At 41.1% G+C, this 144,179-nt stretch overlaps 3 protein-coding genes across 6 annotated transcripts; all 3 read left to right on the top strand.

The window, feature by feature from the left end:
• The first annotated feature begins 33,010 nt into the window (after positions 1–33,010).
• On the top strand, positions 33,011–63,310 carry LCP1 (lymphocyte cytosolic protein 1). Of its 2 annotated transcripts, none has more exons than XM_030944640.1 (16): positions 33,011–33,188; positions 42,458–42,547; positions 44,430–44,581; positions 45,266–45,395; positions 46,360–46,492; positions 47,085–47,166; positions 49,199–49,364; positions 52,442–52,584; positions 54,603–54,698; positions 55,211–55,406; positions 55,891–55,969; positions 56,170–56,284; positions 57,131–57,264; positions 58,214–58,337; positions 60,418–60,542; positions 61,877–63,310. In XM_030944640.1, exons 2-16 carry the CDS (start codon positions 42,481–42,483, stop codon positions 62,007–62,009), a joined length of 1,875 nt encoding a protein of 624 aa, XP_030800500.1. In that variant the 5' UTR covers positions 33,011–33,188; positions 42,458–42,480; the 3' UTR covers positions 62,010–63,310. The 2 variants fall into 2 exon arrangements, with proteins under 2 accessions (XP_030800500.1, XP_030800511.1); XM_030944651.1 differs by lacking the exon at positions 33,011–33,188 and adding an exon at positions 37,602–37,717.
• Positions 63,311–72,772: 9,462 nt separating this feature from the next.
• CPB2 (carboxypeptidase B2) lies at positions 72,773–85,744 on the top strand. The gene is made up of 11 exons (XM_030953726.1): positions 72,773–72,849; positions 76,191–76,266; positions 78,152–78,276; positions 78,368–78,476; positions 79,005–79,106; positions 79,634–79,738; positions 82,280–82,396; positions 82,852–82,942; positions 84,118–84,320; positions 85,352–85,436; positions 85,560–85,744. Exons 1-11 carry the CDS (start codon positions 72,773–72,775, stop codon positions 85,742–85,744), a joined length of 1,275 nt encoding a protein of 424 aa, XP_030809586.1.
• A 1,408-nt stretch (positions 85,745–87,152) lies between these two features.
• On the top strand, positions 87,153–132,656 carry ZC3H13 (zinc finger CCCH-type containing 13). Of its 3 annotated transcripts, none has more exons than XM_030962654.1 (20): positions 87,153–87,287; positions 93,144–93,266; positions 93,706–93,815; positions 99,039–99,150; positions 105,309–105,417; positions 107,057–107,196; positions 107,911–108,071; positions 109,410–109,607; positions 110,994–111,167; positions 114,006–114,316; positions 115,319–115,783; positions 116,753–116,935; positions 120,031–120,574; positions 121,255–121,358; positions 121,801–122,817; positions 123,799–124,308; positions 127,319–127,474; positions 128,083–128,283; positions 131,421–131,584; positions 132,163–132,656. In XM_030962654.1, exons 2-20 carry the CDS (start codon positions 93,150–93,152, stop codon positions 132,331–132,333), a joined length of 4,947 nt encoding a protein of 1,648 aa, XP_030818514.1. In that variant the 5' UTR covers positions 87,153–87,287; positions 93,144–93,149; the 3' UTR covers positions 132,334–132,656. The 3 variants fall into 3 exon arrangements, with proteins under 3 accessions (XP_030818514.1, XP_030818427.1, XP_030818595.1); XM_030962567.1 differs by having other exon boundaries at positions 93,141–93,266; XM_030962735.1 differs by lacking the exon at positions 87,153–87,287 and having other exon boundaries at positions 87,486–93,266; positions 127,319–127,468.
• The last annotated feature ends 11,523 nt before the right edge of the window (positions 132,657–144,179 follow it).

The following is a 144,179-nucleotide window of genomic DNA, read 5'->3' as shown; positions in this document are numbered from 1 at the left end:
GTGTCACTGGAGGAAACTGGAGGGTCAGCACATAACTTCATTGATTTTACATAGAGCTGAGTCTGCCTTTCCTTTTGATTCAACTATAAACACATTGATACAAAACAGGCCTTTCAGAGCTGAAAGCACTGATACCATCACTGCTCCAGCTGAGTCCCAGCTTGTAGAACAGAATAACATAACATGAAATATTGTATTTTTAAACTATTTTATCCCATTCACCGTTCCTCTGCTGCAATTCAGATCACTTTTCACAAGGTCCAGGAGACAAGACTCAGTCTGAGATATGAGGTTTCTGTAGCATCTACGTATATACCTGCAATGATGAGCCAAAACCCTTTGCCATACCAAGGTCCACTGCAGCAATCACAGACAGTAAAACTCTGCTGGAGAAGAAACTGGGTCAAAACCTTTGCATCATCCTTCTAAAATTAAGTGCACACACCCACAGCAGCTCAACCTCCTCACTCATAAATGCAGATTAAAGAAATTATCTGGCCTCAAAATGGCTGTGGTTCATTGCTAGAGAAGGTGTTTAAACTTTCCAACTCCACTTCAGCATGGGCCCACACCACTGCAGAGGAGTAATTACCCTGGCCTTGATGCACAGTCTGCAGGGCTCCCGTGGGGAAGGAGGCAGGCGTGTCAAAAATAGAAAGAGGTGCTCTACAGTGCTGTGAGGTGGAGAGAGAGGGGAGAAAATGATTCTGCATTTCCCAGAAATGGAGCTGACATAATTTTGTCTCAGCTGTGAGCTTCAGGTCCATCCCCCTTCTGAGCAGACTGCTTGGCACATGGCCACAATGTGAAGCTGCAAGGCACATTTGTCTGGAGGACAGGTGGCAGTGTAAAATCCTAGGAAACCTCAGACACAAGGAAATATTTGGATGCCTGATAAATCTCCCTTAAAAGTGATTTCACGTTAATTCAGTTACACTTGATATCTGGATTTGAGCAAACCATGACATGCCCCATACATCATACCCCTGATCAACATTAATTTCATGTGAAAGAGCGTACCACTTATGAACTTCCACTCTCCTAGTACTTGTACAATTACTGATTGGGGGTCATCTCTGCATATTTCTTGCTCAAAATACTCCTTGGGGGAGGCAAGAAAATGGGGCATATTTCTGTATTGCTCATCCAATTTTTTTTTTCATTTTCTGGATTTAATGTCTAGGCATTTTTCCTTTGGGTTCTTTCTGGAGAAGCAAATGGCAGCCACATGACCAAGTGTCTCTGAATATTCTGAATATTATTATTCCAGAACAAGGGGTGCAAAAAATCATTTTTTGTTTGGAGGAATTTTAGTTGAAGATTCAAAATCCCAGGTAGCAAAGCAGAGAGCTGGTTCTCTTCAAACACTTGATTTTTAAGTAACTTGAGGGATCACTAGGCATTTATAGGTTCTTCACACCATATCCAACTTTGACTACCTTATTGTTCTCTCAATTCCTATTTGGTGAATTAATAAACCAAGGTGGTATGTACATAAAAAATGCTTTGTGTTTCTCATAGTGCACTTTACATTCTAGACACAATTGTATGTACAGTACTTTTCTAATGATACTTTAAGTACCTGGATTATCTGGAAAAACAGGAATGTGAGCATCTGAATGTATTAGACATGTATATACAGATAACATCAACATTAAGGTCAGCAAAGAGCAAGTCTCATACGAATATTTTTTTCCTACAGATTCTATTGGGTGGGTCCCCATTTTAATTTTTATCTCACCAACACTTCACACTGCTTGAAAACAACCATACATGGTTTAGAAATATATAATCTCTTTCCTTATAGAAAGCAAGAGTATGTGAACATGTATGGTCAGTTGAGGGAATGATCATATTTTGCACAGGAATATTTGACTTATGGCTATAATCAAGGTTCTTGCAAATAGTGGCTGTTTCTGGTATGCAGTTATCATCTACTGGTTTTGTTTCAATGAGACTTTCCCATAGGACAGGAGTAAGAAGAGGGAGAGGGGGCAGTGAATCTTTCCAATGTATTCAGTGGCATAATTAATTTCCAGATATGGTCCAGAGCATTATGATGTACAGATCTGTTTTCATTTTCTGTTGTTTAAGTACCTGAGCTTCTTGATGTCATCAGGAATAAAGTTAATATCATTATAGGCAACATCCAAATACTAGAGATCTTCCAGTAAAAACAGCCTACAAGGAAATAAAATAGAAAGATGAATAAGAAATTAAAAATAGAAATTACAGAGAACCATGGAGTCAGAAAAATATAGGCTGAAGGGGACCTCTGAAGTCATCTAGTCCTGCTCTGCTCTACAAAAGGAGAAGTGAAACATTTCAAAAGAGAAGTCTGACTGCTAGTAATACCTTCATTTAAGTCACTTATCCAACATTTTGTGGTCTTATATAACTGGCTGCATACACATGATGAGTCAGAAAAGTAGGGAGGGTGAGGATCACATTTTTAAAAAATTTGGGAAAATACTAGATTATTTCTTTAGGTCAAGAGTCCTGTGCTCCTTAGAGAGACATCTGAAGGTCTAAACTGCTCTGAGTAGGGCTTGGCCAGAACTCCCTTCCAGCCTACATCTACAACTCTGTTGTCCAAAAACAGTCTTTGCCCAGGCAAAAGCTTTATATCTAAGTATATAACTGAACTGTGAAATTTCAGCTTTTCATCCCTTCAGTGAAGTTATAGAAAATAAGCAGCAAGTACTGTAGGGGGATATAGTATGGGTAAATGAAGGTGGTATAGAATGTAATCTTACCCCCTAAAGAGTTGCAGCTGAGTCAATTATTAAGGATTAGGAGCAGGCCTGATGTTAACAGGCCATACCTGTAGCCACTAAGAGGCGTGTTATAAAAATTGGATTGGTTGGTTGAGGGGAACGGGAGTCAGTTGGCTGCTGTGAGGACAAGGAAGAGTCACTGCCCAGAGGAGCTGCCTACAAGAAACATGAGGAGGTATGAAACTCTAGCAATATGGAACACTTGCAATGTAATGGCAATAGAACTCTTGCGCTATAATGACAACAAGGTACCTGTACAGGAAAGAAGAGTAAATTATTGAATGACAGATTAAGGCAGCCAAAGGTAATCATTGAAGAGGTGGAGTCTAGAAGGTGAAACAGAAAGTAGGCCCAAAAGAGACATATAAATTGAATCAGCTTCATAAAGTAACGCTCTCTCATGTTGTTCAACTGTGCTAGACTTCCCTCTGCAACCTTCCTAAGGCATACTGGGTATATTCACTCAAGAAGCCAAGTCAAGTTCTGCACTATACTCATCCCCTAGAGAGGATCCAAACCATTCAAACATGCCATCCAAAACATCTCCAGAAACCAGGCAGGGAAACTCTTCTGCAGCTTGTTGCGCTTTTATCAAATTCTTTCTTTCATTTCTAACCTAGGAAGCTTTATGCAAACTCTGATAGGTGAACACCAATTCTGCATTCTTCTTCTTATTATTATATACACTGTCTCAAACTACATGGATCCTCAGATAATATATAACTCTTGCCTTATATAATTTCAAACACACTTTAATATATATATAATATATATATATATAATCTGCCATCCAGTTCCGTATAAACCAGAACTCAATCATATTCACAACAGATACACAATAAAGTGTATCTATGCAATGTACGCTACCTGTTAATCCCTGTAATATTATCAAATATGAATCCAAGGCTTCCAATAAATATGACAAAATCTAAGGGTTATAATAAATACATAGATGGGTGTAAATAATGAAGATGACTATCATGAAAGAGAAGTTATATATTGCATTGGAGTTCAGAATTTTCTTACATCCCTGGCATTTGCTTTGCAAGGAAAACAATGCTTCAGTGCTGAAGATTTCCCAGGGTAGTAACAGAGAGTAACAGATAACTATAGTCAGAGTAAGAACGCATTGTCTGTATTTTGTTAAAATTAAAAACCCAAATGAAAATCCTTTTTTGTGAAAACAAAAATTTACAATGTGATTGTAAAGATGAAAAACATTTCCAGCAAAAATGAAAATCTAATTCAGACATTCTCACAGGTAGCTGTGAAACATTCAAGACATGCAGTATGAGCAAGACAGTCAGAGGAAAAACTGATGTCTAGGTCCCTAGTGGATGCTTTGTGTTGTTTCTTGTAGCAAAAAATTGCTGTTAGCCTTCAGGGTATATTCCTTAAAGAAGCATTGCTCGTGTTGCTGTGTTCAAGAGCCAATAGCAGCTTTTATTTAAAGTATCTTCTGGAATTGTAACCTCATTGACAGAAAAATGATCTTGTGTTTCTTACCCTACCACTGCATGAAAATGAAGTGCTTAGAATGATTTAAAACTAAATATTAGTGATTTAAAACTTAGTATTAGAGTAACTGTGGGGATAAATGATTTACATGTTTTTTTTTTCTGTAGTACCCTTGCCTTAAATTTTCCATTGTTTATTTCTTTCTTTTGTCTCACTCCCTTTTGCCATTTCCTCTGTAGCTTTACTGTGTCTCATGTTCTTTCAGATGCGTCCTGAATAATTTTCATGGCACTTGCCCAGCACTGCACCTATTGTGAAATTGTAATTCAACCCAAGTTATGTCAGCACCATTCAAAGTAGCTGGTTTGGCATTTTGCTGCCTGAGTAGACAGGAAGGCTTGCAGCTATGCCTGGCAAATACCAACATCCAGGATTGTTATTCTTATGAACTAGATCTGGGAAGTATCTGTCATTATTCTGCTCTGTTGGGAAACTTGCTTTGGAGGAATCAAACCTTGTTAATTCATGCAAACCTGTAGTTCTGGGCTGCAAGTGTATTTGCCCATGGATATCATCTTGGCCAAGGAGATAGGCTTATCTCTGTTGGAAGCACATAAGGCAAGAACAAATGCGGTCAAACAGGCTGTGCATTGCCAGGCTCCAGCTGGGTCTGAAGAAAGGTCCTTTGAGTTGGATTTGTACTTGACCATGGCAGACCTGATCAACAGTCTGGGTTGTATCTTTGCACTGGATTTTGAAGGGGCTACGTGCTCATTGCTGAGGGAAGTGTCTGTTTGCCTGACTAACCCTTGAGCACTGCCAGACCCTTCTTTTCCATTTTCATTATTTGTACTCTTTACTACTCTAGCTGGATATTTGTCCAAAAAGCCTTCCTGCTGAAGACAAGAGAAAAAAGGCATTTATAATGAGAGATCCTCTGGCGTCCTTTGTGATTAAAAGATCATGTGACAAATTCTCCATGCCCTATACGCCTTTTTCTTGTTCAGAGAAAATGCACCAACAATTGAGACCAAGCATCTCAGTGTTGGCAATCACGAAATAGGTTAGGTTTTTTTTTCAACACAAGTGCAGTTGTCCTGCACGCTGTTCTGAATGATGTGTTGTATCCAGTAGAGGAGTTGGCTCAGAAGCAGGACAGAAAGGACAAGGTTTCAGAGGTACCTTGTGAGTGAGTTAATGAAGAATGAATGAGCAGTGTTTGTTCTCCTGTGTGTGAAATATGGCCACTTGTATCACTGACAAGTCCCTGTTTAGGGATCCTGAATCCATTTGCAAGGTGCCGTGTACCAATGCAATGAGATCTTTCACCTGAGAAGTAGATGGGGCTCCTTTGGTGAGTGTTCCCTTCCCTTATGCTCCACAGTGTTCCATGTATCACCTAAGCTTCATTCTACATGTATATCCTAATCCTACTGAATGGGAAAGGCAAATACCACATGAAAAAAGCACCATGGAAGGGACATGTTTGAAGTGTGATGGCAGAAGTGAGGTCAGTCAAGGAACAGGAAATTCTGAAAGGAACAAAGGAATAATCTTCTAGAAGTTGTCTCAACAGTGTCTGCAGGATGGGACACTTCACAGAACTTCAGTCACAGGCAGCTTCACGGAATTTCTTGTGCTTTTTATAGGTGTTGTTTTCGTGACTGTGGTCATGAGGTGGATGATGCCTTAAATAGTCAGACATGACTTAAGTCTATGAAGAACTGATGAAGTTGGTTGAGACAAACTTGAGCTGAGCCCCTTGCTTACCTAGAGCCTGGCTCAAGCGAGGGATGACAATGAAACAATGCCTGGAGTGACCTCTGAAAAGAGGTCACACAGCCTTTACAGCTGCCTCAGCAGGCGGAGGATGATCAAAGTGTTCTTTCTACCTCTGGTGGCAACTGCAAATTCTGGCAGAAAGTAACAAACACCCTCATAAAGCCCTATTTGCATATAAACTTTTGCTCCCATAAGAATGCAAATGAAGAGAAAAGTGACCATGCCTTATATTTGTGACCACAGTCACCAAAACCCCACCTACGGCATGTGATTCTTCCACCTAATGGGGAAGGGCCAAAAGTTATAGTATAGGCAAGAGACATTCCAGGACCAGAAAAAAAAGATGGGAGGTGGGGGGAAAAACCTTTGCCTGCTTTGGTTTGGTCAAGACTGTGTCTCTCCTCTGCCCCTGAAGGGATGCTTAGGTGAGCTTTTCACCTTCCAGTACATTGGAGTGATATATTATATAGGATATATATATATATATATATATGTCACTGATAGATCTGTTGCTGTGCCTTGGGTAGCAACATCCACTAAAACTCTGTGGTTAGTGCATTTATCACTGACAATTCTGAACCTGCTTTCCTGTTGCTCCAATAAACTGCACTGGTTTTGTACCTGGATTGTACAAGTTCTTACTGAATTTGATGGGGCTATAATCAGAAATTAAATTGGCTACAATCAGAAATTAAACCACAGCCACACCCAGCCCCTCTGATCTCTGAGGACCAGCTGGAGTGCAAGAAGCTTCCTTTTCTGCCAAATTTCTATATTCCTAGTGCACCAGTTGGCACTGAGCCCTAGTGTCCCACACCACTGCAGGGGGATTGACCCTGGCTGGATGCCAGGTACCCACCAAAGCCAGTCTGTCATTCCCCTCAGCTGGGCAGGGGGAGAAAATATAACAAAAGGTTTGTGGGTCAAGGTAAGGACAGGGAGACATGGCTCACCAGTTACCATCACTGGGAAAATTTGACTTGGGGAAAGTGAACTGAACTTATTACCAATTGAACCAGGGAAGAGTAATAAGAAAAAATTCAAAATCTTAAAAGCATCTTCTCCCCATCCCTCCCTTCTTCCTGAGCTTAACTTCACTCCTCATTTTTCTACCTTCTTCCCCTTAGTGGTGCAGGAGGACAGGGAATGGGGGTTGTGGTCAAGAGCTACCACAATTACTGAAGGGCTTGGCCTTGGCCAGCACTGAGTCCATCCTGGAGGTGGCTGGCATTGGATCTGTCAGACATGGGAGAAGCTTCTGGTAGCTTCTCATGGAAGACACCCCTTTATGCCCCCTCACTACCAAAACTGTGCCACAGAAGCCAAATGAAAACGCTAAGTCAAAGGTTCATTTCCAATGCCTCACACTGGAACTGGGCTCAGGGCTTTGCCACCAGGTCTATCTCCAAATACCTCATTTTAGAGGACCATTGGGTCCTGAGCTACTCCCTGGTTTCTGAGCAGCACTGTAGCCATTTAGTTGTGAACATATTTATCAACAAAGAAATACTTAGTAAATTATCCTTCACTCAGTCTCTAGCTCCACAGTGTTGATGCTCTGTTCCCTTAATGAGGGAGGCTCATTTTGTGGGACCTGCTGAGGGAGAAGTCACTCTTTACACATCCCTGCTACAGCTTAGCTCTCAGAGAAATCTGGGACCATTGGCTTATCTCCCTGACTTTCCTGCCATCAGCCACAGTGTCTGACAGCTTCCAGCTCTCAGGTGGGCACAGTCCACTCTCCATGACATTTCTGCTGCCTTTTTAATCAACAACCTCATTTTGTTACAGCCCCACTTTCTACACTCCCCTGTGAGGGAAAAGATAGTGACAACACAAAATATTGTATTTTTTCCAGCCCAGGGCTTCTGCTCTTCAGTCTCAGTCTCACACTTCATGAAGCACAAAACAATTCCATCCACCAAGATGATGGAAATACCATTGCTGAAGAGTTGCTTGCTGATCAATGGACATGCTGCTGTATAAATATCTTTCAAGTGTGATAGTTCCATTTGGAGAAATGATCCTTGAACAAACTTTACTGCGAGCTCTTAGATTCCTGTCATGTTTACTATATAAATACACAATCTCTAAATAGCATTCATCAGCAATATGTACTACTAGAATGAGAGCCAGCACAGCAGAACTTTGATTCCAGATAAAAGGTTTTTCTATCATTTTTCAAATGGCTTAAATCATTGAATCACAGCTCTGGTAGTGAGCCAGAAATATTTGCATCTGTTTGGGCAGCGCCAGACTGGAACTGTATTGTACCTAAACAGATTTTACCAGACTTCCAAAATAATATTCATCAGGGCTTAATAATATCAAGGGATATTATATTATCTGACTTTTCATCCTTACTTCTTTAACTGAGTTTTCTGTACTGTTTCTCATACTGTTGGAAAGGTATTACTTTTAATATATAACTGTCACTCCTTTTAATTTAATATTGCATAACGAGGATAAGTACAGTATTCTAACAAAATGAATATTCAAATTACTTACCATTTCTCTCAGACGTCATAAAAACTCTTTTGATGTATTTTCTTTCTCTTTGCCTGCTTCATTGACTATGTGAAGATTGAGGAGTTTTAGCTATTTGGATACTCCTATCAGATTACAGAAGCTGGATGGAAAAAACTCCAAACTTGATTTGGTCTCTTTATCTCAGTCATAGGGACATCATTGTTTTTCCATGCTATGACTTTACTCTACTGGGCTGATCCTTAAAAAAAAAAACACTGTAAAATTTCTGCATTCTACTTTTTTACAGCAGCTCCTGGGGACTGAGGTTGTTGACAGAAGTCAATGAACCTGCACAGATGCCAGGGTTCTTCTCTACAGATCTGTTTTCAGGAATGGTGCCTAGTTTCCATCTCATTCATATATTGCTTAGGTTAAAAATGTTATAATTAGCAATCATGTTATTGTTTTTCACTTTTATTTTTAAAGGTTAGTCCTTAAATGTTTAATCAATAGCTACTTTATATAAACTGGAAAGAGCTTTTCATTCACATATATAAGAAGCAACAAAATGCCTGGTTATTTCTAAAGCACGCTGCACAGAAAGTTCTTTGTTTTAATTAGAAATCCCTGATCCCTGTAAAATAATATAAGCCAAGGTACTTTTCACAGGATTGCATATTCTGAGAAGAGCATGCCCATCCCCCAAAATGTCATTTTTTCCATTTTTTCAGAATCCAAGCTGTATCTCACTTCCCCTATGGTCCAACTCCATGTGATACAATTTTATTTTTTTTGACACCAGCAGTTTTTCATGCTATGTCTCATATTTTCTGATGAGCTAAGGGGAATGCCTCTATTATCCAGTGGGTAGCATTCAAATCTGACAGGAGGAAGGCTCAACTTCCAGGACGTGCCAAGAGGGCTCTTCCCCAGTTTACAAGAGGAGCCTCCCAAAGAGATGCAGGTCATATGGGTCATTCTGCAGTCTCATTCACACTGCTTTGCACTAGTAGGTGAGCTGCCAATCTATCTTCTTCTGTGTTAATTTTAGAGGGCACATGGCATTTGTAACTATGAGCCACAGAAACTGTCTGTGCAGTTTACCTTGGTCAACATTCTCCCTTGGTGCAGGCAGTTCAGACAGCACCTTAGGAGGCAGAGGTCTATGGAGCAGCTTTGGCTGCTCAACCATTTCCTGCTTAGCCTTTGTTCTTGACTGATAAATGAAGATATTTCAAAAATCAGAACAAACCTCACAACACAAAACAAAAGAAATAATCACCTCTAGTTTAAGGTGCTGAGCTATGAATGTCTGCTAAGATAAAGCAGGTGATAAAAGATGAGAAGTGGCCGAAAAGGGCATTTGTTCTCTTGGTGATGAATTTAACAGTTTTTCTAGTTATCATTAGTGTTTCAGGAAATAAATCAGTGACATTAATTAAAAAAAAAAACCCCACAAAAAACCCCAAACCCAAACTTATTCTATTAACTCCAAATGCTTGCATTAAAGAATGTTATTCAGCACTTAGGGTGATCCTGTGCAGGGCCATGAGTTGGATTTTGATGATCCATGTGTGTCCCTTCCAACTCAGTATATTCTATAATTCTATGATTTATAATTCTATAGTTCTATGACCTCTGTCACAAAAGGTGAGGAGGCAATTAGAATTTGTAATCTCTGAGCCAAAGGAGGAACAGTAAAATAGAGAAATGCCCCATGACAGACATTGCAAAAGCTCCCAGAAACAGTTTTCTGCTGGATAAACATTTTATAAGAGCAACTATTAACCCTGGGAAAAGGCCGAATCTGCAAGTAGTAATTTTATGCTTCTTTCTGGTTGGCTATTAGTTTATGAATGCATACAATGACACTAATTTCAATCAAAGAATCTCTGATTTGGTTGCAGAAATCCTCTTATTAGTAGCCAATTTTAGCAAATCTCTGAGTCACTGTAATTTTCAAGATTATCTATATCCTAAATTGAATGTGTTGGTTATATATATTTTTTTTTCCTGTAGGGCTGAAAACATCTTAGACATCATACAGTATAAAGACTCAGTCCTAAAGAACTGAAAATCAGAAGGAAAACACAGAAGAGAGAGCACTGATGAAGGTGACTTTGAAGAGAAACCGAAAGTGCCATCAGGAAGCTAGTGGCTTACAGAAAGATTTACAAAGATTAAGAAAACTGTCACATACACCTAGAAGCAAGGACACCTCTAGGCAATTTTTTTTCCTCAGTAATTTGATTTGAAAATAAATAAACTTGAGACTTCAGTACAATTTTGCACGAGGACAACATTAATTTAAATCAAATGCAGCATTATATAAAACTGTGGTGGAAAGAAAAACAAATACTGTGATGAAAAGAAAAAAGACAGTCCCAAAGTGAATAACGAGTTCAGACTTGACACTTAGCTATTGGGCTTGGATGGCACTTGAACAAGGAGCTGGGGAAAGGAAGAAATGGGGGAAGTTTAAAAAGGAAGCCTGGAGTTCAATTATAACCCTGCTGAGTTTGAATAAATGGACAAACATTGCAACAAGATGAGGTACAATGACATGAAAATGGTTCCTGATGTTAACCAGAGGCTGGGGACAGTCCCCTTGCAATAGACTGGAGGCACAGGAGGAAGAATATATAATATTAAAAAACAAAACCCAAACCAACCAACACCAAACAACCCAATAACAGCAATAACTCTCCTCCCTCTTCCAGTGCAAGACCTCTTAAAGAGCCAAAGTTGAATTTGAGGAACAGGAACAAAACGCTATAATTATGTTTGTACTTGATATACTCCAGCTTAGCATTCCAGTCTTTTCCTCTTCAGGATAACATTTCTGGCACCTGCCACACAGATATTGGACAGGGAGTAATTCAGCTTGGAAGGTACCTCAGGAGGTCTCTAGTCCAAGCTCCTGCTCGCAGCAGGGTTGAACTATAAGCTCTGAGCAGGTAACTCAGATCTGTAAGCAAGGATGGAGACCCCACAACCTCCTGGGCAACCTCTGGGCCTCCTTCCAACACTGTTAAAACCAAGACATAGAGTGCAAACCCGACTAGGGCACACATCTAAAGATAAGTGAGCTTGTTTTCTCTCATTTATAGGTAATCTCTGTGGAAACTGGCTGACAGATCAAGGATGGTGAGAAATCGTTGCAGAATTGGTTAAGTTATCAATGCCCTGAGGAGCACTGCCTGCAAAATTCCAGGAGGAAGATCAGACTGGAAAAGAAATGAGGGCTTAGGATGGAAGTGGAGTGGAAGAATCCCTGAAGTGAATGTACACAGCACAGGTCAGAGACAGGGAAGGAGGTGAAAACACAAGAGGAAATCTGAAGTTATAGAAGTTGATGACAAGAAGACAGGAGGCTCAGTGGGGGGAGTGGAGGAAATGCAACATAGACAAGAAACACTGCTTCTGGCAGGGAAGAAAAGTAGAGGTGTTGAAGCTAGTAGAGACAGAAAGGATATAAGCACATCAGAGGGGGAGGGAACATGATTTTGTCATGAGATAAAACTGACCATTATATTTGGTGAGATTTTAGGTAAAAATCAAAATGCAATCAGAAGAGAATCACAGAATATTCTGAGTTGGAAGGGGCCCATACAGGGATTGAACCCAGGGCCTTGGTGCCACACAAGCACGTCTGCAGTTACTGCTGTAGGTACAATTCAGTCCAAGCCACCAGGCAGCTGAGCCACCAAGACTCAGCAGTGCTGCAGGAGGGAGAACAGAAAACTGCTACTGAGGAAACTGTGTGGTGAAGGATGCAGGAGCGAAGGAAGGACGTGTCTGTCATGAACCCTGCCAGTTTGTTTGCTCCTTACTCTGGGAAAACTGCAAAGTCAGGGTCTGAAGAAAGGGGAAAACCAATTCCCAGCAAACATATGTGCATCAAGAGAAACCTGGATACAGCTGTATTCTACTCTAACCACGCACAAGCACCAGGAATTTTCTGCTGCACAGTACCAAACCGGGCTAACACGGATGAGGAGAAAGCACCTGTCCTGTGCACCAGCTTGGAGCGGAACCCCCACAGAGGAACCCTTGAGCAGAGCATTTCACCGAGCAGCGCACTGACTGCCAGTGTCACATCAGGCTGGCCTTGGGGACGCTCCCCGTGCAGGGGCGTGTCCGGGGCGTGTCCGCAGGGCCTGGGCGGGGCACGGGCGGCGGCGCCGGTGGGAGCGGGCGGAGGGGCTGCGGCTGCGGGAGCGCGCCCGCCCCCCGGCCCGGCATCGCCTGTTGCTGCGCCGCTCCTCGCTGGTAACTATCCTCTGTAGTCGTGGTTCTGGATGGAGCAGGTGGTGATGGTGGTCCTTGTTATTATTATGGTTATTTTTATTGTTATTATTGCTGCTATTATTATTATGTCCCCCTCGGTGCTCACGAAGAAAAGATTAAAATTAAAGTTGCTATGACGCGGACTCCTCCGGGGGCAGTCACCGCTCTTTCGGGGGGAGCGGCGGGCGGGGGGGCGCGGTAGGGACCGGGAAGCGGTGCGGGAGTCCCGGGATGACCCTGTCTGCTGCGGGGAGCGGTGCGGGATGCCGGGATGACGCTGCCGGCTGCGGGGAGCGGTGCGGGAGTCCCGGATGACCCTGCCGGCTGCGGGGAGCGGTGCGGGATGTCGGGATGACCCTGCCGGCTGCGGGGAGCGGTGCGGGATGTCGGGATGACCCTGTCTGCTGCGGGGAGCGGTGCGGGATGTCGGGATGACCCTGCGGGGAGAGGTGCGGGATGCCGGGATGGCCCTGCCGGCTGCGGGGAGCGGTGCGGGATGCCGGGATGGCCCTGCGGGGAGAGATGCGGGATGCCGGGATGGCCCTGCCGGCTGCGGGGAGCGGTGCGGGATGCCGGCGGGGCCCGCAGGGGTGCCGGGGGGCTGAGGCGGCGAGCGCGGAGCAGAGCCGTGCCCGGGGAGCGGGGGAAGCGGTCCTGATTCAAGCAAGTCCCATTTGATACGGTGTGATAGAAATTTTAGCTGGGTACAAAGTCTTTTGAGAGTGACTGACAAATGCGGGATAGGGCAGAGAGAGAGTCAGGAGAGGGCAGGGGTGAGGGTGGGATGCTGAAGTGGAGGCAGTTTTAGCGCCTCTGATAACTGAAAATGTTCTCTTGAGGTTGCATTTAGGGACTGCTGGGTAGTCTGCATCTGTGCTCTGTGAACACTGATCACCCACTACAGTTTTCTCTGTCTAAGAATGCTTGGTTCATACATTTAATTTTAGTATTTCTTTTTTAAATTCACTTGTGTCCACAGGGTCCCACTAAAGACAACTCCTTTACAGCTGTCATAGTTTTGCAGGTTTCTGAAGGGCACTTCCTGTGCCTCTCTATGGAGATGAAGAAGCTGGTTTGCATGTTGCAGATGACTCTGCTGTTTGTCTCCTGCCTGCAAGGTTAGCGTTTCCCTACCAGGCTGGCAGCAATCAATTTCCCTCTTTCCTCTGCTTCTGTCCTTCCTTTGCACGTATTCCACTGCTTAAAGTGAGTGGAATAGGCTGAGGGGAAAATTTGGATGTCTTTCCTCCAAAGAAGCTGCGTAAATGAAATTAAAGGCATGGCTGCCACATGCATAATAGGTACCAGAGAGGGATTATTTAATACACCAAAGCATTTACATTTTTCTTTATGTAATCATCATTCAAGGATCAATACAGTGCCCGAGTGATTTATTTCATCATTGGCTTTTGTGCTTAGCGGTGCGAGGTGGAAAGGAAAACGTCACCACAAACAAATCCAGCCCATTATCTGTGTGCCATGTGGAACCAGGGGCTCTCCCCTGCTGGGCTGTGAGCTCTTTTGGGCAGGAGTAGCAATGCTTGTGTCTGCACCACGGAGCTGCCCACCCCTGCGTGGCGCTTGGGGCTGGGGTGCCACCTCACGTGTCACCACCCTGACACTCCTGTCTCAGGGAGGTGCAGTAGGGGTGTTCATGGCTGCCTCGGGGTGAGCATCCAAACCTGGGGGCCCAGGCACACTCCTGAGTGGGCTGGTCAGATGCAGCTGCATGCACTGAAGAGGCAGCCTCTGGAAGGCCAGGAGGATACCCAAAGGTGCCAGAATTCTCCTAAGGAAACATTTCGCATGTGTTCCTGCCATTGACAGTGAAATACTGGGTTGTAGACTTCCCTTGCTGGTGAATGTAGAATTGAATACAGGAGTGTGACTTAGGCTTCCCTCCCTGAGGAACTTTTGCATCCCGTATTTTACAAGGAGGATGAAATTTTGCTTTTATACAGATTTCTGGCCAAACATTTCCAGGCTGCTGTGGGATTGTTTTTTTTCTTCTTTCAGATGAGAGGAAGAAGGTGGCCTTTATGTCTGCAGGATCAAAGCCTGTCTTTTTTTGTTCCAGCATAAAAGATAATTACAAGAGCTGTGCTTAAACCACCATCTCAGTCAAAGGCTTGTGTGAGTTTTCCCTGGTGGGAAAGGAGCCCTTTTCCACTTTCTCTTGCAGAACCTTCCCACAGTCATGGCAGGGGCCATGACAGCAGGTGGGTGATGGCACTGCCATCCCAGCAGGAGTCTGGTGTGACAGGACACATGGGAGAGTCTGTGGCCTGGTCCCCAGCAGTCTCTGTCATTGATCTCCACTGGAGCTCTGTCTTGGGTGACTGGTGGGATGCTGCTGCTGCCGTCAGCTGCTTCCAAAGTATTCCTGTAACAATTGGTAAGGTGTAGTAACGGGGAATGAGAAGATCAGCAATAGCAGCAGTCCAGCAACAGAGTGTGCTGTACAGGTTATTCCTGAGTTAGACAACAAGAGGAAACTCAGATGAGACTTCCTTCACCACACTACTGTGGCATGCAGGGTTTCCTGGCCATTAATGCTTTCTCCCTCACAGCCCATCCCCATCTCCATGAATGACCTGCAATTGCTGAATTTTCCCATGTGCAATGCACACTTCAGGTAGCCCTTGATAAAAAATAAGTCCTCAGAAAACACTTGCCCTCTGATCATCCATTCAAATTCAGAGAAAGAAGCAGTGACAGGGAACATGGACAGGGTTTTGTGGGAGCACGTGCTTGGAGATCAAAGGGAGAAGCTCAGAGCAAAGTGTCTTCTGTTTCTTCACAGGTACATGTGTAACCAGTACTACTGCTAAATAATCAGATTTATTTATTTATTTATTTATTTGATAAACAGCAGGTTTTTCTCAGGAAAATACAATAATTCATCTGAAACTGTAGTCTCTTCCTTGTTATTAGAGAATCCACATTTCAGTTTTGAGGGATGAATGAAACAAGTACCAATTGTAACGGTGTGGGTTTCCAAAATGGAATGAATTTCCCCCAGAAGCTAGGACCATGCTGCTGGTCTTCCTGCTGACCTTTAGCATTTGCAACATAGGGAGCACTTGACTGGAAGATTCACAAATAGGTAACAGCATTACAAGTTGGACTCAAAGGATGGATTTCTAAATTGATGTTTTCTGCAGAAAACATACTTATTTTCTCTCAGTGTTTTGCTTTTTTCAGACTCTCCCTGTGCTGCTGTAGGCAGAGCCCCTGACCCAGCCAAGATCCCTGATGTTGGTCCCACTGCATGCAGGCCTTAAAGCCTGAATGGAATGGGGATAGTCCTGATGTGCACATCTGCAGGCTGCAGGCTTCCTCTTTTCCTTTCTCCCTTACCTTGCAACCTGGTGACTCTGAGTGTTTGCAGTGCATTCATTTCCTTCTCACTTACAAGAAGACCTCTAGTCCATTTACTTCTTATGGGAAGAAAGCAGTCCACTTAATCAGCATTTTAAATAAACCCCAATTTGTATTTTATTCTGCTTTAGTCATATTTAATCAGTTTCTACTGTGAACATCCTTATACTTTTTTTCCCTGTATGGTTTTACTCTGAATCAATATTTAACGTATTTGCCTAGTTTAAAATTGATGTGTCTTTGTTGGTTTTCATTATTGAACCTTCAATATTTACTCTTCCTTTCCTGTTGAGACATTTTAGCACTAGTGGTCCTTTATTAGATTGTGACTGTATGCCCTTGACTACTGCTGTTTCAGGAAGCCACTGAGGTTGTTTGCAGGGCTTTTTCTTTAAAGAAAAGTCTCAGAAGATGGTCAACACATCTCATTTTGCTCTAGCAATCCCTTTCCTGCAGAAAGTGGACCATTCTAACTGGGAACACTCATAGGAATGAGCTAAGTAAGCATGCATTTACATCAGAAAAGTTTCCTTCCTCGTAGCATTGAATTTTAATGTGACCCACTGAGTATGAGTTTTGGGTAGATGAACTCCAAAGTTTCCATCTCACCCCCATATACACAGTCTTTCCTTCTCAGCATATTTAAACTGTACCACAAGATGGAAAAGCATGGTTAAAACTGAAGTGTCAAAATATTTGGGGAGAATTATGTGGCAGCACATTTAACATTTACATCACATTTTAATCAGCAAGTCCAAAAGCTTTTGGAAAAGGAGGTCACTGTCATTCTGGAATTGATTTTCCCAAAGATAAAGCACTATAAATGCAGTGGTAAAAATATTTGTTTCCAAGACCTGAGTACTTTACAAAATGTGTTTGTTCCTCTAGACAGAAATAGCCATATTTTTTATAATAGTGGAATTTCTTTCCTCATTATAGTTCCTGTCACCGTGCTGTTATGTTGCCTAACCTTGAAATGAAAGCAGTTTTGTTAACTTTTTACAAATGCTTGTTGCCTTGTTGGGATTGAATTGCCTATCCCTCTCAGTGCAGATAAAAAACCCCCACAAGTTTCATTTTCTTGTGTGTAGTAGTAAAAGGGAGCCAGTGTGCTGGGTAAAAGAGGAATTGAGCAGGAAAGAAAAAACTGTAAAAGAAGCCAGTTACTGCCTTTTTTTTTTGTTTTATTTTAATAGTTTTATATGGTCATCGTTTTAGGTAGCAAGGAAACAAAACCCAGTGTCTGCTCTTAAGCAGAAGTTTCAAGTTGAATCACTGAAAACATACCTTAAAATAGTATCTTATAAGCAACTTCTGTGTTTCATGATTTTGTGAACAAACATGAGAAGATTCTCTGATTGTTATATAGAAAAGGTCCTGACTTTAGGAAGTTGTCAATGTAACTTTTCTTTTGCTTATTGGAAGAACTCCAAAGATGAGATTTCAATGTATATCACAGACAAATTCTTTGCATTTACAAAAAATGAAACAATTTATGTCATATGTCAAAATCTCTCAATAAACTAAACATCTTTTACCCAACTTTTAAATTCAGAAGGATCTGTATTAAGCATCAGCAAACTCTTCTAGCATTTTTGCCCTGTTGTTTTCTGTATAGTCCTTGTTTGCATGACATTCTGTAAAGGCATGATTTTTTCCCTCCTTGCCCTCCCCATACACGTGCTGTCTTTTTTTACAGGTGGGTATCATGAGTTCACTCTTCCATTTCTTCACCTTTATCCAGGTCAGAGTTTTCAAAGGAAAACTTAGATTTCAGATTACCTGGTTTAAGACATCCAGGAATTCTAGAATCTCAGTTCAGCCAGGGTTAGAGAAAGCAGCAAAGGAGCACAGCATAAGTGGAAATAGCTTGGGTTACATTTTGCAGTCACAGCGAGGTCATTTGCATGTTAGTGACTAGGTCAGCTTGGCTCTAATGAGCAAAATCAGAACTGTGATTAACACAGGAAGTGTGAGCAGGGACAGGCAATGAGCAGCAACATCAGTTCTTTTTTTTTACCCTATGAATTAAAATGAAATAGTTTATGTGTTCTTAAAAAAAAAACCACCTAGTTTCCCCTAACACCTCTTATCTCGGACCCAGCTTATCAGGAGGAGTCCTCACTGAGTGTTCTGCTGTAAGGCTCAGCAAAAAAACTCCTGGCTCCTCTTGCCAAAAAGAGCAAGAATCAGAGGAAAGTATCTCACTCACCAGGTACCCAAAGCCAAATGCCTCGTCCAGTTGTCTGGGGTTGTCCCTCCAAAGAAGCCATCTCTGACTGTGGGAACAGGCTCCCCTGTACCTGTGGGGGTGGGGGGGATACCTGAGGTGCCATCAATTGATAATCCTGGGGGCATCTGCTGCCTAGGAAGTGTTGCAGTAATAACATGGAATCACATGGACAGATGATGCCGGGGGAAATGAGGCAGAAAAAGAACCACCTTGCTGCTCCCTTCCTGATGAGGAGAGGGTGATGCCCACTGAAGGTCTCCCATGCTTGTGAAAGAATGTGTCTCATAACCATCATCAACCTTTAAAAAGCTTTTATTTTTACAAAGAAATTGTCTTTGAATGTGTGTGTCAGTAGGAAGCCTGGGGTTTGGGTTGTATTGAGGTGTCAGTATGCACAGGGCATTTGGGACAAATCATTTAAAAATTCCCACAAGAGAAAAATACCATTTTGCACAGTTTGCTTTTTGATAGTGGTAAGTGCTTTACATGAAGAGGCAGTTATCAGTTTTTTATTCTTATATTGCAAACGCAGTTCTTACATGGCCTGTTTGCCTCAGAGAGATTGCTAGGTCATAAAAGAGATACCAAAGGAGTGATACTTCCCAGAAAATGAGGAAGAGATTTATAGTCAATTAGAGAGAGAAAATGTCCTTACAGAGATCCCTTAGACCTACCTTCAGTCTCTTGTAAGTTACAGGATAGATGACACTTTTTACTTCTGGTTTCTACTATCAGAAGGAATCAAAATATTTGTTAATATGAATCACATTTTTTTGAACGAATAGCATCCTTCTCCTTCCTTCTTTTAATTTTGGGCATTCATTCAGTTAAAAAGGCAGTGCAGTCTTAATATTGTCATATGCCAGTGAGCCCCAGTAATTTTGTGTGAATGCTACACACCTAGATGAGAAATCAACTTTTCAAGCAAATTCAAAAGCAGCCCTTAGATGAAGGCTGTCATTTTACACTGGTTGTCAGATAACCCTTGCTTGCTGCAAAGTTGTGAGTGCCCAAGTATTTGCCTGTGTATGCAGTTCTTACTTAAATCCCAGTGTCCAGACTTTGTCAACATCCCCTTTCAGAATTACGTGCCCAAGATAGACAAGCAGAAGGGCAGAAGCGGAACAACAACCAATAGTTAGAGTTAGGCCTCTATTTCAAACAATGAAAGGTCTCTTTTGGACAAATGTTTTAGAAATATGTCTCTCTTTTATTTTTTTTTTGATGGTAGAATAGATAAGTTAACAGCAGCTCAGTTGAGCTAGCTTCTTTGGCAAACTCAGATTTTTCTCAGAATCTCAGAATTTCTGCAGTACTGTGCCTTCATTGTCTACATGCACATATTTAAATGGGTCTTTGCAGCCAATGGCAACCAGAAATCCCAGTAGCTGACCACCATGTATCTGCCGTATATTTATCCTCTTATCCTTCTTCTCAGAGACTTTCTTGTGATGAGATGTGTGGGCTCTCTTTTGTTGGCCCAGGTGCACAGAATCTGTGCAGTGGCATTGTCCCAGAAATTTTGTGCACAATCATGGAAGAGTTTGGGTTGGAATGGACATTTAAGCATCATCTAGTTCCAACTTCCCTGCATGGGTAGGGACACCTTCCACTAGACCACATTGCTCAAAGCTCCATCCAACCTGGCCTTGAAAATTTCCAGGGATGGGGCATCCACAGCTTCTCTGGGCACCTTGTGCCAGGGCCACACCACCCTCACAGTAATTAAACTCTTCCTAATATCTACTCTAAACCCATCCTCTTTCATCTTAAAGCATGCCCTTGTGAAAATTTCTTCCCCAGCTGTCCTGTAAGCCCCTTTAAGTGCTGGGAGGCTGCTAGAAAGTCTCCCTGGAGCCTTCTCTTCTCCAGGCTGAACAACTTCAATTCTTTCAGCCTGTCTTCATAGGACAGGTGCTCCAGTCCTCCGATCTTCTGTGTGGCCCTCCTCTGGATTTGTTCCTGCAGGTTCATGTCCTAATGTAGGGGTCCCAGCTCCAGAGTTGAAGCAGCACAGGTGGGGGTCTCATATCAGTGGAGTAGAGGGGGAGTGTCTCCTCCCTTTGTGCTTCTTTTGATGCAAACCACAAGCACACACCTTTGCTTAAATGCCAACTTATTTTGCAAGGGCAGGTAAAAAACCTGCTGAAAATATGTCCTTTGGTAAAAGCTGGTGTTTGAGAATGCACGTACCTGTGTGCTGGGAAGGGAGGCCATGAAGTGTGGAAACCCAGGGCACTGGGAATATTTCTCTGTCTGCTCTGGTGTGCTCTGATCCCCAGGGGAGCACTGACTTTGACCCTCATTCATGAAGAAAGTTTCCTAGACTTCAAGATAGACCAGAATCCACAAAAGTGTGAAATAGATTATAGAGAGTAGTGTAGGTGTATCACTTGGTGAGAAATTTAGGTTTTGGGATTTTTAGTATGTTGTGGATGGAAGCAAGATGGAGGGCACAGGGTGTCATCCTGGGTTTCTTCTTCATGGGTTTGGGTGGCATTTTGCAATTGGGCAGAAAAGTCCACGTTGCAGCTCTTTGGGATCAGTTATTGGGTTAAAAGGGAAAATAATCTAGGTGTCAGTTCTTAATTGGATAGTCTAGTCTTAAAAGACCTTGGAACAAGAGATTGTGAGCCATTTTGTGCCTTCTAATGAAAAGCTGCCGAACTCATGGTTTTGAGACTGTTTTACTGATAAGAAATAATAAACATCCAAGTCCAAACATGAACTGCCATCTCAAGTGCCTTCAATCCAGACCCAGAGAAACCGATAATGAAGTTTTGATGCAAGGCTGCAGAGCAGCTGGTGCAGGGGATCTCAGTAAATGCACAATAATTTCTTTCTCATTCATGAGTCTCCATCTCTTGCACTCACTGGAGGAACAAACCCTTGGGCATAGGGTAGCTGTAGCATCATGATTCTTGTGCCTGCTGTCCTCACAGTGCTGTGTCCAGAAATTATCTTGGCAAAGGCATCCCTGGGCTTTAAGCAGACAATGCCCACGGTGCTGGAATCCCTCTGGGATATGGAAGTACACTTACTTTTACAATCAAAACCAACAGCTCCTCAGCAATGGAGGAAACAGAGCTTGTGACATACAGCTGAGACTACTGTGGAAATGTAAACAAAACCTAAATCTAGTCTTTGCAAAGGCACCTGCAAGCCCTCTTGTTTAAGTGGGATTTGTAAGCCAGAGTGTGCCCCGTGCAGCTGGGGGTGCATTACAGGGTCAGTGTGCTGCTCAGGAGCGTGGTGGGTCTCACTTCTCTGGGGAAGGAGTCAGGAAGAGATGGACGTGGGGGGGATTGTTGCAAGCCATCAGAGCCAGACCCCAGTTTTTCCTCCTCTTCCTGTTGCAATTGCAGGAACAGCTCACATGCACAGGAGAGAGAGGAACCAGGCAAATTGGTGGGATCTTCTTCAGTGTGACATCTTTGGTGGCTCTGCTATAGTTCGGTGTTTCTGTCAGCTAAACAGCTTCTGACAGTGAAAATGGATGTTTCATTACACAACTACTCAGTCATGTAATATGTAATGCTGTGAAGAGCTGAAGAACATACCCAGTTAAACCTAAACCTTAGATACTTTCCAGAGTAATGCTTAGAAAAGGATTTAAAGTTCCTGTCCTGTCAGAAACTCTTTGCTGCTCGCATGAAGCTCATTAACTCACCAGGTGGCCAAGGACAGAGAAATGCCTGAAGGAGCATTAAACAAGAAAAAGCAAGTTTAACCATCAGGCAGACTGCTTCTGCCACTCTTGACACTAAACCCTCTTTCCCTTGAGCTATTTGATGATTTGTGCTACTCTTTTATCTCAATTCACCCCTCCTGTGTGCCTGACCTTTAGTCCTGGCTAGCTAAGTTGACTGAAATAAAAAGTAAGGATACTCTTTCCTTTCCCCCATGCTTTGCAACTCCTTGAATTATAGTGGTAGAGCAAACCATTCTTCTGTCTGTCTGTTATGTCTGGTTTCTCTTACTTGCCTCTCTCTGTCATCTGGCAGAGTGCAAGACCTTTGGGAAATCTATCTTTCTTCTTCACTGTCTTTCTTCACTGTGGTTCCTGGAACCACAGTGCCTGGATTCTCCAGGATCTTTTGTAGAAACCAGCTACTGGAAAAGAGAAGACAGAAAGATGTGAAGGAAAAAGTGAGCACCCAGGAGCATTCTGGAAAAAATTTCTCAGCTGCATTACACATTCCTCTATGCTTGATGTGCCAGGGAGAATGGCCAGCACTACACAGTGGCCGAGGCCATTTTCACCCTCAAGCAGCAATGTGGCTTCCTCTGCCTGGTCCCAGGTTTTGGGGTGGACTCCTCAGCCAGTCTGCGCATATTGCCCATGGCAGGGCTTGCCTGGTGCTTCAGTGGGAACGTGGCCAGCAGAATGGGACGGGGGCAATCCCAGCCCCAGGCTCCCTGCATGCCCATGTCCTGTCCTTGGCACAGCTCCAGCTGCCTGGCCAGGGGCAGGGATGGTGGCCATGCCTCAGCTGTCCATACAGGGCAGTTGTCCACTTACAGGTCACAGCCTACAGGTCACATTGGCCAGTGGTATCATCTGCAGAGATTTCCTTCATCTTCAGTGTGTCCAGGGGTCTGAATCTCTGCTGTTTGGGAACAGCTGAGCTCAGAGTTGATGGAGTTTGCCACTCATTGCATGAGGCACAGATAAATATCCAGGAAGGGGCAAAACAGATCTGCCTGAGCTCATCTCCAAAGCCATAGTGCTCACTCGCTCAGCTGTACAATGAGGAATGGAAACTGGGCAGCAAAGCCAAGTGGGGGAAGTGACACTGTCCCTTTTGGGGTTTTGGTTTAGGAGATGGGTTGTGTGCACCTGTTCCCTTCAGGTCAGTGAGTGCCTGGGACAGTGGACTTCACTGATGGCCTGGGGGTGGCCTGCAGAGATGCCGTGGTCTGGGCATTTATTTAGTGGGATGCAGAGATGGATTGGGCCAAACACTTGCTCTTTGTGCCTTGCTTCTTGTGCTGTTTATATAGGGGATTTCTGGGCAGCTGTCTGGAACAGTTTGGGGTTTTTTCCATGCTTTGTGACAGCAAAGAGGGGGAAAGTGACCACTGTGTGTGTCGCTTGGATAGCACAGGGCTTGTCTCCTGGAAGGCCTTGGTTTCTGAGTTTCACACACACACACCAAAAAAAAGATCAATACGGTTGTGGAGTTTTTGTTTGCTACTGAATTGTTTAACATTTCAGTTTCCCCTGTGCCTCTTGAATACTTTGTCAAAAGAGCAATTAATGCTTGTTTCAAGTTTGTCTTTTAGATAACACTCCAGCTAAAGTTTTGTTCTCTTTTGCAAGAACAGTCCTTTAGGGGCTCTTTTGAGTCCTCTGACATTTGAAAACACATCTGATGTCTTTGCCTCACTAGCTTTCAGTGTGCATTGGCCACAGCAGCACAGAAAATGGAGCAGCTAAGTGAGGATGCAGAAACAAGGAACTCCTCTGCTTGTTTGTGGATTTGCTCTGGATGCTCTGCTCAGGCAGCTCCTGGATGTTCCCCACAGGGAGCAACAGAAGCAGCATCTCTGGGATCAAACTCATGCACCTGACACCTGTCTGACACCTCGCTGTGGTACATGGTTTCAAGTGGTGGATCTCCCACCTCTCTGTGCTCCCTCAAAAATATTTCACTTCTGCAGTGAGCAAAATTAAAGTCTGGTCTTCTCTTTTGTAACATGTGACTTCTTGTAGGATTTTGTAGGGAGATAGAATATAAGAAAATAAAGATAGTGCAGAAAGTAATCTCACCCCTAAGGAGTTGCAGCTGGGCCAGTTACCAAAGATTAGGAGCAGGCCAGACTTTAACAGGCCACAGCTGTGACCAATGAGAAGAAGAGTGCTATAAAAGTGGGGTGGCTGGTTGAGAAGGGAGTTGGAGTCAGTTGGTTGCTTTGTGAAGAAGAAAGAGTCAGTGCTCTGAGGAGCTGCCCATGAGAAACACCAAGAAGGTCTGAACTTTTGTGATAAGGAGACAACAGCATGGAACCTCTGCAATAAGATGACAACAGGATTTCTAACTTGATGACTATCCCACTATCAAGGGTCTTCCTAACTATATTCTTAGTCAGCTGCTAAATATGTTGTTTGTTGAAACTTGTGGGCTTCAGGCTGCTGCAAATTTTTGCTCAGGTGTGTCTTGGCCACTGTTACTGTCAAAGCCTGACTGCTGCTCTAGAGGCACTTTGAGACTAGGAGCATGCCTTTGGGTGGATACCCTTCAGTTGCCTTGCAGGGATTTTGTATTCACATCTCTTCCAGCCTTATCTCAGTGGATCTTCCAAGAAATATCAACACTGACCAGTAGGAGAGGAAGGTGTTTGACCAGAAAGATGAATTTTAGAAGAACAAATCAAAAAATCAAGGAAAAGGTTCTTTTTGCTTACTTGAAATAATCAATGCTGATGCTGAGAATATAAAGGGGTCATAACTAGTTTTTGTTAGTGCCAGCTATAATCAGTGTTTCTCATTGCTAGAGGGGGCAGCATTTCCCCCTTCCAAAGCCTTTCCCTCTTTTTTCCTTTTTTTTTTTTAATTCATATGTGTCATGGAAGAGATGAATCCCAAATACAAGCTCAGACTCAGAAGTCTAGTTAATCACTAGATAAAAACATTATGAGGACTAGGTTTGTTCACATTCCTTTACAAAAATAGAGATGTAACAGGTAAGAGTTTGTTGGATTCAGGGCCTTTGTGAAAAGCCTGACCTCAGATCACAGAATAATAGAATAAAAGAGTCATAGATTAGAAAAGACCCTTAAGATAAAGTTCAGTGGTAAACAAAGCACTGTCAAGTCCACAATTAAATCATGTCCCTGAGTGCCACATCTACACATCTTTTAAATACCTCCAGGGATGGTGACTCAACCACTTCCTTAGGCAACCTATTCCTGCCTAGGGAAGAAATTTTTCCTAATACCAAAATAAACCACTCCTGGCACAACCAGAGGCCACTTACTCTTGTCCTGTCACTTGTTTCTTGGGAGAAGAGACTGACCCCAGTCTGGCTACAGCCTCCTTTCAGATAGTTGTAGACAGATCCCTCCTGTGTTTGATTTCCATGTGATGCCTCCACCAGAGAAAACCCTATTTTTTTTTTTCTTCAAAAAATGCAATTTTTTTTGTCTTCCTGCAGTTTCAGTAGATGCAGGGCATGTTCTTCCTGAACGAAAGGCTGTCCAAGCACAGGGCATGGACAACCTAGTGCTGGCTTTCACCCTTCACCTGCAGGAGGATGCCAGGTCCCCCTGATGCAGCTCCAGAAGCAGGACTGGCTCTGCAAACACAACTGTGGCAAGGCTGGAAACAAAACCCCTTCGGCTTGGCAGTGCAGGGGGAAATATTTTTTTTTCAGATGTGCTGTAGAAACCCAGCAAGTTCCTTCTGTGTTATGCAAAATTTCCCCTCCTGACAGGGAACTAATAACTGCTTGTCAGTGTTTCTGGGCAGCAGTTCCGGGGCAAAACTTGGGCTTGCATGTGAGAGGCTGCAAACAGGAAATGGAAATTCTGAGCACCTATACAAATTCTATGAGGAATGCTGGTCTTGAAGGTTAAAAGCAAGCAAGCAGAAACTGCCAGGGTAGGAGTGAGGAAATGACCAGAGGTAGAAGGGAAAAAAAAGAAAAAAAGAGAAAATGTGTAAAGGAAAAACAAGATAAAAAAGGGAAACATGTCAAAGAAAGAGGAAGCTATGCAAGAATATAGGTTTTTAAAAAGCTGAAAAGAAAAAGAAGAAAACTAAGGTAAACACTGAGCAGATGGCCTAGGATATAAAATTTCTAACATTTGAAATCCTATAATGTCAGAACATAATGATAGAGTGTTCCAGGAGACATATGTGAGTGAACCCATGTGCACATGACATTTTGTTCAGTCCTACAGGTATTTGTGTGCAAATTTTCATCTGGATCCAAAGGGAATTGAATTATTCTTTTCTTGGCAGAAAGCTGCCTGCTGTTCAGGAGGGCAGTGTAATTTATAATCGTGGGGGTTTTCTTTCCTGCCATGGTTTGCAGCAGAAGACAGGTACTTGAAATTCTGGCAGTGGGCTGGCAGTGCCTGGGTTTGCAGCAGAACAGCTCTGTCTTGGCTGTGACAGCCCCTCTGTGCAGGGCAGGGTCCCTGGGAAAGCCCATTCTGCTGCTGTGTCAAAGCTGACGGTGATTCACTCACCAAAAACTGAGTGAGATTGAGGCTGAAAGTACACGAGAAGAGTCTGAAAGTTTTCCTTGTGGCTCAATCTGAAGCCCTTGCAGAGAGCTTAGTCTTACTTAAAAGTCATAAGGCACAAGATTAATTTCCTGCAAGCCGTCTGAACTTTGAAGGAGAGGCATTTAAGCAAGTGAAAAATGAAATAGCAGGGGAAAAAACACCCTGTAAAATAAAAGCAATGATAAATAAATAACAGGAAAGTGTACACCCCACTTCAAATTTAATAGGCTACGCCCAGCCATGAATTATTGATCAAACCATCCATTTGCTGCAAAGGGGAGTAGTAGTGAAATATTAATAACAGTGCATGAGCTAATCTTAGGTTTTACTTGGTGAGAGAGTGACAAGAAGAGGTTGGAGAAGCCTGGCCACTGTCAACTCCCAGGTCTGGCTGCAGTGGGAGAAGGGCACACCTCCAAGGCTCTCCCAGGAAAGCTGCAAGTCCCACATTTCCAGCAGAGACTGGCAGTGACTCTTCCAGCTGATAAACCCATTCCCAGATGGAGATGGGTCTAGAAGTGTCATTCACGGAGGCTGTTGCAATAATACTGTCTATCCCCTACAAAAGAAAACCAGTGTCTTGGTTAGATCCTAACTCGGTTCAATGTGTTTCCTAGTTTTTCTGGGTTTCTTCCAGGAAAAAATTTGACTTTGTGATGGAAGGAAATACCTGAAAACGTGACTCTGGTGGGTCAGCTGGCCAGAGGCTTATAGGAGTAAAAAAGCATGAGAAACAGATGGGACAAAAAATATTTTATTTTTAATTAAACTTGTTATACCAGTTATTTTTGCAAAACTGTGAAGAAACAAAGTAATGATTTTTGACAATCTGATTTGGCAGAAGCCGACTCATGGTTAACCAACCTTCTCATGTACTTTCAGCCTCAATCTCACTCAGTGTTTGGTGAGTGAATCACCGTCAGCTTTGACACAGCAGCAGAATGGGCTTCCCCAGGGACCCTGCCCTGCACAGGGGGGCTGTCACAGCCAAGACAGAGCTGTTCTGCTGCAAACCCAGGCACTGCCAGCCCACTGCCAGAACTGCTCAAAGCTCATCCATGGCCTCAAGAGCTGTTTGCTTTTTGTTTAACAGGGATATTTGACTACTTCTGCTGAGGGAACAGCCTGCTCCACGACCAGCAATCAGGCGTTGCCCTGTCCCCTCCTTTGCCACTGGGGGCTGTCCTATTGGAACCCTCCTGAACACAGGTTTTGGGGAGTGTAAATCTTCCTGGGGTGGAAGGTTGTAGGTTGTATCCCCTAGATACAAGTGGCCTTCTCCTTTGTGATAACAGTCTACTCACAGCTTATTTGATTTTTGTGGCTCATCTTGATTCACAAATAAGACAGATTGTAGTGAAACTGAAATAAAGATTTCCTTAGAAGACCCTAAGACAGATTACTGAGTATAGGGCTTGGAAATTGAAAGCTGCACAAGCATGGGAAATTATAAACCAGTCTCCTGGCCTAGCTTTAACAGGCCATTATCCTCCTGGTCATTCCTGTGCCCAGATCCAGGGGAAAGGGTAAGGCTTGGAGAGCTGCTGATCTGAGAATTACCCTACCAAAATCACGCTTTTCACTATGACTGAACTTCTTTCTACATTCCTCCTTCTCCAGCCTTGCCAGTATGCAAGCCTTGGTGTCCCTCCCTGACTGAGCATAAATGTCTTGTTGCTGATGGGCACTCGGGGCTGCCATATTTGCTGTGTGGCACAGGCTTCCCTTCATTCACACCTGTGTGCATGGCATGGGCCATCACCCTCCACTCTCTCCCCCTCCCCTCCCCTCCTCTGGGAATGCCCACACCATGGTGACTCCTGCCATGGGCTGTGGTGGTTGAATGGGGGCTGGAGACCAGGTTTCTCAGGGAAGGAGGGCGTGGTGGCAGACTCCAGCTGGAGGCAAAGCTCTGGCAGGGGTAGATCCACCCCACTTCTTCCTGCATGGACAGATTTAGACAAAGAATGAGAAGCTCTTGTTGCACCAAGAGATATTTCATGATATCATGATTCCACCCCCAACAGACCCCAGTATCCATGTTGGGACAAGTTCAATGGGATCACCCAGCATTGCTTTGCATTCTCAAGGCTTTTTTCTGGCATATATAATGCAGGAAGAACACAGTGTAAAAGGTCTGAGTTTCACATGCATTCTGCACAGCCCCATCTGTAGTACTCTCTCTCCTGCAGAGATCACAGGTGGCATTTCAGGGTACACTGCTAACACAGACCCAGCAATGGGTCAGATTACCAACTGGCACCTGAGCACATGCCATCAGAGTAATGACTCTTGCTTCACAAAGACTCATTTACCTTTCAACAGCATGGAGGTTCTCAGGGTCCATATTCAGAGGCAGTTCAGTGCCTAAATCCCTAGTGGTTACAGGAAGTGTTACCGACTTTCATAGGAACAAGGACAGAATCACAAAATAAAGGTGCAACTCAGATAGCATCAAACTGTACTGGGAATTAGATCAGGTCCTCTGTACTTATATATGAGCAAGATATTATTTGTTAAAAAGAGATAATTTTAAAATAATTTCCATTATTTTGATTTGCCCTAGTTTCTCATGGACCCTGATGTTCTTCTTAAAGAGTTCATTTAAAATTGTGCTGTCATTTAGTCAGACACTTTGCAAGGTCCACAAGAAGCCTTCATTCAGCTTGGAAGATCTGTGCTGCAGTCCCCACTCTGCTTCCTACCACGCTCTTCCCACCCCAGAGCCTGGCCTAGGACCTGTGACCAAATCAGCTGGGGTGAGGAAGACATTGCATTATATCAGTGGGATTTTGCAAAGTAATGGCTTTTGGAGAAAGGCATTTCCTGTAGCAGAAGCAGCCTGCAGGAAGGCAATGTTCTTGGGAGATTGCAGTGGGCAGATAAAAATGAGAGCACCAAGAGGGGGGTGTGCCAGGAAAGGCCCCCCCAGGAATTCACTGCCCTAGTGCCCATAGGGAAATGACTGACCTACAGCAGAGCCCAGCTCCCTCCTTGGCTGGGGATCCCTGCAAGCCCCTCCTGGCTGCCAGAACACAGCACTGCCAAGGCCGATGAAGCTGCTGGACCTCTTCTTAGGTAGATGCCCCAGATCCTTCAAATATAATTCCCATTCATTGGTGGAAGTGGGATTACTGGTTCCTGCCTGCTTTTTGGGTTGTCACTTACTTTGCCAGGAAACATCCAAGCCTTGTGGCAGGAGAGCACAGGCAGTTTCTTGTAGTAGGATAGAGTATAAGAAAATAAAGATACTGTAGAAAGTAATCTCACCCCTAAGGAGTTGCAGCTGGGTCAATTATCAAAGATTAGGAACAGGCCTGACTTTTACAGGCCACACCTGTAACCAATGAGACGAAGATGCTATAAAAGAGTGGGGTGGCTGGTTGAGAAGGGAACTGGAGTCAGTTGGCTGCTTTGTGAAGAAGAGTCAGTGCTCTGAGGAGCTGCCCACGAGAAACACCAAGAAGGTCTGAAACTTTTGTGATAAGGAGACAACAGTATGGAAGCCCTGCAATAAGATGACAACAGTTTCTGCCCTTCCCAAGGCTCCCTAAGGCGCCTGGGGGTGAAGAGGAGGGAGGTGAGAGCCCTTGGGCAGGTGAGGAGGCTGAAGTGAAAGTGCTCTGTCACCTAGAGCTGTGGGGGTGGCTCAGGGGTGGAGGCAAGGAGCGGGTAACTCGTGGAAGGGTTTGGAGCCTATGGCGACACAGTCTGGCTGATCTGCAGTGGAGTGTGGCTGCAGAAAACAGGGAGCAGGATGGGAGTGTCAGCACTGCCAAGAGTACTTGGAAAGAAAGGTCCTACAGGCACAATAAGGGGCAAGACTTTTGAAGTGGTGGTGTGCTGACAACAGCAGGGAAAATATTGGTTTTGACCTTTTCAGCTATGTCTTGGGGCATGGTCTGTTAACAACTATAGTCCTCCCTCTGCAAGAGCTTGAACACAGCGCATGCTAATTTATGGTACTTAATTTATAAACAATCATCTTTGATATTTCCTAATGTCATTTCTTGTAATTGGAGGACCATCTCTCCTTTAACTTTTTTTACATTTCATGCACATAAATCTCAAAGTAGTTGCATTGATATTTTGGCCCTTAGACTGAAGCTGTAGGTCAAGTGGATTGTTTTTCTGAGGTGGGACAGTAATGGACATTTAACTCAGTCCCACAGCACAGCCTGTCCTAACACCAGCTGGCCTGTTCCTGGCCATAAGCATACTTTGTGGCAAAATGCAAGCTATTTATATTGTAGAGTTACAATTCAACACCTTTCTAGTAAACCAGGACTACAGTAGTAGCCTGCCCTGTTTAAGAAATTACTTTAGCGACATTATTCTTATGGAATCCTACACTGTCAGCAATAACACAAACGTCCACACATAGGTACAGGTTAACCAGGTACAGGTAGGAGATAACTATCACACTGTCCCCCTGAAATGTGTTTCAGTGCTGCCCAGTAAAACTGCTATTTGTGTGACACTTCAAGGATGCACAGGGCAGGGTGTAAATACTGTGTTATGACAGGACTTCAGCTGGGGTTGTATCTAAATTTTAATAATCAAAAGTTTAATAATATTTGGTGAGACAGCATTATTAGCTATACAGTGACAATCCAGCAGGTCTTGAAATGAGGGAGAAAAAGGGATTCATGATCCACATGTCAAATATGTGTCTTGTTTATGTCTGCCTCATGAATCCCTCATACTTTAGATCTCATCCTTGCTGTCCTTGTATTTCCAAGCTTGTTTGAACATTTCTTTAACACAGCTGGTGCCTATGGGATGTGCTGGTATTGAGTCAGTGCTGAGGACACAGGGTTGAGCTCAGTCTAGGTCATGTGACTATAAAATACCACACAGCATAGTGGAAACTCTGAGTTTCTCCCCTTGTATAAACTGTAACAACTCAAGAGAGGGTGCTAAGAGTCATATCTGATAAGGAAACACCCACCCCAGGTTTCCTGTGCAAGTAGGCTGTTAGATTTAGAGCACACATCCCTTTGGTGCCCTCTTATCTCAGAAAAGACATTGCAGCATTTAATGGGATATCATGGAGACCCACAAAAGAAATTTAGGATTTGGAAAAGGTCTGTAAGAAAAAAGCAGGGACAAACCATCAGACTCATGTAAAATATCCTAGAAAACAGAGAAGAGGAGCTGTGGCACACCTTATCAAATAATCAAGTAATGTAGAGGAAGTATTTTTTCAATAGAAGTGAGTAACCAAAAATGCCAGGAAAGTGTTTCAATGTACCTCTGAAGAGAGTAAATGCATGATGATTCAAGGATGGATCTTAATTATGGGGTTTTGTTGATGAAAGGGCTTCCCTCAATCTCTTTACAACAGCATGTAGCTCATGGTCTGGGCAATGACAGCTTTTTCATTAAAGACATACAGTCTGGTAATTGTTTCCACTGCTGTTTTCAGAGGTAAAAGTCAGAACAGAAGTTTTTGAAAAATCTGAAGGATGGTTCTTCAGCCTGTGGAAAGTGGCAAGAATCTTGCTGTTAAGGCAGAACATTTCTTACAATCCCTGTGGGACTGATTATTAACTTTTCTCTCTTGATGTGTTTTCAGATCCAAGGCTTCTGCAATGCTGCATTGTTGGGGCTTGAAAGGTGGTTTATATTTGCATCCATTGAGTACTTTTACATGTGACCCTCAGAGCACTGGGAAATGTGTCCTTGAAATCTGTGTCAGTTGTGAGGTGGTGTGAGAGTGCTGTGTTCTTTCTTAGGCTTCCCTGTTCAATAAAGGCTTGGACAAACTGTAGGGAGACACCAGGAGGGTACTGGGATGGAGCACAACAGATCAGAGAACAGGGAGAGAGTGCTCAACTTGTTCAGCCTGGAGAGGAGAAGGCTGAGAGGGATCTTGGCCAACCTTGGATCTACACCAACCTAATCAGAGCTCATAGAGAAGACAGAGCCAGCCTTTTGTCAGCGGTGAACACTGATAATGAAAAGGTCACAAGCTGCATCAAAGGAAATTCCAAGCACTTGCATGGAATAAGTTTTCACAGGGAGGGCAGTCCAACATTGGCAGAGGTTGTGTGGCGATGCTGAGGAGTTTCCATGCCTGGTAACTCTGCCCCAGCCTGGCCTGGCAGCCAGCCCTGCCTGGTGGGCACTGTTTTTCTGTGCCTCAAGTGTGGCCACCCTTACCAGCGAAGAGAGGATCGTTTTGAGCATGCCTGTTGTTCCCTGAATGAGAGCAGTATTGAGGGGAAGTAGCACAAAGAAGAGGCCCTTACTGGAGGAGAGCTGAGGTGAAGAAGTAGAGACCAGAGCATGCATTGTTTCCTTATAAAGACAAAAGTCTATTGCACTATGGGGTTTTGTCACCACTCACTTCCCTCTCTGGGCTCAGTAGTGGGCTCGCACTCTTGGGCTTGCTTAGTGGTGCTGCAGAAAAGGAAGTGTTTCCTTGTCTGCAGTGACAGCTGCTTTGCAGTCCCTCCACCCTACAGGACGTTTGGTTTCTTTCAGAAGTTCTGCCCTTTCCGTTGGATTTGCAGCTGCTGAGCTCTTCGTTGCTCTGACCCACTGCTTGAGCCCAGGAGGTAAGATCGCAGCGTCTGGTGGTTTTTTGGCAAGTTGCTCTCGCTGAGAACCTCAGAAGTTTAACTGCCCAGGAAATTGTGGCTGCCATGAAAAAACAGCAGGTTCTGTATTAGCATGAAGCATTTTCCAGCAGTGTTGTGCACAGCATTTCTACTGATCTTCAGAAAAGTGTTTGATAGATTTGATTTGGCAGAGTGGCTTTTGGCTGAGTAGAATGGTAGTCTTGGAGTTGGCATTGGCTTGGAAGGGCATGATAAAGTAAGAAGCCATTATTTAGATTAAAGACTGGATTAATGTAAGAAGGTAATTTTAATTTCAGTGATGAAAAACACTGATTCATAAGTATAGTGTCTTTTGGCTCATAGTGCTTACAATGTAATCTGCTGGCTGTTAGGACGTTTATATCAGGTTTTTAGAAATGTAATTTTACTTTCCAGTGGATAAATAAAACTGATTCATGATAAAGCCTGATTATAGTAGGGACTTCTGCTTTTAAAATAGTGACATAGAGGGTCCTAATGTTATATTTGCCTTTTAAATCTTGACTGGTGAATCTGGTCAGGCTTGTCCCTTGCCTTTTTGGGATTTCAGCTCAGGCTCTAGATGAATTGTGAGTTGTGAATGTCTACAGATATTTTAGGTGGTATTATTGTGAACAGGACCCTCCAGGCTTAACTGTCTTCTCTGTAAGAGCAGTTTTGTCATATAGTGATTCCCTTGGCACACGGATTGGGTTTGAACACTGATCCAATGGGACTTTAGGTCTTTGTTTCAGACCAGGCTGGTTGACTGATCTCGTACTGCTACAGGTGTCAGGTGAAGATGATCTCTAGCAAATGCAGCTGGCTGCTCAGCAGATGGGGTTTGATCATCTTGCTAAAAGCAGATCACACCCTGACACCCCTCCTGTCCAGCATGTTTCACCTTCCTCCCCTCTTGCCTGCCCACAGGAGCAGTCTGGCCTCCTGAGCTGGGGAAGCTCTCATGAGTAGACAGGAGATGTGGAAACCCCCTCTGTGGTGGGAAACTCCACTGAGAAGCGATGCTAGAGCCAGGAGGGACTGGGAAGTACCTGCCTGCTTGCTGGTAACATGAGCGGGAATTTCTGCTTCCATCCTGACCATAAGGTCCAGATTTACTTAGCTCAGAAGCTGAAGGTCAAAAAAGGGATGTATTATCTTACTGGGTTTGAATCTGCTTCCGCAACTGGACCGGTGTCTCCTTGGACTGAATATTATTATGGTCATAAAATGTTTTTACTTAAATCTAGTGATGTTGCTCTTCTCTTGCTCACAGAACCTGCCACACACTCCATTGTCTTGCATTTTTCTCTCAATTTTTTGACCCCATTTTTTTCTGATTTCGGTCATGAGCAGTTTAAAACAGCTATGTAGCTTGGAGTGGAGTTATCTTGATAGAGAACCTACTGTAAAAGTCATTACCATATGTTTTTTATAAAGCATGAAAGAACTAGGAAGATATTGAGTAAAGGGGAAGGAAGGAGATGGGGGAGACTAGGGGAATAAAGTGCATTCAGAAATGTAGCTCATTTTCATACCCAGCTCCTTCATGCAAAACAGCAGACTCCAGTGAAACACTGATGCAAAATGTAAAACATATATCAAAATTAAAAATATTCAGGAAAAAATCTGAAACAGTCTTTAGGTGCTGCAGGACAGAGTACAGGAGGGTCTCTTTTGGATGCTCTGTGCATTTCCACAGTTATCCGATGGGAAATAAATTCCTGCCCCTTGATGTAGGGTGTCCTGGACAGGGAGACTGTGCCCACAAGCAGGGGGAGTGTCATGTGAGGGCATGAGAGGGACGTCCAGTGACCAGGCTTGGGGATCATGCCATAAAGCCGAATCATTCTTCAGAGGAAAGGGGAGCAGGAGGACTGCTGCTCCAGATGCTGCTTGAGTTCCCCACTGTACACTACAGCTCCCAGCACAGCACCATCACAAGATAGGGGTCCAAGGAGCTGGCTAGGAGAGCTATGTTCAGATGTGCTCTTCTTTTCCTGGTCTGATTTTGTGGGCAGAAGGGCCTGGTCACTGCTGGAATCACTGAGGTGTCCTGCAAAACTAAGGACAGAATTAAACTCCTGGCATGGGAGAGACAGCAGCAGATTCATAAATCCTTGTGGAACCAGGCAAATGCAAATATGTGTTTCTATCTAAAAACCTCCTTTTTACAGCTGGAACATGTTTTTAATATTTTCCATGCACAGAGGAACTGTTTTCCTGCAAATGAACTGGAAGCAGAGGGTGTCTCCTCTCTTTCTTGCATCAGTTACCAGGCTGCCACAGCACATTTGGGTCAGTACTTTGTGACCTGACCTCTCACCCTCAGGCTGAAGCACACAGGAATAGGAAGAGAAGATTTTCTCTGTCTGTCCAGGGTTTTATGCCTATCTGCCACCCCAGCTGTGCTGGAATAGATTCTCATACCTATATCCAAAGCAGACCCTGCAGATGCTCTCCTCTTCTCCCACCTTTGTTAGTGAAGATGGAACTGGGTGGGACAGGACTTTTCATGCCAAGTGGGACACCTGTTGAATGACTGAAGCTGTTTGTCAGTTTGAGAATCAAAATGTTCCTTTATTATGGAAAAATGTTCTCACTTTAAAGCTAGCTAGTCTGTGTTGATAAAGACATGAGAAAGATAAGTGATACAACAAGAAATGTAGGGTACTGGATCAATTTTTTTTATAAAGGAAAATGCTACAGACTCTGATTGAAAAATAATATGCACCTAAATGCTGTTTCCCTAGTAGGATGTATCTGACAGATGCAAGACACATAAGGAGAGTATTTATAGGTTCAGAGCTCTGCTTTTTCAATGTCTTAATTTTCTTGAAGGATTAGCCCTTCCTGCCCCTGAGTGGTATATTGGAAAGAGATCTCCATCTCTTTCCAGACTCTGTGGATTTTCCCTTCCTAAGCCCTGTTGACCAGTATTTGATTTAGGAGTCAGGCATCACACTGACAAATAAGATCCTTTATGGAATGGAACATTTACAAATAACTCATGGGCATTGCTGTGTTCCTTCTGAACAGTGATAAATGTATTTTCTCAGTATTTTTTTTTCAAATTGTATGAGAAAAAAAAACAGATAAAGTGCAACATCTTAATAATCCCAGTGCCTACATATTTGGCAAGATTTGCTGTTGCAGACACCAGTCTTTTAAAAAACATTTGAAGCAAAGATTGTCATTTATTGTGGGCTAAATCATGAATCTTTGTAATGTACTAGGGAGGAAGTATTTGCCATATCTTCAGAAAGACTTCTTTTGGTGTCTTGAATGCTGATTTAAACAGCAAGATGCCACCCAAACTGAAGGTACTGTCATCCAAGTTACCCATTGTTAACAGAGCAAAGGATGTTTCTGTCTACTTTAGGATTTAAAATTTAGCTCAGCATCTTTGAGGAAGTTTAAAAAATACTCTTATTTATCTATAGTTGTCTCAGTAGGCAAAGTGTCACAGCCCAACATGCATAACATGAAAAACTAACTTTTTTTAATGAACCACCTCATGTGTTTGAAAATGTTGGAGTTTGTGCTTCTTAAATGATTTTCAAAGTCCTTGTGTAAGAAATGTTTCTAATTGGCATGAGGCTCCAAACGTGTTTGTGTTTGCTGATGTTGTCAGCCATGGTGAGCAGCTGTCTGAGCAACTCACCAGCATGGAAGAGAGATATGAACTCTAGTTTTCATCTTACATCATGAGCAGAAAAAAAGCTGTCACCAAAAAAAAAAAAAAAACCACTTAGTGTGCCTGGAAGCTGTGACACCAAACAAGAATAAAGGATATTGATGGGATTGTTTGTCTAAGGAGGCTGGGTACCCCTGAGCTATCACTGCAAATGATCAGTGGCAGCTCACTTCAATTCAGCATTAAAGCTGCTATCCTATTTTGCTGTGGGTGCAGTATGGATCATCCTGCTGGTGCAGGGATGTAAGTACATTATTTTGATCAGAACTGTAAGAGAAATAACAGCTAATAATAAATACGTAGGAGAAAAGCATGATAGTAGCAAATATGCTGAGACTGAAGTTTTATTGGGAGATGAGCTATTCTGGATTATGCTAAAGAACATGTTTGGCTGATTGCCAACAAGATGGCTGCCTGCTACATTTTAGTTGAAGGTTTTTGCTGATGGACACAAGATGGAACTTTCAAATTGAGGAACTTCTAGGCCACACTGCTGTAGTTTTGTAGCCTTGATTCTTTCAACATGAGATCTACTGTATAGTTCATATTTTTCTCACCCTTTAGTGACAATGAAAATGGCAAAAACTTGTCTCCAGAGGGAAAGAATCAGAACCTAACTCAAAAATCTTCTCTTGTCTCCTCCGCAGCCCTCCACACTGTAGGAAATCAGCTGAGACAGATCATTTGAACAGAAATGCATATGGATATATGGACTTATGTGTGGTATCTTCTGAGAGAAAGGTAGAGGGAAATATTTCTGGGGAGGAGTATCCTGTCAGGGATATTCTGAAGAGTGACCAGGAGTAGGCAGGTATGCAAGGGTGCAATAAATGTGGGACAAATATTGAATATGTCCAAGATACTCTTGTTTTCCCTTGTACTTTTCTGGCCTTCAAGGTGCTTCAGATCTGTCACAAGAGTTTCTGCACAATTCTAAGGACTCTTCTCTCAGTCCTCCCTGCAGATGGCCTGATCCAGGGCAGGCTGTGCCTTGGGGGAGGATTGCTGGGGCTGCCTCTCTGATGTCAGCTGGGAGGGAAAGTCTAATGCAGAAGAGAGCTGGGGAAGTATTCCCCAGCCCTTACAGAAAGCTGGATGTTGGAAATTGAACTTGTGAGTGAGATAAGAAAGAGAAAAGGAGCTAGAGCAATGAGCTCTGGCAAAGTGAAAGGCAGAGTTTTGTGTGCAGGGGGACAGTCTCACATTGCCCCACGAAACAGCATACAGCTGTTTTGCAACAGCCAGTGCCTCTTATTTCATCACTTTCAGAAAAAAATAAGCAAGTTTGAAGAGAAGATAGCAGGAAATTTATAGGTGCCAGGGAACATGTGTCATGCCCCTGTCTAGCAGCCAGACAAATTACCATATAATTAGCAAAGTACCAGTGCATTAACAAAGCAAAGCCCTGATGGTAGAAAGTGAGTAAATTTTAGTAGTGTCTTTGACTTTCTTGAAACCAAATTCAGAGTTAAGTTATTCCTGACTAAATATGTTTGTGAAAGGCAAGGTTGTCCCATGAAATGTATTTTTTTGCTTTGGGGAAAGGTACAACTTTATTTCTGTCTATAAAGTGCCATTTCACATCAACATTTTCATTGCCTTACTTGCAACAAAACTTAAACACCACAGTGGTGGAGAAGGTATCAAAGAAGGTAACAATTTAATACAAGTCTTGGAAGCCTTGAGGTTTTAATGGCTTTGCCATTTATTATTTATAGTGCATGGTGGGTGTACACTTTGCCAAGCAATGCATAACCAGGCAGCTCCTCTGAGTATGGCTTTGAAATAGAAAAGAAAATGAAAGAACATCAATATCCCTGTGTTTCAATTTAGCAATTATGTTCAGGTTTAAGATTATTTTAGTTCTTCCTTTATATTCCAGTCTAAAAATAGTTTGTTATTAGATCTCTTAAAACATCAGTGTGGTCATAGGTTCTTCTGAGGATAAGGTCAAATAAAAGGAAGGTTTAGGGCCTGGCTGTGATATATTGGTTTGGGAATGATGGCAGGGAAGGGAATGCTTTGCTAGAGTCTCCTTTGGTACCAGTTTGCTTGTATTCTCAGCAGCTTAGGTGAGAACCACTTCCCTTTTTTACACCAACTGGTAACTCAGCAGTCTTCTGGGGAGGAAAGAGTGTATTTGCACAACTTTGTTTTGCTTTTGCAATAGTGGGTTTATGCTGCTTGCCAAACTAGAAAGAAGTGTTGCTTCCAGGCAATGTTGTAATCCGGATGTCCTGAAGTCATCTGAATCTCAGACTGTCTCAGGGAGTTTTCTATTTTCCTTCTCAATGTTTTTTACCTTCCATTTATTTCTTGTTGGCAGTTCCACTGCCTTTCTTGCACTGACCCAGGGAGCTGTCTTCCCCTCCTCAGCATCCTGTCTCAGCATCTAAGCATGGGCTGACTTTCACCTCATTCTCCCTGTGACATTTCAGCTCTTTCACTGATCTTCCATCCCACTAAGTTCAAGATCCTTCCTCCCAACCACTCCTGATCTTCAATATCTCATCTGTGCTGACAGCTAAGCTGTTTGTGTTCAGTCTACACCAAACTCCCTTCTGTCTTGCCAAACTTCCCCCCTGCCCAGCTTTTCTCTTTGCTTCTGGCCATACATCACTTTGCTCAAAGCCATTGCCTGGTTCTCGCCAGTTGGTTTTCCCTTTGCTCCTTCCTCAGGTGGCTCCTCAACAAATGTTCCCTCCAGAGGAGCTCTTTCAACTTGTTCACATTGCTTATCATCGTTGCTCATCCACACATTCTCCTTTGCTCTTATATCATCCTCTGCATTTGCCTGGTCATACTGATTTTGCAAACAGTTTGGAGTGAAGCAGTGCACTGTGTGCTTAGAATACCTAGTGAGTTACCAGTGATGGGACTATTCACCCAGGATTGTTGGATGCCCAAAGTATTTTCAGTTTGCATGGGGGATGGTGAAGTGCTGAAAGAGGTCGAACTCTAGAAGAGCGTGGCTCTGCTCTTGGCTGGTTAAATCAGTAAAAAATATTGGGCCTGACCTCTCCTACTACTGTCCAGAAGCATTTTACTCCTCTCTGTGCCTCAATATTACCATTTAATGATTTAAACAAAATGAGCATTTTAAATACTGAAAGGTGCCTTTTTGAAAGGGGATTTTTCTCCTTTTTTTGCTGTGTGTTGCTAAAGCTTTGGACTTGCACTCACTTGATTTCCTTATGTTTTGTTTTTCCTACTTGAACAATTTAAAAAGTGACAGTGTTTTTTTGTTGGGAATAACTCTGAAGCCTTTAAATCTGAACATTCTGATGCCTTTCTGAATCTTACTGTTGTGAAACCACAGTGGGGTATTAATTAGCAGCATCCACTGGAACTGACAGGCTGAAGTCAAGGGTGAATCTGTAGAAGCTCAGTTGTGTGTTGGAGCAGGCAGCGACCATCCTTCTGTCACCTGAGGATAGTCACCCCTCAGGTCATGGAGGACCAATTCTCGTTCTTGGTGTGCACCTGAGATGAATCTGATTGCTCAGCTAGGTGTAGTTACCTTCACAACAGTGGGTAATGCTGACCTAAAGAAGTCAAAAGGGGTCATTACAGCAAAGCCCTTCATCCTATTAGTAGTATAAATGTCCACATATGTCAACATATGTACTAATAGGATTCTCTGTATTTAAGAGATTACTTAATTACATATCAGAGGTCATAACTTGTGCAATCTGGAAGAAGCCATTTTATGTTGGTGATACTTTTTTCTTAAAGTTACTTTGCAAAAGTAATATTACAGGCAAAAGCCTGTAGTGTTTCCTACCTCTTAAGCCTAGAACAGTCTTCATGCTATATAAAGCATTTTTGTGTTGCAAATTATATTGCTTAAGTGACTGGACATGAAAGAATGACCTTGCAGTGGAATATGGACTTTCTGGCTGATAGTGTAAAATTTTCTTGTGTCCAGCTGCATTTTAGTTAACCCATAATTTGTAAAAACACACAGCAGGCAACAGAAAAAGATTGGCAGTGAGGAATCGGAGGCAGGAGAGATACCAGGACAGACTGGGGGAAAACTATGGATCTAACTTTACCCTAACATACATAACCCACATTGCTAGTGGATCACAGGGGTTTTTGAAGGTAATCCTTGAAAGTATGGTCAGAACCAACTGCAAGAGCAATGACATTATGGATTCTGCTGCACTTCTCTAGTTATCAAGGTCAGAGTGAATGAACAGATTTTTTTATTGCTATCCTCATCCTAAAACCACAGTGATTAGGCAGGAATAGGGTGCCTGATACTACTGGGAGGCAGCAGATGAGTTAACCACATGAGTTGCTTTTTGGGCTATTTCAAAGCTGTGTCCATAGTAGTTTTCACAGACACAAGGTATCAATGCATGAGTTCTGCGAAGCATTGACTCTGAAGCCCAAGTAGGCTGTACATAACTGTGTTTTTGGAGAGGGCTATTGAAAATCTAGGGGTTTTGTTTGTTTGGTTTTTTTTTTTAATTATGCAGTTGAATTTTAGTTTGGGAATGGCACATTTCTGATTTTTTCCCCTCATTTGATTACTGTATCTACAGCAACCACTTCCCAGGATCAACTCAAGTTTCCATTCTATTCTATTTAAATTGTTGTTTGGTTAATTAATACTTAAAGAGACATAGGACACTATAGTCATTCTCACAAATATAGAATAATAGATAGTCTGTCTCCTGAACAGTTTCCTCATGAATATATGCAAGGGACAGTAGGTGCATGAAAAGGCAGATGGGGATAATGTGCATCTTCTGGCAGTGTATTTAATGATGCCATAAAAGAAAGTGAACTTTCCCTTCCTGGTTATTAAGGAAAGTGCCTGTAAAGTGAAAATCTAATCCTTGCTCCTGTTTTGTATCTTTGATGAGAGGAAAAGCAGGAAAACTCCTTCTGGCCAGACATTCCTAAAGCCACCCAGCCTCAGGCACTAATTTAGGCACCTTGGATGGAAAATCCTTAAACTCCTGCATATCCAGGGAGAGAAGCAGCTGACTTTTGGAAAGCCAGACCTGGTGCTCTGAGCACCTTGTGAAAGAGCTTCTCTCAATCCCTCCACCTTGTAAGGGTGAGCAGCCTCCTCAATAGGTACCCAAAGGTAAGTGGTGCAAATGTCCCCTGAGGTTCTGGCTCCATCCCAGTGCCCTGTGAAGCACCCAGGGCTGCTTCTCTGCCAGCACTGCTGAAGAAATGACTGGATAATTGTGTTTCCAAGGGGAAATAACAAGAACCAGCACCATTTAGTCCATTTTCTCCGTGAGAAATGAAAGTCAGCAGAGGTAGGATTTAATTCCAGTTAAATTAGTATAAATAAAACTGTTGTAATTTTGAGCAGGGCCTGACAAAACAACAGAAGGGACATGGAATTGTGTCTTATCTACACAGGATTTTATCGCTTTGCTTGATTTCAGGATACAGAGAGGAGCTGGGCTTTCAGCTATGGCAAGCTGCTCCAAAGCTTCGAAAACCCAAGTGAAAACCTCTCCCTGTTTCATCACAGCTGCAAACCCATAAAGCACCAAATGAAACAAGTGTCTTCTCCTTGCAGGCCTGCCCCTCACAGAAGTCAGGATGGCATCGACAGCACACTTCTCCGAGGAGGAGATGGCAGAGCTCCGGGAGGCCTTCAGCAAAGTTGGTGAGTGCAGCCAGCAGCAAAGGCACTGCTGAGGTGTGAACCTGTGGTCAGCTCTTTTCTCATGGTCTGACTGGCCAGCTGTGAGGAAATGGAGTTTGTTCCAGCACTGATCACACATCAACCACAGAAAGCCCTTTGCCTACCACTGCAGGCCTCCCAAATGAAACCACATCAGCTTGCTGCAGAGCACTGGCCTCTTACACAGGGGGTGCTGCGGCTCCAGCAGGATTTACAAGAATACCTCAAAAGTTGTACAGCAAACCATGTTGGGAATATTCTCAAGTGTTTTCCCAAGAATAATGTTTATTCACAACAAATTATTTGGAAGAAAAAAAGGTCTTATTTTAATGTAAATTGAGTATTCCCTATGGGAAGGAAGAGTGTGAGAGGACAAATGTGCAGATGGATAACAAATTTGTAGTCCCTTCACAATGACCTTTCAAGCCCTTTCTACTGTGTTTTCTTTCCAAACCTTTAGGCATCTCATCTGATTTGTCTCCTTTAAAGTCACACAGACCCATTTGCTGTCTACCCAAATTCTAAGAAAAGGACATTGTGCTTCTAACAGCTCACTTAACTCTTATCAGCAGATCTATCAGCCTCACTGGATTATGCACTCATCAGCTGTCTTTGCTGATCCAGGTGGTCGTTGGTTGATTTCTGAGCACACAATAGTCTAGTCTGGCAATCTTAAAAATCTGATCCCTGTGAGTGTCCCATACACCCAATGCCCTGGCAAGGCAAATCACAGAATCCTGGCATGGTTTGGCTTGGAAGGGACCTTAAAGATTATCTAGTTCCAACCCCAGGGCCATGGCAGGGACACCTTCCACTACATCTGGTTGCTCCCCCAAAGGTGGGAAGGAAGCTCTCATTCCTCTCCCAGACATTTCCCTCTCCAAGTCCAGATCCTTTTGTTGAATGCCATGGTGAGATGGATAGGATGCTCTTTGCAATCCTTGTTAATCCTGCTACTGATGCTGAGAGCTGAGTGTTCTTTTGTAGCACATGTGACTCAAATTGCAACTTCCTGTGCAGGAAGTCAGCTCACACTGCTCTGAAATCACCTCAGCCTCCAGGATGGGGAAAAGAAGCCTGCAGAAAAAGAAAGACACAGACATTTAAAAGCCAAATATAAATAACCATATATATATATATACTATATAACTATATATACATTTATCTGTGTCATAACCACAGTGTTTTAACAGAAACTCTCCACGTGATGAACTCAGTTTGCTTTTTTTTATCTGTGGAGTTCTTCACTAAGTGGAGAATAAAGGACCATGAACCTGTATTGGTGATCTTCTCATCAAATACTACCCTGTATTGGTGATGACCTTTATCAAATACTTGCAGGAAGCCCAGCAGGAGTATTCATGTTAGCACCACCACAGAGAAATGCAGATATTTTTATTTTGAGGATGACCATATGCAGTTCCAGACTACTTCTGATGTAATTAGATCCAGAAACCAGGCCAAAATCACAAATTATATCTATGGATAAGTGCATATGTGTATTGTGTCAACTTTATTTTCTTTAGCTGTTCTGTGGACAGGATGCTACCTCTATAGATCACATTTGTCTGTGTGTAAACCTTGGAATGGTGATTATATCCATTTAAACCTAGCTTTTTAAAGATATTTATATGTCTAAACATATAAATTAATCACTGTGAGGTTTTTTTTTTTGGTTAAAAAGTGGTTGTAATTCTTTCTTGGGTGTTAATAACACCAAAGCAATTGAAAATACCAGATTTCAAGACAACAAATTTTTGTATGTAATGTACCTTTCCTTTTGGGTAAAATAAAAACAGCCTTTATGTGCAGAAAATGTCACTGGGCTGATGTAGAATGTAAAAGTTTGCTTTAATCTTTGCAGATATCAGCGGGAATGGCTTCATTGATACCAATGATTTAACAGAGGTGTTGAAGGCTGCCAATCTCCCTCTCCCAGGATACAAAGCCAGGGAGCTCATTCAGAGTCTGACAACCACGGGGAATGGCAGGATCAGTTTTGATGAATTTATTTCAGTAAGTAAGGTGTCATTTATTTCAGTCACTCAGGGTGATCCCCAGGGCACAGCAAAGGCACAAGCACAGGGTCTCATGGGCACCTCATTAATCCAATGAGTCTCCTCATTGGAAAAGTTGAAAGCGGAAAATAACCAAACTACAAATTCTGCAATTTACTGGGAGACAAGTTATGTGAATACAGCTGCTCATTGCATAAATGTCATATCTTTCAGTTTGGTTGATGCAGCAAGATATAGCTTTTCAGTCATACACTGCAAAAAGATGATGTTCTGTCTAGATGATTACAAAAAGTGTAAGCAGATTGAGACTTTTTAATCAAAAAAACTTATTTTTCTGGTCTGAATTGGGTCAAAAGCAAATGCTAAAATAGTGGAATTTCCCTCAGGATGGAGAAGTAGGTTTTTACTTGCTCGTTCTTCAAACCCAAACTTCTGTGTCCCAAAGTAACATTTTTATTACTTAGCTGATCTTTTTTCCCTGATTTGAAAGCATAAAAGCTGAGTTTAATCCTTTTGTACCTCAGCAGATGATACAGAGATTATACCCAGAAACCACTGAAAATACTCAAGCTGCCCTTCCCTATTCATGAAGCAGAGAGAATGTGTCTCCCGGCCCAAGAGATCACTCTTTTAGCTTGGTTTAATTCTCCAAAATTCTAAAATCCTCTCTCGTGCTTGAAAGATTTTCCAAGACCTGAAGAGTGATGACGTTGCCAAGTCATTCCGGAAGCAGATCAACAAGAAGGAGGGGATCTGTGCCATCGGTGGCACGTCGGAGCAGTCCAGTGCTGGCACACAGCACTCCTACTCAGGTGGGTGCAGCTGGCCCTCCCTGACAGCAGCAAGTGACACCGGCTGCAGCAGCACAAACAGCTGCCCACTGCTGCCCCTGCTCACCAGGGAGGCTCCTCACTGCTGATAACTCATTTCCCTGCACATTTTAGCAGGCACTCATTCTATAAACTCTCCTTGCAACCAGATAGTTCCTGACTTTTTCCCATAGAGGGCACAACTCCATCAGGGCTTTTCTCCCAGCCTGTTTCTCTAAGCTGAAAGTTGGTTGCTGTTGTTACCTGCTGGCCACAGCCCACTCTGAAGCAGTTCCATGGGGAGGAGGCGCTACCCTTGGCAGTCTTCTGCAGGGACAGCAGTGCAGGACTGACTCTCTCTGGGGAAGGGAGAACAGACAATGCTTCCAAGTACTCCGTCCACCTTCATCCTAGAAAGCACCTCCTCTGGAAGCTACTGGGAGCCATGAGAGCTGCTGCTGGTACAGGATAGCTGTGCTTCAGCCCTGCTGAGCTACCGGCACATCTGCCTATTACCCTCTGAGTGCTCTTTGTCAGAGCCCAGTCCTGGCCAGGCTTTTCTAGATACTCCACATGAAGAGGGTGTAATGTACAACACAGAATTGTTTGAACTTGTGGGGTTTCTGTTTAGCTGAGTGGTACAACACTGCATTCAAATTACAGTGAAAGCACAAATTATCACTTGCAGAGCTTAACATCTGCACCACACATTTGAACCACATGGACTTCATTACCAGTCTCTGTAATATGCCTGATCTCAGGACCCAGGCAACCCCAGTGAGTGGGAAGGGGTATTGAGGAGGGAGTATTAACCAGCTCAAGCCCTTTGCTGTCCTCAGCTCCTTTGTTTGTCTCCTGAGAGCCTCTTCCATGCAGGGTTTTGTTGATCAGTCACACTGGTGGAAAAGGCTCCCCCAGGAGTTCTGCCTGTGTCAGTAAAACGATGGATTTGACGTTGTGTCCACAGAGGAAGAAAAATATGCCTTTGTCAACTGGATTAACAAAGCCCTTGAGAAGGACCCGGACTGCAAGCATGTGGTGCCAATGAATCCAGAGACAGATGACCTCTTCCAGGCAGTCGGTGATGGCATAGTGCTTTGGTAAATGATACCTTTCCTTCTCACAAACAGGAGCCATGAGTCTGCGAAAACTCACATTTCTGTTCAAAGTGAACCTGCTGAATTTACATTAAGCTCAGGAGCGTTTGCAGACTCAGGGCCTTGATAATACTAGGGTTTTTGTGCTTCTTTTATCTTCAGAAATATAAAGCATATTTCATGCTTAATGAGAATTTTTCCTTGCCTCTAGACACTTACAATTAGATGAAGTAAGTGAAATTTGAGGAGCTGCTTGGTTTTATTTTTGCCCAAGGACTTTTCATGTTTCACACAAAGTGGCACAAAATAGTGAGTGCTTCCACAGACATTTTCTGCACAATAAACTTCTCACACAACTTCACCTAGTGGCATTCTGGCCTCATTGTACCTATAGTACAATCTGTATGTAGCCCAAAATAATTCCTTAAGCATTGACTGTGTGCTTCTGTGTATATATGTAGAAGCAGACGGTGATAAGCTATTTTTGTTAAGTAACTCTCCAGCTCTTTGGCTTGTCCTGCAATGTAGAGAACCTGTATTTTGTGCACATATAGCTTACTGTACTTCTTGTTATTTGTTTTTCTTTTATTTCCAGTAAGATGATCAACTTTTCAGTGCCAGATACCATTGATGAGAGAACAATCAACAAAAAGAAACTCACACCCTTCACAATACAGGTACTTAAACACAGCAAAATCCTTTGCTTTTCCCCTTAGGATGCTTTTGTGTAATCACTTACAGAAAAGGCTGGTTCTGCCCAACACAGGCAAAGTTGTTTGTGGCACAGTGAGATGCTCAGGTCCATGTCCTAAAAACATAAAGAATTATATTTACATTGCTTTCCACACATATGAGCAACCCGACTAACCAAACACAACGAATAATGTTCACCAGATCAGAGCTTTAGATGCTTTTGTGGTAGATGCCATGTGAATGAATGCAAGAGCACAGGGATAGTACCGTGACCAGTTGCAGCTGGGGTAGCTCTCAGAAGTCTGAATCCCTCTTTTAAGGTATGACAATGCGCCTGAACTCACAACTGCAGTTGTTGCAGTCTGATGTCCTCACCAGAATATTAGCTGTGACCCTGGAAGTATCAGTGCAACATGCCTGGAATTGGACCATTGCTGTTGCATGTCTTTTACAAGCCAGTGTTTCACCTTGAATACTGAATCCTTTTTTTCTGTCACATGTGCATATATAATTTTTTAAATCAAAGGGTTTTAATTTTCACTACTTAAAGTTTATTGTGTTTCTCACACAGCAGTATGTAGAGTGATATTTTTATATGAACAACATCTATGTACCTGGTACAGAGTATAAATAGATATATGGAACAGATATGAACCTAACCCAGTTTAGCCCTCAGCTACTCTGATTTGATGGAACATTAGCCAGACTCAAGTAAGCTCAGAAGCCATTAAATTGGATTTTTATGCTGTATACCTCATTTTTCAGTTATAATCGTTTTGGTCAGCAGCATAACTTAATGATGCAGCTCAGATCAATCCCTGTCACATGTAGACATGATTTGATCAATATAGCTTCCACTTTAAGTTAACCCTTTTACAGCTGTCTGCTGGAGAAAAGGCAATTAATTTGAAATGGTCCAATTTTTCTAGCTTATGAGAATTTACACTATGTCTCTCTCTGCATTTTGTATCTAATCAGATCTCCCTGTCATGACAGCAGTGCTGAAATTCATGTGAAAAACTGCAAAGCTGTGTGATAAATTATATTTTCCAGGCTTCTTTGCCTGCCTTACTTGCCCTCTGTTTACAAAGCCACCTTTTTGCATAGTGTAGACCCGAGGATCAGATTTTCTTATTCCCTTTATTTTAAATGGTCAGGAAATGGCAAAGGAACATAATGTTCCTGAAATATCACTTTTATTTCTGCCTGTCACTGTGAATCACTGATTCCCTCAGCTTCCTCTGCACACTCCCAAACCAGGAGTCCATACTCCAAAGTTCAAAAAGAAAATGTCCACATATTACCAGTTCTGACCTTGGCTGAACTGCAAGGCTAAAAACTCATCAGGTTTGTTCATACCGATTCCTGGGACAGCATGTTCTTTGCAAACACTGCCAGCTAGCAGCTTACTTGTGTCTTAGGTATCAGGGCTTTTGCAGAGTGCTTAGGGAGAGGCGAGCCTGGAATATCTGCCTGTTGATGGGGCTGTAGCTCCTTTCCTCCTCCATGTGTGCAGGACTGAGCAGAGGAGAGTTTGCCCCATGCTGAGGGTGCGTCTGTGCTTGAGCATGAGCTCGAGCATTAGCCCTGGGGAGAGCCTGGCCTTGGTAAACCAGCACTGAGCCAGGACATCGCTGTGAATGTAGATGTATGCTCTGAGCTCCAATGCCTTGTGACCTGACGTTTGCCACCTCAGCCAAAATGAGGTCCTTTCTGTCTTTGTGTTGAGACCCAGAATCTGCCTGTAAATCCCCAGGAGAGTCTCCATTCCCTGCCCTCTGCATCAAAAGAACTGTGGCCAGCAGGTCAAGGGAGGTGATTCTGTCCATGTATTCTGCTCTGGTGAGCACCCAGAGCACCCACCTGGATCACTGCTTCAGGAAAGACACGGTTCTTTGTGCTTAAGTGTATTTACAGTGAAGCTGCCTGCAGATTTCACTCATTTTGGCTGTGCTCCGTTCCTGTAGCCTCAGCTCTCAAGTTTGGCATCATTCAAAAGTTCTCATCTTTCCTTAGGAAAATCTGAACCTGGCCCTGAATTCTGCTTCAGCCATTGGGTGCCATGTTGTTAACATTGGAGCTGAAGACTTAAAAGAAGGGAAACCTTACCTGGTTCTGGGTCTTTTATGGCAAGTCATCAAAATTGGACTCTTTGCTGACATAGAGATCAGCAGGAATGAAGGTATGTATGGCTCTTCCTTTCAGTGCTCCACTGTCATCACTGCAGAGTCTTTAGGACAAAGCCCTTAAAAAAACCCAACTGGATTTTATTTTTTTTCTTCAAGTATTTGTTGTCTGTTTTCTTGAGTGGTCTAATTTTCCTTGCCTTTCACAAGCTTCAGCACTCAGAAGTCCAAGGCTTTCTGCAGAATGGTGTGTTCAGAGCCTTTCCATGCTCACTGGGTCAGGAATGGTGGTCTGCATCCAAATATATTGGTGTATTGGTGCTAAATCTGGGATAAGCAAATCTGCATTCAGGAAGCTTGGCTCCTTGCTCCTGATTGCCAAACATATTTCTTTGTGAAATCATAATTATAGAATCATAGAATAATTTAGGCTGGAAGGAACCTGTGGAGGTGCACCCTGGAGATCTGACTCAGCCATCCAGCCACCTGCTTTCAGCAGTACAATATCTTAAGTATAACATCTTAATGTCAGATGAGATAGCTCAGGGCCTTTTCCTGTGTTTTCTGGGCAGCCTGTTCCAAAGCCCAACCACTCTTGCTCTGAATTTTTTTTTCTAGCTGGAATTTCCCTTCTGGCACCTTGTGTCCACAGCTCCTCATCCTTTTCCTGTGCATACTGGAAAAGTGCAGATCTGGCCCCTCTATAATGGTTGAAGACAATACTTGCTCCCCTCTCAAACCTCTTCCCAGGCTAAATAGTCCCAGTTTTCTCATCCTCTTCCCTTACATCACAAACTTCCATCCAAACATTTTTGTGTCCTTCCACTAAACTTGCTTCAGTTTGTCAGTCTCTTTTGTACTGGGGAGCCAGAAACTGGACCCAGCATTCCGGGTATATCTCACTAATGCCAAAATTCTCTATGAAGTAGCTTCATCACAAAGGCTATGGGTGTACCTGCAGCCCACACAGCACCTCATCTCGCTGCTTTGTTCCCCATGCCTCTGGATAGTCCCTCACCCAACAGTGACACTTCCTTCCTCCAGTTTCTGTGCAGGTGTTACCTTCATTGCCTCACCCCTTTCACATTTCTGTCCCTTTCATTGCCAGAGCCACCAGTTCCCATTCCTTTGTAGATAGCCTTGCCCTGCTTATTTGCTATTTTTTCTCCTTTCTGGTATTTTCTCCTTCACTTCTCATCTAAGACTTCATCTAAGGCTAGACAAGCCAAGAAAATTCTGATATATTTTTTCAGGTTCTCTCTTTCACTCATAGCCCTTCTCTGCAGATGTTTCAGGTAAAACTCCCCTAGTCCTTCTCTGCAGATGTTTCAGGTAAAACTCCCCTTTCTTGAGCATGAGACCCTATATTTCCAATGAGCTTTCATGAGCACATGATACCAAGACAGTAATACATCCCAACCTCTATGGGAATTACCTGGATACACTTAATATCGTGTTGGATTTTCCCCATGTCATATCAAATGGTGGCTCAGAGTAGCTTGGAAGACATCTAATCCACTCAGGTTCTTATCCTTCGTTCATATAAGCTTTTAGCTAATAGCAGTTATTCATATTAATTCCCCAGTGAATGTCTTTGAACATGGCACTATTAAATTGCATTCCATTTTTATTACTGTCATCTAGTTCATTCTGTCTGGTTTCCTGATCATCCTCTGTATTGACTATGCCACCTATTGACTATCATCTTCACATTTTTTAGCATGTTGTAAGTATTTGTGCCAAGATAATTGATGCAAAAAAAAAAGGAGAAGATATTAATCTAAAAATCAATCCACAATCAACTCCACAAGAATCCTTCTTCCAGTCTTCCAGCAGTGTCAACACTGTTCTCTTCATAAAATCCTCTGTCTTCAAATGCTTCTATTATCCCCCTCTGGTCCAGTTTAACCCCATTGCACCCTATATCAAATTATCTGTGTAACTCCACTTACAGTGTGTCTCCACTGTTTCCTTTATGTAGCCAATCCATAATTCTTTCAAGGTCTGACAAAAGATACTGGAAGAAAATCAGAGCAATGTAACACACTCTCCTTTTTTACCACATTAATAATTAGTTTCCACGTTAGTTCTTCTTTTCAAAACTAGTTCTAAAGCTTTTCGTGGTCCAAGGTTTCAAGGGTCAATCCTTCCATCCTGCCTTTTCCTCCTCTTGTGAACACAATATCAATTTATCTGTGTAAATAGGGTATCTCCTCAATTGACAGATAAATTAGCCCTACTGGCCCACAAGCCCATGAGGTCATGTGCAAGTGTTCCAGAATGCCTGTGTGAATCCAGTTTCAGTGTGAAGGTCACTGAGATTTCTTTCATCTAAGCTGCAAAAAGCCTGTGTTCATATTTTCATTCTGAGCTTGCCCCTGTGCTCAGCATCACTGCATCCAGCCCTGCACTTCTCAGCACTGGAAAGACTTGGACCTGCTGGAGTGGGTCCAGAGGAAGGCCACAGAAAGGCTCAGGGTGCTGGGGCACTCCTATGAAGGTGGGCTGAGAGAGCTGAGATTGCTCAGCCTGTAGAAGAGAAGGTTCCAGGGAGCTCTTATTGCAGCCTTCAACACCTGAAGGGGCCTGAGAGAAAGATGATGACAAAATCTTCAGCAGGGCCCGTTGCAGTAGCAAAAGGGGTAGTGGTTTTAAACAAAAAAGGGTAGATTTAGACTGGATGTGAGGAAGGAGTTTTTTGCAGTGAAGGTGGTGAAACACTGTCAGAGGTTGCTCAGAGAGGTGGTGGATGCCCCATGCCTGCAAACATTCAAAGTCTTCTCAAATGGGGCTCTGAACAAACTGATTTCGTTAAAGATGTCCCTGCTCATTTCTGGGAGGGTTGACCAGACCTTTATAGCTCGTGGGCAGCTCTTAGACCACACTGAAATTGTCTTCCACTTGTATATGATCCACTACTAGATACACAAATTACAGCCTTATACTCATTTTATTGAGGTGATCCTTTCTCTGTTTACATCCTCTGTCATGCTAACCCAGCTTGAATTTTGGCAACATTTTGGCAGCTCACATTTCGAAGCTAGGGCAGGAAAATGTTAAAGAGAGAAAACAGTTACACATTTTCCTCAACAAGTGTTCACATCATTATTTTTAATTTTTTTTTCCTGCTTAGCCTTGATTGCTCTTCTGAGAGAAGGAGAGAGCCTGGAGGATCTGATGAAATTGTCTCCAGAGGACCTGCTGTTGAGATGGGCAAACTATCACCTGGAAAATGCAGGATGCAACAAAGTCAACAACTTCAGCTCAGACATCAAGGTATGAGAAATACTGACCAACAAAAGCAAAACAGCAGCTCTACACCCAAATTCCTGCCCTCCACATGGAGACTGTGCACTGAAGCACTCCAAGCAGCTGAGACTGCTCTGTCAAGCACATGGAGCTGGGTACATAAAATGCTTTCATTGGGGTTTGCCTTTGCACTCAGTAGTATTCCTCCTCTTCCTCCTGACCTCCCAGTTATCACTGACAGCTCCTGCACACCAGATGCCTGAGAAAGGAATGGACACTGTATTTTCAGTTCCTTGCCTCTATTGCTCACCTCCTTTCCAAATCCTCCTAAATAACTCTTGACCTGACTTTTGTTTGGAAAAGCCTGGACCTTATTCAAACATGTAGAGAAAGATGATTAGGCATTTCCAATTCCTCTTGATCTTTCCCCACTTGATCTTTCCTTCACCTAGGCTATGTGCTCCTCTGTCCCAACATTTACTATAGCCCTGAATGCAGTTTTCTCTGAGTTTTAATTTGTTTGAACTATTGAAAATACTACAGCTAGACTGGGAGACACTTGCAAGAGTAGATCTGTAGTCTGGGCAGCATTATTTCATATACTCAGGACCTCTTGGACTTTTGGGTGCAGATTTCAGCAGAGCTTTCTCTGTAGGACCTTTTTGTTCCCAGACAGATGTAGCTGAACCTCAGTGGTGCCCACTGATGAATTTTTGACTCTAAAACCCAGTGTGAGGCCCAGACAGCATCCCAGATGTGCAGAGGGTGTATAAGGGAGCTGGTTTACAAGAAAGCCAGGGGCTGGCCAGCACACCAACCTCACCTGATTTCTCTGCTCCCAGAATAGCATGGGAAAAAACCAGCTCCCAAGGTACCTGGTCATAGGCTTCACTAGGGACTGAAGCATAAGCACAAGCATTTAATTGAAATACAGAAAAAAAAAACCACTAGGGAAGGCAACAGGAGGGGTAGAGAGTCACATTTGATAATACAGTTTTTATTGTAATAGATTTTTTCTTGTAATCCAGGTTGGGTGGGTGGAGGTGACTGGAGAATATCCATGAAAAGGGAAGGGAATGGAGTCTTTCCCATCTTTCTGTGTGCTGGCCAAAAAGACTACAGTTCAGCTGATTGAATCTTATCTACAACTGAACGCTAAATCACAATTTTGGTGTTTACAGTAGGAAATGAAGGCACATATTTACAAGATTTCGGTGTTTACAGACATTGTCTAAGTCTGTCTCCCCACCTCACTTCTGTTGTAAATAACCACTTCCTAGATACAGTACATAGTAATACAGATGTAAAATATTTAAAATAATTCAGGTAGTCTGCTTAATATTTTGAAGAGCAGCAGTTGGGTTAGTTAGTCAAGTCCCTAGACATTAAAATGTAGCTTTATTTTCAGTTCTTTGAGTTGTTTTTGAAGTGATTTAATATTTTCCACATATGGAAGCAGCATTGTATTTCACAAAAGATTAAAGACACAGCATGATAAACCCTTGTCTTGTTCTTGCCCTTTTGCCTGAAAAATGCTGATATTGTTGTCAGTGTTAACTTTTGTCCTTGAAAACTATGCTTTCTCTTCCACAACTGTTCCAGCCTTGCTTTGAAATCCACTTTAAACATCTGCTTTCTCCTTCTGCATTTTCTTTTATTAAATGCTCAGCAGCCTGACTTCTACAGCATTATAAAGGTATGCATTTTCCTACATCTAATTTTACCTTCAGATTAAGTAAATTCTGATATCACTTTGTTGTTGCTGCCCTTTCTGTAAGTTCCACACACAGCATTCTTGTCTTGTGTGTTGGGCATTCTCCAGCACATATATATTGTGCTGGAGAAGGGGAGAAATAGATTTGGCAAACACAGCATAAAGTAGGAATTGCTAAGTGCTTCCAGCTTAATTAATTTAATTATGTAGCCCAATGATCGATGTAATAAAAATGAAGCATGCAGGCACGTTGTTCAGGGGAGCACTGGCAAGCAAAGGGCTGAGCTTTAGATGTAGTTTTTCTTCCCTTTAATTTCTCTGTCTGTCACAGGACTCAAGAGCTTATTACCATTTGCTGAACCAAGTTGCCCCCAAGGGAGATGAAGAAGGCATTCCAGCTATTACTATTGACATGTCAGGATTAAGGGTAAGATGAGATAAGTTTGGAGTAAATGCCAATATTTTCTGTCCATTACTTGCATTCCTGGCCAACACACGGCTGTGCTGGGATGTCAGAACCAGCAAATTCTTTCTTGCATTGCAACACGATCTTGTAAATCAGAAATCAAAGCTTCCAAAGAATTAAGAATTATGTGTTTGGATTTTTGTTAGATAGTAACTCTGAAACTTCAGCAACCGTTTAATCACACTGATAAACTACTAGCACGCAACAAGTGTATTTAAATACATTTATCTGTGAATTTCATCAAACCATCACATTTATATGGAATATGGCTGTAAAAGCAATATGGTGAGGTGGTTGAATCATGAGTAAAGCCCATTTGAAAACACAGACTTGCCATTAGCGAAAGTGGGAACGGGAATAACAATAAATCCATCAAGGAGCTGCTTTAGCAGCTAGATGCCCACAAGGAGACCCAGGTGGGGTGGGTGCAGAGCTGGGGAGGGTGAGGCTGATGTCGCATTTGTGCCGAGCAGGAGAAGGATGACGTGCAGCGAGCCGAGTGCATGCTGCAGCAAGCCGAGCGCCTCGGCTGCCGCCAGTTCGTCACCGCCACCGACGTTGTCCGCGGCAACCCCAAGCTCAACCTGGCCTTCATTGCCAACCTGTTCAACAAATACCCTGCCCTGCATAAGCCAGAGAACCAGGACATCGACTGGGGCTCCATTGAAGGTCAGGAAAATGCAAATATCTCATGGTGCACTGTGATATTTCCCTTGCGTCTCCTTCCGTTCATGGTTCAGTGCTGTAGGGGGATAGAATATAAGAAAATAAAGATAGTGTAGAAAGTAATCTCACCCCTAAGGAGTTGCAGCTGGGCCAGTTACCAAATATTAGGAACAGGCCTGGCTTTAACAGGCCACACCTGTGACCAATGAGAAGGAGAGTGCTATAAAAGTGGGGTGGCTGGTTGAGAAGGGAACTGGAGTCAGTTGGCTGCTTTGTGAAGAAGGAAGAGTCAGTGCTCTGAGGAGCTGCCCACAAGAAACACCAAGAAGGTCTGAAACTTTTGTGATAGGAGACAACAGTATGGAACCCCTGCAATAAGATGACAACACAGTGCGCTGTAAATTCAGTTAGGGTTTTCTCCCAAAACACTTACATTACTGAAGTGTGGTGTTCTGCAGGCCTTTGATTGATGTGTCTGTTGTTTTAGGTGAGACAAGGGAAGAAAGGACATTTAGGAACTGGATGAACTCCCTTGGCGTTAATCCACGAGTAAATCACTTGTACAGGTAAGATGAGGTATTGCACTTCCTTCAGATGATAAATACAGCCAGCAAGTTAATTGCAAGAACATAAAAACTTCTGGGCCCTATAAGAATATATGCTGCTTTGTGTTTCCCAGGAAACTAAGTTTACCTCTGCTAATAGTTGAATCGTGTTTCTTTCCTCTGTTCTTTGGACAATGATATATCTTTTTTGTTGTTTTCAGTGACCTGTCAGATGCCTTGGTTATCTTCCAACTCTATGAAAAGATAAAAGTGCCAGTAGACTGGAACAGGGTGAACAAACCACCATATCCTAAACTGGGTGGCAACATGAAGAAGGTACAAAAAGCTAGAATAGCTCCAGTAGTGATGCCTTATCCTCAGTGAATGCCTAAATCATTTCAAACAGCAATGTGGGTATTCATGTTGCTCTCCAGTCCCAAGGACAGCACCTTAAATTATTTTTGTGCTTAGTCAGTGGATAATTTTTCATCCTGAAAAAGAAATATACATTAGACTCACTTGCTCTGTTGGCAGGTGAAAAATATCTGTTACCTAAAAAGACTTGACAATTTTTGTGTCAGTATTTAGAAACTGTATTTGCAGATCCCTTTTGCTACTGCTTTGGGCACTGATTGTAATGCATCTGGACCGTGAGATGCATGGCACTGGCTTAATTGCAGCTGTCTGGATCACTGCCCTCCACTTCAAATAAAGACAGTGATAATAAGCATTCTTGATCAGATGCATCAAGAACCGATCACACAGCTGCTGCTACATGCAAAGCTTTCTCCCAGCTATCTGGATGAGTAATTGCATCCAGTTAGACCAGAGTGATCAACCAATCTAAAATATTGGCTGGGACACTAATCCTTTGTCTCAGTGTAATGCCATGATGCTGGAGCTACCCATGAGCCATACACTTTTATTTTCCAGGATAATCTGCTTTTCAGGCCGTAATAAGAAGTATAGCATTTTCTTCTATGTTAAATGTTCAGGATGGTATTTTTGGGGTGCATCTGCCTGGTAGATTGGTAGTCAATCAGCTGTTTTATCACAGAGCCCCAATGTTCCTGTCTGCCCAGGAGGATCTGGGCTGAGTGATCCAACGAATTTAAAGTAATAGTGTCTTGTCTTCTTTCTTTTTCTTTTTTCCCCCTATATTTTTGACCTTGCTATTAACAGCTTGAAAACTGCAACTATGCAGTGGAACTGGGAAAGAATCAAGCCAAATTCTCCCTTGTCGGCATTGCTGGGCAAGATCTGAATGAAGGAAACCGTACGCTCACGCTGGCCTTAATCTGGCAGCTGATGAGAAGGTAGGTCAGAGCATTTTGGTAGGCTCAGTTTGCAGTGCAGTAGTTTCCTGATGCTCTCAACAGGCTACAGCCTTCTCACTCCTCCCTTTGCACTTCAGTGCCATGGCACAGCAACCTTCTGCTCACTCCTAGTTAAGGATGTGATCAGAGCACGTCTTGTGGGCAAGGCCGTGACTGTCAGATCATGCAGAAGATTGTTATTGTCACTATCTGCATAGCAACAAGAAATGTTTATTGCATAGAAGAGAGGAAAAGAAGTTAAAAGGTCTCTGTGTCAGGGAATGGGGACAGTGCCCCAGAAGTAAGGAACTGATACAGAAGTTTTGTAAGCTGATTCCTGAATGGGTATAACTCAGTACCTCTCCCCATTTTAATGTAATTCTCTGTGTGTGCATATTGCTGTGTTTAAGAGTGCCATAAATAAAAATAAAGAGCCCTAGTAGTTAGGAACTGAATACAAACTGAATTTGGGCTATAGAGTAAGGTAGAGGTTTATCAGTAGGGTAGTTAAACTAGGGATGAGGTGATTACTTACCCTAAGTTTGGGATGTCCTTCCAAGGTATATGCTGTATAAGCAAAATACTCCAGGCTTGTTTTCATGCAGAAGGTCAGTCTTAGCTGAGCAGAAGGATTCCCTTCTATCTCTAAAATCAGTGATTACCTCTTAAGTGCTATGAGAATGAGTAATTTACAACGAGATACATTCAGAGGAATTCCAGGAATTAAGTAACCAAAATTTAACATTCCCAAAACAGTGATTAAGGAGTTGGGGATGAAAAAACTCCTTAGATTAATAATTGTGTTATAATATACATCATATGCACTCTGTGTGTGTGTGAGGCAGAGGAATATCAGATCATTGGGATAATCCCAGACAAGCTGTGCACATACAGGACAGTTCTGAGGTTACAGCAGACTTTGAACAAATATCCTGGTTTCCCTCTTAAGGTACACCCTGAATATCCTTGAAGACATTGGTGGTGGAGAGAAGGTCAATGATGAAATCATTGTCGGCTGGGTCAATGAAACACTCACTGCAGCTGGGAAGGATTCAACCATCTCCAGTTTCAAGGTACAGGATTTTTTTTCAGAAATCTCTGCTCAGGAATCTCTTATTCAGAGTGCTTGTGTGTGTGGTATATAGATGTGTGTATGGTATATAAATGTGTGTATGCCTATACACGCACACTCTACATTATGATATAACTCACTGCATAGCTTGATTATTTTTCATTCCCTTTTAAAAGCTTGTTCAAATACATAGGTTTTATTCGAGGGACTTTATTGTGGAAAAGTAATAGAAATGTGATATGAACACTACAGGAAACACCTTGAATTCCAGTTTGGCTTGGGAAATCAAAGGATGGAGCCAGGAATGATGACTGGAATTAAGAAAGAACTGCTGTGTTGTTGGTTATGAATCAACAGCAATTACAAATGGCAGTATTAAAATGAACAATAGCAATATATTTATAACCTGTGCAGGGGTACCTTGCCCTATTTTGCAAGCTACCACACAAACACAGAAATGGACCATTTCTAGAGCGCTTCCAATTCCACTAACCACACAATATCTATGACACTTCCCAAGCTAGGGAACACTCCATGGATATAAATCAGCAGTTTGCACCAGGCGAGAGCAGATCCATCAAACTTCATGTAATGAGTTCAGGAATCACACAGCTGGTCCCTCTCACCCCTCCCATCAGTAAATGTCTGTCAGTGTCATCTCCCCACAGGATGCAAATGCACTAGCCCTGCACCCCATCTTTTGCTTTGATGACATTGTATTCTATGACAAGGTGACTTGCTTCATGGATGAGGGAAAGGCTGTGGATGTCATTTACCTGGATTTTAGTGAAGCCTTTGACAGTGTTTACCACAACATTCTCCTGGAGAAACCGGCTGTATATAGCTTGGACAGTTGCACTGTTTGCTGGGTAAAAACTGGATGGCTGGGCCCAGAGAGTGGTGGTGAACAGAGTTACATCCAGCTGGCAGCCTGTCACCAGTGGTGCCCCAGGGCTCAGTTTTGGGGCCATTTAACATCTTTCTTGATGGTCTGGACAAGCAGATCAAGTGCATCCTCAGCCAGTTTGCAGAGGACACCAAACTGGGTGGGAATATTGCTGCTGAAAGGCAGGAAGGCTCTGCAGAGGGATCTGGACAGGCTGGATTGATGGAACAAGGCCAATTGTATGAGGTTTAATGAGGCCAAATGCTGGGACCTGCACTTGAATCACAACAACCCTGGCAGTATTACAGGCTTGGGGAAGAGTGGCTGGAAATCTGCCCAGCAAGAAAGGACCTGGGGGTACTGGCTGATAGTGGCTGAACATGAGCCAGGGTGTGCCCAAGTAGGCAAGAAGGCCAATGGCATCCTGGCCTGGATCAGCAATAGTGGCCAGCAGGACCAGGGCAGGGATTGCACCCCCTGTACGATTCAGCCACACCTTGAATCCTGTGTCCAGTTCTGGGCCCCTCACTACAAGAAAGACACCGAGGTACTGGAGCATGTCTAAAAGGCAACAAAGCTGAGAAAGGCTCTGGAACATAAATCCTATGAGAAGCAGATGAGAGGGCTGGGGGTGTTCAACCTCAAGGAAAGGAGGCTCAGGGGAGACCTTATCACTCTCTACAACTGCCTGAAAGGAGGGTGTAGCCAGGTGGGGGTCAGTCTCTTCTCCCAGGTAACAAGTGATGGGACAAGAGGAAATGGTCTTGAGTTTGTAAATGGCCAGGGGAGGTTTTGGTTAGATATTAGGGGAAGTTTCTTTCCCCAAAGGGTTGTCAAGCCCTGGAACAGGCTGTCTAGCAAAGTGAGTTGGAGGATTTAAAAAATGTGTAGATGTGATGCTTAGGGACATGATTTAGTGGTGGACTGGGAAGTGCTAGATTAAGGGTAGACTTGATCATAAAAATATTTTCCAACCTAAACGATTCTATGAAGTTTCATCCCTTGGGTAAAAAGAAAAAAAATCCTTGAAAGAGTTTTTAGTCTGCCTTAGATAAAAAAAAATATTCTAAGCAGCCTTTTGTGAAGATCTAAATGGTATTTTACCGAACTGTTCATTGCTCTTGAGTCTAGACTCTGGCTTTGTGGGAGTTCTGTCATCCTGTTCTTTCATTTAATTTTCTTTTTGTCTATGCAGGATAGCAAAATCAGCACCAGCATGCCAGTCCTGGATCTCATTGATGCCATTCAACCAGGGTCAATCAAGTATGACCTCTTGAAAACAGAGGACCTGAATGACGAGGAGAAACTAAATAATGCTAAGTATGTTTCTGCCAAGTGGCACTTAGCATGAGTTACCTAACTCTGTCTTTAAAAACTACTCTGCCGTCATTTTCATCTGGCACAACCTCATGTGAGAAATACCGCCCGAGTTAGAAGCATGAAGGCTCTGAGTTAGGTAGTAAAAAGAGTATCAATGGAAATACAGTGTGTAATGTAGTTCCTGCTTCACAAATCCCTTGAAAGGATTGAAATCACTTGGTTTTACAAGCTCCTATTTTCTCATGTTAAATTTAAAATTCTTTCAGATATCAGGGAACAATGCCAACAAACAGTGAAGAGGGATTAAGTGACAGCTCTTTAGTCACCTACAGGTAGAACAAGGGCATATTTAAGAGAGAAGAGGGAGGACAGGATTCATGCCTGAAAAACTGGTTCTCTAGATGTGGATATTGATTTTTTTTTTCCCCTGAATGCAAATGATTTCCTAGTAGAGAGTCAATTCTGGGGGCATCTCTCTCTCAGAGTTACACAGATCACCTCCTGGTCTGATCATCAGTTTAATTTCTCTTCTATACAGTAACTGCAATCAGAGCTGCCATTATTTTTGTAAAGACTTTTCCTGCTGTTCTTTCCCCTTCTATTTCCTACCATCTGTCCTCCTTTTCTTGCAATCCTATGTATGCTTTTCTCTGTACTTTATTTCTTCATTCCTCTGCTGTTCTTTTCCTCATTTCCCACCCCTGTTCCCCCACGTTCCCAATGTTTCTCTGTATTTTGGGGGAAATTTCACAAATGTATGTGCTCTGAAATGGAAAGAACCTGGGATTTTCTAGCTTTTTTAAAAAAATAGAGAGAAGAGACAAACTCACTGGAGAACAGCCAGTGGCTCTGAGCAGGTAGATGGGAATGTCAACTTGCACTTTCTGGGTATGACTGAAATAAGTCCCCAGATGTTGATTTCCAACAACACTGGTTTCCACTGACATCGCAGCCTTCTGCTTCTATCCTTGCAAGTTTGTTTACATGCAAAGTCTGAGTCTCAAACATTGAAGGGGGGCAAGGTCATAATGGCTGATTTTGAGGATAAACTTTTAGGGGATGGAAGATTAAATGTTTCATACCAGGACCTGCAGATCCCATCCTGCAGGTAATCAGTGCTCTAACCATCAGGGAATGCACTCTGCCTTTTATTAGAAATGTAGTTCTTTATGAGCCTGTCTCATACATTCCTACAGAAAAGTTTAACTTTGGTAAATGAGTGAAACCCACTCTGGTATTGATCATGTAAAACACTTAACAGGGGGAAAATTATTGCTACTGCACTAATTTCTGTCTTTATTTTTTCCTTTTTTTCTCCCACCCCTGCAATGCAGATATGCCATCTCTATGGCAAGAAAAATTGGAGCAAGAGTCTATGCCCTTCCAGAAGACCTGGTTGAAGTAAAACCCAAAATGGTCATGACAGTGTTTGCTTGCCTTATGGGGAAAGGAATGAAGAAAGTTTAAAGCACAAAAGACTTGCACTGATGCCTGTTATTCACCCTTTAGATTCCTTCAAACTGGATGCTGTTCTCTGTGTCAAATAAATATGCAGTGCGCTCATGCTTTTAAGACATGAGTGTTATATGTGGTTCCAGGCCATACAGAAGTTGTGTATTCACATGTATCCAGGAAATACTTTGATGCTTGATTTCTTTGCCTTATTTTTCCACCTTGCTAGCTTATAACCATTTCATATTCCTAAACAAGTTTTTGACACTGAGGCCTAAGCATATAATTTCATTAATGGATACCAGGGTTTTCTGTGGAGGTCATCCAGTGACAGACAGCTTTTAGGACTGTGAAATGTTATACTCTGCTTCTGCCTGAAAACGTTGTCATGCTTTTTGTAGCATTTCTGCCATACTTACCTTCAGTTTGCACCTGGGATGACAAAACAGGTTTTCTCAAGCCAATGCAAGTAGTAGTGGCTGTTTCTGGAGAGGTAGGATCCTCTGAGGAAATTCTTGTGGAAAGAAAGTAGTGTTTGGTGTCTGTGATGTGCTGCTGGTATGTAAACTGAGCAGTACTTTTCCCTGCAAGTTATGCCTCTGCCATCCATGGCATTACTCACAGATTACATTACTGCTCACCAAAAAAAACACACTGTAGCCTGGTCCTCCAAAAACATCCAAACTCTGGCACCTTTGCAACAAATGTTCTCCAAGGAATAACTCGTTTTTATGTCATAATACGCTTTAAAATGATTGCAAAGCATGATAGTAATGAAAGCCATGTTAAAGAAACTAAGGGAATGTACTCAGTAGCAATACAATGAGAAGTGAACAAAGGGATACAGAATGACATATTTGTGTAGACAATAAAAATTCAAGTGCTAACTTCACAGACTTGGACTCAAGGGGCTGTGGCTGTGATTCAGGAGAGCATTTGTACCTGTGCTAGCATAAGAAACACATACTCAAATGCTCCCCTGAACCCCGGCTGGGATCCTCAACAGAGCTAAATCAGCTTTGCATTGCAGCTAACAAGGCACTGTAAATTTGCCTCAGTTGAGGTTGTAGCCCTGTCTATGGGTAGTCAGTGGGATATATTTGCACTGAATCTCTTCCTTGGCATGAGACATTTACTGGCCTTTATGTGGATTTTACTGTGGTGAAATGCAGAAGGAGGGAATTTTGCCTTAATGCACTCCCATTGACACAGTTCTCTCCCTCTCCCCCTCCCTTTCCTCCAGCCCTTCAGAACGGCCTTAACAAAGAACCCAATAGTCTATGACGTGATAAGTCTCTCCAAATAAAATGTTCTATAAAGCCAAATGTGTAGTCCTTGCTTTTAGTAGTGGATGTGCTAGTTGGTGTGTGTCATGGAGCTGAAATGGGGACAGAGGTAAAAATAATCTGTGGGCTCACTGACAATGTGTCTTCTGCATTGTTACTGAAACCACAGATTGCAGAGAATGGAAAGAATTATTTCCTAGGCCACTTGTGAAAATGCTACTCTGAGACACTGCCAAAGATAAGACACTGTTCTGGCTGGACTTCCAGTATGATTTCCCTTTTGGTGCACTGCCTAGCATCGTCTTACTTTGCCCAGGTACCCATAAATTTTGCTTATTTAAGCATTCTGCAATGCAAATATGCTGCTTTGTTTCTGCAGGAATGGCCAGATCCTGATCCCAATCAGATCTGACTGCCCTGTTTCTCTTAAGAATTTAATACAGGATGAGAAAAGTGCAGTATCCTAAACCAACCCCATTCTGTCTGGTCCTAGTATTTCCCAGTGCTTCCAGAGGAGGAGAACATCTGAAGTGCTATACTATGGAGATGTCACCCCAGCTTATTGCCCAGGAAGGGGGAGTTATGAGATCATGGCCCCTACACTCCTCCTCCTCCTCTTTTCAAGTGTGGCACCTGCTGTTGCCAGAGAAGAGGGGTGGCACTGAAAAGGCAGCTCCATCCCCTTTGTGATTGACTTGGGAGTCCTTCAGAGGTAAACCAGAGAGAGGAAACTGGGACTGCAGAGCTTCTGTCAGGTGGGATGACCATGTTTTGTGTGAGTCTCATGCACGTGTGTGCATTTGCAAAATGAAGAGGCCAATTTTGGTTGGATAAATGGTGTAGATCTGACAGGACCGGGTAATCCTGCCTGAAGACAGCCCTGTTTCAGGCTCCTTGTTTCAGGGAGATGGTCTCACCCCAGACTCAGGGGCAGTCATGAAGGATGAAGTAGATGACCTGGCAGCAGAACTAGGGTGAGAAGGATGGCTTTTCCCTTGAACCCAAATGAATGCAGGTGTTTGCCATCCCCAGAGAGCAGGGGGGATTTTCAGGCGTTTTCCATTCACCAGCTCTTAGCAACTCAGCTTTTTGCACAGGGGTAAGATTTTTAGAGGAGTCTGCTGAGATGGGCAGAGAGGAGGCTTCTATACATCATGCATTGCCGCTAGGCAAGGTGTAGGACTTCGAGGGCTCTGGGGACTGAAAGCTGCCTCAGGCTCTGGAGAGGGGCCAGGAGATGTACGGTGTTATTTGAACCACGTTTTGTGGAAGGGGCTGCTTTTCCTCCTCCTCAGCATCCCAGCACGCTGGCACGCATCCCTCCCCGTCGGCAGCGCTCTGCCCGCGGGCTGCCTTGGGGAGCAGCATCACCGAGCGCCAGACCGCGCTCCGCAGCACGGACAGATAACCACGAGATGGCACTCCCTGCGCCCGGAGCTCGCACACCGGCAGGCGGCACTGCCATCCTCTGAGGAACGGAGGAAAAAATTGGATCCTGAACTCTCGGCACGAAGCCAGCACTCGCCAGTGCGCAAAAGGGAGTAAGTGCTGCTGGCAGGGATGCCACTGTAAATCCCTCCCAGATCCTCAGCCCTGGCTCTGGAATCTCACTCGAAAAACGAATCTGTCACAGCACCGAAGGTGTGGGAATAGCTGCATTCTGGTACAGGAGTAGAAATAGTTTCACTTTTCAGTGCATTTCTGTTTAATCGAGTATTCTTGCTTATTTGATGAACTTGAGGTTTTGCTTTCATGAACAGGTAATAGCAGCCTGTAATAAAGGTCTCTCTCAGAAGATGCTGAAGGGGTTAAGCCTATGACAAACATCACTAAAAATACCAACCAGGATCTGGAATTTTTTTGCTGTTGCTTTCTTCTGACTTTTTCCATCCCTCTTAGAGAAAGCAGCTGTCTTTGGGATTCACTCCCAAATCAAGCTGACTTTGTAAGCACTTTCATTATTGATTTTCATTGCACAATTAATCATAATTTTCAATGCTTCAAAAAGGCTTAGACACTCATACGAATAAAAATAAAGCATCAGCATTTAGACTAAATAGGAGAAAAAACCATGAGGGCAATCAATCCACACGCCTCAGGGTACAGTCTGATCACCAGATGGACTTAGAAGGAAATGTCCCCCCACAGAGTAGTAAAGCATAATTAGGTGTATGATGAGGATTTTACACCTTCTTGTAAATCATCTACCCTAGCTAGAAATCATCTGTTCTAGCCTTGGAAAGGGGACAGCAAGCAGGTTGGCTGGCTGCTATGCTCTTGTAGAGATAAGGTTGTCTCTATTTCCTCCAGAACTGGGACCAAACCAAAACCCCAACCTGACATCACTCATCCTTCTAAGTGCAGCTTAATTCTGTCATTAGCCTAATCACAGACTTCAGGCCTTGGTGTCCACTGCTGTCTAAATGAGCAGCAGCTTTGATCTGGCTTCTGCTTGGAAAATAGGACCCTTGGAAAATAGGTCTCTGTCAGCTGGCTGCAAAAAGCACAGGAGCAGCATTGGTCCTACAGCAAGTACCATTGACTGCTGCTTTCAGCTTGATGAAGAAATGGATCCTGGTGCCTCCAATCCTGCAAACCCGTATGCTGAGTTCCTCAGAGTCAGCTCTCTGTCTTCTCCCACTTCTGGCAGCCTCCTTCACCATATGAAGAACAGACTTGTCAAGAATTTGGGAGCATTTTCCTTCAGGCTGCTCAGCCACTCAAGCCCAAGCAGCAGAGATTAGCACCACTGAATGCCTAATTCTCATTGCCTGCTGTGTGGTGAGACACTTTGGAGTTAAAATTTACCCACAAACCTAAGAAGCTGTTCATTAAGCAGGACATGAATCAGAAGAGCACTGTGTAATGGTAAGGTGGCATCTGTGGACTTCGTACAGCTTAATGTGAGAAAACTGTGAATTAGGGGCAAGCTCACATCATAATGCTCTCAATTTTTTTGTAAGTGTCAATCAGTGCTTGTGGGTGGTTCTCTTCTGCCACCAGGAAAAATGTGTTATTCCCCTGGCAATTCCTTTGCTGCTCTGAAAGTAACACACAGCTCTTAGTTCTCACCAAGTAAAATGACTATATTTATAAAGGACTGTTTTTCATTGCATCTTATTTACTTTTTGTGCCCTGATAACTTTTCAAACTGCTTTATGGGAAACCTAATTTGTTCCCAGATTGCAAACTACTATTACTATTCCAGATCCATGATAAATTGTTCAAAGCTGAGAAAGGCCAGAATTCACACAGGCCATCTGCTCACTGGTGTTACTACACTATGTCTGAAATTTGTGAAAAGTGCAGAATGCTACATTACCAATCCCACCTAGACACACTGAACTCTGGGCATTTGTTAAGGATCTAAGGAAATACAGCAATGAATATCTGTAAATGCACAAAGCAGAGAGAGGGCCCCACACATGCCCTCTGGAAATCTCCTAGCAGGTGCTTCATATGTGTGGTACTGCTTTGATTCATGCAGGCAGAAAAGCAATGTGAAAATGAAAAGCAAAACACCTTGTGTGTCCGAGAGCTGGTGAACTAGGCTTAGGAGCACCAGCCCTGCCATGCCTTCTCCTCAAGGTCTGTGTTAGCTTGGGTGTCAGTGAAACCATCCTGTGGTTAGGTAATGTGCCAGTGAAAGCTCAATCAGCCACAGCAGGGAAAACAGAGATTCCTGAGGAGGGATGCAGGCCCTGCCCACCTGTCCTACATCCACTGCCTGCTGCTCTGTCAAATCACAATTGGCATTAGGGAAACGTGGCCTCAGTGTCCCATAATGCTTCTCAGACCTACCTGGGGGGATGTTGTCCATGCAGTGATCAGATCTTGCATACCAGTCAAGTGCCTCTAGAAAATTTCAAAATTTGTAGAAACTTCCCAAATTTGTGGTTGGAGCCAAATTCTGGGGCAGTGATCGTTGTCTCTGCAGTGTGCATTCACTTGCACAGACTGATGGTGGTGGGGACCACACCAGCTGAGAGGGGTGAATGAAAGAGGGCAGGACCTTTGCTCTGTGGGCTTTCTCTTCACCAGCATCCTCAAACAGGCCCTGGCACCTTCAAACAGGTCCCAGCATTCTCCAAAAGCCCAAAGGATGGGTCCACTCTTCTAATCTCTGCCAGATGCCATGCAAGAAATGTAAGCAAGTGCAAGGAATGCAAAGAAGAAAGCAAATTTGGTTGATCCAGCCGGAGACAGGCAGAACACATCCCTGCCCCAGGGCTAATTGCATTCTGGATATGTGCACACATAACCTTTGTACATAGAGGGGGAGACAGGTGTGCATCCATTCATGTGCAACTTGGCTAAAGTGTGTTCTCTGTAGGTGGTACTTGGACACCTTCCTCAAGTGCTCAGAAGTTCTGCTTGGAGTGCTCCTGGGACTCTCTTTGATATCCTTTGTTACCAAGATAAAACTTGCCTTGCAGGTGCTCCTTGCTAAGACCCTGCCAAATAAGTCAAGGTGTCCTGGCAGAAAGACAACATGAATCACTTGTACAACTGTTGATTGGGTGGTGGTTTATAACAGCCCTTCAGGAAGCAGAGCTCATGAAGAAAGAGTTTAAACAGTACAGATACCTCCCCACTCACCCCAAACCATGCATATACTATAGCAGCTTTCTCTCTACTAACCCAGGAGAGCTGACTAGCAAAGAGTAAAAGAAAAGATTTAATAAATAAAATAGGTTGGCGCAACAGAGTCCTCAAAAATGCCAAGGAAACATGTATTTCCAGCCTCTGCTCATACCTATCAGCCATGATTGAAACATACTGCTGAGGGGCGCTTCCTCCCAGGTTAATCCATCATTTTCTAGCACAAGCAGCATCTGATTTTTATATTTGAGAATGATGTGAGGGAGAAATGCCAGAACAACAGAAATTTAGACATAGTCCAGATTTTCCCCTCCTGGTGGTTTCATGGGCTGCAAAATTGTTTCCTGAACGAAATAACAGAGGTTGGTGACATTGGCCATGTATGCAAACGATCACAGTGTCCTACAAAGATTAATTGGTTCATGAATAAAGATGAGGAGCTGAGGTGTGCAGGGAGAAATCATTTATCAATTATATGCCTTGGAAAACTGAAAGATGATACAGCCTTAATGGCTGAATGGGTTTGAAAGGGGGACTTGTAAATGGAGTTCTAATTCTGTTCTGCCACATTCATAATAAAGAACTGTTACACTAATTGCATCCTTGTGTGGCTCATGAGCAACAGCCCTCAGCTGCATCACACAGTGAGCAACAGAGATCAGAGTTTAGTTAGATTTTAGTCATCTTCTGCCTCATGTGGGAGGGGCGCTCACTGGTTACCTTTGGCCCCATCAGTAGTGATAATGCACCAAAAAAATGGCAAGGGTCTATCAGCAATTTTCATGAGATTATTTTGCATTTGAATCTGAATTTAAAGAACCAGTAAGGACAGCACAGACTTGGCTTTTATGTTCTGCTTCAGTCACACACATGCATCACACGATTACCCATCCCTGGAGGGACTCCCTGATTAACTGGAAACAAGAGGATTCTGGAGGATCAAAACCATAACAGACTATGCTAATCCCAAACAAGGAAAATGATCTGAGGGATGTGGTTGCTGATAACAGCTGACCTCTGCTCCTCCTGCCCCTTGTGCATGCTCGTTAACAGGTTCACTGTTACAAACAGACAGCGCCAGCCTAGCATGGGCTTTAGCACACACTGAAATACAGACTCAGATCTGAGAATCTTGATGAGACTTGTTATTTAAAATCTTGCTGCTGGATACTGTGCAAGCCCCAGGATCAAAGAAGAAAGTCACACTTAGGTCACGGTTGAGTATAAGGGAAATCTCATGACACTTGGGTGGCTGAAAACTATAGGAAAAGCAAAGCAACCCCTGATGAAGGGAAGAAATGATGCATCTGACTCCATTGATATCAGAAGGCTAATTAATTACTTTATTATACTATATTATTGTATACTTTATTACACCATATTGCGCTGAATCTGCACAAGCACTCAACTCCACTCAACTGCACAGAATCTCGTGACTGTCAGCCAAGAGTCCCGACACACACACATGTAGATTCAATTGGTCAATGAATCAAAACACTCACACCAGAATCCAATTACCAATTCCCTTCAGGTAAACAATCTTCCACAATGCTTTCCACTTGTGCACAAGAGGAGCAGCAATTGAGATAAGAATTGTTTTTTCTTTCTCTGAGGTTCCTCGCTGTAATTCCCAGAAAATATCCTTGGGAAGCTGTGCCTTGCTTTTCTCTGTGAAGAGAAATGCGGCCACAGAAAACCAAGGGTGACACTTAGGAGAGTCACTGGAGATTACTCAGTGGCACTGCTGCAACTGCTTGAGATCATCTTGCTGTAGCAGTTCAAGAAGTTTCTCCTTTGACTTGTTTTATCTGACAGCATTCCAGGGTCTGGTTCTCTTTCATCAAGAAGAGCAGCCTGCAGGAGCCCAGCATGATGACCAGGCACAGCCCAGCGTCCCAGTGTGTGCTGAGGGATCTTGAGCAATGATAGATACTCTGACTTAGCAGGAACACAGATGTTGGTCTCTTCTGCTGCCACCATTTTGGCTACTGACATCTTAAACCGCCACACAAAGATGTGCCAGAGGTACAGCACCCAGTCTCTGTCCAGGGGACACTGGTGTTACTACATGTGAACGTGGAGAGGGAGAGGAGAGACAGCATCCAGCCAAAAGAGTGAAGACATCTCTTTAGAACTGCCTTTAAAGTGTGATTATATTTTTAAAAGCAATATAAGAATGGCATCAGAGGGCTATATATATAACCTAATTCCCAAATGCATATTTTTCAACAAAGAAATCAAGAGAACACTTTGCTAATTATCTGCTCTGGAAACCAAGACCTGCTCATCCCTCTTTAAATGAAAGCTTGTGCATCTCCCAAAGCAACCCTAAAAGTTAACACAAACCAACACAACTGGAAATTGTCCCCCATTAGTACAAGGCCTCTGGTCATATTTGCTATGGCAACGCTTGCAAGTATCAGGTCAGCACAGCCCATGGACTACCCAGTGGAGAAGGAATAATTAATCCAAATGCAGCAAAATCTTTGAACTCTGACAGAATTTTTGACCAAGCAGCTCTTCACCAGGGAATGCTGAGTTAGCAGAAGTGAAAAGAGTTGCTGGGAATGATCAGTTTTGATGAATTTCCCAATTAGAGAAAAATAGATTTGTTCAAGAAAGGAGGATTTCAGATCTCCTCAAATTCAACAAAAACCTCACCTTGAAGCAGTTTCTAAATTGAGTCTTATTTCCTCCAGGTTTTAAAAACAGTCTGTGGAAATGCAAGTTAATTTTCAATAAAATAATTAAAATGCCTTTAAAAAATCAAGCAGCAGTTCAAACTCTCAAAAGTAAATGTTTTTATTAAATCAGTTGTTTTGACAGTTGCCCTTCACATTGTTTCTAAGACTGCATTTTTTCTTCCCAGATAATCTGAAAAATACTTCCCAGGTTCTCAGAAGTCCTTGAAGGTTATTAAAAGATTTACTGCTTCAGGTAGAGTTTCATCAAACACCATTTTTCTTCTTTTTTTTTGTAGGAAGTATTTCCTTTGCATTCCAGAAACCAAAATGCAAGTAGGAAATCAGTAACTTTCAAACACCATGTGAACAGTCTCTTTCCAGTAAGCTGGAGAATTTCCTGGAAAAGCCACCAACACAAAAAAAATCTTACAACTACTGTTTGTCTAAAACTTTCTTCTTGGGTAGACAATAGAAGGTATTCCCTTTTCCCACTTAATTAACACCCTAAGGCATGTAGAGAAATGATCCTTTCCTTTTCTTCAGTAAGAGCAACCAACTCCATCAGCTTTTCAATCTCTTCTGTTAAACCTAGCTCAGCAGATCAATTTTTTCATCATATCTGTACATGGAACAATTCCATGAAAGAGCATGTCTGGATGAGCAAGTTTTCTCTCCTGTATTTTATTTTTATTTGACAGCTTCCTTTTGCCTGTGTGAGGACAGAGCATCTGAACCACTGGTTTAAAAATCAACTCTTCTGGCAGAGTGTTGCCCTTGCTGGGAATGGCCTCTGTACCTTACCAGAACTTCCTGTTTGTTTGAACATCTAAAAAGATAAAATAAGAACTAAAAAGTCTAGGTAAGGCATCAGTGATTTCACTTCCCATGAGCCTTTCTTTGCCTTTCCTCTTGGTGTCTGGTTTGTGCTCAATTCCAGTTTGGGGATTTTCAGTGTTGATGCATTTTCACAGAGACATTATCCCCAGTGTACCCACTGGGGAGTGTGATTCACCTCTGTTGACTTCAGTCACCTATAACTCAGCTGTCTGGCTTCTTAAGACAGGGCTGCCCTTCTAAAACAATCAAAACAACAACAACAAAAAAATCAAATCCAGGACTGTGTTTGACTTCCAAAGGCCTGGCTGCCTGCTTGGGTGGAGAATCGGCTCTGATCCAGACCACTCCAGAGCTGTTCTAGAGGATGTTCATGGATGCAATCCAGTTTGCATTACCTAAGATTAGCTCCAGGGCTTGTTCCCAGGCATTTTTTACCCAGAGTATAGCTATAACTCCAAGCTACACCTAGAGCATCAAATAATTTCGTTCCCCCATTCACATCCAGGTCTTGGCTCCCTAGTGTCCCTATTACAAACATATTGATTCACTCCTCAGTCCTCTTCTGGAATGAATTCCCTCTGGAAGAGGACTTGAACCATGATAATTAGCTGTATCTTATCCAAGTTTGGATTTGCTGTTCAAGCATGGAACAAAGGTGGAGATCATCTATTCTGGACATACCAAATTCACACAGCTTTTCAGCCTGTCCTGTACGGATACCTGTGGATAGAGATATGAGGGGCAAATCTTGGGGCCATGCAAAAATTAATAATAACGAGATGAAGAGTCACTTGTACTTTTTCTTGAAAAGTAACCCTTATGACATCCATAAGGAAAATACATGGATGTCAAAGCACCAAAAAAACATGTCTCACTTGCTCCTTGTTTTCTCTGCTAGCAAATGCCAGGAAAAGGAGGTTTCTTGTTCAGAATTTTTCTGTTTGGACTTAACCTAATTCCCACTGCTTTGAAACAGATTCATGCTTGGCTGTGATGCCTTATAAGAGAGATGGATTCACAGCACGCTGCTGGACCTCCACAATTAGAGGATCACAAAAGCTTTGTGCTTGCTGTTCTTTCTTATGTCTGTAGTTTGTAGCTGCAATAGAATAAAAGGCTGAAATGACAAAGTGATTTGTCAATATGAAAATGTTCAAAATGTATTTTATCCTCTCGTACATGGACAACATCAATATGAGCAGGACCTCCCCAGAGAGCTCTGTCATATTGACTTAGCCACCGGGAGCTTGGGGTTGAAGTGAGAAGCAATATTAAATTTTAACTACTCTTTAAATAACATTTTAAAAATCAATAATGTGGGTCCTGAACCCTTGTCTTTCCTATTGCATTTGGTTTTGTTGTGAATGCCATGAAGATGAAGCTTTACCTGTTCTTTTTTACCTTCTTTATCTTAGCTCCAGAAAAGCATGCCTTCACTATTCCAAGGTAAAGATCTACTGATGCTGCTGGGTGTTCTAGTGTGTGGTGGGTGGGACAGGGAAAGTATTGATGAAAAATAATTCTGAGTTGCATGAGAAAACATTTGTCAAAGGCTGACATATATTTATTGCCCTTGTAATTGGATACGTGGTTCAATTTAACATAAAGATGGTGGGGGAAATGAAATTATTTTAAGTCTTCTTTGCATCCATAAATCCTGTGTTTTTAATCATATTAAGACTACTCTTTTTGGTCTAAGTGCAAATCAATTCTGTTCATTCAGTACTTTTGAATGCCAATAAAGGGCATTTGGAAACTTAATGGGAAAAATAATTTGCTTCATTTGCCTTAAAACAAGATCTTAAATGAATTACTTCTTGAGGTAGAAAGAGAAACCATTTCAGAAAGTGCTAACAATCTGTTTTCTTTCCAAAGCAGCTTTTATGATGGTTTTTCCAGGCATAAATCATTTTTGAATAACCATTTGGTATTTGTACAATGTTTCAGAAGCAGCTTTATTGCTACCTATTGATAAACTTCAGAAATGCCCTGAAACCAAATGCTTTCTTAAAACATGAGAACATATGTCAGAGATGAAGACAGGCAAAGTGCTTTTATTTTCTGCATGTACCACTGGTTTAAAACCTGAAATGTTTTAATAAGTAGAACTAAGAGGATAAGGTCCTCATGTGGTGATTTTAAGCAAAGCTGAACAACCTAGGATTAAATACAACCTGCTTCCAGAACTAAAATATCTACACAAATAAAATGTGAATTATTTCTCGTATCCCTTCTGTGATTTTGCACCACTCTGCAGACCTGTGAGAGGTGAACACCATTGAGTTTATGCCTTAAAAAGAGGATCTTTCCTCTCCTTTTGTGTTGCAATAATATTTTGTTGTGGATTGCAATGGAGGTGGGAGGGTTAAAGTAGGGGGGAAACAAATATGGGTTTAGGTGAATTCAGTGGAACAATATTGCTCTGTGGTACTTGAAGATTTATTTACTTCATGTTTAAATAGAACACTGAATATCTGACTCTTAAAGAAGAATATGTTGTTTCCCACTGCAAAGCAGGAGCCTAATCCTCCCAGCCCCAGTTATGAAAATGGCTAAAAGAATGAGATTCATCTGACTGGACGGAATTTTTACACAGCTTTGTGTAGGAACAAGTGCCCTTCACCTTTCTGTACAGGTAGTGGGGAAAAATATGTGTATTTAGAAGGCAATTCATTTCAGGTTAGCACACACCTGAAATTAATTACCTTCTAAACACACATATTTAAAATTAGCTCACATCTAAATTAGCTCAGGTTAACTCAACCCCTAAAGTGCCTGTTGCTTTATTAAGATAGTGCCTAGCTGAGATGAAGATATATCAAACCCATCTAAGATTAACTGAAATGTAACTTACTCACTTACAGGGTAAGATCTGAGTAAGGTAGTGTGAGGATAGTAGCTGGACTTCTACCAAGAGGTAAAAGGGAAAGGAAAAAGATATGGGAAACAGGGACAGAGCCCAGTGGGTCTCTGGCAGAACACTGGAAGAAGGAATGAGAAGGCTCTTTTCAAGAACAAACTGAAAGCAATCAGGGAAGGGGGCATGAGAACAGAAAGAAAAGAGGTCCAGCTGTACAGGGGCAGCAGGCAGGACAAGGAAACTGGGGGTAGAGGGCTGATTCTGAGCTTGGTATAAGGGTAATAATTAAAGCTTTTGTCTGGGTGTTTTCTACAAAGAATGGGAAAGAAGACAGATGAAGGAGGGTACAATGCTGAATCAAAGCAGGGGAACTGAGAAGGGCAACTACAGTTTTGGCAGTTAATACTTGCCACTCTGAAGTGCAGGGGCAGAATTTTGATCAGATTTTCAGCATATTCAGGTCTTATCACAGGAGCTAGGGAGGAATTGTAACACCTGTTCAGTACTTACCACACTCAGATGAAATATTTGTGCAACAAACGGTGGGGTACAAGTACACATCAGCTTCCCCATTATGGTGCTCTCAGGATATGGGAATAATGCAATGAAACCAGATGCAGCAGGCTTTTTCTAGGCTCCTGTGTGAAAAGACTCCCTCAGCTATGAGAAGACATTCATTTTTAAAGTAGCCTCAAACACACACTTCAGAGTGCACTAAAGAAATAGGCAAGCTGCCCACCTTGCCTATCCCTGATTGTTTTTTGATGTTCTGTCAAATGATGGTGGAGGCAAAAATAAGGTTGTCATGTTGTTGGTTCTGCATGAGAAACAACAGTGATTGCTTGGAGCCTGGCTAGAAGTAAAGATGAATCACCTGGTTGCCAGATGCTGTCAGGTTTCTGCTTGAAATCAGTCACAGCAACAAGCTGTGACAATCATGTTATGCTGCTTGAAAACCCTAGTTTTGAGAGCCCTGACTGTTTTCTTTTCAGGACAGTCTTTGCAGACAGGGCTGGCAGGGACTTTGATTGTGCCTGGTTTATACAGTGCCACCAGTTCCACGTGATTAGATGTGGCTCAGAGCCACCCCAGCCCAGGAAATGGAAAGAGGGGTCTGACATTCCCCTGAGTCTCCTTCTTCTACACACACAAATTACTTTAATTATCTATCCAGTGCAATTTCTAAACTACATGACTTGCAGGACACTGATGATCAGGACTCCGTGCAGAATGCTGGTTTTTTTTCTTTCCAGAAAGTGAATTTCACTTCTGTCATTGACAGTGGCATCAGGCATGGAGTAGCTGGGAAGCACCATGTCATGTACAGCATGTCCAGACCATGGTTTTCAAATAGAAAGGGAATACAAGTTACTGGGCAAAAATGGGGAGGACAGTGGTGCAGACCATTTGAAAAAATACCAGCAGAGGGACACAAATGAGGAGACTAGAAAAACTTCAATGAAGTAGGAGTGCACATCTACAAAACATCATGTTTGGCTTTTGCCAAACCTGTGAGGGCTTTTGGCAGACTGGGAGGGCTGATGTCTCTGCTGAATGGTGGCTGAGAAACTCAGAGGACAACAGGAGAGCCATTTTCCTGTTCTCAGCTAGTTTTCAACTGCTGCTGCTGCACTGTGGGTTAGCTGGGGCTTGTGGCTGTGGTGCTGGTGCCAGCTCCCAGAAACAATCTCAGTGTTCAGCAGTAAATATTGGCTACCAAAGCCCTGCACCATCTCTTTCATGGATTTTACTGATTGGTAGAAGCAGAAGCTGGAACCAGATTCAGCATCTTCACTACCAGAGTGTCTTTGGGTTCATGGCACCCAAGCCAGGGAAGATGAGAGAGGCCAAGCCTGCTTCTTCCCTTTTGCATGAACTGGAGCTGTTCCAAGAACCTGTGCATTACCTAAATACCCTTGTTTTTCAGGGATGAAGTTTTGTGGGCTCTTCCACAAACTGATGAACAAGTTGAAGCTCTTCAGGATTTACTGAACACCACTGAGGTAAACACATTATTCTGTCTCTCTGAGCTCCAGGCCAAATTTCCCCCTAAGTGCCCTAATACTGCTTCTCCCTCACAAGAAAGATCTAGCCTACTTCCATTAATTTGTTCTAATTCATCAGCTCAGGAAATGCTTGGTTTTAATCTCCTACTACCTTCTGATTTACATGTGTTTACATAATGTTTCAGTAATTAATTATATAGGAGCTCATATTTCTCCAATTGATTTTGTGTATTAAGGCACTGCAAAAACTGGGAAAACACCAACACACAGTAAGTAGAAATACATTTGCTAGGGAACCTCAGCTCTTTTGACAAGTGTGATCATGACCTTTGTATGGCTTGCACACCTCTGAAGACCAGGACTGGATTTTTGTGGTATTTTTTTAAAGGTAGCATCTAGAAGATAAAAATATCTTAAATAATATTTTTGTATTATTATTACTTCTATCTTTCATTAGGTAAAGGAGTATTTAATTAAACTGAGACATCTCTTTTCTCATTCAATCACACACTCCCAGTTTGAAGTCAACACTGCAACAAAGGTGTAACCATTTCTTCAATCAACATAATTTACAGGATGATTGAGAATGGGTTTCATATGACTAAGAGATTTTAAAGGTGTCCATGCCCAGTCTTTCTCTGTCTTTCTTGGCTCCTATTTATTTTATGCCCACCCCAAAATCCTTCTGCCATCCCTACTAGCATCTTCTAATCCTTCCCTGAAGTTCTCAGAAATGTTTAGATAACCTTGCTCTTTTCCACCTTCACAAGTCAAGTCACATATACATCTGTTTTTCTGTACCAATATAAACCTCCGCTCCTCCATCTTTTATTTACTACTGTGATTCTTCACTTTCTTGTACAAGGAGCCCCAAGAAGTCAGGAAGGAAAAGTGCAATACATTCAATGCAGAGAGGGCTTGTGGTGTTTTCTCCCAAGTCATTTATGGGAATATGCAAACCAAATATTTCTCATGAGTTATAAACCAGAAAATTTGTTTCCATTACTATAAATTGAGGAAGATATATAAAAAAAAAACAGAATGGGGAAGAGGAAGGGTAGACACAAACAGTACCTCCCAACCAATTTTAATGATTACGATTTATTGTTCAAACAATATTCCTTGTGCAACTGAACCATAAAGGAAAAAAATAAACCCTATTGTCTGGTGGCTTCATGCTGTGTGATGCCCTAAAAATGCATCCAGAAATTATGCTGAGTTTTTTCACACTTTAAATTTATGCCTAACTTACTGCTAACTGTCACACCCAGATCTTTCTGTATTATTGGTTCTGAAGTTTCAGTCTTTTATTGAATATGCTGGCTTCTGATTTTATTATTGTAAAACATTTAATTTTACAAAGAACAATCTCATTTTCTTACTTTTCTCCAATTTCTAATCTCTGTATTGCTTCTTCAACTTGACTTATATTCAAACCCCTTCTGGCACTTATTTCCTCCCTGATCAAAGTCATCAGAGAATACAATAACTACAAAGACTGGTCTGATCTTCATTAATTCTCCAAATACCCTCAGGGAAAATAACTCTCAGCAGACTTGAAAACATGTAATATAATAACCAGCTAAATACATCTATTATACTAGAAATACTATCTCAGAAAATGTTATGTTCTTGCCTTTGTTCTTGATTTATGAATTTCTGTGCAGAAGTCATTATAAACCTTTCTTAAATACACACATTTCACTTCCAGAAGTAGCAGAATGCCATATATCACAAGGAACATTAAACTGCTTGTTACAAGGAGTCTCTTAAATTGAAAACATATGCTTTGATTGTTTTCAAAATGCTTATTAAATGTTAGTAAGGATATTTTTTCTTTCCTAGGTAAAAAAAAAATAAAATGTTTTTGGAAACTTTGTAGGTCATTCTCTGGCAACCTGTTGTGGTTGAAAACATCCAGAAGGACAGAGAAGTCCATTTCTATGTCAGGGCATCCAGCATAAATAGCATAAAAGCTCAGTTAAGGCAACTGACCATCCAACACAAGTATGTATTTTTTATTTGTTGTCATGAATGATTCTGTAAAGTTGTTTGTCATTTATTTAACAGGAGGTTGTGCTCTTCCTTTGTTATTCAGAGTCTTGATGGGAGATGTTCAAGGAATTATTGAAAAGCAGACTGTCAATGACACAGTCAATGCTCGCGGATCTTCCTCATACTACGAAAACTACCATTCAATGAAAGAAGTAAGCTGTTCTTGTTGTGAACATCTGTAGATGCAAAGGGTGAAATTTGTCTCATGGTTGAGAATGGATATAAAAGGAAAGAAATCATCAGCAGTTAATAATTACCATTGTATTGCACAACAAGAGTTCTATTTATTGTAATGCCTTAATAGAGATAGAAAGAAGCACCAGACAAAATCTCTCATATGTGTATTGCCTCAAACTTTCACTCAAAGGCAGTAAATAGAGAAGAAAAATGAAGTCACAAAACAAACATATAAATATTTAAAACATGAAATCAATAACAATTTAAACAAACAGAACTAAACAGGAATTTCAGAGCTACATTCAGACTGTGTTGTGACTGCATCTTACTGTTGGTTTTAACAAAAATTAGAGTCAGGCATATGGTAGATGGGTTGAATTATTAGTTTTTCTTTCCCATCAGATAAAAATTTTGGGAGGTAGAATGAATTTAAGTCTAGACTACTTTCAGGGATGAAGCAAAACAATAAAGAGAAGATCCACTTACTAACTTCACCCTTGCAGATATATCGTTGGATGGAGGCAGTAGTGGAAGTCCATTCTGATCTCCTCCAGAAAATATATATTGGATCATCCTATGAAAAGCGACCTCTTTATGTTCTGAAGGTACACCTGTGACTTACTGCAAAAACTTTCCAAGTACTACTGTAAGCAAATAGTGGGGTTTTAGGACAGGACATTTCCTTAAATCTATATCTACATTCTTAATTTTTGTGATTTTCAAAGTCCTAAGTTGTTTTAATAAGATGCGTAACTGTTGCAAACGCATTTGACCAGATTAGGTTCCTTTCTGGGTCACAAGGAAGTTACCACATCTAGGCCATCATGCAGAGGCATGAAATACTGGATACCGTCCTCTGTTGATGTTGAAGCCAATCTAGTTTGTTGCCCTGCACAGCTGATGGCAGACTCACCTGACCTCAGCTCTTGCTGAGGTCTTGGTGCCTGTGTTGGGATTTTGCCAGCAGCCTGAATGGCTCTGACTGTACGCAAATGTACCCTGGCCCAGGGTCAGTCTGAGCTCTCCTTGCAAGATAGATGCTTCTTCTTCCATCTTGGTTACAGTTTCACTTCTTCTTTTAAGTGGTACCCTTTCCAGTGGTGACATTTGAATGCAATGTCTCTTTTGTCAGATTTCCAAAAGCAAGGAAAAATCAAAAAATGCCATATGGATTGACTGTGGTATCCATGCTAGAGAATGGATTTCTCCTGCTTTTTGCCTGTGGTTCATAGGTCATGTGAGTACATAATCACATCTGATTACTGTTTTCAAAGGAAAGCAAAAAATCTTGATGCCATTTACCTTTGTCCAATTGCATTCTAGGATCCATAAAGCCTTAATCCATTTACTCCAACACATGATATTTATGTTTAAGCTGCAAGCATAGCAGTGTGTGTGTGTGTGTGTGTGTGTGTGTGTGTGTGTGTGTGTGCGTGCCAGTAGATAAGGGTATGTGTGTGAGAGAGAAACAGAAAGTCATTGGGAGTATAAGCAAAGGAGCTCAAATGTATCATCAAGCAAGAAAGAAACCTCAAAGTATGTGCAGCAAATTCAGCAGAGACATTTATTGTTTGAGCGGTCAGGGATGGAGAGGGCATACCAGGAAAAGCATGTGTTTGGTAATCTGCTAGGGCCATGTCTGAGCGGCCATGTGGATTGCAGGAGTGCTCTTGGCTCTAAGTCACGCAGCACGTGGTGACTTGTGTCCATAGTACTGCAACTGGTACTGCCTGGAGCAGTCAGAAGACACACAGGGTGAGCTCAAGCTGTCCTACAACCCTTGGTTCTGCTCTACATGCCATCCTAGAGCAATAGGTACCCTATGCTTGCCTGTTCCAGACATGACACAGCTCCACACCAGCAATCCACTGGCTGTGATGCATCACCTACTCCTGTGTCTGCTCCTACTGCTCCTCCTGACTCCATGTTTTTCATTTGTGCTCCTGCTTTTTTTCTGTATCTGCAGAGAATAAGGCCAAATAAGCCACCTTCTTCTTCAGGTACTATCCCTGCTAGTGACACCCTCATGTCAGACCTCCAGAAGATGACCAACAACATCCAGCTGTAGTACCAGTTCATGGAAACTAGAAAATCACTGATGGGTTGAGCCTGTAGATTAAACACTGATGGTACTGGCTTAGATCAACCAGTCTTGATGTGTGGCCACAGACAAATAGCCACATCTATCTTTAGTATATTTATTATCTCCACTGCTCAGGAGAGGGAACAAAGGTGCACCAAAAGAAAAAACATCCACAGTTTACAAGTGGATTTCAAAATACATTGCCTTGGTCTTTTTGAGTGTAAGGCATCTCTACTCAACTCCTTATGCTGAGCTGACCCAGTCCCTGATATGGACCAGGAAAAGGCTCCTGAGGCCTTTCTGGCCCAGACAAGGTTGCCCATTTTGCTCAGTTAATGTTCTGAGGTATTATTTATTATTACTTTTTCACAAAAGCAAAGTTCACAGTAAAAATAAACTAGATGACACTGAGACTTCACTGTCACCAGTACTGTAGTCAGAGGAACAACATAGATGAGTCCTTGAAACGTGAATTATGATTTCGCCATGATGGAGCTAAATAATGTGGATGATAATGATAACAATAAGAACAATAAAAATATAATATATTTATTCATTTTTATCAATCACAACTATAAAATCTCAATGCCTAAGATATTTGAAAGGATATTGCAGGAGCTAGGGACAAATACAGCTGAATGTACCTTGTGACCTACTGATAATCCCAGCTTGCAAGGTTCCACTGGATATAAATGCATTTGCCCTTTCCATGCTGCTCCAAATAATTACCAGCTGTGCTGTCATTTTGCCAGCGACATGTCCCTGCAGCATTTTTCAGAGGTAACAAGCTGAACATTTAGGTTCTCCATTCCTTTGATCTAATTTACATGGTTTAAATTCAAATTTTGTTTCTGTATCTCTTCATGAAGCAATGTTTTAAAATCTGACATTAATACACATCTGCACACAAGCACTAAAATCATCAGCTCTCCCTAGCAAATCCTAGGCATTCTTTATAATAGGTCCACTTTTTATAATTTAATTTTGTCGTTAAGATTGTAGAAAGATTGACATTTCTCATTTAGTCAAAGGAGGCCCATTGCCTGAGGATAACTAGGAAGGATTTAAAATGAAAAAAGGTGATCTAAGTAAGGCATGAAGAAAAAACAAGGATGATGACGGACTTAGTCTATTCTATTAGTAACAAACCCACTCATCTAGATTAAAATTTATTTCTTTGTCATGGACCAACAACCAGATTCAGTATCACTAAAGCCTTCAAAATAAGCTGTGAGGCAAAATTAGCAATGTACATCATACTGACTCTTGTCACATAGTTGCATTAAACTCACAATGCAACCAGAATAAATAATGTTATGTATGGCAGCCATTTGAAATATTACTTGTTATTTTGGAGCTTGCTATATTTTGGGCAGGAGGGAAGGTTTCTATTACTTACACAGGCAGCAAAAGCTCAAACCTTCCTATTAATAGGCTTCATTTCTGTCTCATGACCACCCACTAACACTAAAGAACTGCAGTGTCTCTGACTGACTGTATCAATTTTTCCCGGTGGCACTTCTGAGCAGAGAGCTACTTTGCTATTTAACCATTATATGATGAGCCTTATCAGACTCAGGTAGACTGCTCTGATAATTGCACAATTATTTTACACATGCCACCAGGTACCTTTGCAGGACGGTAAGAAAAATAACAATTACAAATGCTTTAATATATTTCCCCTGTGCTTTATAGGCAATCCATGTGCGTGAGAGAGATCGGACCATGACAACACTTCTGGAGCACTTCGATTTCTACGTCATGCCTGTGATAAATGTGGATGGCTATGAGTACACGTGGAGCCACCCCTCTGTATGTAGATCTTTTCTGAAAGGTTGTTCAAGGTACAGATTTGCTATTTATGGGAATTATCATTGAGCATGGTTAGGGCATAGTATCATCCTGAAACTGCACACCCGAAACTCTTATTCTGTGCTTGGAATTTCTGCATCTTTCCCCACTGAAAGTTGGATTTGTGCTCATAAACTCATATACCTGGCCAAATGGTGTGTCTTCTGCCCTCCTTCCACAGTCCAAATTCCACTGAAATCAGAATGTGATCACTTCTGATCCTACCCAACTGGGTGATTTCCCTTTATCACCCAGCCTTGCTGGCAAGCAGACTGGTTTTAGAATCTTCCTTGGTCTTCACTAGCACAGGACCATAGAGGCACACGTGGGAAGTCACATTTAACTAATCAGTGAGGTGGTGCATTGACTTTTCCAGCATTTTTCCCTGAACATGGCTGGTGTGTCCCTTTCCACAGAATCGGCTGTGGAGGAAAAGCCGCTCCTCGCATGGTAACAGCAAGTGCATCGGTACTGACATGAACAGGAATTTTGATGCACACTGGTGTGGTAGGACATAATTTTCTTCCTATTGTAACCCTGCCTCACTTTTGGCCATTACAATTTTTGATTTTGAAAACATTTTCATCTACTGTTCCATGAAGCTAGTACAAAGATAAATGCAGCTGAATATCTATTATGAACTGGTGACAACTTTGCCAGCTTTAGATAATTCTTTCTGGGACTCAGGATTTTTAATCCCTGGAATTACCTCTTCCCAGCACAAGAAAGCCCCCTGCTTTGCACCATGACACACCTTGGGGAGGCTGTTGGTGGGAAGAAAGGAAAAGGGAAGAGGTAGCCCTTGTCATGTCACCCAAGGCCTGTTGCACTATCCATCTGCTCCACTGTGGTGTACAAACTGATCAGCTCAGTCATACTTCCAAAATGCCTAGTTGACCACGATTTTTTGGCCCTTTGTGATTCTTATGAAGACTATATAATGTTTAATTACTGTGGGCACTTTAGTACGTGACAAGTTTTTTTAGTCTGCAGAATAGCTGCCTTAAAATGTTACCCTATAGATCAGATCTGACTTCACTCAGGGCTGACACTAAAGTCCTATAATGGATTTCAGTGATTGTAGGCCATTGCTAAACCATCCATGGCTGTTATATCAAGAAAAATACACATTTTTCCCCTAAAGATCCTGAGTGCTTCCAGAAAGTTATTTGGTCTTATTCTGAAGACAGAAGTGGTGAATCCTATTTGTCTTCTTGATAATTTGTTTTGGCATCAATTTTTCTTAAAAATTTTCATTTTGATTTGTTTCTTCACCTTCCCATTGGGAGTTTGTTTTCCCACAAGATTAAATAATCATGTAGAATTGCCTTTTTCCTGTAGTACTTCTAGATTTTAAGATGTGATCTCACAATCATGTGATCATTTTAAATGAAGCATATTCATCCTCTCCTCTAAGACTTCTTATCCAGTCATTGAATACTTTTTTACATCTTCTCCTTGATTGTTTGTAAGAGCACAATAGGTGAGAAGTCCTGGAAGGCTTGCAGAGATATCTACAGGCATGCGAGTTCTTTTCATAGCATGGTGGAATCCATGATTTCTTGTGTATTAGCGCCATACTCTGCTCTTTCATTTCATACTCTTGCATTGTTCATGAAAAGAAATGCAGAAGGGAAGAAGTAAAGGAGTAAAACTGTGCACTTTTTTTTTTGTGGTTAAAGGTCCAGGAGCATCTCACTTTGAATGCCAGGAGATATACTGTGGACCCTACCCAGAGTCTGAGCCTGAAGTGAAAGCAGAGGCTCGCTTTGTCAGAGACCACAAGGACACCATTAAAGCCTATATCACCATGCACTCCTACTCCCAGTTGGTGCTGTTTCCATATTCTTACACTATGAACAAAAGCAAGGACCATGAGGAGCTGGTAAGTCTTCCTACCTCCTGAAGTTTCACACTTATTCCAGACCTATTCATCCAGCTTGGTCAGTCTTGTAATGAGGGAGTCACTGTGCTGTGAGGATCAAGAATTAGGAAATGACATTTTTCTTGATGTTCTTAACAAATGTAAAAAGTCTGGGCTGGTTTAGTAGTGTGCAAGTCAGCAAGCTGCTTCTGAAGGCTACAGAAAAATGAAAATATTTATTCCAGATTGATTATACATCAACAACACCTAAGATGTTGAAGCTGATGCTAGAAGACCAGAGTCCTGTTGTTCTGGACATCTTGAAAAGATATATATGTACAAATTCTTCATTATGTTTTATGGTTTATATAAACTCTGAAATTAATTGGGTGTGTGACTCTCAAAAACACCCTTTACATACCTAAGCAATGAGGTATTCTGGTGGACACATGCTACTTTTATTAAGGCTTTTGTTTAAGGGATACTTATATAAAATTGTCTTAGTGGTAGGATGAAAAACATATCCTGCATATGTAGAATTTACTTTCTTGAGCCACCAAATGACACAGCACAAACTCCCACTGAAAACGGTGGAGGTCAAAACAGAACAGTTATTCTCTCCCCGTAAAGCAGAGAGAGATGCACTGGTTCTGGGCATTTCAGTCTTCTTCATGGCTTAACAGTAGGGTTCTCTAAATTAAAATATTTTCCTGCCATATTTGTCAATATTACTTAAATAGAGAGCAACTTAAGTACTGTGGCAGAAAAGAAAAAATATGAGATGAATGAGAACAAATGGTTTGACAGCAGTTTACTGCCAAAAGTGGGGATAAGGTCCCATCTATACTTTTTATCTGTCTACAGCAGAAATGCAATCTGGAGCATGGGCATATGCTGAAAACTTTTACCACATTCAGTGGACTTTCTAGAACTTTTTATATGATTATTTAAGTAGTGTGAAATCCTGAGCACACTGTAAGTAAATTCTAACTGTGTACATTTTATCTATTGTCACAAAGCCTTAAAGGTAATAATGTTTTGTTTAATTTCAGGAAAGTCTGGCACAGAAAGTAGCTAAAGCTATTAAGAGGACAACTTGGAAAACTTACAGATCTGGTGCTGGTGCACAAACAATCTGTAAGTATGACTTTATGGCAATGAAAGGCATGACAATATATCCCTGCTAGGATCAGAAGACAGCTTTTGAACAGAAAAAGTTCTGCTTTCAGGCAATTTTTCTGTTTTCCCTTCCTCACACAGATTTAGCTCCTGGAGGATCTGACGACTGGGCTTATGATCTTGGCATTAAATATTCTTTTACCTTTGAGCTTCGTGACACAGGAACTTACGGATTTTTGCTTCCTCCTCGAGAAATCAAGCCAACTTGCTTAGAGGCCCTTTCTGCTGTCAAAGAGATAGCTCAACATGTTCTACAAAATTTGTGATGTTGAATATAATTTATTCCAGCATGACTGCACTTAGTTACTTACAAAAATGCAATCAAAAAAAAAGCTTGCTCCCTTATTAAAATTCTGTGTACATAGGCAAAACCCCAGAATGACTGCACCCCTTGTATTTTAGAACACATCAGGTTTTTTCAGCCATACTTATATACCTATCTCTAGAATAGTAGCTCACTGCACCACAAGTATAATACAGAGTAGTGTAAGGAGGAAAAGGCAGACATGTCCCACTAGATGGTGGGAATTCCAGGTGAAAGGGTCTCTGACTGATACAGGGCACACTGGGCAGATTCCATCCATAGAAGAGATTGCCCCATTTAGGTCATTTGCGTTATTACAGGATTTGGTTACAAGAGAACAGCCCCACTCGCCATGTTCCCTGTGTGACAGGAAAGTCACAGCAAGGTGGGGACACACAAGTGGCCAAACCTCTGAGTGGCAGTGCCCAGAGGCTGCTCCACTACAGCCAGCCCAGTCCATTCACCCTGCAGCCAAGCACTGGCCTGAAGAGTCTGTAAAGTGATTTTAAACCAAAACTGGGCAGGTTTAGATTAAGAAAGTTTTTTTTTACAGGAAGGTTGGCGTGGTACTGGCACAGGTTGCCCAGAGAGGTGGTGGATGCCCCATCCCTGGAAACATTTATGGACAGGTTGCACAGGGCTCTGAGCAACCTGTTCTAGTTGAAGATCAAGGAAACACAGATTCATTGAGGTTGGAAGAGACCTTTGAGATCACTGAGTGTGAGCTACAATCCAACACCACTCTGTCAATTAGACCAGGGCACTGAGTGTGCAGTACACTCATGTACATACAATATAATACATGTACAGTATTAAACACCTCCTGCTACAGTGATTCCATCACCTCCCTAGGCATGCATTCCAATGTTTAATCATCCTTTCTGTGAAGAATTTTATTCCTCATGTACAACTTGAACCTCCATTGGTGCAGCTTAATAGCATGTCTTCTCGTCCTGTTACTTGGTACCCGGGAGAAGACCTGGCTAAAACTCCTTTCAGGCGGTTGCAGGGAGCGATCAGGCCACACCCGAGTCCCCACAAGGCTGAAGACGCCGCGCACACTCAGAGCCTCCTGAAGTTCTGCCCCAGCGCCCCCGCCCGCCCATTGCCCTACCCCGAGGGCGGAGCCGGACGCCTGCCCCGCCCTCCCCAAGATGGCGGCGCTGCCGTTTCCGCCCTTCCCGCCACCGCCCTCCCCGCTGCGACGTCACCGCCGTCGTCACCGCCGTCATCATCGGCGGCGGCGCGGGCGGCGCGAGGGCCGCCGGGAAGGGCGCGCGGAGGCGGTGGCGGCGGCGGCGCTCCCCGACGGCTGTCCCGGCGCGCGGGGCGGGAGCGGCGGGTCCGCGGGGGCGCGCGCCGCTCCGCGCGCTCCTCCCCCTCCTGCCCGCGCCGCTCCGCGCTCAGGCCCGGGAGGACGGACCCCCCCCCCCCCCTCCCACCCTCTCCGCCCCGGGCGGCGGCGGAGGAGGCGGCGGGGAGCGGCGCGGCAGCGCAAGGAGCAGGTGAGTGCGGCGGGGCGGCCGCGGGCGCGGAGGGTTGGGGCGGAGAGGCGGGGCGGGCCCCCACGGTCCCTTTTCCCCGCGTTCCCTTCCCCCGCCCGGCTCCGGCCCGAGCCTGGGCCCCGGCCCGTGGCCGCCGGGCCTCGGGCGCGCTCGGCCTGCGGAGCGCAGCGGCGGGCAAGGGCCGCGCTCTTGCCCGGCTTGGTGCTGGGCCGGGGGCGCACGGGGGGCTCCCCTAGAAGGGGCGGGGTGAACGCCCGGAGGCGCCATCCCGCCGTGTGCCCGGGGTGCCCTTCCGTCAGTCAGTGGTCGTGCTGGAGTCTGCTTCCCGTATAGTCGGGTATATCGTGATCGTGGGGGGTTTTGGTTGGATTTTGGTTTTGTTTGGGTTTTTTTCTTCCACTTCAGTAGTGCTCTTCTCCCACTCTCTGGCAGTAAAATAGTTTCTGCTCTATGTGCTCAAAAAGGACTACTGATTTCGCTTGTATGAATTCCCGCATCACCATTCCTTCAGGTAGCGCCTACAGCTGACTCCCATCCCTTCCACAACTCGTAGCCGGCAGGTTGGGTTAGTGTGGTTGGGTGGTCTACTCAGGGCCTTGCCTTTGGCTTCTCGATGGGGTCTCACTCCACCGTTCATTTCTTGTCAACCTTCTTCAAGAGTGCTTGAAGTCAGGTGTTTGACTCTCAGTGGGTTAGCATCCAGCGCTTTGAGGGATCTTGGGCTGGTGATGGAACACTCACGGTTCCTCTGTGCACACGGGAGTGGACAGACTCAGCCAATGCACCTGAAAACTGAAGAAGTGTGGCTTTATGCGGCTGTGCCCGAGATAATACACCCTGCTTCTCGGCATGTGTGCTGGGAGTGACGGCATGCTAATGTGCTGATCCAGCTCTCAGGTGGGAGGTAATGTGAGTTCACTAAGGCAGGGTGAACTTGGACCTGTCCACTCCAGTCTTCACAGACTGTCCCTTAGTTTGGGGAAGCATCTTCTTTGAGTGTGAAGACTTTGTTAGACAAGGCAGGGAATACTCTATATATTTCTGGATATGGTATTGGGGCCCGATGTTTTTATTTACCTGTGGAAAGCCAACCATGATTTTATACCTGTGCAAACATATTAAGCAGTTGCTTGTTGCTGCTAATGGAGAATATCCTATGTGAAATTAGAGGGATCGGTTCAGGTTACTGTGGTGATGGGTTACCAGCAAGGAGTTTTTCAATTTGGATTAATTTATAGTTTTCTGTCAAACAGGCTTCTCTGTGTGAGTATTTGACTGCTCTTTTGAAAGGTTCATTATGAATGCATTTTACAATTTTTAGTAATATTTTTAGGTAGTAAACCCATGGAGCTTCTTCAAATATTGCTATTTTATTAGCGATGGGACATAGAAATGTTAACATGGTAATAGGACCCGAAATATTTTCAGGTAAAAGCTCTTAATTTTAAAAAGTGCAGGGAACCATTATCAAAGCTGTTATTCAGTTTTCAACATGTATTTAGTTTATCAAGGAGTGTTAATAATGAGTTTGTATCTAAACATCTGTAGGACTTTGAAGTAATTTCACTTGTTATTTGAAATGGCATATTGTTTATCTCTTCACAGGTAGGATTTTCTGGAGTGATGTTGTGCATAGCTTGTGTGTGGTGTGGTGTGCATGCACAGACATTGACATGCTTATGAGTGATGTCCTGGACTTCCTAAAGAGATTTTTTATCTCCTTAAATGTTTTCTTGTTTTTGAACTTTGCTTTTGTTCTGTTATATCTCAGTTTCAAGTTTTCCTGTAGAATCCTTCAGGATTCATTTTTTTGGGGGGCTGGATTAGGTTTCTCTAATAGAAAACCAGGCATTTCAGATATCTCTTGATTATGACTTAAGTAGTATCACACTGATTTTGAAGAAAAATGTTAAGCATGCTTGACACTAAAATTTAAGAATGTTGGTAATAAAAATTACAGAATTTCAGTGAATGCTGTCAATCATATCGTATCTCATGGATTTCAGTTCATTGGTCAGTGCTCAATAGGTGCACTCACTTCTCTCAAGTCTGTCACATTTTAGATGATTCATGTAAATAACACTGTGATATATTCTCCTTCAAATGCTAGTGTAATTAATGTCATTAACAGATTGTCTCTCACCCTGTGAAAGTTATTTCCATTAAAGAATAACATAGATGCATCCGTGAATGAGTTATCCTAGTGTTATGGTATTTCTAATTTATTTTAATGGTTATAATGGATCTTATTTATGCATGAAAAAGTGATAATCTACAGTTAAAATTTTAGGTATAGAATTTATTTTAGGAAGATAAAGTTAACTTTGCTTAGTTTCAGAAACTTCATTCTGTTTCAGAAGTATCAGAAAGTTCAGTGCCCCTAAGAGCCAGCAGTGCAATGTCATGTACCTGAAATAGAGAAGTGTATAATATTCTACTTATAAATTTATTTTTTTTTTAATCCTGGTAGTAATTATTTGAAATGTCGAGAGTGCTTAAGGCTCAGTCCACACTGGTGCTCACAGCTGTCTAATCCCACATTAGTGTTTGATAAGGAGATGGCAATTCAGAGACACAGACGTCTGATGGAAGGTCACTGCACTGGCCATCAGCGTGGGGTTGATAGCAGGGCTGTGATCATCAGTGGTAAAACAGCACAAGGTGAAAATGTTTCAGAAGGGGAATCTTTATGGGATGTTCCATTTAAATTGTTCTTGGTTGTCCAATAATGTGCAGTCTGAGAAATTTGGAAATTAAACGCATAATTTTTTCCACTTGCAGTACTTGTTTATGAGCAAGGAACCTTCTCAGAAACAAAAAAACTGTCATTATCCATTTGAGATTTTCAATATTGTTTTAATAGTCTCTTTATTTTTCCAACTCACTTGGTCCTCAAAGAATGAAAATGGGACTGACTGCATTTGCAAGCACAGTCTCTGAAATGCATAGTTTGACAAAGTGAAGTTCCTCAGTTTGCCTCAGATTAATGTGTCTGGGCTCTAATCCTGCAGCCTTTGATAACATCTGTATTCACTGAGCAATGGAATTGCATTTCTTGTTACACAAGGGAGGCCCTCTTGATAATATGTGCATACAGAAAATAATATGCTGTGCACTCACAGCATGCTGGGTTTGCTTCTTTAGAGTAATCTATCCTGAAATATCTCTTCTATTAATAAAGGATCAGTTGTTAATTGCAAACTGGTAGGTACGGGCCAGACTATGAGGTTAGAATTGACAGATTGCTACCCAAAATAGTGCAGGTTTTTGTTTCTCATTTTAAGTTGTTTTGGTTTCTTTAAATAGGGGGTTTTACAAATCTTAGAAGATTTAGGGTTGAATGGTATTCCTCCTAGTTTCCATCTGCAAAAAATGCAGGGGAGAAGGTGGTTGGAATTAATTTATCTGTTCAGTTAGGATGATGGTGCCTCTTCATCCTCTCCATGTTTGTAACTATCCTTTTAAGCCTAGTCGTCATCATAACTTCCTATACAAGTTAATTCCAAAAAGGTACTGAATGCTGGGTAAAAATTAACATTTGAAATGAAAGTTTTGCCTCTGTTTCTTTGAAAACAAAAGTACATTGGAATTGAGGCAAAATTAATGTGATTTTTCTGTATGCTCCTATGATGTCAGTGTGTACTTGTGTATTAGACTCATCTGTCCTTCATGTGTTGAACCTTCTCCCAATGCCATTGCCAGTGTCATTTATCTAACTCTTTTAATTTCAGATATGGCTCTTTTAACTGTAAATATTGAATCCAAATTAGGCATTTGTTATATGATTGTCTTATTAAAAATGCTTTTGCATGTGTCAGTTGATTTTTATATCTTCTATTAAAAGAATGTGACTACCTGAAGCTGTAGACATTTAGTAGTTTTTTCCTGAGATTCTGTGAGAATCCTGAAATGGAAGGGTGCTCAGCTAGGTGAGATGTGGTATTGTTTTGCTTTCTAACTTTAATGGTTTATCCTGTCAGACTTTTTAACTATTGCTGCACATTGAGCTGTCCACAATGACTCCTAATTATTTTTCTCAGAAGACTGGACTAATTTGGTCTCATCAAATATTTAGACAAAATCATTTCTCCTTGTGTGCATTGCATTATATTTATTTGCATTTCATCTGCTGTTGTATTACTCAATTCTCTAACTCAATTAGATCTTTCTGGAAATCTCTGTTCTCCACAGTTCTTACTAACCCAAACAATTTCATGCTACTGGAAATTCTAATGTTTGACTGTCTGCTTCCACTAATTGATGTTAACCATTGTTTTTAATGTTTGGTATACACCGAATGGTTATGGTTAACTTCTGCCCTCCCTGAACATCTTGGTTAATGTCTTGATTATCTGAACCTTTTTTATGAGATAAAATGCTTCAGATAATCAGAGGCTTGGAGAAGGAGTCAGTAGAGCAGAGGTCTACTGAGAAATGTCAAATACATAGTGTAAGCCTTCTTTCTTCCATTGTTTTTAAAGGAGCTAAAGTGCTTCCCAAGAACTTCAGCACAGCATTCTGCTTGTAGGAAATGCACAGGTGTCAGACTCCTAGGGAAATCTTGTCATGGAAATAACTGTAGGGTTCAGATAATGAAGTGTCCACGTTTTTACATGATAATATTTTGTTTCTCTGAAATATAACCTTACCGTATGGAAACTGTGGGACCATACTGCTGATCAGATGGTGAAAATGTGTATTAATCCTCTCTGGTGGATGCTAGTTTAAATGTGTATTACTCTGGCTTTATGGATGAAGTTTGTCATTTGTAACCTGTTTGTGTATGAGGTAGTTTAAGTGTGTGTGTTCTAAATGTGGTGATGTGTGCAGTGCCTAGAAGCAGAAGGGTAGGAGATTAATGTCTGGCTCATCATGATCTGCTGATGAATGCGAGTGATGGCACATTGCAGTACAACAAAGAGGTGTGCTTTTGAGCTGTATATAAATTGATGAGTACCTGGCAGATGTTCCTAAATTGATTTTATTTTTGTTTTCATCAAGTAGAATGTAAAGAATAGAGATTAGTTTTTGAGGCCCATTTTGCCCTTTTTGTATGATCTGTCTGTAGTGCTAAAAATATATGTTCCTTTTCTTTTCTTTAAATATGGTTGGTTTTTTTTCTTCTATAACTCCTTTCTCAGGTAAGATAAATTGTGGCTTCTTGTTTATCAAAGTTATGCTGTATTTCCTTTAAAATCTGTTTTTCTTAACGAGAAGGAGCTACTTTTTGAGCAGATTAAGAAGTGCATCATCATTATGGAGTTGTGTTTTTGGTTTTTTTCCTAAACTCATGTAATTCCAAATAGTTGTAGAAAACAAACACAGGCTGTGGATGATAGCAAGATGACTTTCAGTAGGTTGTCATACACAACAAGGGGGAAAAAAATAAAGCTCTCATTTTTAAAAATTTGTTTCAAAACTGGGAGGTGTTTTTAGTGGTTGAAACTGGTTTCTTAGAGGTTGGTGAATTAACATTAAAGGTTTTATTCACTTTAAGTCACTTGAGTTCGTCCACCAAAAATACACGATGAAAGAAAGCATCTGTCCTATGTGGTGTTTGCTGCTTAAATGAATAACATGTCATATGATCTTTCCCAAGGGGAAGCTGAAGAATCCAAAGCAGGTCATGAAATGAAATGAAAAATTACCATTACTGGTGTTCAGCTGACTAGTTCAAGTCAGAAGCATTCCGTGTTATTAGATACATTTCACTCATTTATGACTTCTTTTTCTTTCTTCATCACCTCTGCAGCAACTCTTGCAACGTATTTCATACTATTTTATTCATGTGAGTTCAGTGTCAAAGCCCCAAACTGAAGGATTTTACAGTTTTGCTTTTTTTTTTGGTTGAAGTAGTACAAAATGTCAAAAATTAGAAGGAAGGTCACAGTGGAAAATACCAAGACCATATCTGATAGCACATCCCGAAGACCCAGTGTGTTTGAAAGGCTTGGACCCAGCACTGGAAGTACTGCAGAGGTGAGTTGTAAAAGTGTTCTTCCTTTCCTCCCCACCCCAGCGTCTTCTTTTCCAGGATTTATATGGTGGGAAAGAGTAGCTCACGAGCAGCAAATACTCAGATGTTACTGAGGTTAAGTAAAGGTGAAAAGAACTCCTTAACATATGGATGTTCAACATGCTAATACTAGAATTTTCAAATACCGTGTGTTGTGCCAGCTTCTGGATGGAGCAGTATTACTGTGCATATTAATAGTGTTTCCACCAACCTAAATTTTTCTCTGCCAGACCTGATGCTCTTTGTTGATTATTTTTTTTTAAAATCAATTATATTACTGGTAGACAGAAATTACAGATAAATGGGACTTAATGTGGAGTCATTTGTTTGTTCTGCCACACTCACACCAATGGTATTTCCAGAAAGGAGTGTGAAATTCACCCAGTAATGTCTGTCTCTTAGACACAGTGCCGTAACTGGCTGAAGACTGGCAACTGCCTCTATGGGAACACATGTAGATTCGTACATGGCCCTTCACCACGAGGTAAAGGCTATAGCAGCAGTTATAGAAGGTAAATCAAGAACTCACTTTGAATTCTTCCCATGCTGTAGGAAAATAGCTTTTGCAACTCTGTCTTTTGTTTTGTTGGTCTTTTTTTTTTAAGTGAAATGCTGTGGTGTGCCTAATTGTGTGTTATATCAGTAACCAATTGCCTTATGAAGCTGCTTAAAACAATTATTTTGGCAATGTGCAGGATTTTTGTGTGTATACAGCTTTAAAAAATGAATAGTTAACTGGATGCAGATTAACTATATATTACTTGAAATATGAAGTTCAGGTACCTTAGTGCTTTTTTGTTTTGGCGTAGTGTCACTGCAGCTTTCTGGTATACTTTTCTGTCCTGTACTAAAATGCTGGTTTGCAATTACTTACAGCAGTGCTTACACTCACAGCCCTTCTGCCTTTGCTGTGTTACATGATGAATGTCTATAATTTCTCTCATGTTGTGAGAAAACACTTCTCTTCAAAACATGGCTTTGTGACTTTATCTATCAGATATTGAAAAATGTCCTGTATTGTAGGGGGAGATTAAAAAAATTACCTAATTTTTCAAATGAGAATATTTTTTAATTATATGTCTCTTCATATGTTTCTAAAATTTAATTTTTTTCAACTGTCCTTTGTGTGGCATAACATCTAACTTAACTGAAGCCAAGTATGGCAGCAAGCTTGTAGTGTTCTTTCTATAAAGGACAAAAAGATGTTATGGTTTTAGCATAGTATCTCTTTCTGCGAAGCCTTCACAATTTACAAACAGCTGTCCTTCATAATGCCGATATTACCTATAGGTTATGGATGGGCACACTGAAGCATTAAAGAGTAAAGCAACAAAGGGAAGGTTGGCTTGATGTTAGGGTTCTGTGTTTGGTTCTTTTTCCTATTCATATGGCTTGCTCTTAGTACGATCTTGACTTTGCTTGTTTGATCTTCCATTGCTTCCAAGGTGCTAGCAGCTGGGATACAAAATACATAATACTGAGTTTAATGTTTCTTTTGGTGTGTAAAAAATTTTACTCTGTTCTGTGCTGAATGTTCCAAATGAATAAAGTAAACGATTTACTGGTAGGGATTAAATTTTAAAACAGTTAAAATGTCACTTTCTCCTTGCTTTTAGTGTTTGGAACACTCAGTGCGTAGTTCTGCTTGGTCATTTGAAGAAAAGTGACATTTCTTTTAATGATTAAAACTGTGTTTCTGCTTCGCTGTCACCAGTGACATTTAAGAAAAATGTTGCTTTCCTTCTTCTTATTGCTAACTTTTTTACTAGGACTATATGAAAAGTCAAAGGACAAGCCTTCTTGCTTATTTGCTTGGCACATTCAGCATTTAATAAAGGTGTTCTTAAAAGTAAAAAGGGGGAGGAAGCCCACCACCCAACCCCCCAAACCAGACAAATAAAAGAGCTGTGCCTGTCTTCAAAAGTTTCCACTAATAGCTCTTGGCCAGGCATAGAAAAAGCTGGTACATAATATATACATAATAAAATGGTGGCATTTTCATGCCATTTAACATTAAAGACATTTTCCCAAATGTTATCCAGGCATTTCAAATGCAATTTTATTGGCTTCAGGCAAGCCAAACTAATGCTGCTTCTGCATCAGTTCAGTTAAAGCAATATTCTTGTTCAAGTATCTGGGATAGCAAAATGGCAGTGTGTCTGCATGTGTTCAGTCAGCCTGCCAGGGAGCTCTCATCTGCTTTGCAAGGAGTTGGGTAGGACAGAGCATGTCTTGCTGCCTTTCTGTCTTCATACCTTCTGCCTCAAGTTCCATACCTGCCTGCAGTCAGTCCTTTTGCTGATAATGGTTTTATCTGACCATAATGCCTCCCATAGTTCAAAACATCAGCAGACAGTAGGAAAACTTGATTCTGAAGTGTGATGAAGATTGATTTTAGTGCTAATGCTGCCTCTCACAGCATGAATTTTAATCTTGCTATAAAAATAAAACCTAACGTGTTTTTACATGAAGCATACCTGATGATGGTATTGAGAATTCAGTATTAGACCTGCCAGTCTTCCCAACATCAGAATTTAGGCAAAGCTAAGAGCTGTGTGTAAACATGCTATCCATGAGGAATTTTGCTCTTTCTGTACTTGTAGATTGTTGGTTAGTTGCTTGGCAACTTCCTGGCTGGCTCCTTCATGCAATTGTCGGGATCTATGCAATTGCTGGGCCCTTTTCTTAGGCTGACTGATCCTCTTTATTTGGGATCATCGCACTGCATTTAAAAACCAAACCAAACCAGCAGTCATACTAGGAAAGAATGTATGGATTTTGAAAGTTTCAAATATGGGAAACTGGAAACAGGGCAGTGTTTCTTGAGCAGTTATAATGTGTACATAATACACAAATATTGGTCATCTGCCTCTATGCACATGTGTGCTCTCACACAGGCACACAGAGATATCCTCAGGTAGGTGTGTTGCAAGGTCTTCCTGTTGCTGGATGCTTGTTCCTGACACTGTAAGAAGTACAGGAGCAAATCAAGTCACTCTTACAAATGTGCATTTCCTAAATGCTGTTGAACATGGAGAACTGAACTGTTGCAGGAAGTAATGCTGTTTGAAATCACTTAACTGCCTTAGAATTTGAAATGAGGAAATTCTTCATTTTAGGCCTTATCTAAAAGATAGGCCCAGCTCAAAATATTAAAAATAAATTGCGTAATGCCTTTTGTGTGAAAGGTTCTGTTTTCAGTTTTTCTGCAGCTGAAAGTTTCAGTCTAGCCGCATCGTCTTAAGCTGCAGAGGTAATTTGTCATGAACTGTTGAAGTTCAACAGTAAGCATGACCTGGAATAACCAAAGATCCCTTTTGGAGTAGGCGGGGGGAAAGTTATGTAGAAATGAGGCTGTGGTACACATAAAAGAAAAATCAGCTAGTAGATCAGCTTGTTTTTCTGTGCATTCAGCCAAAGCATCTGAAAACAGTCATGGCTTCATGAGTAATTATTTCTTAAAGTTTGACTAATTGTCAGTCTTATTTTATTAGTGTTTTTGGAGGGTTATGATGTCTTTGGGGAAGGAGAGATAGGGTGATTACCATGACTTTGCTTTGGTGTTCTCCTAAAGCTGAAAGAAGCTTACCCAGTGACAGCAAAACCAAACAAAGAATTGTCCAGCAAACTCCCGCCCTGAACATGTACCTTTTAACTTTGTGGGGTTTTTTCATAGCTTTTATAATATTTAAGTCGATTTGAATAGTGCTTTAGCACAATACCTTTTTTTCAGCATGGGAGGGAACAAAAAAAATTTTAATTGGGTAAAATTGGATACTTTGTATTCAGTTGGCTTGGCTACTTTGTTTTGTACCCCAGCCTGTAAGTTGGAAGAAAAAAAAAAAAAAAGAATGTCAGATGTGACTCTATAAGGTGCATGAGCTGCACTCAGTGCATGTTCTCTTGCTTTCTCCTTCAGCTAATGGGATTTTTTCCTGAAGGTATTCCTCTCGAGGAACAGTATTACAAATACATTATTGATAATCTTTCTGCCTCTTAGCTTCATTTTCAGTTTCACTAATCCAAATCCTTTGTATTTGTGGCTTAAATATTATTAAAAATTAAGGTGTTGAATTGCACTTTAATGCTGAAAGACAGTTTATTTGTTGAGATACCTGATGGTTGGAATGCTTCAGAGAGTTTTGGTAATGCAAATAATTACCTTTTTAATATGGAGGGAGGGGAAAATACTTTGAATCATAACCTTTACTAAATCCAGACACTTTAAAGATTATATGGTCATGCATGCAAAAAAATAACTTATTTATATTTGTATGCTGGTTATTATTTGATCCTTAGTGATGAAAAAAGCAGAGCTCTACTCTTCTGTACGTTTTCTCTGATCTAGAGTGACCTGTACTTACAATTTCATGGAGAATTAAATGCTATAAAAAATGAGAGCAGTCATTGATCTTTGTCTCTGTAGGTCCTCATACATTTAACCCTGTGATGCAGTTTAAAGAATTAAATCTAGGAAACAGTGCGGAGGAGGAAATGGAAAAAAATTACTTTTTCAAATATGTGCAGATTGAAAATGAAATGGTATTAAATTAAATTTTAGTATGCATTGACTGCGAAACAGCCATCACAGAAGTACAAAACTCAGTATCAACTCAATGTATATGAAGAGAAAATTTGTTTTCTTGAACTGAAAGGTCATCTGAAACAGTTCCTGCATTTCCTTAGCTTAGGAATTCATTTGAATCACAGAATCACAGAATGGTTTGGGTTGGAAGGGACCTTAAAGATCATCTGGTTCCGACCCCCCTGCCATGGGCAGGGGCACCTTCCACTGCACCAGGTTGTTCAGAGCCCCATCCAGCCTGGCCTGGAACACTGCCAGGGATGGGGCATCCACAGCTTCTCTGGGCAACTTGTGCCAGTGCCTCAGCAATGCAATGATTGTTCTCTTCTAACACATAAGGGGTGAATGAACTCATGAATCCATACTAAAATTATAGTAGTGTAGGATGTTCCTCCTCCCACATCACAGTAATATCTTTTACAGAAACTATATCATAAAGGTGCATGACTAGCAGAGTTCACCCAGTATTTTGTAATTAAATAATGAAATAGTTATTAGTGCAAGATGGAAAATGGAAGAGGCCTCCAGGAGTTAATTTCTGGTTCATGGTCTTGCAGCAATGTTTTCCTGTGTAGCAGCCTCACCTAGACCATGGGAGGATGGTGCTTAGGTTATCTCTGCTTGCAGACTTCATCCACATTCAGAGTTGTGCTTCTCTGTGACTGTCATTGTTAGTCTATAGTAGTTTGATTCTGCATTAATTGTGATTTTACATATATATATATGTAATATATAGAGAGAGACACTTATATTTATGTAATATATGTAAAAGTTATTGCAGCTTAGGTTAAGGATGAGGCTAAATCTTCAAGTATTTGGTAAGAGTGATTGTGAAACACATCTGCATGATGGTCACAAAAAGGTTATTCTGGATGGGAAGCTGATTTAGAGTAGTAACTGAGTAATGCCATATATACATACAAATAATTTTTCTTCTTAGAGTGAAGTCTTCCTTGACTGTCTGAAAGGAAAGTTTTTATAATGCTTAAGCCCTTTAGAATTGAATATTTTCTTATTCATCCACCTTGCCTCTGGGTGGGAGGTTTAGATTTTTCTGGATATGCTAATAAAATAATAATTAAAAGACAGATAATATTCCTTTAAAAATAGTCCCATAGAACTGGTTATATTATGTTTCTGTATTATACAGGTCACCAGAAAGACCCACTGGAGATCTTCGGGAAAGAATGAAGAACAAACGTCAAGATGTTGAGGCAGAGCCACAGAAACGAAGTACAGAGGAATCATCCTCTCCTGTTAGGGTAAGAGTGGAGTTTGCAGAACTCCAGAATCTCTCAGTAACAATTGGGCAGTGTGTCCTAGAAACCTTATTGTTGTGACTTGTAATATTGAAAATGTTTTAAGGAACTGATCATTTTGTACATAGCATATCACATTTTTTGTTATGAAGTGTCTTAACAATTGTACTGTTTTGCGATTTTGTAGTGCTTTCTGGTCTCTTGGTTCCCAAAGATTTTATAAACCCCACAGACTTAAAATGTGTTACAAATACTGATAAACAGGTATTCAATAACAGTGCAGACTCTTTGATTATTACCAAGAAAGCATACTAACCATTGTTTCAGTCGTCCACTATTTTTCCCCCAACACTTACTCATGCATCCCGACCTAAGTTGTTCACCCCAAATTTGCTTTTGATGAAACCATGCAGTTACGATTGTGCTGGTTCATTTTGCCTTCCTCCTCACATACTCATCAGCACCCCAACTGCTTAATTAATGAATTTTGCAAAAAATTCATTATTGTTTTTATTTTGTAAGCATCTTTCTGCAACCCTGTGGCCCTCAAATATAAAAATTTAATTATTTTAAAATTGTGTTACCTGTGTCTGATGTTACAGACAAATAGGGATAGAGTTCGTAGTGTGACCCTGCACCTATGAAGCAGTAGCACCACTGTGTTCCTGCACCATGTTTAACACCATCTTCATATGAATAATTTTTAAAAGGTTTTATTTGTAAAAAATCAGTTTTGCTTCTGCAGGTATTGACAATGTTCTGTCATTTCCTCTTGGTCTGTTCCTACTTGTTGTGTAAAATAAATCTTTTTATGTCAGCTGTAAATAAATCATCAGCAGCTGCTCTCATTAAATTTGACTGAATGGCTTACCTTCCAATCATGTTTTCAGTTGCTGTTAATTTTTGTAAACTCTCAATATTTTTACTGAAATGTGTTTCTTTTATTTTCTAATAGTTTGAATAAACTGTTCAGTTATTGAGTACATGGTTGGTGGGAAAATTTTTTTTCCAACCGTCATTAAAAATTCGCTGTAACTTCTGTCCTGGTGCAACTCTAATTTTTATGTAATTCTTACTTTTGATTAGTTAACCTTGCTTTTTATAGTGTTCTCTTAATGTAATAATAAAATACTCTTAAGCAACTAAAACCCAAGTGAAAATGAACTGGAAGCAAGAATCTAAAGGAATTGGAGGATTAGTGTTAATGTATCAAAGAATTTTATTTATAGATTAAGCACACAGCAGAGTGAAAAATACTCTGCTTCAATCTCATAAAATGGAAGATTGAGGAAACAGCTGAACTTTTGTTTTAGTTCCATGGAGGCAACTCTCAAAATACAGGATATCAAAGAAAATATTCTGGAACAAATAGATGAAGAGGGACAGTCGTCAAGAGTTGCTTTGCAAAGAACCAGGATATCTAAAAGGACAGAAGACTCAAGTGGCTGAACTGCTAAGAAAAATCTTGCTCCAGTGGTACAGCTGCTGTTACGGTGGAGATCTAATATGTTATGTTTGCATACTTTATTAAAGCTTTTGGGGTAACAGCAGAGCTCGATAAGAAAACTTTGAAATAATGAAAAGTAGCTTGTTCCATAAGAAGTTTCATAATTTTGGTTAAAAATAAAAAGACCAATCAGAAACATTTCTGCAGACAAAATCTGTGCTTCACCAGACTACTAGACTGAAACTTCGATGGAGAGTAGTGGTTAAGAGAGAACTGCCTGACATAGCTCAAACCTGTTTTGAAACAAGACTTCTGAGGCATATGTATAGATAGTCAAAGAATAGAAGGTATAGTATTTTAGGTTTAGAAGCCAGCTAAGGGGAAAATTTTAGATTAATTTGAAATTGAATTACACAGAATGCTATTGTAATTAATTTAAAGAATGTAGAAAAAAGTTGGACATTCCAAATGTCAGACTTCACAGAAGATTTGAAAACAGTACTTGGGATTACTGAAGTCTGAGGAATGCCATAAGGGTTGGAAAAGATAGTTTTTGGCAGTACAATGGCAGATGAAACTTGGTGTTGGCAAGTGCAAGGTCATGCACAATAAAGTATTTAAAACAAAAAATGAATGAATTTTTTAAAAGTAACTGAAACCACGCAATAGAAAAATAAGTTATTGTGGACAGCTCAATGAAACCATGTGTTCCAAGTGAAGTCACAGTTGTAGAAGCAAACATTCGGGTATATAAAAATGGAATAGAAAATGATTGATAATATGCTGTAGAAATTCATGGTCCAGTTTTATTTGAAATGCTGTTTGGTTGTCATCACCTGTATGCAAGAAAATACAGTCAAAGGTCTTCTTGAAGTGGGCAAAGAGGTGAGAAATAAACTGGAGAGAAGAAAGGACATGGGATGAATGAATATGATGTATGTTTGAGAGAATGTGAATTAGATGCGTCATATTCGTACTTTAACCCAGTAGAAAGGGTGGCAAATTTGAAAATGACAAGGGGAAATGCTATTTATGTTATATATAACAATTCTGCCTGGTTGCCAGAAGATAGGCATGCAAAGCTGAATAGGTTCCACAAGAATCTAAGACAGTATAACTAGGATAAAATCTTTTCAGAAGAGATTTTTTTTTCTTTGGAGACATAACTAGTACAATCTATATGTATTTAGGAAGAAACTTCCTATATTGACAGTTTATAGACTATATCCCTTTTTATTTCTTCATGCTTTGTATTATTATTTGCAGAGACAATATGCTATGTTATGTGGACACCTACATTAAACTCAGTTGGTTTTGTTTTTCTTGGATTTGTGTTTGGAATTACTTCAGCAGTGTACTTTAGTGTGTCAGTCATTATACAAATAATTAGATGAGGTTCCTGCTGTTACTGTATTCAGTTGGAAATTTTTATTTTAAATTATGAGAAGACAGTTACATTGGTGTGTATGAAGTCTTATCTAAAGTCTTAACGTGGAAGGTGTGTGTGATTTGGGAGAAACAGTGGGAGGAGCTTAATGTACATTTAGGAAGGTTTTTGTAAGGAATGTGTATCACTTGTTTTGTATCTGTGGATTTTGTCACTGTAGCTTTTATTTCCACTGGAAATAGGACTCAGCATTGTCTTCCATCTCTGAAATGGGAACAAATACCGCTTAATGTCAGGGGAACTTCAGATTCATTTACTTATGTGTTTCTGTAGAATGATAGTAGTTTACACTCTAAAAATATTATACCTGGAGCAATGTAGTACAGTGCTCGCCCAAAAGGTTGTAGATGTAATCTGTGTAGATTACTGTAGGTTTAAAGGAATCTGTGCTTTGGAATGACTGTTTTGCTGCTGCATGTGTGCAACCTGATAAGGTTGAAACTGAGATTTCTGCAATGCAAGAATTGTAGGTTGTATCAGTCTTCTCTTCTTTCCATTGGTGTTGGCAAAGTAACACTTCTTGGCTAGAAACATGTTTTACAGATTGGATGAGTCCTTTTGTACTTGGCCAGGCTTTTGTGGCAGTAGGGGGAGATTTATTCAAGTAGACACTTCAAGTCTTGTGCTGTAGAGGGCTGATCACATGGGACGTAGAACTTCAACTTGAATAGACATTAAATGAAATCTCACAGAAGTCAGCCATAATGTCATGAGTTTTTCCCTTTCTTATGTGGTATCTCTCCTAAATGTCAACATATGAAATTGTAAACATCTGTCCAACACCTGCTATGTTTAGCTGTGAGCATATACCTAAAAACAGCATAGACAAAGTCTACTAAATCATTTCCTCTTAAGGCAAGCTACATTGTTTTTTAATAAATAAATATATAATTATGTAAGTATAATGGTTCATGTCTAGAAAACAGCATTTTTTCAGAGTCTGCAGAGAAGTTGTTAACAAGAGTGAGTATACAGCATCTTCAGGTACCAGTGACAGTCATGCTATTGGCCTTTAGGAACTTAACTTACTTTATTCTTGGCTTGTTAAGGGAGAGACAAAAAAGGTCTGTAAGTATATGAAGGAAATATTTAATTCCCATAGTATGAGGGAATCATATGTGTTTCAAGTGTAACAAGTAAAATAAAAGGAATATGTTGAAGATTTTTCAGTGAGAAAAATTAGGTATGTGTTCTAAACCATCATAACTTAAATTCTTAATTAGCATGCCCCAGGAAAAATATACTCAATTTCTAAACTGATATTTATTTTTCAAGGTGCAATGTTGTCAAAATCTTTTTTCTTGACAACTAAGCAACATTAGTGTGAAATACCATGTTTCCCCTATATTCAGTATTTCAGTTTGATAGCTGTTTTTGTTCTCAGTTCTTCTGTAGAAATATGGTTGTGCCACTACCGAATCTTTCCACTGAAAGGAGAAAATACAGGCTCTTGCAAGATGCTTGTATTGGCTTGTAAGTCCGAGGAGGTAGGCATGATGCATACAGGTTGTGTAGTATTTTTAACATGGGTTATTAAATGGGACTTGAAGCATTGACTTGCTGCACGTTCTGTGATGACAAGGTATTTGATGAATTTTCTTTGGGAGATTTTTTTAAATCGGCGTAGAGAGGTTGTCCTACTGTTCATATTTCAGTTTGCTGGTAAGAGGTAGTGTTGAATTAATAGAAGCTAGTATTAATACTTAAGAAATTATGGTTTTGTTTATGTTATAGGGCATAGTTGAAGTATGTAGAAGTATACAGCCCAGTAGAACATCTGTGGCCTTCATGGAGGGTGGGCTAGAAAAATAAGAACAGTGTTATGAAAGAAAAGAATGGTTGCAGAGAAGACTTGTTATGCTTACGGATTTTTAGATCTCATCAGAGTAATTTTCTTTTAAAGTAAGTTGCTTTGGGGCATAGTAGAATTCTGGCCCATAGACTGAATGTCTTTAGTACATGTTGAGACAGTGGCTTAGTGGATGTAGACTTGTCTGCAGTTGATGTCAGAAACCAGCATGACTCAGTAAGTTATGACCTTCTGCATAATTTTAGAGATTTACATTATTTAACTAGAGATAAGTTTTTAACATTGTTACTGAATAAAAAGGAATAGTTGAATTTTACTCATTTTTGAGTGACTGACTGCAATTTTATTTTGTTTTCTCAGTGTATTTCTAAGGTGATGTTAAGGTTTTAAATTAAATCAAGATCTAAGTCCCCGTAAGGAATAGCTAGTGAAATTCTCAAGCATCTCCTTTTCTTGATGTTTCTCCCACATACCAACGTGAAAGAATCCACAGAAAAATAAAAGAGGGCACTGTGTGAGCTGAGAACAACAGGGCTGTGGGACAGATTTTGCTGTTCTGGTTTCCTGTTTAATAAATTAACCTGAGATACTTTAAGCTTGAATTTTCTTCTTTTGCTAGTAGTGAAGAAACTTTGTCCTGTGTTCCACTTGAGTCCACATACATAACAAAGAGAATGTTGCTTCAGCAGATGCAGAGGTGCAGCTGTGTAGCTCTGTACTGGAATTTAGCAGGGGCACAAGAGCAGCACAGCATCATTTGACATGAAATTATCTTTTTTCTTGTACGGATAGTCTCTGGCTTTCTTAGGTGTTCACAGGACATGGGAAATGGGTGCTACTGCATTAGTTAGACTTCTCTTGGAGACAGTGAAAGTCAAACACAAAGCTGTCAATGGAACTTGATTTGATTGTGTTGCTTTAGAATTTTTCCCCTTCTGCCAGCCGAGGGTCTCTGGTTTTATTTATTATCTCCTCCCCTTCCCTATTCTTTATCCTCTGAAGAGTTAAATGGTTCCACTTCTAAGGCTCATCTGCCTTGCATATAAATATTCTTATTTACAGCTGAGAATTCTTGCTCAGGCTGTTAAAATTATACTCTTTAGGTGTTCATTAAACTTCTGGTCTTTAGAACTTAATCTCTTCTTTTGGTGCCTATTTTAAACTTTATTCTCTGATGTGCTTGACTCTTGCCGTGCTTTTAAGCCTTCTTATTTTATGAATCCTTTCTTCTCTTTTCCTCATCTGATATTTGCATTCTGATTATATGAAATTGCATTAGAACATGTAGCCTGTGGAGTCTCTGCTTGTTTAGGAGAGTATTTGTTCAACAGGCTAAAGGAAGAAATGCTTTTTGTGCTATGAAAAAACCCCAAAATACCATATAAAATACACCTGCTTCTTCAGGCTTCTTTTGAAATAAAGTTGTTTACTCTAATGCAACATTTTTCCCTTTATAGAAAGAGTCCTCACGAGGAAGACATAGAGAAAAGGAGGATATCAAAATTACAAAGGAGCGAACACCAGAAAGTGAAGAGGAAAATGGGGATTGGGAAACAAATAGAGAAGGTATGTATTGAACTGACAGTATTGAACTGACAGTCCCCTGATGCCTCAGAGAACTGTGAGATTTCTGGGCTGTGTGTCGAGTGGAATGCTTCAAGATTTGGTTTCTAAGCAGAATACTTTGATGCAGTAGCTGTTAATTTTTTTTTTCGAGGAGAACTAACAAGTTACATGAGTTGGATCGCTACAGTGGTTCAGTGGTTAAACCAACTAGCTTTAAAAACAGGCTTTTTTTGGTATAGTCTACTCCATGGTGAATCTTTCACATTAAGGACACTAGATGAATCCAAGTTGCATCTAAAGTAATTTTGGAACCTGTCAGTCTGAGAAGTAGAACTCCTTTGAATTCAAAAGTCAGCCATTTTTGTTGCATAATTTTTAGTGGTGTAAGCTGTCATTAACAACGTCTCCATTAGAATAACAACAGTTGAAGGTGGACATCAGTGAAATATTTATGTTTTAAAAATACTTGAAGAATGCTAAGTGTCTTGCATTACCTTTGTAGTCACTTCTGTATGAGTTGGTGGGTGGGAGTTTTTGGGTTTGGAGGACTTTTAGTACTTCCTGAAAGTTTCATTGTTGCTGTGGGCAGTTTTTTTCTCTCCTAAGTTTCACTTCTGTTAGACTCCAGGTTGACCTGATAGTGATGTTACAGGAACTTCTGCTGAGCTCTGTTGTTTCTGTAGTTTTCTGAGAATCTCTGTTTCAGAAGTAGTTACAGCACTGCAAGAAAAAAATGGCAATTCTGATCCCATCTGAGGGAATTCACATATTATGAATATATTTGCAATGAAGTTCATTTTTATGTAGTTCCTGTATGTAGAAAAGGGAGTAAAAGCAAATAACTTTTTTATGAAGTCGTCTTTTCTCTGACAGATATTTCCCCAAAATGCTTGTTGAATATTAGACTTAAATATCCATAAAATTAATATAAACAGAGTGAATAAATTCAATTTTCAGTAAGATTTCAGTTGCCAGGTTGGAAGCTTAAGATATTAACTGTTCATGACTTAATGAAAAAGTGTGAGAAATAGCATTGTTTCTGCTGTGAAAACCAAACAGTGGTAATGTTGTAAATCCAGTTGTAAACTCTTGGAAGTGTATGTTCATCCAATGAAAGGGCTAATACCGAACTCCTCTCTTATTTTAAAATCAATGTTTACACGTAATTAATTAAGTATATTGATTGATTTGTAAGACATTGTATTAAATAAACCCCTCTAGTATCATGCATCATTATATGAATCTGTTTCATGTGAGTTCCCCAGTTAAGTAGTGCTCTACATATTTTCACTCCTTGTGAAGACACACAGTTTTAATTTTCTTGTTATTTAAAAATAAAGTGGTTTACTTTGTTTTCCTTGCTACCTCGGATGCATGTCCATGAAAGAAGTTAAGGTGTTCTTTTTATGAAGTTTAAGAGTTGAACTTCAGGGTGGATGGAACTAACTGGAATTACTTCAGATTTGCACACAGAATTGCCACAGAATTTGGCATGAATGCCAAATTTCCTTGGTCCATTCATGCAGTGCTTAAAAGTCATGGAAATATTTATGGTTGGCATCTAGTATGCTGAATTTTATTGTTGTATTTTTCATAAATTGTTTACTAATAGATTTACTTTTTTTTTCTTCAAATAAAGACTCTGATAATGGAGATGTTAATTATGATTATGATCATGAGCTGTCTTTGGAAATGAAGCGCCAAAAGATTCAGAGAGAACTCATGAAATTGGAACAGGAAAACATGGAGAAACGAGAGGAAATAGTAATTAAAAAAGAGGTTTGTATTATGTAAATGTGAAATAAAAAAAACCCAAGTCATCAGCCACTTCATAGTCTTAAGAAGACTTTAAGTTTTTGGGCCGCAAATGCACAGTTGTGTTATGTGATAGTCAACAATTGGCACGTGTATAATTAGTAGGTGACTTGAGTACTTGAAGTATCTGATTAGTCATCCAGCACAGTAACCAAGTTTTCTCCTTTGTGAAGTCAGCTATTAAATGAGTAGGATTTAATGCATTTTAGTGATACAAAACTAGTAAGATCTGTAACAGAGAAGATAGGAAAACACAAGGCATTTCCCAATCTCATTTTCCAGCTTGCCTTGTAGTAACAGAATAGAGTGACAGAGATGAAGCTGTAGCTGTTAGAAACTCTAAAATTTTGGGGAAGACTAAAAAAAAAATCCTCTAAGGATTTTTCTTTCTTTTTGAGACAAATGGGAGTGTTAGTTGTGAGCACACTGATTTTAAACCTTAAGTTACACTTTTTGTAACATATTACAGAGTACGTCACCTTCTCTTCCTCCACACTTTATCTCCTGTCTTCCTTTCATGCTGTTCTTTGCAAACAATGTGATGAGGTTGAAGGAGAGATGTTCATGGTTCTCGTACTCTCTCACTTGCTGAATTTACATATTTGACACACATATTGGCATACAATTACACTTTTGAGCATCAATGTCTTACTGCTTCATTATATTCTTTCCCTCAAGATTTCTCCAGAGGTGGTTAGATCTAAATTGTCACCATCACCATCACCACGAAAGTCCAGCAAATCTCCAAAACGAAGATCCAGTCCCAAATCATCATCTTCAGCAAGTAAGAAAGACAAGAAAGCATCTACTGTCTCTTCACCACTTTTGGAGCAGCAGAGGTCAGTATATGGATGCCTCTTGCAAGAGAGTGAGAAGAGAACCACACTTACATTTATTACTGGAGTTTTCATAAATAATGTTTTCTGTTTTCCTTCCTTTCAGTGCCCCTGATTATATAAATTCAGGAGAAGATCTCTAAATTGTGCATTGTGAATCATCTTATGCAGATAATTGTCATACGGGTGTAGTTTTCAGTTGATTATTTTCATGGTTTACAAGTGGATCTTTTCTCTGAATCTTCAGAATCTTTGTGAGGCAGTGAGAAAATACAAATCATTGAAAATAGGAAAACATTTTTGTTTGAAACGCTGCAGCCTGTGAAGCAGCCTCTCTAAACTGAAGTGTTTAAAATTTGACCAACTGCACATTCTGTTGGTGTTGCATATTACTGTTCAAGATATAATGTGTGATTTTCAAGCAGGGAATTTCTGAGAATTCAGGAGAGGATAAGAAGTGAGGGATGCGGGGGGGGTGGAGGGAGGGCGCAGAGAAGAATTAAGGATAAAATATGTAAAACTCAGAGGATTTTAACCGGCTGCAGTGCCACCAAAGTCAATCTCCAAACCTGCTTCCAAAGTTCTTGCTGGCCACAAGATATTTTGAATTGTTGTTTGCAGCTTTTAGATAGGAAAGAAATTAATCCAGCAGTGTAACCAGACACATTTGTCTTTGGGAAAATCCCCGATTTAACCTATTTGTTAAAATCCCCTTTAAAGTAGGGACAGAACAACATTGTTTCTGCTGCAGGAATGGTATAGCATGTGTTGGTATACTACTGACATATGCAGTGATACCTAGTTGATAGGATTTATCTTAGTGGTAAATTATGCAGAAAATACATAATGTTTCATATTGTGAGATGCATACTCAAGAATGTGTAGATGCTTCATCCTGTCAGGTAGTTAACATTAAATTGAAAACATGAGTAGCTCAAGTAATTTTGTGTGTGTAGTTGGGGTATTGCATTGCAGAAATGGGAGTATAAACAAGGTACTGTATGGTTTTTGTCTTCAGATGTACACAGTTCATGTAAGGGCATTTTATCTTTGAAAACTGGTTCTGTCTGAACAAGAGCAATTCCTATTTTTGTTCACTTCCTTCAGAAAAAAAGGCTATAAATCGAGGAGCTCACCATAAATTTTTACCATCACTACTCACCTTTCTGTCAAGTTCTGCTATTGAATGGTGCTTGCTAAGGGAGTTGGTAAATCCCATCCTAAAAGCTTCAAGGCCTTTTATGTTATAACTTTTCTGTCAACATCTGAGAAATTATTGTTTGAAATAGTTGTCAGCTCTTCAATTTTATAACCCCCCCCACCCTGTTAATTTCTCTCTAGGAGTTCTAAAAGTACTCAGAGTAAAAAGAAAGGTCCTCGTACCCCTAGCCCTCCTCCTCCAGTACAAGAGGAAACTCCCCTGGGGAAAAAACACAAGGAAAAACATAAAGCAAAAGAACGTTCAGAAGAAAAGGCAAGGGACGTAAAAGAGAGAGGGCGTGACTTTGAAAGGCACAAGGAGAAAAAAGAGAAGCAGAGGTAAGTTATGTTGCATTATTAGCTTTTAACTCTAACCTTGCTTTTAAAATTATATTCTATAGAGCACTGAATAATAAGGGTGGTATTGCCTGCTTTGCCAACACCCTTTTCAGTCCTCAATGAAGTATTTTCAGTATGTTATGTAGGTGGGTTGATAGACTATAACTAACAGATTGGTAGGTTTTAATTGCATAACTTATTAAGTTTGTAAAATGCCTCTTTGAAAGCTTCATTACTTCTCAAGAATTTGGATCTTCACCAATGGAGCAGGTTGTTTGCCAAAATCTTTATTGAAGTCATTCACTGGTCTGATTGCATGCTTTTCTGAAATCTTAGAGGACTGATATCTTTGCAAGTTGTCAGTGTGCATTTAATCTCTCCCTAATCTTCAGTAGGTTAAAGTATTTTTGAGGTTGTCAAAGACTAGTGACATTTTAGAATTGCTTCACTTTTGCATATATACATATTTATATATTAAAAAAATGGTGGACTACTATGACTGTTCTATTATTTCCTGGAGCATACACGTCCACTTAAGCTGAAAGATACACGATTTGCATTTTTATGTCCTGACTTTTCTTGATGAAAGTAAGGTACATGTTGTTAAGTCGTTCTTTGTAACTGGCATAGCAGACTAAGGATTGGAAGAGCAGTGAATCATGCATTTTTAATTGATTAAATAAATTCCACCATACTTACTTGAAAGTATTTTGTTTCCCTCATGATTGCACACTCCATTACTGGAAGGAAGTCGCAAGCAGTAGAAAAGAACATTCTAGGTAGTGCTGAAAGAATCAAGACAGTACTTGTCTTATCATTGTACTATAGCCAGGTATTGCTGTGGTGACTACAGCCTTGTATTTCACTGTTGGATTTTTGTCTTTTATTTCCTCTGCATAATAAAAATGAAGTTAAAATGTCAAATCTCTGTAAGGTACAGTCAGTGAAATAGTTGAACGTTTTGATGGATTACTTTCATTCACTTGCTGCTGGGATTAGCCTTTAAAATTTGTTTGAGCTTGAAGCTGCTTAAATAGAGTTCTGATATTACAGAAATTTTTTAATAAGGTAGGAAAATATTTCTCCATTGGTAAGAATTCTGTTTTACCACCACATTAAAAGTTAGGTGAAATTACAATAAAGTTTTTTTTGTTTTACCATGTTCTAGTTTTTACAGTCTAGTGTAGCAAGAAATTTAGTGCATATCTTGCATTCTTGAGTTTTGCTAGCTTAAGGTAACTTCTTATGTGAAATCATAACAAATGACTCTGTAACATAGCTCTTGATATGGTAATCACAGGTTCTGTCTTGGAGGTGTCTGTAGTTTCCTAGAAATGTACTAATGCCATCGTAGCCCTGTTAAACAAGCTACTGTTTGTTTCCCAGGGATCCGTCTGAAAGCTCCCGTAGACAGAAACGTTCTCCTAGTCCTGCAGATCACTCTGGCAGTAATTCTTCCCCTTCCAGGGAGTACTCTCCACCTGCTGCAAGGCGAAAGCAAACCTCCCGAGCTCCAGCCAAGTCAGCCACTCACAAACATAACTTCTCACCCTCGCGCAGGTGGGAGGTCAATTCTGTGGATTTTATTTCCTTTCATACTTCTGGTTTGGAAACTTCCCCTTTTGGTTTGACTACTTGTTTGTGAGTCTGTTGTGAATGTTTGTTCCTCAAACACTTGAGCTCTGAGACTTTTTGTTTTTTGTGATGTTACTACATGGAGGGTATCTGTCACATTAAGAACACAAGTCACAGTGAAAATTTCCATTTATCTGTTCCTCTCAAATGTTTTGCCTTCAGGTAGAACTTCAGAAATCTGATATGAGATACAGTCAGTCTGTGAGCCTTTGGGAACTTTCTTCCTCCCTAACCTTGCCCTTTTTAAGAAGTGGAACATGGAAAAATATTTTACCTTTGAGATTGGAAATGGGCAGAATTTCTCTGTTCTAGAATGGGTAAAGTGATACACAGGTCCTAGTTCTGCACATCTTTCTTAAGAAGCAGGCACAACTGACTAAACAGTACTGTACAAAGCTTCTTGCAGGAAGTTTTAGGGAAGGTGTCATATCTGTTAGTTCTTGAGGCTTTGAAAAAAATGTTTTACCATCCATTAAAAATGGAGTAGTCTACTTATTTTGGCCTGAAATAGTGTAAGCTCAGTTTTAGGATGGCAGTGCTAAAAAATACTGTAGTCCCATATTAGTATAATGGAAAGCAAGGCTTTCTTATTTTCTGCACCTCTGTTGAAGGGTGAGGGAGGCTTCAGACATCATACGTATTTCTGCATGCTAATAAAGCAAGTGAAATAAAACCCATCCATTCAGCAATCCAGAGAATTGTAAGCAAATTGTTTGGCTTTTGTGGTGACTCTGTTCAGCTGGAACAACAATGGATTGTTTTATGGTAGATGTGACTGCTGGACATTTTCGCTAAATTGGATTCTTCATAGGGAAGAGAGTTCTTCCTGGAGCAGTAGTATGGAGTCTGCAAAATATCTCTTCTGTACTTTTTTCCCTGTTTTTTAACTTACTCCAGTGTCCTGGTTTCAGCTGGGGTAGAGTTAATTTTCTTCCTAGTAGCTACTGCAGTGCTGTGTTTTAGATTTAGCATGGGAACAATACTGATAACACACTGATGTTTTAGTAATGATTACCACAGTTTCTCACACCCTGCCAATGAGCAGGTGCACAAAATGCTAGGAGGGAGCATGGCCAGGACAGCTGACCTGAACTGGCCAAAAAGATATTCCATACCATGGAACATCATGTTCAGTGTATACACTGGGGGAGTTGGCCAGGAGCATCCAGTTGCTGCTCAGGGACAGTCTGGGCATCAGTTGAGGTGAGCAAATATGTTGTGCGTCACCGTTTCTCTTGGTTTTCTTTTTTTTTTCTCTCTTTTTGTTATCTCCCTTTTGATTGCTATTATTGTTACCATCATGGTTATATTTTACTTTATTTCAGTTTTTAAACTGTTCTTATCTCAACCCACAGGCTTTACTTTTTTCTCATTCTTCTCCCCACCCAGCTGCGGGTGGGTAGGGGAATGAGCAAGCAGCTGTGTGGTACTTAGCTGCTGTCTGGGGTTAAAGCATGACATCCAGTATTTTGCTCAACACTACGTCCTTGTATCAAATATTGTGCAAGGAAATGTTAAGCAGGGAAGATAAATGGGTCTTCTGCTAGAAGCAGGAAAGGGTATTTGAAATATTTTGTCTCCATACCATTGAAAGCCTTCCATGCAAGCCAATCTTGGTAACTCTGTGTCTCAAAATAATGATTTCACAGGGAAAAATAAATGTAGTCTTAGTTTAAAGACAGTAAGTCATGAAAGTATTTTGAATTCTGTCAGTCATATCTAGCCCCGACAGAATTTTTCATTGACTGCTTTGGAAGTTTTACTAGTAATTCCAGGTTATCTGTTTCATTTGCATATGAATTGTCATCTTAGAGGGATGCAGGCTACTTGTTTCCTCTGGAACACTGAGGTTTTTGAGGATATGTTCTCCAAGTATGGCTTTTTAACTCCCACTCTTCTCCTTGTCATCTCTGGAGTTTTGTGAAGTAGAAGGAAGTTGGAGTTAAGGACAGTATAAATTTCATGAGAAAAGATACTTGCAAGTTACTTTGGTGCTGATAGGGGGAAAAATATCCTACTACTGAGCCTGAAGACTTGAAGTGTGTTTTTGTCCATGTTAGTCATATTATGAGGAAATTTTTTTATTGTTGTGTAAATTGTCTTTAGTTGGTGACAGAATTTTGAAGATCAGAAATATTTTGTGTACTTTTTTTATTCTATCAGATGTGAGCTTTCCATGTTTGTGTAAATATTCACGTTGGCTAACATTTTAAGTAGGTATGCATATGGTTTTTCTGGATCTAAGAATTGTTTAAAGATCAATCCTTACAATAAAAAGTATTTAGAAGTGTATAAGGAGGAGACAGTGTTACTTTGTAAAAAAAATTTAATGCTGTTGTAAACAAAAAGTCTTAGTTACACCTCGTAAATATTATCTATAATTTTCTTACGAACTCCAAAAACAATTTTATATTGAATAAAACAATGGTTCTTGTTTGGGAATGGGAAAGAAGATAATGATTTTTTTTCTGACCCTCCTTTCCCTTCCCCTACATTCTGGTAGCTATGTAATACAATTTTGATTGGAGAAATTTTTCCTAGGCATTAAATAAATAATAATAATTTAAAGATAAGTGTATTTTGGAAACATATACTTGCCACCCTGGAGGGAAGCCAAGTTTGATGTTTTATAGAAACAGCACATATTTTCAGCAGTCAGAGGGTGGAAAATACAAAAATTATTTTAATTGCTTTTTTGTATGGTATGTCAAGAACCTTTCAAGTCAAATTATTACATGTGCCTGTTTTAACTCTTCCTTGCAGGTCTGCTTCTCCATCAGGTCAGCATCATTCTCCCATATCCTCCAGACATCACTCCTCGTCCTCACAGTCAGGCTCCTCTGTTCAAAGACATTCTCCTTCCCCACACCGCAAAAGGACTCCTTCTCCATCCTATCAAAGGACAGCCTCCCCGCCTGCAAGGCGGTCATCTTCCCCCTATCCCCCACACTCTTCCTCTCCACCTCAGAGGAAGCGAAGCCCTTCGAGACACCGCTCTCCTGCCAGAGACAAGGGAAGGCACGATCGCGATCGGACTTCACAGTCTCATGACAGGCGCCACGAAAGACGGGATGGTATGAATGAAAATAGCACTTCAGAGTCATTTTGTTTGTTTGCAAATTGCATTTTGAAACTTGATTTTCAAATTGTGGCATTGTGTGCACCCATCCCAGTGGCTAGGGGTTGAAGAAAATACTGGCTGTGTTTACTCTGGCTGTGCTGGTGATGCTGTTTGCAGGTACTGTGTAATAATGTACCCCTGGCAGAACTGCTTATGTAGGCTCAACTGATTGTAAAGGTGCTTGAAGGTATCTGTGTAGGTGTTCCTTGTGTAATGCAATGCTGGTGTCAGTAGGAAAGTGATTTTCACAGCAGGCTTCACCAAAGTAACTATTACTCTTTTCTGGGAGGTGCCCGAATCTGGTCCCCACTGATTGCTTTCTCTTGTCTCTGTAATTGACATTAAGTGAGGTGTCTGCAAAGAAACAGTCATTCCCTCTGTTTGGATAATATGTGATGAGCAAACATGCTGTTTGCCTCGAGAGACAGATTACAAAGAGTATGTATGTCAGCTCTATTTTAGACTGGCTGTAAACTTACCTTTCTATTGCAGTAATATTATAAATATGTTCCAAGACAAAACAGACCCCCAAACCCAAACTAACAGATTTCAGCAGGGCACTGGGGCCTTACAAGTGGTCTAAATACAGCACAAACGTTTTGGAAGTGTCTCTCTGTGTGTGTGTGTAGAAAATAAGAGGAATCCATGATCAGAGGAGTAATGACCCTACCTTAAAATTTTTCAAGTGCTCTTGCTCCTTAGTATGTTTGACATTTATTTTTATTATTCTTACTGTGTTTTGAATGGTTAAATATCTGTAGAGATTCATATTCAGAATAAGATCATTAAAACTTACTAAAGGTATAGATGGATAACCCAACATGATCTTGTCCTATTTATGTATTTTGATTTGCTAAGTGTATTTTGAGTATGTTGTTTTAGTGTTATTTGTGTGCTAAATATTTGCTTGCTGAGATTAAGTCAGGTATATAACATTCTTTCGAACATTTTACAGAAACAAGAGGGAAAAGAGAAAAAGAAAGAGAAACAAGAGATGATCGTGACTATGACCAAGAGCAGAGTACCTCCAGGGACCATAGGGATGACAGAGAGTCTCGTGATGGAAGAGATCGGAGGGACACGAGAGACACCAGAGATCGGCGGGAGCCACGGGAATCCAGAGACACTCGAGACTCCAGAGACACGCGGGATTATAGCAGGGACACCAAGGACAGTCGTGACCAGAGAGACTCACGCTCCACACGAGACTCCCATGACTACAGGGACAGAGAGAGTCGAGATGCTCATAAAAAGGATGACCAGTATCAGGATGACTTGCGTAGCTATGGAAGATCCCATGGCAGAGAGGAGAGCTCTCGTGCTGAAACAAGGAATGACTCCAGAAGTGACTCCAGAAATGAGAGCAGAAGTGATAGAATTGGCAGAAGTCGAGGCCGAGGACCAGAGTTATCTGACAAAGGTATTGTGTAATTTAAAATTCACATGTCCCTATCATTGCAGATTGAGCATATGCATTCATACTGCCTTGTCTGATATTTGATATGCAAATACTGCCAAATAGTTCATGCTTTTAAAGCTGTGTTCAATTCTGTTGTCATTAAATTAAAACTGTTGTTGAAATTTATAGCACTTCTGTCTTCTCCATTCATTAAAGTGGCATAACACTGGTATTCTGCCATCCCATTTTAAAACAAAGCCTAACCGTTACATCACTCTGTTTAATGTTTCTGCAACCCTAGGTTTTCCCATTGGCTACAAACACAAGAGGCTGATGTGTAGTGGAAAATTCGTAGGGGGTAGTGCATCTCAAAGCACTGGGCAGCAGGTTTCTTATGTTCTTTCAAAAACAACTGTATGTCTTAGGTGCCCAGAAACCATTTCTCACACACACCCACCTCTCCCTGCCTCACCACCCTGACCCATCTGATTTCTAAAAAGTGTGACTTTATTCTTTAAAATGGATTCTGAAGTCTGATGCATTAATAATAATTATAAAAACCAAAAATTTTAATCTATAATTTATTTTGCTTTTTCAGGCTTGTAACATTTTCATTAGGGAAATTATGTACAGTTTTTATAGGGAGAATGATCTCTGCTTTCTCTGCCTATTCTTGCTGCCCTATTAGCTTACAGCCTATTCAGAACAATTGTGAACTGGCTTTTGGACAGATACTTCTAGTCAGGAGACCTCATACTATGACCAGGGCATGAGGATTCAGAAAGTCTTGATTTTGCAGTTCGCAAATAATAATTTTAAACAGTTAAAACATATGAAATTTGAGTTGTTGGTTGAGTTTGATGTTACACTCTTCAGCCCATGAACAGCTAATTCAAATTTATTAGATGTTAGTGCATCAGTTGGTATAAAATACCAGTGGATTTCCATACATGTAGAAGCTCATGTTTTGTGTTGCTACATCTCCATTAGGAAGTCGGGGTACTAGAGGATCCCAGGCTGATGGTCACAGCAGTAGTGGGAACTACCACGACAGCTGGGAATCGAGGAGTAGCTACACTGATCGGGATCGCTATGACAGTCGGGATCAAGCAAGGGACTCCTCCTTTGAGCGAAGACACGGTGAACGGGATAGGCGAGACAACAGAGAAAGAGGTATTTCAATGTCTGGTTTTACTCATACATCTCTAGTCAACTGTACATGTATGAATGTGTGTGTTTCCCTCCTTTTTCTACCTTGTTTGCCCCCACACCAGTTCATAAATAGCTCATCTGACACCACACACTGACACTACTCCTATGCTTGACGTAAGATAACTTCTGTTGAAAGATCATTCATTGGCAGTGTATGCATGAATGCTGTCACCCTTTCTCCAGACCTATGGCTAGGTTTTGGCATCTTCTGTGTTTATTCATCCAAGTATTATTAAAAAACTAAACTTCAAGGGATCTCATTGTACAACTTCATTGTAAAATGTTTTTGCCTCCTCCTCGACTTCATGGTTCGCAGGCATGTTAAGCTTGGAGTCATGATTGCGTTTTGTTATTGATTCCGTTTGCCTGTATAGAAACATTATGCTTTTTTTCTGTAAATTGCTTGAGTGTGTTTTGGGGAAGGCCTAAACTAGACTGACAGTTGTATGGACTACTTGCTACTAAAGTAAGTGACAGTTTAAATTTATGGTTAATGCAAATATTTATTATCTGGGGAGTTTAATAGTGATGAGTGCTTTGCTATTGTCAATAATTATTAACTAAGCATTGATACAGATACCAGTGATCAGGAAAACAGCATGCAAGACTTATTTTGACATAGTATGCAGGATGTCAGACTTCTGTACCAGAAAGTGCGCTGTGTTGGCTTGGAGGAACTTAGTACCAGCTTACACTCCGGAATATATTTGTATTGCTCACCAATTAAGGGAACAGGAGGAGTCAGGGAAATTAAAATATTGAAAATTGAAAGAGGAGCTGTGAAGACTAAACACGAAATTACAGTGGGTTATTTTCTGCCTTGAATTTTGATTTACAGGTGACAGATACATTCTAGCTGGTTTGTAATTTCAGTTTTTCAAAGAGCTGTTTTGTATGCCACTTCAAAAGATACTTTTTAGCCTATTGAAACAGATCTGTTGTTGCTTGTTCCTGTGAAAGGCTCTGCTTCAGATTCTCTTTCATCTTCAAGGCAGGATTTCAACAGACCTAAACTCCAGGCTTCCTTTTTCATGTCAGCTGAAAAATCCTGAAGACTGAACATGTCCTGGGGGTTGCCTTTTGCAGTCTGGCTTTCATCTCTTTCACCTCGCCAGCCCAAATAAATCCTACAGATACATATAATATAATTCTGTGCCCTTCATATCCTACCAAGTTCTTCATTTATTAAGAAAAACAACAAACATCCACCCCAAAAAAACCCAAAACAAAACCCCAAACCAACAGAAAAAAAACGTTGGAAATAAAAGCATGCTATGACAACAAAATAAATTTCTAGGAGGGAAGTTGCTTTGAATGGGTTGTGTTTCCTTTTGGGGGGAAAAATAGAGAGCATAAATTCAAATTTTGTTGTCTTCTTCCTTAAAAACTTAGATCACTTTTTGTAGTAGTAAGTCCTCAGAGTTACAATTCAAGACAGTTTCCCTAATTAGACTGCAGTTTTAGTATCTGTCATTCTGAGAAAAATTGAGATATATTTTGATTCTGTGATATGCAAGGAGTATGGTTTTAAAACGCAAGCTTGCAAATTTGTGCTGTCTTTATTCAACTAAGGCAAATATACGAGTGTTCCAAACAACCACTGGAACAGTACTCCAAAAAATGAAGTCACATAAGAAGTGCTGACTAGCTGCATTTAATTGTGTAATACACTTGCAGTGTTTGATTCACATAAGACTTTCATGTTGATGTTTTGTCACCAAAACTGACATAACAAATAGGAGTTACAGAACTTCTTTATAAAAATCTAATATTTGGTATGTAGAGTAAATCATATTACAGTGCTGTAGGCCCCATTAAAAAATGTGAAACCTGTTCACAGAACCGATTGCGTGGATTGATGGTTTACCTTTTTAAAAAGGCAGAAATGTCACTCAGCTTTGCTTTTAATTTTATGTGGTAACAGGGGAGCACTAAATCATTGTTAATTCACTCAGGAATGAAAATTGATTAAACTGATGGAAATGCACGTTGTATTGATTTAGTTCTGTCCAAACTCTGCCTGCTCACGCCTAGTGGACATTGTCTCAATTTACAGTGAAGTGCACTCAGCCTTAGAGTAATGGACCGGGAAATACCAATCTCTGTTCATGCCATTTTTTCCCTCTTTTGTGTAGTGTTTTTATATATATGTTGTAGGAAAATAGTTTTATTGATTTGTTGTGGCTCAAATGCTACTAATGTGAGCATAGAAATTGCTATGAAGTAGTCAAAACTTATAGAAATGCTCAAAAATATCCAAAATACAATGAAGGATACATAGATAAGTCTGGAGAGAGTAAATACAATTGGACAAATCAGATTTCACTGTCCTCCTGGATCAGTAATTTTTTCTACATGTTCAGTTTTCCCTCTGACTCTAATCCACTGTCTGAAGAACAGCAAACTCAGATTCTAAACTGTAAGACTCTGCAGTGAACACAAATGAAAACTTCTGGCAGCTCTGCTTCCCCTTTATCGTCCTTGCCTCTCCCTATCTTGTAGATTTGCTTGTGTGTTTCTGTGCAGGAATCTCGTCTGTGATGAGACAAGCCAATATTTCTAATTTTGCAGAAACGTTTACTCTGTGTTGTAAATAGCTTGAGTCTTTGTAAAGTACTTGACTCCTAATAGATTTACGAAGTAAAATCTTTGTACAGAAGTCTTAACATTTCTTATGCATGCTATTCCCAGCTTTCTAAGATCTTATACCAGATTTGGAATCATTGGGTAATGCTATAGTAATAGCTGCATTGTGAGGCATACATTTGTCTTTTGAAGCCATTCAGAAAAATCTGGTAGAAAATATTTTTTTGGCAACTTTTGGTTAAGTAAGCAAAGTCTACTTCCTAAATGTTGAAAAATTCTTTCAAAATTAGTTCTGTTTTGTGTCTTCCTTCCTCCCCAAAGGGAATATTCAAGTTTCTGCAGGGAGTTGCTTTTCATTTAATGCAAACCAAGATCTAGATTGTCAAGACAAAGGCTCTTTTTTTATTAGTGCAGTGGAAGCCGTGTATATCCGTTTAGCACTTGGTAATCAAACCTGCTTGTGTTTGCAGATCAGAGAGCAAGCTCACCAGTACGACACCAAGGACGGAGTGATGATCTCGAGCGGGATGAGAGGAGAGAGGAGCGAAGGGTGGATCGGTCTGACGACAGGAGAGATGAAAGGGCTCGGGAGAGAGAGCGGGAAAGGGAGAGGGACCGAGAGAGAGAAAGAGAAAGAGACCGGGAAAGAGAGAGGGAGAAAGAAAGAGAGCTGGAACGAGATCGTGCTCGGGAGCGGGAGAGGGACAGAGAGCGGGACAAAGACAGGGACCGTGAGCGGGACCGAGACAGAGACCACGACAGGGAAAGGGAACGAGAGAGGGAGAGGGAGAAGGAGCGGGAGCGAGAGCGGGAGGAACGAGAAAGGGAGCGAGAACGAGAGAGAGATCGAGAGCGGGAGCGCGAAAGGGAGAGAGGTAGAGACAGAGACAAAGAAAGAGACCGCCAGAGAGACTGGGATGACAAAGAAAAAGGAAGGGAAGACCGCAGGGATAAGAGAGAAGATATTCGAGACGAAAGAGGCTCAAGAGATGTCCACGAAGAAAGAAAATCCAAGTGAGTGGATCTAAATGTTACTTCAAACAAAGAAAAAAAAAAAGGCAGTCTTTTACTGCTGAATTTGGTAAGTTAGTAGACAGGGGAGTACCTTAAGGAACAAGACAACCTGTTTATGCATAGGCTTGGTCTGGGGCTGTCTCCCCTGCATCTGTGTGGCACATGCTGGTAGCCCCCAAATTGATACTTTGCTGGTGAAGTTATTCCAGTGTTTTGTTAGTGCGGAATCATGGAACTGCTCATGAGCTAAGAGTTGAGTCTGACAATCTCATTTTCCCTTTTATGTATGCTTGCATTGTCTTGCCTTTAATAATACAGTCGCTAATGGAAACGTAGTAGAAAACTGTGGTACATTATGAAGTCTGAAATTTAAATAGCAGCCATCTAGGTCAGGGTTTGTGACTTTGTTAATTAAATTTCTTTGGAACATGCATTACCCTTTGCACTACCAAATTTCCAACACCGGAAGGCTACCAGTGAAGGCGTGAAAAATATCCCCAGTGTTGTGTTGTGCTTCCTTTAAGTGCATAGCTGTTACTCGGAATGGCAGCTTAGAAAACTACAGAACTTCATGACATCTTTAAATGTCTTCTCTATGAGATGCTTAGACTTCAGGAATTGTATTGATGATAAACTCAAAGCATCCTAAAGAAATTTGATGGTTCATATTCCTTTTGCAGGAAGCGCCATAGAAATGAAAGCAGTCCAAGTCCCCGTCAATCACCCAAACGTCGCCGTGATCATTCTCCTGATAGTGATGCCTACAACAGTGGAGATGATAAAAGTAAGTGGGAATGGGCTCTCTCTGCAGCTGGACACAGGTTATCCTCTGTCTATGGAAAATAAGTTGCAATTTTAAACAGAAAAAACATGGGGATAGTTTTGTAACTGTTCTCCATATTTTTATGAGCACTACAATTTTTCTTCATCTTTGTCATTTATCTTCATTTTGTCACTATGTGTTATGTCTACCAGGTGATAGTGATTTCCACATCTTCTGTGTAAGGTGCATGTTTACCAAATTGAAAATTGTCTTTTGCTGCTGCAGCAGTAGAAAAACCTAAGAAATCTAACTGAAGTAATGGGTTATGTGTTTTAATGGACATTTTTTTTGGCATGCAGAAGACAGCAAATGCTCACATGTTTTTCCTACACAATAAAGGCTATGAAAAAATGTTCTTCTTAGAACAGGATGTTCTTTTTCTCATTTCCTTCTCATTTTGCAGATGAAAAGCACAGACTCCTGAGCCAGGTTGTGCGGCCACAGGAATCCCGGTCGCTGAGCCCCTCTCATGTCACGGAGGAGCGGCAGAGTCGCTGGAAAGAAGAAGAGCGAAAATCGGACCGAAAGGAAAGTTCCCGACGCTATGAAGAACCAGAGTTTAAAGAGAGGGTTTCTTCAGCAGATAAGCAAAGAGAGCAGCCAGATGCTTCAGAAGGTTCCCGGTCCAGGGTTCAGGAAAATCTTGGACACCGCCCTTCTGAAGAAAGAGATGCTTCTGATAGAATGCATGATGACAGCAAGAAGAAATCTAAGATACAGAAAAAGGCCACAAAGAAGAAGAAAGATGATGACAGTGGGGTGGAAAGGTACACTAATGAACCAGCAACTGAGGAAAGCCAAGTCTTTTCCCCTAAGAAAGGTCAGAAAAGGAAAAATGTGGAGAAAAAGCGGAAGAGATCCAAGGGTGATTCTGAAGTTTCTGATGAAGAGATTGTTCCACATCATAAAAAGAAAAAAGGCCCAAGAACCCCTCCTGTAACTAAAGAAGAATTGGTTGAAGCACCACCTGAGAAAGCAGTGGCAGAAGCCCCCACAAAAAGAGAAGATACAACATTTAGTGACTGGTCAGATGAAGATGTTCCTGAACGTGGTGACATTGTTGTTCCAGAAAGAACCACTGAGGATTCTCATAGAAAAAGTCACAGGACGAGGGTAGAAAAGGTGGAAGCCCCTCATGTTACTATAGAGGATGGACCACACCGTAAGCCTGTAGACCAGAAGCGCAGCAGCAGCCTCGGCAGCAATCGGAGCCATGCCTCCAGCAGGCTCAGATCCCCCTCCAATGAGTCAGCGCATCGCAGTGGAGATGATCAGACTGCACGGAAGAGGATCCTGCACAGTAGCTCTAGGGACCGGGATAGGGACAGGGACAGGGAGAAGAAAAGCTTAGAAATCACTGAAAGGAAGTCCCGAATTGATCAGCTGAAACGAGGGGAACCCAGTCGCAGCACATCTTCAGGTAATGAGATATATTTATTTTAGTGAGACTGACCTATGTGTACAAGTCCCAAATTGTTCTTCATGGCTAATTAGTGTGACAGGAGAGGGAGTTCCTGTTTGCATTTCATTGTAAAACTAGAATGAATTAAGACTTCTGCAAGTGTTAATATATTTGAAAAGCTGATTCTCAGTAGGCAGGATTACCATTTTGTTTACACCAAAACGTTCAGTTGGATTTGGTTCGTGCTGTCTGGGAAATAAAGTAAATTGTAGGACAGAAAAACCTCATAGAGAAAATGCTTGTCCTAAAAGAACATTGAGGTAATTTTATCATCTAAATAATGTTCTTAACTTAGTGATTAGTGTTAATTTTGGTATGGAAATTCCTGAAATTATGCCAAATTAGGTAAATTTTTTATGGTTCCTGTTAGGCATACTTTTAATGCACATGGAAATCATCTTCATTGCAAATCAAAATAGTCACATTTTTTTATGTGTGTAGTTGCTGTGAAAAAAAACGATAGGTAAAGTATTTTAAAACTGAAACAGCATCAATACAAAAATGTCTTCTTCCAAAAGCATTTTGGCTCTCTGTTCTTCTCCTGGTTACATTCCTAAAATTATTTTTCTGAATTCATCATTTGTTAACTAAGGCATTCCTAGCTTTTAGAAAACATGTTATAAAAATTTTGAATTTTGAGTTGATTCTTTTTTTTTTCCCCCCATGCCTAAATTCCTGAGTTAAGATTGTATACCTTCAGTTGATTTCTCTCATAGTAGAAAGTAGCCGCTAAAATTCTTTTTTGGAAGTGGCAAAAGTTACCTCGTGTTTTTATGTAAGGTTAAATCTTCTAAGGCAATGTGAAAGCATTATTAATTTGAAGATGCTTCTTCTGAGAAGTATATTTTCTTTCCTGAATCTTTAAAATGCTTTGGTCTAGTAAAATGGTATTACATTTATGTGTCATATTCATGCTTATATATATAATCTTTTATCCAGATCGTCAAGATTCAAGAAGCCACAGCTCAAGAAGAAGTTCCCCTGAGTCAGATCGTCAGGTTCATTCCAGATCCGGGTCCTTTGATAGCAGGGAAAGGCTTCAGGAGCGAGATCGACATGACCACGATCGAGAACGAGAGAGAGACAGGAGAGAGGGGAGACAGAGGGACTGGGACCGAGATGTGGACAAGGACTGGCCAAGGAGCCGGGAGCGAGAAAGGCTCAGGGAGCGAGAGAGGGATAGGGAGAAAAGACGGGAGCTGGAGAGAGAGAGGGACCGACAGCTGCCTGATCCTGCTGAAAGAGAGAGAGAGAGAACTCTTGACATCTCCTCTCAAAAGGAATCAACAAAGCACAGTGAAACAAAACTGGACAGAGATCACGAAAAGGAGTTTGATGGTGCTTGCCGGGACTCAGCAGCTTCAGAGAAGGAGAAAACAGACAAAGATTTAGGACCTTCACAAGGCTTTGAAGATGGAAATGAGGCTGAAAAGGTAGAGAGTCTAGAAGGTGAGCCATTCTGGGAAAGAACCTGGTCTAACAAGTGTTTTATTCTTTCTCTTACAGCGTAGTGCTAAATAGAATAGTTTTCTACTGAAAAGCTTATTGGCTTCAGCTTCTCTGCTGTGGAAGGAGACAATGAGAGAAATCTGATGAGCATCTTTCTTATTGTTAGTTATGTTAGTGCTGTTTCTTAATTTCTAGAGAAGTCTTGAGGCAAAGAAGCATAAATTATCCAAGATAATTTCACAAAAATGCAATGTTTCTGAATAAGCAGTTTACTAAAAGATAACACCAAAACTTAATTGCCTTGTTATATCATTTTAAGATCTATTTCTTATTTTGGGAGTGACGGGTAATGAGTGAAAAAGAAAGAATGTGGACTTGGAACTGTTTCTTAGGGTTTTTTTCTGCCCGAGCCCAATTATCATAGAGCTGTTTGTCTGATTAGTAGGTGAAACATATGTATGGCTTGGCACAGTAGTCCCAGAATAACTCTCCTGAGGTAATCTTACAGATCTTTCCAGATCTAACCTTATCTGAGGTGATCTCAGTAATATCAGCTGAAAATGCAGCTTCGTTTTGCTGGCCGTAATGATACTGGGGTAAGTGTGCTTAGAACGGGGCAAACACTGACAAATTCCTAAGAGTTTGTCACATGGATTAGATGCTTGAGCGTTGCAAGAATAGGGAGTTGTGAAGTGCTTTTACATGAACAGCATAAAAGAAAGAGTCTAAATCCAGAGTAACTGACGTGTGTTATGGTTATGCTCATTGTGTTTGCCATTCTTAGTAAGAATTACCTGTAGTGTTCATTGTTAATTTGGGCAGTTAAATCAAATGCTGGTCTCAAGAGCATGGTGAGGAATATTTAGTACTTAGGTCTTTTACCTGATTACTAACAAAGTGGTCTTTAGAGGTGAGAGATTCTGTTGGGAAAGTTTCATTTAAGGAGATTATCTGTGGAGTGGAAGCACTTGACAAAGATAGTATTTGAAATGAGCCTGGAAAAGCCTGATTTTGCTACAACAGACAGAATTAACTATTTTTAAACTAGAGGAAAAGCATGGTGTGATAAATCTGAGGGTACCATGTAACTTGAGAAAAGAGGTAATGAAAGGCCATTCTAGGGTGCATGACCTGTATCCAAGAGGGCATCTGTAACCATATAGGCTGTGCATGTTAAATGTGTTCTTAGGTCTAGCCTTTCAGTTTTGTTGTGTATTCTTTTGTCTGTTTTTCAAAGGTTGTGTTCTAAATTCTCTGCAGGTTATCATCTGTAGGGCGTTATGGTATATTTAGGATTTCTTATTTTTTTTAGGAAAATCTATTTTGTAAAATATTAATGGCATTCCATTTTATTAAAACATATTCTATATAGCATGGTTATGATTTTCTAAGGTTTAGTATATTTCATTATCTTCATTACTTTGTAACTCTTCTTTACATTGCTCCATTCAGCTGATGAGTGTGTTGAGTTTTTAATGCAGAATTAATATAAAAGTACACTTCCACATAAGAGTGGTAAAAGATAGTGTAGAAATTATCAAATTTTTACTTGAAATTCAAAATACAAAATAATTTTTAAAAATTACACATTGAGAACTATGAATTGTATTATTTTAAGTTTCTTAATACCGTAAATTTTTAATGGGTCCAGGCACATAGTACTGGTGAACTAGTGTATCTGGTATATCAGTGTGAATGCAGCAGATGGATCTTACAGGCAGTGAATATTTAAAGTTATAAGACACAAAATGAAATCTAGTGTGGATCACCTTATTCTCCGCTCTAAAAAGGAAAAACTTGTTAGAAAACATGTTAGATGGGCTGATGTTAGGAAGGTATGTGGTATTTACTTGGGCAAATTACTGTTGTATATTGTCCTAACAAAATATGTCGGGATATTACTAAACTATCTTAATGTTTTGAACCTAATGTGTTTGCTTTAGGAATGGGCTTAAATAATATTTAAGATGCTGTATGCTTCCTCCAAAGCATTGCCAAAAGGTCTGAGTAGTTTGTTTATGCTCTACTGGTTTGTCTGTTACTTGCTTTTTCCTTGCTGATTTTTAGGTTAGTTGAGGTTACTACTTTTTCTTCCCTCACAAAAGCAAGCCGAAAAAAACCCCAAAGAACAGGTGGGGAACTTAAAATAGGAGCAGTTTCACTCTGGCTGAGGGAGCTGGAAGGTATCAGAATAGTCATTCGCAGAGGAGGATCTCTGTCAATTCTGTCCAGTTTGTGTGGCACAACTCATTGTTAGTACCCATGGTGGAGAACTGTAATATAGCCTGAGTTTGGAGCAATGGAATTTTTAAGTGCTTGAGTCAGATCTTTCAGTCTTGGAGGTGAGAGGATGTCCCTTTTGTGAACTGCAGAATTCAGTGTTTGAGTCTCTTGTGTTCACAGGTCCTAAGGAATATGTTTCCACATACAGCACATGTATTTGTGTGTGCAGATAGTATGTGGATGGAAAGGAGGGTAACAACTAAAAGAAGTTTGGCATGGCTTTCTAAAAGCTCTTCTTGTGACTGCTACAAAGAGTCTAAAATTCTGTACATACTGTTTCGTTCAGGATACCCGTTACCTTTTGTATTTTGGAGTTTTGTTACTTATTTTAGGACCTTTGAACTGAATCCTGATTTCAGATTAATGTGCTAAAGCATCTGAAAGACTTAGTGGCACTGACTTAGATTTTTATAAAATATTATTATAAACTACATGTCAGATATCAGATAATCAACATGTATGTTGTGAAAATGGCCTTCTCTTAGCAGTTTGACTTGTACTGCACCAAAAAATTGACCAGTGTATGTAAAATTCAAGCTGCTGCATTGTGTATGGGAGGTATAACTCCATTCTTTCTCTGGGTTAATACCAGTTTTTATGTTGAATATACTTGTTCCTAAAAGCTAACAGTTTAGTTTGTTTGCCTTTTTGTCTTCAGGCAGTGTACAGCATGTTTAAAAAACAAATATGATGGCTTTAAAGCTACAGTATGTGTCTGTCTCTGTAGGAGGAGAGGATGAAGCAAAGACTAATGATGTGCAGTCACTCGGGTCTGGTGCTGGAGAATATGAGCCTATCAGTGATGATGAACTGGATGAAATTCTGGCAGGTGATGCTGAAAAGCGTGAGGATCAACAGGAGGATGAGAAGATGCCTGGTAAAAGTATATCAACCCCCTTTTGTGATTATTTGAATATAAAGATTAGATCAGTGTGCATATAATGCTGTTGTGATGTTGACAGTATTTCTGAATTAGGAGTGCAGTCTGTGAGCAGATTCTGTCTGTGCTTGAATGCTTTCCAAGTGCATTGGGAAGAATGGAATTGCCTAATTGTCCTAAGTTCAGTTGGGTAATCTGGGCTGTGTGAACTAGCTTTCTGAGCATTTAATTTGAATCCATCTTAGCATGTTCAGTTGTACTGTGACTTTTCTGAATGCACAAGTAATATCTCCAAACCTGCTGGCTAAGCAGGATCTGAGCAACCTTTCACAGAGGGATTGCAATAAAAATAAAGCAGAGTATTAGGCGTGGGTTGGTTTTTTTTAATCCATATAGCTTTTTATTTCTGTTTCTTTTTGTATTTCTGCCATTTTCCACCCATCCAAGTGAGTTTTGACATTCTTTCATGTAAGGTCCAAGAGGTCTGCAGATCAATGTTCATCTAATATATATTGCTTTCAGGAGACAGCCATGTGCACAGCATGTGAAATTAATCAGCTGTAGTAAGGGGTGGTGATGTGATAACTCATTCTCTGTCAATGTTTTTGCAGATCCAGTGGATGTTATAGATGTAGACTGGTCCAGTCTTATGCCAAAGCAGCCAAAAGAGCCACGTGAGCCTGGAGCTGCGCTCTTAAAATTCACACCAGGTGCTGTTATGTTGAGAGTTGGCATTTCCAAGCGATTGGCAGGACCTGAGCTCTTCACCAAAATAAAAGAGACGTGCCAGAGAGTGTTAGAAAAACCTAAAGGTAATTTCTGTGGGGATTAAACTGTCCTTTTTGTGTAGTGAAAAAGTCCTTATGAAATGTGCATTAGTTCATTATTTTAGGTTTCAAAGACCACAGAAAGTGTATAATGGATATTTTGTGAAAATTACATAAATGTGATACAGTAGCGTGTTAGTCAGATTAGTGTTTTGATTCCAGCAATGGTGAGGGGGTCTAGACTAATAAGCGAAGCAAAATTGATTTTATCTTAGTGGAATATTCTTTTTGTGAGACCATTCATGCTTTCCTAGCCTAAAGTGTATTAGCAGTTTCTAAGAGAGCTAAATATCTTTTCCAGTGAACTGTATTATTACGTAGTAGTAGTATTTCAAGAAAGAAACAAGATTTCTTATTTTCATTCTAAGGATCCTTTCTAGAATTAATAGATAGAGGTTTTGGATCAGAATGAAGGCACTAAGTTAAATATGTATATTATACCTGTACTAAGAGTGGGAAATACAATAATTTACAGGTTTGGAATTTGAACAAAGTGTATGTCATAAGACACGCATGACAAATGGGATAGGCATCAATTGTACTAGTGCTGTTTACTACAGTTCTGAGTGTTAGGGGGTTTTCCATGAGAAGAAATACTAATTTTTCTCTTTCACATCTCAGGAACCAGTTGAGCTGCTTACAACAACTTGCATGGTAAAATGGTTCTTTTGGGACTATGAAACATTTGCTTTCTATAAGACCTCTATGCAAATTATTGCAGGATCTAAATGTTAGAAAATTGTGGCTTATAAATAATGGTATCTCTGGAGCTCATGGTTTTTTTAACTCGGTAAATTCTAGTTCTTAATTTGAAACAATACCTTTCACTTTACATTATTCTTTATTATTCATTATTCTTTATGCAGTTGTCTTGTTCTGAGAACCTCACAGTCTCAGATAAGTGGGGGGAAAAAAAAGTCCAAAACTTTTATCTGTGCTAGTCTCCACCAATGTCACTGTTTGCCTGAGCCATTTAAATTATTTAACTGTATGAATTGTGAGCTATTACACCTGCTCCTACTTTTTTTGGTTTTTTGGGGTTTTTTTGGTTTGGTTTTTTTTGAGTTAAATAAAATACTGAGTCTTCCTGAGCATATAAACTGATATAGTCAAGGTATGAACTGTGTCTCTCTCCCTGTGAGCTTTAATTTCTCTGTATACTTCAACAATTCTTACCAGAGATTCCTTGCAACAGCAATTGCACTGCAGGATCACTCCGCCCGGCTGTTTAAAATGATTCCTGAACTAATCTCAGCAATCTTTGCATGCTTCCCTAGAAATAAAGTCCTTAGTGATGATAGGAGGCTCTCCAGCACTGCCTTTGGGCTGTCTTAAGTATACTTGGGTTCAGCAGAAGCTTGCTCTGGAGAGGATGGCGGATTTGAAGTGCCTCTCTTGATTTCCCTTTGGTCTGTGTGCAGTCTCTCACACATCAGAGTTCCTACACTGCCAGTAGGCTTTCAAGTGTATATACTTCCTCTGCAATCTGCCAGGTGAATGTTCTCTGTATAGAGATTACACAGCCACAGCGCATATAGTCTAAAGAAAGGCACAAATACAGTGCCCTGAAAACTGAATGGGTCTGAGCTAGGTGTGCTCAGTGTGTGTAACAGTGAAAATGTAGCATTTTCTCTCTGGACTTCATGGCTGTATAATTTGTCTCCCTGGCTTATTCCTGAGGTTGGTGTTCCCATCTTCATGCTCGTTGAGGAACAAATCAAAGTATTTCTGGTAATACTATTAAATACAAAAAGTAGGGAAATGATACCTTGTTTCAGGGTGTGCTTTTTAAATTATTTTTTCTTTGGAACCAAAAATCTGTAGTATGTTATGTGATGGTATTGAGATTTTTAGCTGACTTGCCCTCTATTATATGCAATTGTTCCTCTAAGGATGTGGACATGCTTACTTGCCAGATATGCTCAGCAAGCATCTGGCATCTGAGAAGACTCTGCAAGCTGTCCATGTTACCTTTGAAGTGGCCTTTTTGTGTCTTGTCACTTTTCCATTTTCTGATTGTCCATTGAGGTTGTCTTTGACTTCAGTGCAGTTCTCTTTAACCTGCCCTTCACTTCATGTAACTTTCTTGTTTCTTTTCACCTTGTTTAAAAACTACTGAGTTTCATTTACGTTCTGAGTGGTTTAAAAAATGCATCTTTGCCCTCTTCTGTGTTCATACTGCTAAACTGCTGAAGCAGTCTTTGCTTTTGCTTTTTTTTTTTAGCTTTGCTGTATATTCCCCAGGGTTCTTCACATCTTGAGTGAGGTGTTAAATTCTCTGCTGAACACCCAGCTTTACTATATAGAGGCAGCTGGATTGGACTCAGCCATGTACCTTTCCAGCTTTTTGTCTATTACATGACAGTCTTCCTATTTATTGTAAAAGGGCTATAAATCAATGAGCTCTAGTCTAGCCCTGTGTGTTCTTTTTGTCTTTGCATTTCATAGAAACAGACTTGTTGCAGGGCAAGATTCACCTCAGGATCCATCTCTTCTAAAAGTGTTCTTTCTGCACACTGTTTCTTCTGGTAAATGTGTTGAAGGACTGGTCCTGTCACCTTGAGTTCTGTTAAATGCTTTAGGTGAGCCAGTAGGAAGGGGTAGTCCATTGGCAGCCACTGACTTGTTCTCCAGGCTCATGCACCATAAATGAAAAAACTATTCTAGATAGTTGTGTTTCACTTCTGCACAGCCATACAAAAACAGTGTTGACACTAGCACAGTTACCTGATGTCTTGCAAAGAAGTGAAACTTGGGCTGCTTTATGATTAATGCAAGTGGTAAGCAAACACCTTTTGTCCGTCACATGTCTGACCATAAATCATACCCCATCTTCTGTCCAAAGCTGTCACTTGATTTTTAGGCTTCCCAGTGATTGCTGTCCCAATATTGCTTTCCTGTGCTGAAACTAAATACAAGGGTATCCATCCTTCCCTTTCAATGGTATAGGATTTATTAATGTTATTTTATAAACTCAAATACTCTTTTTTTTACCAAACCTCGATATTGTTTAGAAGGCAGAAATACAAATAGTAAAACGTTAAGAAAATTCATATGGCGGTATGGTGCTGTTCAGAAATACCATGTGTATATTAATCTCTGCAAATCTCAATTCTTTCTAGATGCAGAAAACCTTTTTGAGCACGAACTGGGAGCACTGAACATGGCTGCACTTCGGCGGAAAGAAGAGAGAGCAGGTCTTCTCAGCAATCTGGGTCCTTGCTGCAAAGCACTCTGCTTCCGCAGGGATTCTGCAATTCGGAAGCAGCTCATGAAGAATGAAAAGGCAAGTGGTCTGCTGACAGTGCTGGGTCAAAGTGTGGGAGCACAGATGACCCTAAGCAGAGCTTTTCTCTGAGAGATAATTTTTGTGTTTGTTGTTCTGAAGCAGATCTGGTCCTTTAAATAAACTGACTTTTATTTAGAGAGGTTGTAGGATATTTATTTTTTATGTAAAATGAGAGCTTAATTTAAATTTGAGACTAGAACTAGTTCCTGTTTCTTATCATTTTGGTGTTTATATTCTGGAGATACGTTTTCTATATTTAGAGAATACATAATAAAAATAGTTAGGTAAAATATTATTTCAAAGGTGACTGTTGAATGACTTTCTTGCTTAAGATTCCATGTGCTTTTATAAGAATTGTAAGAATCCAAGTTAAAATTAAAACTTCTGCAGTGGGTTTTATGATTTTGTATGCTAGTAGAAAAATCATTAATTCTCCAGGTCTTTTCTAGTGGTACGATTAGTATGATTAAATGTGTAATTATTGTGAGTACTTGAGGTTAATTTCCCAGTTTGCATATTAAAAGACATTGTTTTCAGTTCTTCCTTTTTTAAAATTCCACTTCCAATTTCAACAGGGTGCAACAAAACAAACTTACACAAATTCTGCAGCAATGGACAGCGACTTGTTACGGTTGAGTCTACGGTTATTCAAACGAAAGACTGTGTGCCAGGTTCCCGGGCAGGAAAAGACAGAGGACAGCAAAATTGCACAGCCAGCTCTCCAGCAGGAAGTGTGTGTGACTTGAGGAAATGGCTGCAGTGGCACTTTCTTGATTTTGAGTTGATTTCTTGCTACCAGTGTTGGTGTTGCTGTTTAGAACTGGTGGTTGTAAAGCAGCTCTAGAAGATGAGAGAAAATATTCCATTTGTACACAGTTAAGTGTATTGGTTTTAGATGTGAATAGGAGTGAAAAATTGAGACTTCTGTGTGGAGGTCTCTGCAATTTTTGTAATATTGAACCTTACACTGTAACATAAAGCTGTTTTATGGTGCATCAAGTGTAATAATGGGAAGATGTCTCGGTTTAGCAGTTTATAACATCAAATGATATTAAACTGAGGAAAACTGTCGGTGTATCTTTTTCCTTATTATGAATGAGTATTTCCACCACCACCTTGGTCCCTCAGTACACTTCTGAAATTTGTTAAATAGCTGTGAGTCTGTTTGCCTTCTTTTTTCCAAATCCTCTTTCTTATAGTAGCCTCTGGTGTGGATTTGGATCAAACTCTAGCTCTTTTCCATCTTTAACGTAGGTTTTTAATGTAAAGGAAATTTCCTTGAATTCCTTCTGGACACAAAAACCTAGTCCAGTTGCCCTTTTTTGTTGATTAAAGAGAAAGTTAAAAAAAAAAAAAAGAAAGAAAAAAAAAAAGCTTGCAGAAATTATTTATGACCAGTTTTAGGTGTCTATACTTATGAGACTAACTGCATTTTGGAAATGCTGCCTGCTTTTAAAAGCACTGACTGGTGCATATTGAAAAACATCTGAAGAAGAGCGCGGTCATTGGTCACAGCCAGCAGGGCTTTGTGTGGAAATTGCTTTCCAAACCTGATTTCCTTTTACAATAAGGTAACCCTACTTGGTTGATCAAGGAAAGCCAGTTGATGTAATCTTCTTGGATTTCAGTAAAGTGGTACTGTCTCTCAAATATCCTTGTGGACAAAAGGGATATCCAGGACACAGCTGCATAAGCACATGATGCACTAGGTGAGCAGCTGGCTCATGGGTCAGGTACACAGGGTTATAGTGAATGGGGTGACATCAGAGTGGTGACCTGTCACTAGTGGGGTTCCACAGGGCTCCATCCTCAGCCCTGTGCTCTTCGTCATCTTCATTAAGGGCTAAGTAAGCTTCCCAGTGATACTAGGTTGGGAGGAACTCTTGATTCCCTGGAAGGCAGAGGGGCCCTGAAGAGAGACCTCGGTAAATTAGAGATGGGCAATCACCACCCATATGAAGTTCAACAAGGGCAAGTGCCAGATTCTGCACCTGGGATGGAACAGCCCTGGAAGTATGGACAGACTGGGGATGAAAGGCTGGACAGGAGCCCCATGGAAAGGATCCTGGGGGCCCTGGTTGATGGCAGGTCAGGAGTGCCCTGGCTGCCAACCCTGTCATGGGGTGCATCAGGCACAGCATGGCCAGCTGGGCAAGGGAGGGATTGTCCTGGTCTGCTCTGAGCTGGGGTGGCCTCACCTCGAGTGATTGGGACAGTTTTGGAAACAGTGAGGATAGTGAAGGGCCCTGAGGGGATACCATAGGAGGAGCAGCTGAGGTCACTCGGTCCATTCAGCCTGGAGGAGAGCAGAGACCTCGTTGTGGTCTTCAGCATCCTCACAAGGGGAAGAGGAGGGGCAGGCACTGATCTGTCTGGTGACCAGTGACAGGACCAGAGGAAACAGCATGAAGCTGAGATGGGAGGTTTAGGTTGGATGTCAGGAAAATATTCTTCAGCCAGAGTGTGGTTGGGCCCTGGAACAGGCTCTCCAGGGAAATGGTCACAGCACTGACCTTGACAGAGTTCAAGAAGCATTTGGACAAGGCTTTCAGGCATATGGTGTGATTCCTCAGATGTTCTCTGCAGCACCAGGAGTCTGACTTGGATGATTCCTGTAGGTTCCTTCCAACTCAGGACGTTCTATGATGAATTTTACGTTCTGTTAATTATCAGGGCCGATCAATCCCATGCAGCAGCCCGAGGGTGTTTCACAGTTGCTGAGTTTCAGGAGGTTTTGTATGTTAGCTGTAGAGGCAGTGACCAATTATGTTTTTGCTGGTTATTAAGATTTCAGAGGCATGCTAGGGACTTGTCAAGCCTGGGCTCAATTTTGTAAGAATTGTTTTATTACAAAAGGGGTGAGGGATCTTTGGATCATATCAGTAAGGTATCTTTAGGTAGTCTGTGTTGTCCTTCACATGAAACCATGACTTCTAAAACCTCAGACTAAGTCTTTGTATACACCTCTATACTTTTCCTGGCATTAAACTTGAACTGTTACTTTGAATTCTGCTCATAGAGGATAAAAAAAAATCCATAGCTATACCTTGATACTGGATTGCTGCAGAGCAACTTGCTTTCGTTGTTCTCACACAGGTTGAGAATGAGTTATGAACCACTAAATTTTTTGACAACTTTATATCAGTTTCTTATCTTTTTTCTCCACTTGGAACCAGCACACTGTGGTGGGATGTTGAGTGTGCTAACAGCAGGTCTGTCTCACATCTGTTGTGATTGCAGACAGTTGTATTGGCTTCAGGCAAAGGCCTAACTATGAACAGCAATGCAATTCAAATACAGAGATTTCTTACTACGATGCTTTCTGTAACACCTAGTGCCTAAATGTTCTTCCACTACATTTAAAGAATTGTTAAATAAGACATGAGGAAGTTTCTAGTCCTGTTTTTAGTTCTATTTTTTTGAGTGCCCACGCAGCAGTGTATAGTATTCATATCAAATATAAATAATGTGAGAAATCTCTGCTTTCTTTTTTTTTTTTAATCCTTACTAAATTATGTGACTCAGGCCAAACTTCATTTTATGTTTTTCACTTGCTGGACATTTTTAGCTTGCAAACTATTATTTGTGATGTCATTGATGATTTTTTATACGCTTATAAAAAATAACATGTCTTAAACACTCTAGTAACTGAGCAAGAGTTAACAAACCAATTCTGTTCAGCAGTCAAATGTGTTCTCACCTGTTTTATAGCTATAGTAATGCTGCCTTTAAGCTGAAAGTATCAGATCATTGCTACCAATTATGTTAAAGCCTATTTTAACCTCTGTCTCTAAAAGACATAAAAATATTTGATAGAAACAGCCTTATCTAAGACCACAGTACACAAAATAGATCAGTGGTGTGGCATTTAATTACACTGAGCTTTAAACCATCTTCCTGTAAAACAGTCAAGGTGTATATATGCACTTAGTTTGGAGAAGAATATTTCACATTACCCTAGAAAATGCAAAATAAAGTAGATCTGATGGGCTACTATGAGTATCTCCTGAAGTGATAGGGTCCTGTCAAATCCAGTGCTGACCTGTACCATCATTTGCTGGGATTATACAAATAGCAGTGCTGAAATTGCCTCTTACACACCTTCGCTTTTATTCAATTTGCAGCACTTATGACTGCAAAAGTATGTTACAATACTGGCAGAAAACATGTGCTCCTGTGGGAAGCACTAAGATTTTTTTTTCAAGCATTTCCCTTCACCTGGCAGGAATTACTGTAAAGGTAAAGCCCTTATTAAGTGTGAAGTTCCTGTGTATGAGTATTTTGGTCTCCATAATTTTAACTAAAATAATGTTTAGTTTGCAGGGAATATAAGAACTGTCATCAGGTAGTTTTGCAATAGCTTTAAGAAAAGGAGAATTACCCACATCCCAATTTTAGAAAAGGGCATGAAACTTGTCTGAATTGCAGACCTTGCTTTAGGACTTCCAAATCTTTGGACCCTCCACACCTTCCCTGCATTGATCATCATTTCTGTGACAGGTCTTCTTGCATCTTTTCCTTCCTCCTCATTTCTCTCCTAGCTTGATTCTGTGCAGAAAAAGAATGGGTAGAAGAATTTTACGTTCTACATTTCACATTTTGCAAGGCTTCAGGAGGATACACAAGAGCCTGTAATGTATCTGGCAGTGGGGCTAAATGTGTGCCTTGGGTGCCCCTTTGTGCTCTGGCTTCAAGTCTGAAAACATGGAGAAGCATCTCTCCCTGCTCAGTTTCTCCCTTTAAGCTGTGGCAGCGACTTTAAAGCAGTCCCTGAACCAGATTAGAGACGTCTGCCCTCTCTGCTGCTAAGCCCATGCTGTGCCTAGTTGGATGATAAATTAGTTTTAAGCATCCCTGAGGTGCCACTGGCACGTGGTGCTGCAGAACAACGAGCTGTGCCTGTGCTGGTGCATGAACCAGGCTTTTGTCCCAATGAACTGCTGGGCCCAGCTCCTACAGCCAGAACAGATTCAAAGGCAGAGCAGATTTTTAGAGCCTCGAGACACAAATGGGACTGTGACCTGTATCTTGGGGTAGTGTCACATTCATTATCCCAAACAGTACTTTATGGCTATTGCTGCTTCAGCTGGTGGAGGAAGATAAAGATTTTGACAGTAGGCCATCTGCACAGTGTACTCAAAAGGCAGGATTTAAACAATTTTGCTAGATTAAGGCTTTTATTTGAATTGCCTTGACACAGTTGTATTCTCCTGTAGGGATGCCCTTCAGGAGGGAACAGGCTGAGTGGAGCTGGACACAGCCTGTGTGTTCAATTCCAAATTTGCTACCAGCTAAAAGAGTTCAGGAACCTCTTGTTTTGCAGTAGCAGTCAAAGTCTGTTTTTCAAAGGGTCCTTTTACAAAGCAGCTGTTTTTACTGTGCAAGATTTTGTTTTAATGCCAATTGGAGGCCCAAAGTTATAGTACCAAATGCTTGGTCTTGGTGTGCACATTGTAAAGTGAGTAAGGGATTGTGGGCAGTGTGGGTGTCCAAGGTGGTTTGGGATGCAATTTGGATTTGGATGCAATTGAGAATGGCAAATTAATTGTTAAAATAATAATAAAAAGCTCTAAGCAAAGCCCCAAACTCCAAAGTAAAGCTCCAAAAATGTGACCAAACATCAAGATGTGAGGAGTTTCTTCAACAACTAGCCTCCAGAAAATTTGTCCCATCAAACTCTATAAAGGAGACCAATCATGTGGGAGAGACAAGTACTAAAACAAATGTCCAGAGTTTTATGGAAGAAGACTGGTTTTGTACTGAACAGCCAGTATTATTGCCTTTGCCCTATCAGCAGGGATCAATTGATGAAAGGAGGAAGATAAACATCTGGAAAAGCTCAATTTCTTAATATCTGCTTTCACTGCTGGGGATGCATCTACCACAGGCTTGCTTTCGTTCATTAGTATTGAAGCTGAGGTGTTACCTATAAAAACTGAAGTGTCAGAATACATGTTAGTACAAACTGCTGAGGCACAGAGCAATGTGCTGCCAGATTTTAAGTGTATGTTCATGTGTGAAAGGGCTGTGATAGCTGCAAGCATGCAGATCCTAACCAAGGGAGGACTGAAGCAAAGGATTTTGGGTGAGGATTTTAAGAAAGCTCTCAGTTTTGGGTGGAATGGAAAAGGTTCTTTCTCATCAACTGAATGATTCAATTAATTGTTTGGATATATTATGTGTATGAGGAGTTCTTGGGGCATTGCCTGGAAAGTACTTGAGGAAGGGAGTAACAGAAATGGGGCACAATTTGAGTGGCACAGGTTGTAGTTTTCAGCTCAGGAGTGGCTTCACACTCCTAAAAGCTGAGGGCTGACTCACCAGAATGAAAGAGGCAGAAGTATCTAGGTGTGCTGAGTACATGAAGCACTGGAGAAATAGCTTTGGATACAGGCTGTGTGGCTGTAACATGATTCCAGACAGGTGTTTCCAGCAGGGAAAGCAGTGGTTTTACTGCTCTGTAGTACCTGCAGATTCTCACCTGGTCTGCCCTGGTCTGCTTCCCTGTGCTTTCAGAAGATGGATTCAACCTACAGACTCAAAGAGCTCTGAACATGAGGAGGAGCATGAAATATGAATTCTGTCTTCTGAAAAACTGAGAAATGGGGAGAAAAAAACTGAAGGTCAGAAAAAGAACAGGTGGGGACCTATGATGCTCATGTATACTTTTAAGATGGCTACTGAGATCTGAATAGGTGCACACAAGGTTTACCTTCTCTCTGAGTTGCAGAGGTGCTTTGTGCCAGCACGAAACATACAGTTGGCTCTGTCTTAGACATCGTGCCTGAATCTGCGCCTTGCATGCTCACAGAAAATGTGCTAACAAGAGGTTTCAGTGGACTTCTGAAATGTCTCACACAAGGTTAGCAGGAAAAAATTCAGCTGTAGTGAGCAAAGAATAAAGAAATGACATGAATTTAAAATTAACAAGGAAACAGAAGGAAAAATAGAGGATTAACTGATCACGTCTCATCACAAACAGCTCACTGTGGGTGACCTCCCTGTACATTTGTGATTTGGGAAGGAGCTGACTGAGAAGCAACATGAGAAAATTTGCAAATCACAATTACAACTGGAGGGAAACCCAAAGAGATGTGTTTGCTGCCATGTGGCTCATTCATTTAACTCATTTCAAGCCCTTCTGCCAATCAGCATCAAGATGTCCAAAAGTGACTTTATTTGGTTTGCTCAGCATGGGTTTGCTCACAGGGGTCTACAGGGATGGGTTCAGTGAGAAACTGCCAGAAGCTTCCCCCATATCTGACAGATCCAATGCCAGCTCCAGGACAGACCCCCACTGGCCAAGGCTGAGCCCAGCAGTGACAGTGGTGATGCCTCTGGGATAACAGAGTTAGGAAGGGGAAGGAAAAAGCCTGTACCATTGTAGATGGAGAGGGGAGTGAGAATACATGAGAGAACAGCCCTGCAGACAGCAAGGCCAGTGGAGAAGGAAGGGCAGGAGGTGCCCCAGGCATCAGAGCCGAGATTCCCCTGCAGCCCCTGGTGCAGACCATGGGGGAGCAGCTGAGCCCCTGCAGCCTATGGGTGTCCTTGGAAGCAGAGGTCCACCTGCAGCATGTGGAAGAGTCCACACTAGAGCCAAGGGATGTACAAAGGGGGCTGTGATCCTCTGGGAAGTCCATGCTGGAGCAGCCTCCTGGCAGGACCTGTGGTCCTGTGCAGAGAGGAGCCCACACTGGAACAGGCTCGCTTGCTTGCAGGACTTGTGACCCTGTGGGGACCCACCCTGGAGCAGTTCTTGAAGAACTGCAGCCCATGGAAAGTTCTCAGGTTGAAATTAATAGAGGACTGTCTTCCAGAGGAGGACCTCACACTGGAGCAGGTAAGAGCGTGAGTCCTGCTGAGAAAGAGGAAGCAGCAGCAGAGACGACAACTGATGAACTGACCACTGCCCCCATTCTCCGTTCATTGGTGCCACTGAGGTGGGCGAGATAGGGAATTCAAGAGTAAAGTTAAGCCCAGGAAGAAGGAAAGAATGAGGGAAGGTTCTAAGGTTCTCTAAGGCTCTAAGACTTGGGGTTTATTTCTCATTGCTCTACTCTGATAATAAGTTAAATAAAATTTCCCCAGCTTGAGTCTGTTTTGCCCATGATAGTGTTGGTGAGTGATCTCTCTCTGTCCTTATCTTGTCCCACAAGCCTTCCATTATATTTCCTCTCCCCTGCCCAACTGAGAGAAGTGAATCCAGTGGCTTTGGTGGGTACCTGGTGTCCAGCAAGGGTCAACCCACCATATTGACATAACACTGAAGCAGAAAATTTAATCAATGTCTATACCTTGTAATGCCATAAGTTTGTGGTATTGGTGCCAGAAGGAAACCTATAGTTCACAGAAAACTTAAATCTGATGTAGAGAGATATGTGTAAAGCCAAAAATAGAAGAATATACAGAAAAAGTTATGTATGCAGAAGTAGAAACTGCACAATGAGTAGATTTCTAATGTAAGAAAGCTTATTGCAAAGCAGGTGGGAACTTGGGGAGGGCATGTAAGATCTTATACCAAGGATATTAAAATTCTTGGGACTGTGCCCTTAGAAAGGAAAGGAGTAATAGTAGATATTATTAAATTATGTGAAGTAGTGGTCCAGAAAAAGAAGTATGGAAGATACTTTTTTTCTGCTCCTTATGACAAAGCTCAGTCAATATTCAGTAAAATTGAAGACTGACAGAACTGAACAATGAAATAGAAATTCTTGTTTTCCTTGCAATGCCTAATTGGGTTTAGAGTTCAAGCTGTAGGACACGGCAGAAGCTAAAATTTACCAAAATTTTCAAAAGGTTTAAGCATGCTGTGAGCATATACAGCTGTTTCTGGGAGGTAAGCTAAGACTGTGTCTAAACCAGCTTCTATTACATGAACTTCTATACAGTGGGGAAGGCTGTCAGGCATTGTGAGCTCCTGGTATCCAGCAGTTTGTTTCTGTGTGAGCAAGCTGTCCTAACTCCTGAAATGGGATAGCTGCCTGCTGGGAAAAGTCCCTGACCCAGCTGCCAAATCACATAGAGCATTTGGTTGGGAAAAATTCATGTTGGGGTGAGCCAGGTTCCATCACACAGTCTTTCAGACTCAGACATGTTCCTGCACTTGGGAACCATTCTGGGCATGTTTGAAACTTTCAGGGTATCATATGTAGGGCTTAAACAGCTCATCTCTTGGAGACTGTAAGAGCTGCTGAGCAGGCTATGTCAGCCTGTGTCTAACTCTGGTAAAAATTAGGTGACTCTGTCTGATGGTTTTTGAATTTTCCTTTGAGGTGTCTGGTTAGGACCACAGTAAGAGAGAGATAAATTGACAGATAACATGCCTGACTGAGACATTTTTCCTGCATGATCTGAATTTCTATTTTTTTTTCTTTAGGGAAATGGCTTTTTTTTGCCAGCTTATCCAAAAGCAAGTTGTGCAAATAATAAATGCACTGTTAAATCCACACTTAGCAGCAGCTGTTCTGTTCTCTACGCCCCCAAACAGTGGTACCCCTCTTTGAAAATCTCATCTGATGCATGAACTGTCAAAACATAAATGGGCAACTGTGACTTCTCTACTGTCTGCTCTGGAATGATAGCATAATCTATTTGCAGTATTCATGCCTTTAATTTCCATTTTTATTGCTATAATCTCACCCACTTTTTTTTCTTTCTTAGCGCACAAATTATGAATATGGCCTTGCCTATTCATCAGTAGAATCTAAAGTGCATGCAGTGTGTGATGCACAATCCTGTCTTGTTGTTTGGTCTAGTTAATGCTGTACTCATAACTACACATAAAAAATGGGAGTGCTGCCTGATGACAGCTTGGTGTAAATCATGGTATCCTCTGGACAAAGTGGAAGCATAGAACCTTAGCAGATCTGAAGCTTAAAACAAAAAAGAAGAGGGATAAACAGGGCTTTTAAAACATTTCTAAACCTGTGAAAAACAGAGTTGTGCTGCTGTTCTGTTTGTTGTAGAGGTTTGAATGGACACATGAGCCTTTTCCTGGAACATAGGGCCAATGGCATCACCATTTATACTGAAATGTCATCAGGGGAGGGCTACATAACCACAAGATTTGTTCATAAGAAGATGCTCAAATTAGGGTCCCACTTCAGCATCATTTTAGGAAAAGCCTGTTCAATTTAAGCCTGTTCAAATTCAGTAGGAATAAACCAGCCTGCTTTTACTTAAATTGCTGGAGCCTATAACAAAATGTATTGGGTAGTTAATAAATAAGGCAACTGGATAGAGTTTGAGAGTCAGACTTTTTTTCTGGCAACAAGCATATATCAGTTCTAGGCTCAGATCAACCATGCACATCTGGATAGAAAGAAAATATCACATTTATGTATGGGAGATTCAACTCTAATTTTCACCTGTATAAACCAATGTGAAGTGTGAAGAGAATGACATGATAAAATTGATGTACTACTGAAGTGATAAATCCAATATCTGGAAAGATATTTTCCTTCCTTGCTTGCTTCTGAACCGTAGAAATTGGTTTTCAGCTCTTCACCCGAGAACAGTAGAGGAAGATTTATCACGTGGGGTTATTTTTTTCTTTAGAAGTATTTTGTGTTGCTCTGAAAGCACTTAATCACCACGGTATTGATTTCTGTATCAAAAGGGAATATTAGTTAAAGAGCAGGAGTTTTCTTAGCTTTTGTTACTGATTGTTACTGGAATACATATATATATCTTTTACTTCAGCTTCCAGAGGGTAATTTCTCTGATCTGGCCGTGGGACACAGGCAGTGGAGTTACTGCCATCATGCTTGAGCCTGTGGGGTGTCCCCATGGTGGTCTTGGTGCCATGGAGGGGCCATGGGCTCAGTGTGCTGCTCCTGGCCGTGCACAGCTCCAATGAGAAGCACCAACATGTTGGCCATGGCCCAGGGGGCTGTCACACCTCAGGCTGCCTGTGGGCAGAGGTATCCTAAGCATGTTTGCAATCAGCATCTTTGGGAGGATTTATGTGATGTCACTGTTTTAAAGCACAGCACAAAAGCACAAGGTGCGCAGCTACAAAAGAAATATTTTATCTGCAGACATTAATCTGATAAATGCTGACATGGTCCCATAAAGGGATGGAGGAGAAATCAATGTAACCCTAAATTAATTTGAAGTGTTGGGGTTTTTTTCCTCTTGCTTTTTCAAGACTAGGGTAGCTTTGTGATTCATTGATCAAGAGCTGGGAAAGTTTCTTTCCAGACTTACAAAATTAAATTTCATGCTTCTTTTGACCCGGATTAGTGGTGGACAGAGCAATATAAAGCCTGATCCCAATTATTTCTTAGCTGTCACCGCTGGCCTGCTCCATCCCTCCAGTGCTGACATGTGCTGCTGCTTGTAGGCTGGCTGCTGCACAGAAGCTTGCTGGGGAAGGAGTCATGGAAGGGTTACTAGATGGCAATAGAAAGCTATTTTAAACAAAAACATACAAAAAGCCAGAAGAAGTCTTAGGTATGTCTTAAAATACATTGTAAAGAATATTACAAAGACTGTTTTAGAGATATAGTAATCTTTAATATGGCTTTTCTTCTAATTGAGTCTTAGACTCCCACTGGTTAAATGACTGACTTTCTATCTACATGGTTAAATGTACTTTTTTTTTTCCAGATAAAAATTTATGAACACTGCTCCTGTTACAAATCCTGAAGTACAATTTACATTGACAATAAAACCTTTAACAATTGCTAAAACAGTTAACCAGCACACTAGAACATTCCTCATCATGGATCTAGCCTTAGGAATTTAACTAACAAACATGTTATTAACCACTGATGAGGAGCTGTGTGGAAGAGATCATTGCTTAATTAATCTTTGTACTGAGCTAATAAGAATGTTAAATGGGCCTCTCTGTTGAACTGGGTTGTTAGTACAGATTGCAAGTTCCCTCAGGGGGAAATCCAAGGCCAATATGACATTAAAGTTAGCCATCCAACAAAGAAGATATTTTAGGCATTAAAAATAACAAAGCCAAACATCTCCATTAATAATGTCATAAGGTTCAGTGGCTGTGGTGTACGACTGAGTGTACGTGCGTGTATGAATTAGTGTGCTCTTTCCTCTTCTGGTAAGAACGCTTTGTCAAAAATCTTATTTAGATTCAGTGTTTTTCATCACTGTTCTGTTGTGGCATAAATTAAACTTGTCGCACTTATCTGAAGGAGGCAGGTTCCACTGATCAGGAAGGCAGAATCTGACACAAACTCTAATGTCATCTGCTTATCCTAGAAAGACAAACAAGATCAAAAATCCCTTCATATTAATGAACTGGATAAACCCTCTGCTTGATACAATTTGATGCCACAGTAAAAGGCAGTGTGACCAGTTTGCCCTTGTGCTTCACAGCAATTTTTAGCAGTGAGTGTTCAGGTTTTAGCCATGGAGCAAGGTGCCCATACTTAATATTAAACATTTGTTTTGGAAGGCATTATAATTCCCTGCACGAGAAGTTACCTACTGCCTTGAGCTCCCTTTTAACACACACGTTACATCTTTTGGGAGAAGAGAAAGAGTCCGTAAAAAGAAAGGTTGGAAAGGAATAATTTGTCCTTGAACGTCTGGTGTTAGTAATTCAGAAAGAATATCGGTC

The sequence above is a fragment of the Camarhynchus parvulus genome, chromosome 1 (genome assembly GCF_901933205.1).
Source record: "Camarhynchus parvulus chromosome 1, STF_HiC, whole genome shotgun sequence".
Taxonomy (NCBI): domain Eukaryota; kingdom Metazoa; phylum Chordata; class Aves; order Passeriformes; family Thraupidae; genus Camarhynchus; species Camarhynchus parvulus.
This window is presented reverse-complemented; position numbering and strand designations above follow the sequence as displayed.

Bases quoted from the DNA above. Each gene is read 5' to 3' on its own strand.
- LCP1 (XM_030944640.1), top strand. From the start codon at position 42,481: ATGGCATCGACAGCACACTTCTCCGAGGAGGAGATGGCAGAGCTCCGG. The intron at 52,585-54,602 runs GTATGAGAAATA...TGTCTGTCACAG, and splicing joins ACTTCAGCTCAGACATCAAG to GACTCAAGAGCTTATTACCA. The intron at 60,543-61,876 runs GTATGTTTCTGC...CCTGCAATGCAG, and splicing joins GAGAAACTAAATAATGCTAA to ATATGCCATCTCTATGGCAA.
- CPB2 (XM_030953726.1), top strand. From the start codon at position 72,773: ATGAAGATGAAGCTTTACCTGTTCTTTTTTACCTTCTTTATCTTAGCT. The intron at 82,397-82,851 runs GTATGTAGATCT...CCCTTTCCACAG, and splicing joins ACACGTGGAGCCACCCCTCT to AATCGGCTGTGGAGGAAAAG. The intron at 84,321-85,351 runs GTAAGTCTTCCT...GTTTAATTTCAG, and splicing joins GCAAGGACCATGAGGAGCTG to GAAAGTCTGGCACAGAAAGT.
- ZC3H13 (XM_030962654.1), top strand. From the start codon at position 93,150: ATGTCAAAAATTAGAAGGAAGGTCACAGTGGAAAATACCAAGACCATA. The intron at 93,267-93,705 runs GTGAGTTGTAAA...TCTGTCTCTTAG, and splicing joins GCACTGGAAGTACTGCAGAG to ACACAGTGCCGTAACTGGCT. The intron at 116,936-120,030 runs GTATTTCAATGT...TTGTGTTTGCAG, and splicing joins GCGAGACAACAGAGAAAGAG to ATCAGAGAGCAAGCTCACCA.